At 54.4% G+C, this 121,896-nt stretch overlaps 1 protein-coding gene and 1 pseudogene across 1 annotated transcript; both read right to left on the bottom strand.

Moving 5' to 3' along the window:
* Positions 1-229: 229 nt before the first annotated feature.
* Positions 230-64,147, bottom strand: LOC107527873 (phospholipid-transporting ATPase VA). Its single transcript, XM_087829254.1, has 21 exons — positions 64,092-64,147; positions 50,392-50,608; positions 35,246-35,331; positions 33,464-33,570; positions 32,958-33,089; positions 31,624-31,754; positions 28,599-28,851; positions 26,529-26,746; positions 23,829-24,023; positions 22,022-22,598; positions 18,770-18,873; positions 18,498-18,624; positions 15,804-15,988; positions 13,502-13,829; positions 10,895-10,971; positions 7,254-7,379; positions 3,854-4,054; positions 1,961-2,041; positions 1,769-1,873; positions 990-1,177; positions 230-846 (listed from the first exon to the last, which is right to left on the bottom strand). The coding sequence occupies exons 1-21, from the start codon at positions 64,145-64,147 to the stop codon at positions 249-251; spliced, it is 4,092 nt and encodes a 1,363-aa protein (XP_087685380.1). The 3' UTR covers positions 230-248.
* Positions 64,148-83,381: 19,234 nt separating this feature from the next.
* Positions 83,382-86,784, bottom strand: LOC148090667 (phospholipid-transporting ATPase VA pseudogene; annotated as a pseudogene).
* Between the last annotated feature and the right edge of the window lie 35,112 nt (positions 86,785-121,896).

Below are 121,896 nucleotides of genomic sequence, written 5' to 3'. Positions count from 1 at the left end.
TTTATATACTTTAAAGCTCTGACTCTTCTCTTTCCATATATTCTAACTTAGAACTTTTAAAAAATAAACTTTTGGTTTTGGTACCTCTCGTTTCTGGGAAACCTATAAAATACATCTCACCAGGAAACCTCTTTCTGCGCAAATAATAAACATAAATAATATCAACATCTGTGTTATAAAAAAAAAAAAAAAGGCCATCTGAAGGTTTTCGCCGCCCCCGCGGCCAGCTGCAGCCCCGGACCGGGCTCCTAGAAGTAGTCGGTGGCCCGCCTGCCCACGCCACACAGGTCCCGGTCGGGCGGCGGGGGGCTGGGCAAGAACTCGGCCTCCCGCTTGTCCATCTGTAAACTATTCCGGGACAGCTGCAGGACGCTCCCCAGCCCGCTGACCAGCGACAGGGAGGAGATCCAGCTGAGTGAGCTGAGGTTGGGGAGACTGAGGATGGATGACAGCGGGGCTGTCCTGCTGGTGCCGGCGGGTTTCGCCCCGGGGTCCCCAGGACACGTTTCCAGAACAGCATCCCCGTGGGCAGAAGAGCCCGGGGCCTGGCTGCCCGATGGCTCCCTCAAGGGCACGCCCACGTCCACGGCGCCGGGCTCCTCGCTGGCCCCCGGGGAGCTGGGCGGCCGCGGGGTGCGCCAGGACACGTGCGAGGCACAGTCCCGGGAGGCGGATCCCAAGGCCCCGATGCAATTCCTTTCCAACGGTTCGGGCCTCAGTTCTCCCGCGGGGCGTCCCTGAATGTCTTTGGGGGCGCTGAGCTTCTCGGGGGATCTCTTGGCCGACTGGCGAGCCAGCTGAAGCTGGGTGGGAAACAGGCTCCCCTGCAGCGCTTTGAAAAACAATCTGCAAAGAGCAGACACAACGCAGTCAGCCGTCGCCCGGGGGTCTGCCTTGGAGCTTTCGGGTTTGCACGGGGCAAGGACGCAGGCGCGAAAGATGTTCCCCGGGCTCCCGGAGGGCTCGGGGGCAGCGTCCCTGACACCCACCTGGGCAGCAACGCCGTGACGGGCGCGATGAGACAGGTCAAGTAAAACACGGGGTCGCCCGTCAGCGTCTGCATGGTCCAGTAGGGGTTGGAAGGAGGATAGCACGTGGCGCAGGAGCCGTTGTAGATGAAAGCCACCGTGAAGAACAAGAGGGTGCTGAAGCCACACGCCGTCCAGTTGAGCCAGGTCTGAGGGGAGGGGGGGAGAGAGAAAGGGCCATGGTTTCAACGAAAATGCGCCAGTCGCCGCGAGTGGCTGTGATGTACGAAGGGCTCAGTGAAAACCGGGCTCTTCGCCCTGGCCGGTGTGGCCCAATGGTTAGAGCACTGAAGGGCCACGAGTTCGATTTCTGGTCAAGGGCACATACCTAGGTTGCAGCTTTAGTCCCGCAAACTGGAGGCAACCAATCTGTCTGTCTCTGTCTCATTGATGTTTCTCTCTCCCTCCCACTCTCTAAAAAACAAATCAATGGAAAAATATCCAAAACAGGGCTCTCTGGTGCGGGTGGTGGGCGGGGGCCTGGGAACCTGTGGACCAGCCCGGACACAGGTGGGGACACGGAAGTCACGGGGAGAAGAGCAGGTGGGGAAGGAAGGAGCCAGGTGCTGCCCGGGAGTGCGGGGCGTGGGCTGGGGCAGGGGCTCAGGTGCCCACGGCCGGCCCCGGATCTATTTTGCTTCTTGGCACGGCGAGGCCGGCTTCGGGGCCCCGGTTGCTCAGAACCTTCTAGATCTCACGGGCCTGCCTGGAAGCGAGGGGGCCGGGCCCGCAGCTCTTACCCAGGTCTTGGTTTCAATACCCAAGTGCAGGAGGAAGGTGAGCAGGGCGATGGCCGTGATGGGCGTCCCCCAGGTAAACACGTCGGCTTCGGAGTCGTAGTAGGCCTGAAACGCAGCGGCGTCCTGAGCCCGCGGGTCGCGCCGGACGGAGCCGAGGGGCAAGCCGGCCGGGCGCCCGCTTCGCCCGCTTACCAGGTACGGGATGAAAAAGCAGACCAGGCTCTGGAAGGCGGCATCGGCCATGTTCCACCAGAAGGCGCGGGGCCGGTATTCCTGAGACACAGAAGCAAGAGCGGGTCGGGGAGGGACTCGCCTCTTCCCACGGGGCCATCGACGCTGGCCCAGGTCAAGCTCCCCGGGGGAGACGTGCTCATTCGGGACTTTTGCAGAGAGGTCCAGGGGGCTGGCGAGAAAACACTGCGCAGACGCCAACGAGAGCAGCTGCGCTGGCCCTGGCCGGTGTGGCTCAGTGGGCGCAGCGGCGGCCTGTGCGCCGAGGGGTCGCCGATGCCATTCCCGGCCAAGGGCACGTGCCTGGGTTGCAGGTTCGATCCCTGGCCCGGCTGGGGCGCATGCGGGAGGCGGCCAATCAATGCGTCTCTCTCACATCGACGTTTCTCTCACTCTCTCCTCCCTCCCTGCCTTCCCCTCTCTAGAAAACTAGCAAGCGCTGTTTTCTGGGTCAACCTAAAAACAGACCCTTAGCGTAGGAAGAGCTAGGAATTCGGGGGGTCCTCCCCCGTGAGTTCTTCCAGTCCTCTTGCCTCAGGGTTTTGCCTCTCCGCGTTCCTTCCAAGTCACCTCTTAGCACTTGATCACTGATGTTTCCTAATGTCGACATCGAAAAGCTGTCCGCCAAGGGCAAAATGACCCCGATGGGGACCCAGTGAGTCTTTGTGACCTGGGTGGCCCTGTGGGCTTGACCCTGTGAGCTCCTGAGCCGGGAAGCAGAACAGACGGGAGGAGCGTTTACCGAGCACTTGCGTGGAGGGGGCAGGCTGGGCCCTGCCTGCCGGCGGCCTCACTCCACAGGACAAACCCCGGCGTCTTAGTCCCACGGGGGGGAGATGAGGCCGGGCTGAGAACAGGAATCCCCCAAGGTGACCGGTGCGAGCAAACAAATTCTGAATTAGAGGCCACTGCGCGCCCAGCCGGGGGGGTTCCGTTGGTTGGAGTGTCCTGTGCAACGAAATGCTGCCAGTTTGATTCGCGGTCAGGGCACACGCCTGGGCTGCAGGTTCGATCCCTGGTCGGTCCAGGCACATACGGAAGGACGCCAATGTTTCTCTCATACATCAAAGTTCCTCTCTCCCTCCCTCCCTCCCTCTCCCTAAGTCCTCAGGTGAGAATTAAAAAAAAATAATAATAAAAAACAGAGACTACTGAACACACACAGTAATTCGGCACCTCGAAGGCTCCCTCTGACGGCTGGATCTGGGCAGCTGGCCATCAGCGCGTCAATCCACACGCCGCATTTACATCTATTTACATCTGTTTGCATTCGCCTGTTCTGTCAACAGCTTCCCTACGCATTCATCTTCCCGTTAATTCCTGAGCAAAATAACTCACATTTCTGGGGGGTTGTTTTAGAAAAAAAACCCCCAGCTCGGGCGGCTGTCACCGCGACCCTGACCTAGATGCCCAGTGGGGCTTCTGGAGACTCTGGTGTGGAGACAGTTCTGCCATCGCCACGCCCGTCCCCGCACTTAATGCAACGCACGGTCAAGTAGACAGAATTTGTCTTCTCGCACCATCAGGCTCTAAGACTTTTTTGTTCAGTACGTTTTTATTGATCTTTTAGAGAGAGGGGACCAGAGAGGGAGACGGGAATAGAAACATCGATGAAAGAGAAACAGTGATCGGCTGCCTCCCGCACGCCCCCTACTGGGGGATCGAGCCTGCAACCCGGGCATGGGCCCCGACCGGGAATCGAACCGGCGACCTCTCGGTGCACAGACGATGCCCGACCCACTGAGCCGCACCGGCCAGGGCAGAGTCTAGAATTTGAAGAATTGGTCCCAGGGAGGCCCGGGGACGGGCCCTTTCCAGAGATGAGTGGACGTGGGGGGGGGGGGGGAGCCTCACCTCCATGTTCTGGCCGCTCCTGTAGAGCTGCGGCCTGGCCAGCAGCACGTGGGCCGGCACGTCCTTGTCGAGCACCCCAGTCACGAGCTGGGGGAGCGACGAGAAGAGCAGGTTAAAGAAGATCAGGTACCACTGGTCAATCATGGCGGACGCCGAGAAGCCGCAGTAGAACTGGAACCAGAACAGGAGGCCCACGAACATCTGGGATCAAGAAGGAAGAAACGGCGAGCGGTTCACGGGCGCCCCTGCGGGTTCCCGTCCAAGGGGTGCCGGGGTTTCGCCGCGTTTCACGGCAAAGGCTGGATTTATAGGCAGCAGCTTCCTCCCGGGGGCCCCGATCTCGTTGCCCTCGGTCTCTCCCTCCGCCTGGGCCTTTCTTGGGCTGACCCCTTGAGCCGAAAGGATGGGCTGCGGAGCCAGGAATTCCCAGGAGTGGCCCTAGAAGGAATGAGGTCTGAGACAGGAGAGCCACAGGTCATCAGTCGAAAACAAAACCAAGGTCTGGACGGGTCTAGGGTTGCTCACATTTTAAGAGGACCAGGTGTTTATTTTTTAAAAATATGTTTTGCCCGGCCGGGTGTGGCTCAGCAGTTGAGCGTCGACCTGGGATCCAGGTGATCCGGGTTCGATTCCTGGTCAGGGCACAGCCCCAGGTTGCAGGCTGCAGCCAATCAATGACTCTCTCTCTCTGCCTCTCCTTTCCTCTCTCTGAAATCAATAAAGATCTATTTAAAAAAACAAAAAAACCCCAAAAATATGTTTTGCCCGGCCGGGCGTGGCTCAGCAGTTGAGCGTCGACCTAGGATCCAGGTGATAGGGGTTCGATTCCCCGTCAGGGCACATGCCTGGGGTGCAGGCTCCTCGATCCCCAGCAGGGGGCCTGCAGGAGGCAGCCCATCGATGACTCTCATCATTGATGTTTCTCTCTCTCTCCCTCTCCCTTCCTCTCTCTGAAATCAATAAAGATATATTTTTAAAAAAATGTTTTTATTGATTTCAGAGAGAGGAAGGGAGAGGGAGAGAGAGAGAAACATCAATGATGGGAGAGAAACACCAATCGGCCGCCTCCTGCACGCCCCCTGCTGGGCATCCAGCCTGAAACCTGGGCATGTGCCCTGCCCGGGGAACGGAACCGTGACGTGACCGCCTGGTTCATGGATCGATGCTCAACTGCTGAGCCACACGGGCCGGGCGAGCCTTCCTTTTGATGAGGAACGGCGGGCAATTACTGACTCCCACGGGGGAAGGACACACGCAGGCATGGTAGCCAAGGCGATACTGGCACCAGCACCCTATCCCTGACCAATCCCAGGTATCCAATGGGCACCTGGACGGCGGGTGACCTATAGGTATTGCCACTGGTCCTTACAGCTCCCTGAGTTTTGCCAGCAGGGGGTGAGGCTCAGGGAGGTTCAACAGCCTCCTCAGGCCCATGCTCAGCAGAGCAGGAGTTGGGTGGGTCTCTTCCTACTACTGCTTGGCCACCGATCACCGGGGGCCTGAGTGCTCTTGCATGGGGGGGGCATGGCAGTCTTGCAATGGACAAGCACTCACAGCCTGGCACGGGCCCTGAGCCCCTCTCTGCTTCAGTGTCCTCACCTGTGACCTGGGCACAGAGCGGGGACCCTTCGCCATGGGGCCGTCCCGAGGACTATTGAGCTAACGCACTGACAGGGCCCACGAGCGCCCCAGCACACGGTAGGAGCCCACCCACTTTCCGTGCTGCTGTTTAACAGCACAGTCATCTCCTTGGATTGTACATCAATTTGCCCCATTGAGAGAAAAGGAAATTGCCGGCCAAGATCTTCAATGACTTGAGGACGGTCATCGTGTGAGTCACAAACTGAACTCGTTCAACTCCCAGTGGGTCTTAGGCAGTCCCAGGAGGGAACATGGGGAAGGACGGTTCCTCGCTGGGCACCGCGGACGCTGGCTTAGGCTTTGGAGACGTGTCACTATCTGTCACCATCTCCCACTCTGACCTTGACTCAGCCCCTTAACGTCTCTGAGCTTCAGGTTCTTGACCAGACAATGGCCTGTTCTGAAGACCAGATAAAATGGTCTGTACTGATGCAGCCTCTAAGGACACATCCTCCAAGCCCTGTTCCCACCCACATGTGAATGTGACTCCCCTCCGACAGGGAAAACCAACACGCTTGGCCTTTTCATTGACTCTCCCCTCCCTCCCACCCACCCTCCCCAGCCTGTCACCCACCAGCACAGGCTCGGCCTCACGACTCACCAGTGAGTAAGGAGCCCCAAGAGAGGGAGGGGAAGGAGCACTGAGAGAATGGAGGGGTGACTTTTCCCCCCCTGTGGTACCAAACGCTTTCTTCCCAAGCCACTGTTGCTATGGAAACGTAGGAAGGCCAACTACTCCTGAACCTGATGAATTCCTCCCTGTGCGAGGGAGCGCGGTTATCCCTGGACTTCTCAGGTAGATCAAGTGCTTGTTAACAGGGATGTCTTACGTGGAAAAAAGACAGGGGCCCACCCCTTCTCCTCCCCATGCCTGCCCCCCGAGGGGACAGGGTCCTGGTGCCAGGCCGGGGTCTGTGCCCACTCCAGGTGGCCTCTCTGGCCCTCCTTTGCAACTGAGCTGCTGAATACCTTCCCCTCAGTCTGGGAAATTTTTATTTTTTTAAATTTATTTTTTAAAAATATATCTCTATTGATCTCAGAGAGAGGAAGGGGGGGGGAGAGAGAGAGAGAGAAACATCCATGATGAGAGAGTCATTGATCGGCTGCCTAGCTCGCAACCTGGGCATGTGCCCTGACCGGGAGTCGAACCCCAATCGCCTGGATCCTAGGTCGATGCTCAACCGCTGAGCTGTGATGGGTTGGGCGGAAATTTTTATTTTTTGTTAATCTTTGCCCGAGGACATTTTCTCAATTGATTTTTAGAGAGAGTGGAAGGGCGGGGAGAGAGACACACGTCGATTGGTTGCCGCCTGCATGCTCCCCAACTGAGGCCAGGGGATCGAACCGGCAACCCAGGCACATGCCCTTGACCGGGAATCAAACCTGAGACCCTCAGGTGCAGCGGCTGAGGCCCCAACCACTGAGCCACACCGGCCAGGGCCAGTCTGAGAAATTTTCATTAGCAATTACAGACAGCAGAGCTCAACGCTCATGCCTTCAGATTAAAACCACCACCACACCGCACACGCCAAGTCCACAGAAAGCCAACGACTTGCTCCGGATGGCACGATGAATGAGTGACAGACACCGGGCTGGGGCGCCACCCCTCCCGCCCCCCTCACCTTTGCTCAAAGCTCTGTTCACCCTTCTGGGAGCCGGGTGCAAGGCGAGGCCAGGACAGGGCAGCCTGCCTTGGACAGAGTCCCGGGCAGAACCTAATCTGATGAATTTCCCCAGACCCGCGGCGCCCAGCACCCACCGTGTTTTTGTAGAAGAAATAGAGCACCATGTTGGCAAGTCGGGAGTAACACCAGTGTCCGTGAACGATCAGCAGTCTCTCGAGGTAGCGGAACCGGGGCACCGCGAAGTCGCTGGCCATCACTGCCTTGAGAGGGACAGGACGTCCGTTACTGGTGGCACCTCGCTCTGCCGAGTCTACCTCCCCCCCCAAATACAAGGCAGAGCCCCCATGGAGAAACCCAGTTTTGAGCACAGCGCCTGTGACTACCACCCCTCTTTTATCTCTTTCAATGAAAGAAAAACTCTCTCTCAACAAGTACTCTAATTTAGCGGTGTGAGTTGACGACTCATTTAAGATTTTAAATATATGTCATGGATGGATTTTTAAAAGATTTTTTAAATTGATTTTTAGAGAAAGGAAGGGAGAGGGAGAGAAACAGCGATAGCCCTCACCCTGGGCACGTGCCCTGACCGGGAATTGAACCTGCGACCCTTCGGTGCCCAGGAGGACGCTCAACCACTGAGCCACACGGGCCAGGGCTCATTGATGGATTAAAAAAAAAAAGTTTGCCTTTTCTTTCCTGCACTTTATTTATTTACTTATTTATTTTTAAATATATCTTTATTGATTTCAGAGAGAGGAAAGGAGAGGGGGAGGGAGACAGAAACATCAATGATGAGAGAGCCATTGATCGAGCCCGCACCCCGGGCCTGTGCCCTGACCGGGAATCGAACCCTGATCGCCTGGCTCCTAGGTCGACGCTCAACCGCTGAGCCACGCCCGGCCGGGCCCCACAATTTGTTTAACAAGCCAAAACAAACAAAAATACGGGGATACACGCGGTCTCGGAGCTGTTCTCTGCCCTCCCATCCTTTGTCCATCAAAATCACGTTGGGATCTCAAACCATCGATGGACCACAGCGGCCCCTTCTGTAGGAATGAGACAGCCGGCTGGCCTGGGAGGTGCGTTTTGGGTCCTCCTTGGAGCCGCTGGTGAAAAGCAAGGCCAGGCCCCCTGGATATCACCGGGGCGAGTGGGGGACACCGGGTGTCCTCCGTGGACAGAAAGATGACTGGGGCGGGGGAGCTTGGCTTTGCTGCATTAAGTATCATTCTGCACACAGTTAGCTAACGGGGCCGGACACGGGCCATCAAAATGACACCTTTGGTGCCCAGAATAGCTTGGAACCCACCATATAATAAATGGCTCTATTTGGGGGGGGGAAAGAATAAAAATTTAAAGAAAACGTCAGGACAAGATACACGTCTGCTCGTCTTCGGAGAGAAATTCCCCACAAATATGTACGTCTGTGTCGAAAACGAACTGATTTCCCTGCATTCAGCTGACACCCGGAAGAGCAGGGCAGCGTCCTGTTGCGCTTCGGTGAAGGAGACGAATGTCATTCATTACACGGGACCGGAAAGCCTGAAGCCTGAGGGCGTTCGCTTTCTGGGTCACAAGTTAAGGACCCTTCTTTTGTTTTATTAATCCTACCCGTGGTTATTTTTCTCCATTGCTTTTCAGAGGGAGTTGGGGGGGATGGAGAGAGAGAGAGACATCGATGGGTGGCCTCCGGCATGGACCCCAAGCGGGGCTGCGGATCAAGCTTGCACCCCAGGTCCGTGCCCTTGACCGGGAATCGAACCCGCCTGCTTGGGCCAACACGCTAAGTGCTGAGCCGCACCCGCCGGGGCACAAGCTAAGGGTCTGCAAGCAAATACTATTTCTATACCCCTTCCCGCCACATATAGGGGTTTGATGGGCATCGTATGTTCTTTAATCCCTCCTTTACTCCATTACTTATTCCCTCAAAAGTCACTTATTCAGCCCCCCTGTTGCCTGGAACAGACTCTAGGACACAGACACCAGCAGTCAGGGTCCCATTTCTCAACAGAGTCCTTCCAAACACTCCGCCGAAGGGACAACTGTCAGAAAAAGCCGAGAGGCCTACTAGGGAGACCCCAGGCTGTCTCTGAGGAACCAGCCCCAACCCTCGAGAACCACAGATAACCCTCTCCCGGGGGGTCCTGTCCGCCTCCCCAGCTTTCTGCCACCCCCCTGCTCCCGTCTCCAAATCCAGGCCCCAGACCCACTGCTGTCTCTGTGTCAGGGTGGTTTGTCCCAAATGCTCCCAGCTCGGGTGGATCCTCCTGCGAAATACTCAGCGTAGGAACTCGTGTTTCTCAGCCCGGACCGGGCATCTCAGTGGTCAGAGCTTCGTCCCAATATGCCAAGGTTGCGAGTTCGATCCCCAGTCAGGGCACATACAAGAGTCAACCAATGACGTATAAATAAATGGGACCAAAAAAATCAATGTTTCTCTCTCTCTCTCTCTCTAAAAAAGAAAAGAGCCAGGCCGGGCGTGGCTCAGCGGTTGAGCGTCGACCTAGGATCCAGGCGATCGGGGTTCGATTCCCGGTCAGGGCACAGGCCCGGGTTGTGGGCTCGGCCAATGACTCTCTCATGATTGATGTTTCTGTCTCTCTCTCCCTCTCCTTACCCCTCTCTGAGATCAATAAAGATATATTTAAAAAAAAAAATGTTTCTTGTGCTTCCCCAACGTGGAGAGGCAAGGAGGGGTCCCGCCTGCACCCCACTGCCAATTTCATGGAGCAAGAAAAATCCTACAAATAACACAGTGACCCAGCTGGGACCTTCCACCTGACTGTTCTTTTAATGCCAAGTGAGAAAAGGAATGGGCTGTGCATAGGCCTGGCCCACGCTGGTGCTAATAATACACAATTCCTGACTCGGTGCATCAGCGAATGAATGAGTCGGTGACAACTGGAGACCACGTCCTGCTCGTTAAAGCGAGAAACCTGCGCAGATGGTTCCCTGCTGTCTCCACCAAGTTAAAAAATGTTGTGACTCCAAGTTGATCAAATGTAGGCAATTGTCGTAATCACTAAATGCAGAAGCAGTACATTTAAAAAAAAAAATTACCCGAGGATATGTTTTTATTGATTTTTTTTAGAGAGAGAGGAAGGGAGAGGGAGAGAGAAACTGATCGGCTGCCTCTCGCATGTGCCCTGACCGGGAATTGAACTGGTGCTCAGTCAACTGAGCCACCCGGCCAGGGGGAGAAGAGCAGTCCTTTCTTTCTTTTTTTTTTTTTAAAATATATCTTTATTGATTTCAGAGAGAGGAAAGGAGAGGGAGAGAGAGAGAGAAACATCAATGATGAGAGAGTCATTGATCAAGCCCTGACCGGGAATCGAACCCCGATCGCCTGGATCCTAGGTCGACGCTCAGGCCTGGCCGGGCAAAAAGCAGTCCTTTCCTAATGAACTCATTTGTTCAGCGTCTGGATCACGTGTTGGGGTGACACAGTGACCAAGGACAAGGGCAGGGGCGACTTTTCATGAGTCAGGATGGCTACCTTCCCGTTTATAGAGCTACCAGGTTCAGCTACAGGGGGCCCGTTTCTCCAAAGGTCTCGCTCGTGTCAGGAACGGTCAATAGTGCCGCCCGAGGGTGAGGCAAAAACAGCCACAGAGGAGGCGGCGACTCACCTTCGCTCTCGGCTCCACTATAAATGTGGAGTCACGGTCACCTTACCTCTTCCCATTGGCTCAGCATCAGCTGCGCTGACGGCCGACCCTCCAGCTCTGAGCCCAGGGGCGGCGACGGTGAGCCTCGTGGCCCCCTGGGTCCTTACCTGCATGCCCTCCTGGCCCGAGATGCCCACGCCCACGTCGGCCACCTGGATCATGCTGACGTCATTGGCTCCGTCTCCTGAAACAGCACAGGCAGGAAGGGCCGTGTGAGTTGAGACGCACAGGATATCGAATCAGAGGGATGGGCCTCCGGGGGCCCCGCCGGACCGCGCCCTGGGGAAGGATCATGGGGAGAGCGAAGGGAGGCCCTGGGAGAACGGGGTCAGGGGGTCGGAACCACCGCGGGCTGAGGTCCGGAGCTGCCGGCTGTGCCGAGAGACGTTTCAGAAAACGGGCTGCTGAGTTTTTTGTTTGTTTTTTTTTAAATATATCTTTATTGATTTCAGAGAGAGGAAGGGAGAGGGAGAGAGAGAAACACCAATGATGAGAGTCACTGATCGGCTGCCTCCCGCACGCCCCCTGCTGGGGATCGAGGAGCCCGCAACCCGGGCCTGTGCCCTGACCGGGAATCGAACCGCGATCTCCTGGATCCTGGGTCGATGCTCAACCACTGGGCCACGCCGGCCGGGCGTCCCTTTTTCTTTAGTATTAACTCTGCGTGACTGCCTCCTACACGGACAGAGCCCCACAGAGCCCGCAACGCGGAGCCTGGGCCAGTGAAAGATGCTCTCCTCTTCAGCATCACTATTTCCCGACCCGGCGCGGCCTTTCTCGCACGGATGTCATCACATCAAGGCTATTCCAGGTCACACGCGCCCGGAATGAAGGGGGGTAAGTTCTGCCCAGAACACCGAGGTCCGTTTGCACGCACGACGCTCCGGGTCACCTCTGCGCCTCACGACGGTGCCGCAGAGGAGCCTTTTCATTCATTGAGTCAACTGCTGATGGAAAATGCTCAGCCACACGGGCCAGGCTGGGGCTCCTGAAACCCTCGGGGAAAGGCAAGCAGGGACTCGGCCGCTGTCACTCGCCGACAAGGACCATTTTCGGAACAGGTCGCCAGAAGGGCCTAGACCACGGAGCGGTGACAGGTTTCAAATACGCAGACAAGCGCCGATGCACCAGGTCCCGCGACTCATCCCGCGGCCGCCGGACGCCTCTCTCCTGCGAGTTTTCTTTTCTTTATTGCTCGGGGCCCAACGCGGGCCGTGAGTCAGTATTTGTGGAACTGAAATTCTCTGAAGCCGTAACAATCTCTGTGGCTTTTCCCAGAACGCCCCGATCGAAACGAGACGCGGCGGACAGCGACGCTCCGGGACTAACCTCGGGACACCGAGACCGGGTCACACGGACGCCTTCATCACGGTCCGAGAAATGAGCTCCGGTGGTCATCACGGGTCACGACTTTCTCTGTTGATTCTGTTTTTCTTTTTCTTTCCTGTTTAACCAGCCAAAGCTTTACCCCCGCAGCCCGCCGAGGACAGGAGCTCAGAGGGGCAAGGTCGGTGCAGAGGGTGCAGGGCTCAGGGAAATCCGAAGGCCACTCCAGGCGCACGGGGACAAGGGTGGTCCTGAGACTGTCTCCCTTGGGAGGGGCCCATCGCCGGAGGGGCTGCCTGTCGTCCCGGAGCCTGGACCAGGGAGCCACTCTGGACCAGGGAGCCACTCGGCAAGGTACCCACTGCTCAGGGCTGCGCCCAGCTCCCTCCCCTCCGCAGTTACCAAAGCCCTCAGGATATGCAGGGGGGTCTCCACGACAGCCACTCTCAGGCCACCCCACTTTCTATACCGGCCTCAACTCTGTCCCTGGGGCAGCGAAGCAACCCCCACGTCACCACCAAGCACGGCTGCAAAAAAAATACTGTCATCATGACCGACTGGCGAGGATGCTTCATCTCAGCCAACGCTCACCCACGCGCGGGTTCTAGGTGCAGGAAAACCAAACGGGTGCCTGGGGGCACGGGGTCGCCCCTTCCCCCCCGAGCGACCTGCGGTCCCGCCCAGTCCTCACCAGCAGGGAGCTGCCCAGTCCGAGCCTGGCTCAGGCGGGACCAGAGCCCGACGTGGGCGGGGATGGCCCTGGGAACAGGTGGGTGAGCACCAGGGAGCACCAGAGAGGAGCCTAGAAGGCTCTCCAGGCCGAACATGCAGGAAAAACTCTCATGGGTCCTTGGGAAATTACGTAAAAATTAAGCAAGTATTCGTGTCTTACGAGGAATTTGTTTAATTAGATGCTACAAAGTTCAGCTGACCAGAGGCAACGGGCATTCTGATCACGCCCTAGTCTCTGGGTCCTCCTGGCACGATGGTGCCCTGGCCCCCAGGCAGCTGGCAGAGCCCAGAGCCCCTGCAGAGACCTTCTTCCTGAGTTGCCTGGGCTAAGGCTGAGCAGGGCCTTAGCTGCAGCCAGGACTCCCTGGGACAGGCCGATGCTCATCGGTCTCCCGAAAAACAGCATAAGTCCATCTTCTTAAACCACCACCACTGTGTGACTGACCTACCACGTGGCTATAACCGTGGCCCCCATACTCGTGGCTTTCTAGCCTAAGCGTTCACTGGGGACACGTTACCGCTTCCTCTCACTGGGTGTGATTTTACAAAGAGAATAAAGGCCGGGGAAGCGCTTCCCCGTCTCACGGCGCGGCGTGGGCCGGCAGGGAGCTCGGGAAGCGGTGAGAGGGGAGCAGGTGCGCGAGACCCGCGCTTACCTATGGCCAAGGTCATGGCCTTGAGCTTGCTCCTGACCAGCTTCACCACCATGCTCTTCTGCAGGGGCGTCGAGCGGCAGCAAAGGACCGACCGGCACTGCTTGGCGAGGAAGAGGAACCTGTCCTCCAGGCTTTTGTCCAGGGCGTAGGCCAGGCTTCTCCCATCGATCACGAGGCTCAGGCAGGGGCCAGGGGCGATGGGCTCGGCGGGCGGGCAGAGAGGGGGGAACCCCACGCTCACGCTGCCCGCGGTCTTCTCTGGGGCGCTGCGGGGGGCCCAGGCCTGCACGTAGTGCAGACACTGGTCCAGCAGGGACGCACACGCCTCCTGAAGTGGACACAAGGGGGCAGTGCTGTCACTTGGCTCCAGTACAGACCAGGTCACCCCCCAAACACACGTGGGTCCCATGGTCTCCTGGGCGCCAGGCTGCAGGCTCTGCCCAGGTTCCCTCCGAAAACTGGGTTAGTTAAAGAGAGTGACTTCTCTGCCCTGGCCGGTGTGACTCCGTGGTTAGAGCATCGGAGGGTAGCGGGTTCGATTCCCGGTCAAGGTTCAATCCCCCTGGCCCCGGTCGGGGCAAGTTCAGGAGGCAACCCATAGACGTGTCTCTCTCACGTCGATGTTTCTCTCTCTCTCTCCCCTTCCCTCCCTGCAACTCTCTCTAAAAATCAATGGAGAAAAAAATCCTCGGGTTGAAGATGAACCAAAACCAAATAAAAAAAAAACAAAAGAGGACTTTTCACAAGAGAATGAGCGCGTCTCGTGTTTCCGTGAATGTCCACTTGGCTGCGCAGAGGCTGGAGCGGGGCTCTGCACGCTGGGAGGCCCGGCCGCTTGTGGCCACACTGCTGGCTGGGGCTGGATGGGAGGAGCCCTCCGCGGCTCTCCAAGGCCCTTAATCAGCCCGTTTCCTGTCTCCTAGTAAGGGACAGGCGACAGGGCAGAAGCCTCTTTCAAAGCCTTTGCTACGATTGGCCCCTAAAGAAATGTAATTATCAGGCCCCGGCCAGGTGGCTGTTGGATGCAGCATCGCCAAGGTAGCGGGTTCGATCCCCGGTCAGGGCACATATAAGCAGCAACCAATGATGAATAAAAAAGGGACCAACAAACTGGTCTATTTCTCTTAAAAAAAAAATTTAAAAAAAATCAATAAATAAAAAGAAAAATAAATGTAATTATCACTGCTCTTCCTAAGCTCTCCAGTTGACCAGGAAAATCAAGTTTCAAAAAAAGGCATAATCGCCGGGACTTCTCATTGGCAACGCATTGCAAAGCTGGTCTGACTTCCAGAGAGAGCGGGGGGCCTGCTGGGGAGCCTCAGGGTCAGGGGACGGAGCTGCGGGGGCCACGACTATCCAGGAGCAAACATGCTCTGTCCGTGGCACGCAAGCGGCTCCGGGGCCTCGGCGACCGCTGTCCTGCAACGCACCACGGAAATCGAGTTGTGCTCCACACACCCTCACTGGGGACCTTTCATATTTAGAAAAGTGGGCGAGACTGGAGGGAAAAAAGGCTGAGACGACGCAGCTGTTGGCCTTGGGTGGAAGGCAGGCAGCTGGACACAGACTCACAGCCTCGTGACCGCGGCCAGCCACAGCCCCGGATGAGCCAAAGTGTCACCAGATACAAAGAGGGAGCCGCAGAAACTCCCGACACACAGGGTTTCATCCATACACGTGACTGGATGGGGACCCTCGGTGCCCACTGGGACATCCCCAAGTAGCCCAGGCCACCCTGAGGATGTTGCTGCTGCGAGGACCTGCGGCCCTGGTCCATCCTCGTGGCCTCACGAAAAAAATTCCCATACTGTTGACGTGGACAGTTTGTCAGGAAAAAGCAGGTTGAACTTTGTGCCGATAAAGCCCATCCCTGGCTGGTGGCTCCCTTGGTTGGAGCATAGTCTCCAACACCAAAAACGCTGTGGGTTCCATCTCCAGTCGGGGTGCATGTGGGAGGCCACCGATCGACGTGTCTCTCTGACATCAATGTTTCTCTCTCTCTCTCTCTCAAATTAATAAAAACATTTCCTCGGGCGGGGATTGAAAAACGAAAAAAAGATCTCCCAGCTGTGCGTTCCTGCGAAACTCAGAAACCCCAGCAAATTCCACACGTTCCCGGGTGGTGACAGGCACGTACTAAGTGCTGGGAACAGAACGCAGGTGCCGAGAGAGGCCGACCGAGCACAGCGGCCGGTCTCGGCCGATGCCAGAAAACAGAAAGCTCCTGGCAGCACCTCGCTGAGCTCGGCGCGGGGCCCCCGGGCGGAGCAGGATGTCCCCGAGACGGGACGGACGCACGCACCTGGGACTCGGCGTTGAGGGTGATGACCTCCTCATCGTGGTCCAGCAGCTTGCAGGCGTACGCAATGTTGACGGCCGTCTCCTGTTTGTCGCCCGTGAGAACCCAGATCTGCAGGCCTGCCTGGCGCAGCTTGGCAATGGTTTCGGGGACTCCCTCCTGCAGGCGGTCTTCGATCCCGGTGGCACCTGGTCAGGGGCACAAGAGTGTGGGTGAGTCCCTCCGCGTTGTCCCTGGATCCTGATGGGGCAGGAGGTCAGGCGTCAACACGTCGCCAGGTTGCGGGCGGGACCTGCAGACCGGGACCTGCTGAGGGTCCAACAGGACAGTGGGGGACACGCTCAATGGCTCTGTCCGCTCGACACGGCCCAGGGTGAGCAGGGATAGCTGCGAAGCCCTGACCCGGACGCTCTGTGCCTACAGCAAAGCGCCCGACGCTTTCAAACACGCAGCCGACTTTTACCTGTACAGGTAACTTGGAAACTGTGCTGGCGGGAGAGGGTGGAAATGAGCTCCCCGCCGCTCTCAGCCACACTACCCGGCCGCTGTCGCAAAGGACCCCACGGGCCCCCCTGTTTCTTGAAAACATATCCTGGATATACTATTCCCACAAACGTAATGAATCAGAGGCGGTTTCCCCATGTAGGTCTCAGTATATTGGGAAAAACCTACCCCCTCAGGGCTGCCTGTTTTGTCCTGTTTCCAACCTGGTGAGATGGTCTCAACCTTCCCTTCTAGCGCAGGGTCGGCCGAGGGCTCCTTCTCAGCCCTGCCCCTCTCTTTTAGGCCACGCTGTTCCCTGTGCTGGGACACCAGGGCGGACTGGCGTTCGTGTCCCTCTCAACCAGACTCGCAGGTTGAGGCCCTACAGCCCCGGTGGATGGTGCTCGGGAGGTGATCGGGTCATGAGGGTGGGGCCCTCCTGATGGGATTAGTGCCCTTGTAACAGAGACACTAGAGAGACGACCTCTCTCCACCACGGGAGGGAGACACAGAAGGAAGGCAGCCCGAGTGACAGAGGAACGTGGCCTAATCGGAATTCTGAAAAACCGCAGGAATCGGGAACCCGACCCGACCCTGAGTATAAAACTCCGCTTTTACATTTTTGCCCAAGTGACAATGACAGGATCTAAGCTGGGAGGCAAAATTCCTGAGCAAAAAAATCCAGGAAGGCGAGTGGATCTCAAGTTCAGTGTGAGCCCAGGGCGGACCAGGACATGTCAACAGAGATAGAGCTTGTGGGCCGAGGGAGGTGATGGATGCCTGACCACCAGAGAGTCTTCGAAGAAGACGCCAGCCAGGCTGTAAGGGGCGGGATCAATAACACGAACCATCGCGGGGCTGCCGCTGGACCCTGTGCCAGTGCCTCTATCAGCCCTTCCCTGGAGCCCCCCCTTTCACCCTCATCATTACCCCCTACCTAGCACATGAGGAAACTGGGATGCCAAAGAGACTGAGCCACATGCCCGGGCTGGTAAGTGGCAGAGCCAGGATGGGACAACAGACTCAAAACTTCTAGGCTAAGAAAGAAGGAAAGGTGGGCGTGTCCGAAAGGCCAGGTGGAGAAGACACAGCTCAGGGACTCGGAGCCCTGTCCCCCAGCGGTTAAGGTCTCCTCCCGTGGAAAGGGGAGGAGAGTCTGTCTGCCTTGCTTTGAGGATGGGACCAGCACCCGCTGGAAGGCGGTACCAGGAGGCAGATTTCAGTGCATTTAAGAAGACTAGGGCCCTGGCCAGTGTTGGCCTGAGCACCAAAGGGTCACAGGTTCGATCCCTGGCCTTGGTGAGGTGTGTGCGGGAGGCAATCAATCAATGTGTCTCTCTCACATCAATGTTTCTCTCTCTCTCTCATCAATGTTTCTCTCTCTCTCACATCAATGTTTCTCTCTCTCACATCAATGTTTCTCTCTCTCACATCAATGTTTCTCTCTCTCTCACATCAATGTTTCTCTCTCTCATTAATGTTTCTCTCTCTCTCTCTCTCATCAATGTTTCTCTCTCTCTCATTAATGTTTCTCTCTCTCTCTCTCTCATCAATGTTTCTCTCTCTCTCACATCAATGTTTCTCTCTCTCATTAATGTTTCTCTCTCTCTCTCTCTCATCAATGTTTCTCTCTCTCTCATTAATGTTTCTCTCTCTCTCTCTCTCATCAATGTTTCTCTCTCTCTCACATCAATGTTTTTCTCTCTCTCATTAATGTTTCTCTCTCTCATTAATGTTTCTCTCTCTCTCTCTTTCTCTCATCAATGTTTCTCTCTCTCTCTCCCTCCCTCCCTTCCATTCTCTCCAAAAATCAATGGAAAAAATATTCTCAGGTGAAGATTAACAAAAACAACAAAAAAAGCATCCCTTTCTGGGGCTCAACATAGCTTCTTTTTGTTTCCTGGATGGCAGGGGGCAGATCCTTTAAGCATCCATCGTTGAGAAGCCCAGCTTCTGTTTCTGGTGGTGAAAGCAGGGGTAAGGGGAGGCACGCAGAGGGTCCTGGTGGGGCACAGAAGGAACCCAGAACTGGCCAATGGAGAGGACATTCCATTGGGGCTGGTCCCACCTGTGGGTCTCACGAGCCTGGGGCCAGGAGGTTCATTAACCAAGCCAAGCGTGTGCAGAGGTGCCACTACCTAGAGCCATGTCACCTTCCCATCCAGGGACATCTCTGCAAATTCAAAACTCTACAATATTCGGAACCTAATTTACCCAAAAGTTGCAGATTCGTCTCCAGGCGAATGGCCGACTGGAAGAGGAGCTCCTCGCGGTTGTCCACAGCAGATTCCGCTTCTAGGTGGCCCTGCAGCCAGCGGGTGTACTCCTCCTGACTCAGAACCTGGGAGAGACAGAGAGACAGACAGACAGAGAGACAGAGAGAGAGAGAGAGGGAGAGAGAGACACTGCCTGCTGAGTCCCAGCTCAGGCGAGTGCGTGTGCTCGGAGCACCTGGGGACACGTGCGCCCGGTGGGCCTCCGCTCACCCTCTTGGCGATGCACAAGGTACGCAGACCTTCCACGGCGTACAGGTTGAGATAATTCTGAGTCTTGCTGCGGATTTTTTTTTGATGTCTTCCCCTGGCGTTATCTGGGTTGGAGTAGAAGCAGAAACGCGGGTGAGCCAGAGCCCAGTGGGTGCCCCGGAGCCGGTCAAGGACCTTGGGGACTGCCACACGGTGTTCCTTTTATTTACTTGTTTATTATTTATTAAAATGAAAACATCATTTTTCTTTTTTTTTTTAAATCTTCACCTGAGGATATTTTTGCCATTGCTTTTCAGAGAGTGGAAGGGGGAAGAGAGAGAAACATCGATGTAAGAGACACATCGATTGGTTGCCTTCCACACCCGCCCCCTGCAACCGAGGCACATGCCCTTGGCTGGAATTGAACCCAGGACCCTTCAGTCCAAGGGCTGACCCTCTAACCACTGAGCCAAATCAGCTAAGGCCAAGATGGCAACTTTTTTTTTTTTTTAAAATATATCTTTATTGATTTCAGAGAGAGGAAAGGAGAGGGAGAGAGAGAAATAGAAACATCAATGATGAGAGAGTCATTAATCGAGCCCGCAACCCGGGCATGTGCCCTGACCGAGAATCGAACCCTGATTGCCTGGATCCTAGGTCGATGCTCAGCCGCTGAGCCACGCCCGGCCAGGCCAAGATGGCAACTTTTATGTTACATATTTTTAAAAAGATTTTTTAAAAACTGATTTTTAGAAAGAGAGGAAGGGAGAGGGAGAGAAACATCGATGGGAGAGTGAAACATCGATCGGTTGCCCACGGGGGATGGAGTCCGAAACCCAGGCATGTGTTTTGACCGGGAATCAAACCAGCAACTTCCTGATGCAAAGGATGATGCCCGACCCACTGAGCCACACTAGCCCGGGCTATGTTATGTATTTTTAACCACAAAAAAAAAAAAAAATCAGCTGTCAGCTAGTAAGAGTTCTCCAAACATCCACCCTTTTCTGTTTTCTGTGGATAAAGACAAGGAGTAGACTTGCTGGTTATTACAAAATGAAGGGCTGACGTGAGCCTGGCCCGACTGCGGGATCCCTGCAAAGGGACACACACCTCAGCTCCTCCTGCGCCAACAGTTACGAGCAGGAAGGCGGAAGGCGCTCGTTTGTGCCTGAGGACAGAATGTGGTGAGTGCGTGCGTTTCGGGCCACCGAGTCCTAAGTGGCCCTCACCTTTCCGCTCTGCTCTAGCCGGTGGCATTGGGATTCTGTCGCGATTCATCAAGCAGGGATGTCACCGAACATCCTTTTGCGGGGATGTGCCCCAGCCACCTCCAGTAAGTGCCCTCAGGAAACACCTGCATCCATCCCTAGGTTCTGTCTATCTCACCACTTGTAAAGAGTACAGAGTTTTCATATAAAATTCACAGCGAAAACTGTTCCGTAAGCCCTGGCCAGTGTGGTTCGGTGGATAGAGCACCGGCGGGTGCCCTGAATGGTCTCAGGTTCGATTCTCGGTCAAGGGCACGTATCTGGGTTGCAGGTTTGACCCCCCACGTCCCTGGTGGGGGCGCATGCGGGAGGCAACCAATGGATGTGTCTGTCTCACATCGATGTTTCTCTCTCTCTCTGCCCCCCTCCCTCTCACCCTTCTAAAAATCAATGGAAAAAATATCCTCACCTGAGGATTTACAACCACCAATAAAAGAATCTCATCAAAATGTGTATTATACATATTTTTGGCTGTATCCAATATCCCCGAATGAAATGAGAACTCGAATAGACAAAAACCCCACTAATCCCGGTTGGGGGCATGCAGGAGATCAGTGGCTCTCTCATCATTGATGTTTCTCTCTCTCTCTCTCCCTCTCCCGAAAGCATGGCATGTCCTGTCCATTGAATGGAGGTCTATTCCTCCTGTTTATGAAAAATCCCCTTAATACAAAGTCCAGTTTCTATCCCCAGACTATCCCTCACATCTGTTTGCACTGCGAGACAGAAATAAGGTGGCCAAATATTGCATAGGACACACTTTTACTAAAAATATTAGTTGTTTGTTTTTGAAATTTATATTTAACTGGACACTCAAGACATTGTCTTTGCTAAATCTGGAACCCGGCCACCAGTCTCGAGGAAGGCTGTCTACTCTCCAGTCAGCCCTGTGGCATCTGGGGCCTGGGGGACCTGGGAGAAACACTCCGTCTCCCAGGCCCTGTTTACTCCACGGGGAAGACAGCGCCCTCAAGGGACCAAAGATGGTCCTTTAAGGCAAGAAAATATTTTCATATAGACAGATATACATACAGTATATGAACAGATACACAGCATGTCTGTGGCATTAAAATGTCATGTGGGGGCTCTGGGCGTGTAGCTCAGTTGGTTAGAGCATGGTCCCCATATACCAAGGTTATGGGTTCAATCCCTGGTCAGGGCGCATAAAAGCAGCAACCAATGATCCATAGATAAGTGGGACAACAAATCGATCGCTCTCAAATCAATTTTTAAAATATCATGGGGTCCCGGCCGGGTGTGGCTCAGCGGATAAGCGTTGACCAAGGACCCAGGAGATCAGGGTTCGATTCCCGGTCAGGGCACATGCCTGGGTTGCGGGCTCGATCAATGACTCTGTCATCATTGATGTTTCTATCTCTCTCTCCCCCTCTCCTTTCCTCTCTCTGAAATCAATAAAGATATATTTAAAATATATATATATATCTCATGGGGGACAATTAGAAACAAAAAGTCTAAAAATACTCTGTAAGGGGTCACTAATGAAAAAATAAAGAGTTGGAGAACATTGCTCTAGGTTACATTACTTTAGGGAGAGGGAGAGAGAGAGAAACATCAATGAGGAGAGTCATTGATCGGCTGCCTCCTGCTCGCCCCCTACTGGGGATCGAGGATCCTGCAACCCAGGCCTGTGCCCTGACCGGGAATCGAACCGCAATCTCCTGGATCCTAGGTCGATGCTCAACCGCTGAGCCACGCCGGCCGGCCGGGGTCCTTGTCCAGATTTAAAACCCGATGCTAGGTCTCACCCCAGTGACCCCCAACTCCTCTGTTCCAAGGTGAGTCCTCACTGACGCCCCACCCCGCCCCCTCGCATTCTCGCCACAACCCCACCGAGGAGGACGCGGGGAGGCCCATCTACGGGCACTGCTTTAAGGAAGCACAAATGAAAACTGCTTCACCCACGGGAGGGGGCTGGGAGGGCTGATTTCTGGGGACTGGCGCCCGGAGCCGGGGATGCACCATTGCCCCGGGAGGGGGCGCGAACCTGAGGAGCAGGGCAGCAGCAGGTCCATGACCACCGAGTCGGCCCCCTTGGTGTAGACGCTGATCTCGTCGGTGAGCGGGTGCCGGATCACCACCGACATCCTCTTGCGGACGGAGTCGAAGCCCAGCGTGTGCAGCAGCTGGAAGGTGAGCCTGCCCAGGTGGGGCAGCTCCACCGCCACCTGGTCGGGCAGCCGCTCCACCAGGGCGCAGCTGTAGGCGCGGGCGGCGTAGACGAGCGCGGCCTCGTCGGGGCTCTCGGCCTCGTAGCGCAGCTCGGGCTCCGGCTCCGGGTCCGGCTGCCGCTCCCGGGGGGGCTCCGGGGCCCAGCCGTCCTCCCCGCTGCCATAGCTGGCGATGGCCGGGGCCGGCGGGCCCAGCTTGTCCTCCAGCCTGAGCAGCGCGCTCTCAGGGGACAGGACCGACAGGAAGCTGGACCCGGACTTGTGGCTGGACTTGGTGGCGGCCAGGCTCCCGGTGCTGCTGCTGCCCGAGGTCAGGCGGCTGGGCGAGAACTTGCGCAGAAACTCTTCTATGGTCTTTACCGGGGACTTCAGCTGCTCGAACCGCACCCTCACCTGCAGGGGACGGAGCCAGGGGACAGGTGAGGTGTGGCCCCCGGATCCCAAATTCGGGGCGTGCAATATAATTTGCAACCAGGGCCAGCACGTCCGTCTTTCTTTCTTTAAAAAGAATACCCCACCGTGATATCTGGAGGCTCTTCTGACCTTTTTAAAATATGTTTTTTACTGATCTGACAGAGAGGAAGGGGGAGGGTGAGAGAGAAACACTGATCTGCTGCCTCCTGCATGCACCCCAACTGGGATCGAGCCCACAACCTGGGTATGTGCCCTGACGGGGAATCGCACTGCTGACCCCTGGTGCACAGGAAGATAGGTGCTCAACTGAGCCACACTGGCCAGGGCAGCATCTTTCTTCTTTCTTATTTTTTAAATTAATATTTTAAGGATTTTAAAAAAAAAAATACATTTTTATTGATTTAAGAGAGAGGAAGGGAGAGAGAGAAACATCAATGATGAGAGTCGTTGATCGGCTGCCCCCTGCACACCCCCTGCTGGGGATCGAGCCCAAAACCCAGGCCTGTGCCCTGACCGGGAATCGAACTGTCATCTCCTGGATCCTAGGTCGATGCTCAACCACTGAGCCACACTAGCCAGGGAAGCATTTTTTTTCTTGAGACCACCCTTGGGCCTCTGCAGTTAAACAAAGGCCGTGCCACCTGCATTCTTTCTGGACGGGATCACCAGGGTCACAGCACCCGAGGCCCGGAGGCCCCAGTGACTCAGGGGAGGGTGTGGCTGGTGGTGTCTGCAGGCTCGGGGACTGTCCCCTCCCTGCGCTGTTCCACAGCTTTGCAAAAAAGGGTCTGAGGAGCTGGCTTCTCATCGCCTGCCACAAAATCCAGCTTTTCCGACCAATGATAAAACCACTTAACCAAAGGCCAGTTTATACGTTTCTCTGAATTTACGTCCGTAAAAATTTAAATATGTAAATAACATTCCCAAACCCCAAAGAATCTTTCTAAACAGATGACCAGCTGTTCAGCCGGGTGGTGAAGTCAGGATCCTAGCCCAGGTGGCTTGTCCCAGAGTCACGGTCCCCAGCCTGTCCTGTCCTCTCTGTCCAGTATGGAGCTGGGAGCCTGAGGCTTTGGGCCCCTGCCCCTCCTGTCCAGGCTCAGAGGGTGTCTGTCCTCTCCCGCTCGGCCCCGATCCTGGCACCCAACTGCTGCAGCCTGGGGACCGGGGGCGTCGTGAACTCTCCAGGGCAGAGCGGGGGGCACTTGCCTTTTGTCGTGGATGGTCTGGGGACGTGACCACGACCGTGTTGCAGATGGTGAGCGCGATGAAGAAGTCGAACACGTCGGACAGCTCTGGCGACAGGTGGGCCAGCGGGTGCTCCTGGTGCCTCGCGATGGCCAGGCGCCTGTCACACTCGCTCACCTTCTCAAGCAGCTTTGGGTCGGGCGTGATGTCTTTCTCCTGGAAGACGCCAGGGGCCGAGGGGTGAGTCCGACCCAGGGACCTACTAAGTGTCTTAGTGGTTGGCTGTTTAAGGCACTTTGATTTTATTATAAGCTGTAAACACACCTTCATCTCACACACACACGTCACACTGTAACAATGATAATGATGCATCATTTTAATTGTGTAAGAATACGAACCTTACAGATGAAATGAAATGCATATATTATTTTTTAAATGCATATATTATTTTTTAAATGCATATATTATTTTTTAAATGCATATATTACCTTTTAAATGCACATATTCTTTTTTAAAAAATATATATATATCTTTATTGATTTCAGGGACAGAAAGGGAGAGGGAGAGAGAGAGAGAAACATCAATGAGGAGAGTCACGGATCAGCTGCCTCCTGCTCGCCCCCTGCTGGGGATCGAGGAGCCTGCACCCCGGGCCTGTGCCCCGACCGGGAATCGAACCTCCATCTCCTGGATCCCAGGTCGATGCTCAACCGCTGAGCCACGCCGGCCGGGCAAATGTATATATTCTTATAAATCTGTATCGCAGCACCTCATGGTAATACAGGGTGGGGCAAAACCAGGTTTACTCTTGTGAGTACATGAAACACAGTGTTAATTATTGTATTTTTATCTTATTTATTAGTTATTGTATTATTTTCCATATGAACAACTGTAAGCCTACTTTTGCCCCCACCCTGTATATACTTTTTGAAACACGTGCTTCGTGTTTTCTTCCAGGCTTTCTCTATACATTTACATTTCTATCAGCAACATATTTTTATACGTTTCCTTTGGGTATAGACTCAGAAGTGAGATTGCCAGGTTTTATGGTAGTTTTATTTTTAATTTTTTTAAAATTTAAAATAATTTTAAATTTATCTGAGGATATAGTTATTGATTTTAGAGAGAGAAAGAGAGGGAGGGAAGGAGAGAAAGAAACATCGATTGGTTGCCTCACAGGGGATCAAACCCACCACCTTTTGGGGTACAGCAGGATGCTCCCACCAACTGAGCCACCCAGCCAGGGCTCTATTTTTAATTTTTTGAGGAACCTCCTTACTGTTTTCACAGTGGCCGGACCAAGCAGGATGGAGCGGGACGCTGTGAGATTCCATTACTCTACCAGGAAGGCTTAACATTTAAAACTTATGAATTGTTCATTTCTGGAATTTTCCACTGAACGCTTTCAGACCACAGTTGACTTAAAGTGAAACCATGGGTAAGGGGGGGATGACCGTATTTGAAAACACAGCTTTGAACAGCTTCATAAATGGACTTATCTTAATTCATTCGACCACTCCCCTTATCACTAGGCACATTTTTTCCCAAGGTTTTGCGGAGGAATGCACTGATAAACTTCTGTGCGTATAAATCTTCGAATCACTAAATCCCTGGGTCAGAAAGTCTCAACGTTTCAAATCCTCTTGACCCGTATTGCTAAATCAATGTCCGGAAAACTGGTCCAGTGCAACCTCCCTTCCTCCTGCCAAGGGTGACGGCCCCTCCCACGTGCCCCATATAAACCCACCACAGTTCCAGGTCACCTCTAGTTCAATGGGCCTCAGAGGGTATAAAAAATGAGGCCGCCGCAGAGTGAGCAAAATGGGTTCTTCCTCTCTGTTCTTTTTTTTTTAAATTATTGATTTTTAGAGAGAGAGGGAGAGATAGAAACGTGTGAGAGCGAAACATCAATCAGCTGCCTCCTGCACGCCCCCAACTGGGGGTCGAGCCTGCAGTCCAGGCATGTGCCCGGACCGGGAATCGAACCCGCGACCTCCCGGTGCCCGGGATGGCGCTCAATCCCGAGCCACACAGGTCAGGGCTCCTCTCTGTTCTGAAACCATTTTCAGCATGAAAGGACCTTTTAGCAGCTGTCACTCACTCAATTCCCTTCTGGACATGTGTGTGCAGCTGACAAGGCCGGGGAGAAACGTTTGACCGAATCTGAGCTCATCTAATGAAGACTATTTTTTTTTCCTTCCATTTGGCTTCTCTTTTTCACAGTCGTCATCTGGCTGTATGTTTTATATTTGTTTTATTTGGCAAGGCAGGCTTCCTCTCCTCACCCATCTGGGCCGCTCACCGGAGGTCCCCCGGCCTCGGAACCCCAGCGGCAGAGGGGCGGTGTCACCAGCCGTGGGGAGAAGGTGTTGGCCAGAAAACCTTGTGCTAACTGAGCAGAGCCAACCTGCCCAGCAACGGCGTGTTTGTGTTAAATACAGAGGCTTCTGGCCCTGGCAGGTGTTGCTCAGTGGTTAGAGCATCAGCCTTGGCACCGAAGGGTCGCAGGTTCGATTCCCAGTCAAGGGCACATACCCGGGTCGCAGGTTCGATCCCCAGCCCCGGTCAGGGCGTGTGCGGGAGGCAACCAATCGCCGTGTGTGTCTCTCACATCGATTTAACGACAATGAAAAAATACAGAGGCTTCTGACGGATGGCAGAAGGGACAGAGAAGGGAAGGTGGCCGCGCTCTGGCAGGGGGCACTGTCCTCGGGGACTTACCATGGGGCTGCTGAAGGCCGTGTGCTTGGACAACATGCTGGCCCACTTGGCCTCGGCCCGGCTGCTTGTGCGCCGGTGGGACTTGGTGCTCTGGGTCCTGTGGACCATTCGGACGCTCTGGTGGCTCCCGATGCTGCTGCGCCGGGACGGAGACCCCCCTCTGGGCAGCGCGTCCTCCGAGTCCGAGTCCGCCTCCTGGTACCTGGCCAGCCGCCGAGCTGTGGGGAGAGAGACGCGAGGGGGCACGTCACGGGCAGACGGGGGTGAGTCCGCAGAGCCCCTGCCACCTCCGCTCTGACGGCGACGCTCCAACCGGGCCACGCTGGCCACGGCGATACGATGGCTTTGGTTTAAAGGGTGGACGCTCGTGGACGTCATGATAATTTCTGGTTTTATAAAACTCACAAAGCTCTCATGCTTCCAACAGACCATTCCCACCAAGCCCCCCTGCAGGACAGCTTCCGATGCTGTCCCCTGTTCTGCGTTGGTTCCCGTGTCCGTGGCCAGGTCTCTCGGACGCTGTTACAGGAAGGAAGGGGAGTCCTGGTTGCAGGGCAGGCACCATCGGGGCCCAGAAACACAACAGCGGCCCGGGGACCCTTAGGGCGCCCCCTGCTGGCTCAGGCGGACACCTGGCTCCCGGCACGTCCTCCGCTAACGAGCAAAGTGCTCCCTGTGCCTTCAGGTGGAACCGAGGCAGCCAAGGAGGAGAGGCGAGTGGGCGAGCGACCGTCCAAAACACCCACAGTGAGGCGACTCATTTCTTCCCAGCTCCCAGGACGCTGGGCTCCACGGGGACAGATTCGGCACAAGTCGGTCAACGCCCTTCAAGAATTTTCAGCTCATAACAAGACCACGGGGGGGGGGGGGGACACCGGACACATCCCTTCGCCCGCTGGTGAGGCTAAGACCCCAGGCGTCTCCGCGGCGAGTTCCGCAAAGATGCGCTGCGCACGGGGACGCCGCAGCGAGCGGGGCCGTGTCAACAACGCAGAAGTCCCTTGTCCATCAACGGTGCTCGGCTTCCTTCCAGGGTCCCTCAAAAAGCAGCCACCCCTTGCCCAGCCGGCGTGGCTCAGTGGTTGAGCATCGATCCCGTGAGCCAAGAGGTCACGGGTTCGATTCCCAGTCGGGGCCCATGCCCGGGTTGCGGGCTCGATCCCCAGTAGGAGGCGTGCAGGAGGCAGCCAATTGATGCTGATCAATGTTTCTCTCTCTCTCTGAAAATCAGGAAAAACATATATATATACTTTTTAAATATATCTTCATTGATTTCAGAGAGTGGGAGAGGGAGAGAGAGAGATAGAAACATCAATGATGAGAGAGTCATTGATCGGCTGCAGCCCACAACCCACCTGGGCATGTGCCCTGACCGGAATCGAACCCCAATCGCTTGGATCCTAGGTCGACCCTCAACTGCTGAGCCACGCCCGGCTGGGAAAAACATATATATATATATATATATATATATATTTATATATGTTTTAATATATATTTTTATATATTAATATATATTTTTATATATTTAATATATGTCTTATATATTAATTAATATATATTTTTACATATTCAATATATATTTTTATATATTAATTTATATTTTTATATATTTAACATATGTTTTTATATATTAATTAATATGTATTTTTATATATTTAATATATTTTTATATATTAATTAATATATATTTTTATATATTTAAATATACATATATATATATTTTAACTATATCTATTGGTTTCAGAGAGAGGAAAGGAGAGGGAGAGAGAGACAGAAACATCAATGATGAGAGAGTCATTGATCGGCTGCAGCCCACAACCCCCCGGGCCTGTGCCGTGACCGAAATCGAACCCCGATCGCTTGGATCCTAGGTCGACCCTCAACGGCTGAGCCACGCCCGGCCGGGCAAAAAACATATTTTTAATAAAATCAGCAACCCCTGAAGGGCATGTGTGTGTGAACACAAGCGTGAGTGCGTGTGCGTGTGCGTGTGTGGGCACCCACGTGCGCGGCCTCGGCCAGAGCAGCTCCCCGGTCCAGCCCACCCCGGGCGCCCCCAGCCCGGCTCACCATTCGCGTCGTGAGAATACTCCATGCCCGACACGGTGCACCTCCGGAAGACCATTTTATTCTCGGTCAGAGTGCCCGTTTTATCGGAGAAGATGTACTGGATCTGGCCCAGGTCCTCCGTGATGTTCAGGGCACGGCACTGCAGCTGCGAGTCGGTCTCCGGGTCGTGCAGGTCCAGGTCCTGGTGGATGAAGTACACCTGGCACACTTTCACGATCTCGATGGAGACGTACAGCGAGATGGGGATCAGGACCTGCAAGACCGCACAGCGCCGAACGCGCGGCCGTGAGGCGCGGGGCGCGGGCCCGCGGGCGCCGGCTAAGCTACTCGCGCGGACGGCTACGCGGCCACGAGTAAGTAGGAGCTGTACTGTACCTTCAGGGGCTAACAGGGCTGGCTTAGATCGCTATTGGGAGGGGATTAGGACATTGGCAAAGGGTTTAACTAGGACAGCCCATTGGCACTGCAGAGCGGGCGGGCATCCGCTATGGTGGCCGGAGTATGGTAGCCACGGCTGGGGCAGAAGCAAGCATTTTCGAGGCACTAAGTGGTGCTCGAGAGAGGCTAGGAGAGGAAAGAGAGAGAGAGAAAAAAAACAAAAGACACGCTCAGTCAGAGTCCCCGTAAGCAGAGTCACCTCGGCCCCCAGGCGGCCCCGGGCCCCCGACCCGCGGACACACCCCACAGTCTCGGAGGACAGAAGGCTCCAGGAAAGCGCTCAGCTCCGCCTGCCGATCTAAGAGCAGCCTCCGCGAAATAACCGACGTTTAATTTTCTCCTTGTTTTAATTTCCTCTCTTTGTTTGTGGAGTAACAGCCCCGAACGGACGTGTGCGGGCTCAGAGCACTACTCGGATGCCCTGGGCCCCTAGTCGGGTAAGTACGTCCGCGCAGCGCACCCAGGACCAGCTCGAGGCCCGAACGGGACTCGCAGTTATAAAGTGAAATAAGTGAAACAGGCCAGGCAGAGAAAGACCAAGTTATAAAGTGAAATAAGTGAAACAGGCCAGGCAGAGAGAGACCAGCACTGTCACCTGCAGAACTGTGACCTCCCCTGTACGTGGAATCGAATAAAAAAACCGACGGAGAGAAACAAAGACCAGACTGGTGGCTGCCAGAGGCAGGGGGTCAGAAAGTACAAACCCCCCCGTTCTAAGATACACAAGTCCTGGGGGTGATGCAGGGCACGGTGACTCTAGTTACGAACACCGGGCTGTACGTTTGAAATTTGCTAAGAGTAAATCTTGAAAGGTCTCCACACACACAAAAATTACAGCCACGCGAAGCGACGGGCCTTAAACTTATTGCGGCGATCATTTCGCAATATAGGCAAATATCAGATCACGTCGCACGCCTGAAATTAATAGTCTCACGTGTCAGTTCCATCTCAGTGAGACTGGAAAGACATGTTACAGGGAGGAAAGAATAACATGAAAAATTCCTTGAGTAATTCGAAACCTCACAGAGTCATCAGGATAGTTTCAATCTCTTTTTTTCCATCCAAGTATTTATAAGAACAACTAGGAGGTACGTGTCCACACTGGGTACCAAGCCAACCCCTGTAACTTGGAGCGTTAAATAAGGCTGTTTCCCAGTGTATGGAGCACATGTGGTAGAAGACAAAGGCTGAGCCAAGGTCCTGTGGTCGGTGTGTGTTCCCAGGGAGGCTGGCAGTGACACCCCCTGTCCCTCCTCACTTGGGCACAGATTCTCCGTTAGGGACTGGGAGTCGCTGAGGAGGCACGTGAATTAGTAATAATAACAGTAGTAGTAGTAATATTAACAATAATAAATAATGTCACTAAATGCAATGTGATCTTCTGAATTGAGCCCTGGATAGAAAAAGTACATTATGGGGGGAAACTAGTGGAATCTGCATGAGGTCTGGAGCTCAGCCCAGGGCGAAGTAGCAGAGCTGGTCTCTTAGGTTTTTTTGTGTGTTTTTGTTGTTGTGTGTTTGTTTTTTAATATAGCTTTATTGATTTCAGAGAGAGGAAAGGAGAGGGAGAGAGAGAGAGACAGAAACATCAATGATGAGAGAGTCATTGATCGAGCCCACAACCGGGCCTGTGCCCTGACCGGGAATCGAACCCCGATCGCCTGGATCCCAGGTCGACGCTCCACCGCTGAGCCACGCCCGGCCGGGCTGGTCTCTCAGTTTTCACAACGAACTACGGTGACACGCTCACCTTAGGGAAAGGGGTGAGGGACGCATGGGAACTCTGTGTCCTAGTTTTTGCAACTTGTCTGTAAACCTTAAATTATTCCAGATGGGCAGCTACAGAACAGCCGTAGGGCTGTGGAGTATAGCACGGGGAATATAGCCAATAATAGCGTAGTCACTACACACAGTGCCAGGCGGGTGCTGGAAACACCTGGGGGGAGGGGGGCACTTTATAAAGTATATGGTCATCTAACCACGGTGCTGTACACCCGCAACTAATATAAAATAATTCCGACCGTAAACTGTAATTTTAAAAAATTATCGCGAAATAAAATTTAGGGTCTTTATTTTAGAAGTAACGGAATGGAAAAGCAAATTAATAAAAATGGTCAAAACCAACCCCTGCCAGCTGGCGTGGCTCAGCGGTTGACCGTCGACCCGGGAACTAGTTCGATTCCTGCTCAGGGCACAGGCCCGGGTTGCAGGCCCGATCCCCAGCTGGAGGCCTGCAGGAGGCAGCCGATCAAAGATGTTTCTCTCTCATAGAGGAATAGAGACCCTCTATCCCAATCCCTTCCTCTCCCTAAAAATCAATCAAAACATATTTAAAACAAAACAGAACAAAAAAGCCGGCCCCTGAAAGTCTACGCATCCTAAGAGCGAAGGAGCATTTGAACCCGAAAAACCACCCAAGAACACGCCCTCCGGATAAAGGAGGTCTCCGCACAAAGTGCAACCGTTCGGAAGGTACATTTGCGGCCTTTCCTCCGAGCGCAGAATCGACAGGCAGAACGCAAGGGGCGCTAGTTAAGTTCCGGCCGGAAGAGTCCAGCCAGGATCGCGCGGTCCTCGGTGCTGTTACCTGCAGGACTATTATCATTGTCAAAAACGAGTAAACCGCGGCTGTGACCGGGGACGGGGAGCTGCCGTCAGGCTCGGGGACTTCGAACAGGGCTCTCTTCTCCTGATACCTCTGCACCCACACTCCGTGCCCTGCAGCAACGGTCAGAGAGAGACATCACTCACCCGACGGAAACGTCAGAACGCTGCCAAGTGCACGTTCAAGCCTACTGCGCGCAGCAGGGACGTGTGGCCGCAGGAGCCTGCTGGTCACCTAAGAAAGCAAAGCATCGCCCGGCCGGGCGCGGCTCAGCGGTGGAGCGTCGACCTGGGATCCGGGCGATCGGGGTTCGATTCCCGGTCGGGGCACAGGCCCGGGTTGCGGGCTCGATCAATGACTCTCTCATCATGGATGTTTCTGTCTCTCTCTCTCTCCCTCTCCTTTCCTCTCTGAAATCAATAAAGATATATTTAAAAAAAAAAGAAAAAAAAGAAAAGAAAGCAAAGCATCGTTGGTGCCCGGGACGGGGCTGCAGGGAGGCTCAGGGGCGGGGATTCCTCCTCGTGCCTGGCGTTTCCCGTTGTTGACACCGGCAGCACCCCTGGTCATGATGCGGGAACTGGATGCGCACTAGCAGCCGTGGTGGGGAAGCCTCCAGAAAGGAATTTCCCAGCAGGCGCCTCACGCAATCCCAGTCCCATCCCCAGGCTCTGGAGACTGCCCAACGTTGTCCCTTCTTGGAGATTCAAAATTCACATGTGCTGGACTCCAAGACGCCAATGCAATGCAATGATTTCGCCAACCGCGCCCACAGCTATCTGATAACAAAAGCCCCGCATTCCTGTGTGTCACCGCTGAGCTCCAAGACTATGTAAACCCACCCGCCTGTCAAGGTGAAGGTCATTGACCCAGAGGTTCAATAGCCTTCCCTGGGAGGCCAGGAGGCCACAGGGCTGGAGAGCCCCAGGGCCCACATGCCAACTAACTGCCCACGCCTCTCAGGCTACATGCATTTTTTTCTTCCCTTTTCATGGAATCCCCATTTAGGAGCATTTACGCTTCTGCTTCTCCAGTTCTTATTCCTCCCAGGTCATCACCAGGTTCGGGACACTGTCCACTGGACTCATTACTGCTGCAGTGGTTAAGCTATTCTCCCATCCAGGGGGTTTCCAAGGGGAAAAGGGGACACCCGGGGCCACGTCCACTCGTCTAGGCATCTCCGTGGCCCCTGCTGATGCAAACATCCCACGGGGTCCCCGCCGGCGACGAGTGTGCCACTTAACTTCAGGGCCTAAGAGTGAGCTGTGGGCAGCCCACCAGGCTCGCCCGGAGGCCGTCCCGGCGAGGAGACTTACCAACCGCTGAAAACAGAGACATACAAATGAGGAGCAGGACACACCAGAGCACGTCACAGTTCATCTGCCTCTCCAGCTGGCTGCGCTTGTAGCGAGGCCCACTGTTGTTCAGCAGCGCCTTGGTTTCGTGTCCTGTGGGGGGGGGTGAGGGGTGCGGGCAGTCAGTGCCCAAGCCGGGAGGGGACACATGGTGCCGACTCGGGGATCAAAGTACGATGCTGCCGTCCAATGATACAGATAGGACAGGATGAGTCAAAAGAGCAGGGTATAAAAAGAACCTGAACTAGGCGACAACCATGGAGATACACGGAATCTAACAGGCTAACATGCTAAGAGGGGACACTTTTGGTCAAGATATGATTAGATGTTATGCTTCTTTCTCTTTTCTTCATTTTCCAAGTTTTCTACAATGGGTACGTGCTACTTTCATAGTGGAAAAAAAAAAGCACAGAAACAAGGAGCGATGCTCGAGAGCACCCAGGACCGGACGCAACACGTGTGCCTACCTGCGTAGATGACGATGCCGACGACGGCCTCCGTGTTCCTGATGGTGCAGCCTCGCAGCAGCAGGTTCTCCTTGTGCAGTCCAGCCTTCTTCCCGTTGTCATGTGTGCTGTGGAGGGACATGTGTCACGCGTCACTCGACGCCTACATGGGCCTCACATCCAAGGATCGCTGCCGTGGGGAGGGAGGCATGGACGCCGGGCCGGGAGGGGGAACGGGGACCCCAGGGGGCAGCTGGCCTCAGTGGACCTACAAGAGCTGGGATGGAGCTTGTGCTCACTGGTCACTGGGCTTCTAGAAGCCTCTCCAGAGCCTGACATCTACTCGGACAATGGGCTTAAGGAAATTTTAAGAAATATGTGTGGCCCGGCCAGGCGGGGCTCAGCAATTGAGCGTTGACCTAGGATCCAGGCGATCGGGGTTCGATTCCCGGTCAGGGCACATGCCCAGGCTGTGGGCTGCAGCCGATCAATGGCTCTCTCATCACTGACGTTTTTCTCTCTCTCTCCCTCCCTCTCCTTTCCTCTCTCTGAAATCAATAAAGATATATTTAAAAAAAGAAAAAAAAGAAATATGTGTGTTGGTCTCCGCCCCGGTTCCTGACACAGGGCTCATGAGAGGCTTGTAAACAGGGTGCTGGGAGGTCTTCTGTTCTCATATTTCGTCTTTGATCCAGCTCCCAGCACAGAGCTCCCGAAACCCTGTAATTTCCCGAGTGGTAAAAGCACTGGGACCACCTTTTTTTCTAACATTTGGCCTCTGACTCTGGTTCTTCCTGAGAGAGAATACAACATGCTTTGGGATTTCCTGGGTGATAAAAGTGTCTTTTGTCCTAATCATTAGGTGGCTCTGGGTGGGCTCCTGGATGAGGGCTCGTCACCAGAATGACCTCCACCAAACACATGGGGGAGCCGGAGAGTGGGGGGCTCGGAGGGCGTAAAGCTCCCCCTGCCCCTTCCCACACCCCTTGCCCTACACATCTCTCCACCCGGATGTTCATCTGAACCCTTTAGCATACTTATTTTTTGGGGGTAATCCTCACCTGAGGACATTTTTTCACTGATTTTTTTTTAGAGAAAGAAACAAAGATGTGAGAGAGACACATCCATTAGTTGCCTCCTGCATGCACCCCGACCGGGCTGGAGATCGAGCCTGCAACTGAGGTACATGGCCTTGATCTGGAATTGAACCCAGGACCCTTCGGGAACGGGCCGGCGCTCTACCCACTGAGCCACACTGGCCAGGGCTAGAATTTTCTCAATAATATTTCTCTCTTTTTTAAAAAAATATATCTTTATTGATTTCAGAGAAAGGAAGGGAGAGGGAGACAGGGAGATAGAAACATCAATGATGAGAGAGTCATTGATCGGCTGTAGCCCGCAACCCAGGCATGTGCCCTGACCGGGAATCGAACCCTGATCGCCTGGATCCTAGGTAGATGCTCTCAACCACTGAGCCAGGCCTGGCCGGGCTTAATAACATTTCTCTAGCTTACCTTTTGTAAGAATACAGTATGTAATGCATATAAGATATAAAATATGTGTTAACCAACTGTTCATGTTATTGGCATGGCTTCCAGTCAACAGTTGGCTTATTACCGGTTAAGTTTTGGGAGAGTCAAAAGGTACAGGAGAATTTTCGACTGCGTGACGCTCAGCGCCCTAACCCAGTGCTGCTCAAGGGTTGACTATACATATATACAGACTGTCAGACAGAGAGACAAATGCAGACAGAGGGACAAATGCAAACAGAGGGACAAATGCAGACAGAGGGACAATACTCACATGCACCCACGGAACCTGCTCAGGTCGTTGTTTGGCTTCTCACACTCGATTACGCTGGTGAACGTCAAAGGATTGAATTCGGAGACCTGGAATAGCAGCGTGGCTACGTTAGAGGGCCCCGGGCTCAGGCTGCTCCGTCCCAAAGGCCCTCACCTGCCTGCCTCGCACCCACGGCAGGGGGGGTCCCGCGTCAGAGTCGGCCTGGGGACCTCTGCAGGTGCCAGCACACGTGTCTCCATTTTTATTACCAATAATCACTAATCACTGTACAACGGCGCTGGGGAGTGAGTGGGCCAAAGCCTGTAGCTCTAATGCCAAGGAAGAGACTCTGAGATACAGCAAAGGAAGCCCCTCGCGGTGGAAAGGGGGGACCGCGAGAAAATTCCGTCTGGAAAAAAGAAACTCATCCGAAGATCTCTCTTCAACGTGCGTTAAAAATTCGTCATGGATATTAGATGAAAAACGTTTAAATCACCAACGTCCAAGCCAACAATTTCTGCATTATTCTGCTCAATTGAAAAAAAAAAAGCTCAACACAAAGTCTTTCATTTCGAATTTTGCCCTTGAGAGATATGACATGTGATGGGGTGGGGGTGGAGAGAGGGACGGGGGGGGGAGACAGGAGGGAAATACAGGGATAAACCTTCAGTATAAAGGACTGAGTACAAAGAGTGGATTTTTTAAAAAGACTTTCATTGATATTTTTCTTTTTTTTTTTTTAAGAGAGAGAAACTTTGATCGGCTGCTTCCTGCACGCACCCGACTGGGGATCAGCCCGCAATCCAGGCGTGTGCCCTGACCAGGAATCAAACTGGCGACCTTGCCCGGCCGGGCGAGGCTCAGCGGTTGAGCATCAACATAAGATCCAGGAGATCTGGGTTCGATTCCCGGTCAGGGCACAGGCCTGGGGTGCAGGCTCCTTGATCCCCAGCAGGGGGCGAGCAGGAGGCAGCCGATCAATGACTCTCATCATTGATGTTTCTCTCTCTCTCCCTCTCTCTGAAATTAATAAAGATATATTAAAAAAACAAAAAAACAAAAAAACAAAAAAAACCCCAGCAACCTTTCAGTGCTTGAGAAGATGCCCCACGGACTGAGCCACCCTGGCCAGGGAGTGAATGGATTTTTAAAATCAGCTCTTCTTGATCCTGCTTGTCAATTCTTTTCTCTATGCTAAAAAAATGGAACTGGCTTTGTTCACACGAGCACATCATCACAAAAGTAGTACAAGTGCCCGGCTGCCGTGGCTCAGCGGTTAAGCGTTGGCCCATGAACCTGGATGTCAGGGTTCGATTCCCGCTCAGGGCACAGGCCCGGGTTGTGGGCTGGATCCCCAGCAGGGGGCCTGCAGGAGGCCGCCGACCAATGACTCTCTCACCACTGATGTTTCTCTCTCTTTCTGAAATCAATAAAAAACATATATATTTTTAAAAAGTGCAAGTGATTAAAAGGCGCAGGAGTGGCACCGATTGCTGACGCCACCCCAGGCCACGCCTAGCCCCTGGCACAGACGCGGCCTAAAGGGAGTGGCCGCTTGCGCAGGGCAGACGCCTGCAGATACGGCGTCCGGATGGCCGGGAAGGCAGTGGGTTCCAGGACACGCCAGACTGCTCTGGGCAGACAAGGAGGGGAGCTGGGCGCATCTGTGTCTGTTTATTATTCTAAGAAAAATGTGGCGTATGCGGCTCCGAAATAGAAGGACATTCTGTCCCTGGGGCTTGGGAGCCGACTGGCAATGTTCTACCCATGACCACGTGCCTTGGGGACAGGGGGGGCAAGCCCGGGGCGCCCGGCTACGTCTGCTTCCGCCGGAACCGGGAGGCTTTTGAGGATTCTTAGAACTGGAGGCGTCTTTAGAGACTGTGTGGGTTGAGCTGTGTTCCCCCTACCTGCACCCCCAGAGTTCGTATGTTGAGACCCTAACCCCAATACCTCAGACTGTGACCATATTTAAATATATAGTCTTTTTAAATTTTTTTACATATTGATTTTAGATAAAGAAGGGAAAGAGAGAGAGAGAAATATCGATTTGCTGCTCCACTTGTTGATGTATCACTGGTTAACTCTTGTATGTGCCCTGACTGGGGATCGAACCTGCAACCTTGTGTATCGGGGCCATCTGAGCGCCCCGGCCAGGGCTGCACGAATAGTCTTGAAAGAGATGATTAAGTGACAATGAGGTCATTCGGGTGAGCCCGGGTACAGTCTCGCTGGTGTCCTTCTAAGGAAAGGAAATCTGGACACAGCCACAGAGCGGCGATCGCGAGGAGAGAAAGGAAGGAGACAGCCGTCCGCGCGCCAAGGGGCGAAGTCACCCTGCCGACACCGGGGCCTTGGCCGTGCAGCCTCCGGCACCCTGAGAAAATAAACCTCCGTTGTTTACGCCACCCGGTCTGGGGTGTTTGTTAGGGCAGCCCAAGCAGACTAATACGGAGACCGCCTTTTTTTCAGAAAAAGAGAGAGAGAGGGAGGGAGGGAAAGAGAGAAACGTTGATTTGTTGCTCCACTTACTAATGCATCACTGTGCCCTGCCCGGGGATCGAACCCGAAACCTTTGCATAGCGGGACCACGCTCTAACCACGGAGAGGCCCGGCCAGGGCTACAGAGTCCGCCTTTGAGTTTTTAAATTTATTTTTATTTTTTTTATTTTTATTTTTAAAAAATATATCTTTATTGATCTCAGAGAGGGGTAAGGAGAGGGAGAGAGAGACAGAAACATCAATGATGAGAGAGTCATTGGCTGAGCCCACAACCCGGGCATGTGCCCTGACCGGGAATCGAACCCCGATCGCCTGGATCCTAGGTGGACGCTCAGCCGCTGAGCCACGCCCAGCCAGGCGAGTTTTTTAATTTAATAAGGACTTCCCAGCTGGAGCACGCCTTTGGATGAGAAAACTCTTACAGACTGTTTCTAACTTACTGGCGATCTAATAATACCCCCGCTTATGAAATATATTTATTGAGCCTCCCACTCATCTACCCGCCAGCTTCATTCCAAACTGGCTTCAAGGTCATGCCCTAGTGACCCAAGAGCCAAACTCCTGTCCACCCTGCGCCCTGAAGCCTGGGCAGAGTCAGGGGGTTCCAGTGCACCCTTCTATCCTGAGCATGACAACTGCATTTATTATTATTATTATTTTTTTAAGAGCGAGTGGAAGAGAGACACACATCAATTGGTCGCCTCCTGTACGCACCCCGACCGAGGCCAAGGATCTAACCTGCAACTCAGGTACGTGCCCTTGACCAGAAATTGAACCTGTGACCCTCCGGTGAGGGGGGCCAATGCTCTAACCACTGGGCCACACCAGCCAGGGCTAACTCATTTTATTTTATATTTTATTTTATTTTAATTTAATTTTATTATTTTATTTTATTATTTTAATTTTTTAAAATTTTATTTTTGTTTAAATCCATTTATTTTAAAGCAGAGACACAGTTGGGGACGTGAAAAAGTTCTGGAGATGATGCCGCACAACAGCAAAATCAACACCACAGAGCTGTAAGCCTAACACTGCTTAAAACGTTATGCATATTTCACCACAGTAGAAAAGCCAAGTTAAAAAAAGCAGATATAAGCAAACACTGAGAACTGGCTGTGAGGACAGCAATTAATCACCAAGCAGGACACAGCCCAGAATTCCAGGACCTCCCAGGACAAACACAAAGAGCCCCATGTGTAAGCAATTCCTTTTCTCGTTTTTATTACCCCGCGTTACATAATCAGAAAAGCACAACCTCGGGTACCGACACCAGGGACTCGCCGCAACAAAGGTGAGTGAGACTTTATACTTGGAAACGTTTCGTTTCTCCCGTCCCCAGATTGAACTGGTCATCCCCCTTACCTCCATCTCTTCTAGAAATAACGATTCTGCTATAAAAAAAAAAAAAGATTTTTAAGATGAGAAGCGTGTTTCCTTTGCCCTGGCTGATGTGGCTCAGCTGGCTGGGTGGCATCCATGCGCTGAGGGGTCAGGGCACATGCCCAGGCTGTGGGCTCGGTGCCCAGTAGGGGGCGTGCAGGAGCCAGCGGATCGATGCTACATTCCCACATCGATGTTTCTCTCTCCCCCTCTCCCTTCTCTCTCTAAAAATCAGTAAACTATATATATATGTAAATATATATACATGCATATATAAAACTATATTATATATAATATATATAATTTTTAAAAAAATAATTAAAAAAAAAATCTTTATTGATTTCAGAGAGAGGAAAGAAGAGGGGGAGAGAGAGAGAGAGAGAAACATCAATGATGAGAGTCATTGATCGAGCCCGCAACCCGGGCATGTGCCCTGACCGGGAATCGAACCCCGATCGCCTGGATCCTAGGTCGACGCTCAACCGCTGAGCCACGCCCGGCCGGGCTTAAAAATACGTTTTTTTGGATTCTGGGCATCCCATAGCTCTCTGGGTATTTCCAGATTTTTCTGATTCAATGCTGACCTAGGTGCCGCCGGCGGGAGTCATTTCTAACGCCTCGCTTTAGAAGAAATGAGACGCCGTGCCGGGAATGTGTTTTCAACATCCCGACTCCAGTGAGTTCTTAGTTACCTCCGGTTACCTCCGGGTAAGCAGGTGCCTAGGGGCCACTGCTACCCGAATCACAAGGACGTTATTTCTGTGAAAAATAGAAGGGAATTCAAGGGACCCAGACGGCGTAGCGCTGCACGAGCGAACGAATGAATGGACGGGCGCATTTGCTTACTTGTTGCAAAGGCTCCTTGGCCAAATCTATACTGTTGATCAGTTCACCTTGGCCACCACAGGGTCCCCTGGCTCACGGTACTGACCAGATAAGTAAAAACCCGAATGAGACCGGGGGGGTGGGTGTTTTGGTTCAGACGGCGGCAGGCGTCCACCGTAGGAGCCTTAAATCCAACTATCTTTTCTCTGGTTTCGCGAATTCAGCGCCACCTGGGAGTTTAGGCCCCATACAAATAGACACAGAAGAGAAAGGGTCACAGAACCCGTCTAAGTAACTATTTACGGTTACGGCAGGTGCAGGTGTGTTAGTTAGCGTGTCCTGGATGTGCAAGTAGGTGTGCACAGCAGGCCGGGACGGAGCTGGGGTTGCACGTAACACAGCACATGACGGTGTCCGTGAGGGGACAGCCACCCCGACGGTGTCACCATCTCCAGGGAAACGAGGCGGATGGAGACCCCGGTCCAGGTGTCAGGGCCTCAGCGGGCCTGGCAGGAGGCGCCTGGGAGCCCCAGGCCCTTGACGGCTCATAGGAAAAACCGATCAGAGGGTGTCTGGGTGGCCGTCTTTTCCTAATTGCAGATTTGCCTGCCAAACGAACACGTTTTCTCCTTAAACTTGACCTGGAAAATGAAAAAAGCCAGCCTGCCCTTTCCTCCCTTCCAGCCAAAACGCCCGGAGGCTGTCGCTTAGCCGGTGGCACAATTCAAAGGCTCAGAGCGCAGGGCTGGAGCCTGAATTCGCTCTGCCCTCGGCCCCGACTGCCAGCCGAGCCCTGTTTCCCCTGGGCGCAGATGTGGAAGGGAACCCAAGGGCCGGCTCAGGCCCCAAAGTAAGAGCTGATTTCTACAAAACCGACTTCAAATCCTAAACGCGAGCTGTTCTTTAAAACGGCCCTTTCCAGAGGGTCTGCGCCTCACGCAGGCCGGAGCCAAGCGGGAAACGCGCCGAAGCAGCGCTGCTGAGCTGACCCGCGCCCACCCGCCTGGTTCAAGGCCACGGCCACCTGGCCCCTCGTCCACGCTCGACGGCACGAGCCAGGCAGGGCCGCGAGTGCGAATCTGTCACTCCCTGGAAACCACGGAGAGAAACAGCGACCTCTTCTCAGCAGGCGCGTGGAAGGGAGCTGGAGCCCCGGTACCTTTACGGCGAAGTGGCCCCTGAGGACGGGTCCCCGGGGGACCGACGCAGGGGAAGCCAGGTGCTGGTGCGAGAGGAAAATCAGGACAAAGGAAATAAAGAAGAGAGGCCGGCGGGGACACCTCGGCACCCGGAGAACGAATGAGGCTACGAGGGCAGCGGGACTGTGGCCTCTGCAGGCCAGACGGGCTCAGATGCAGAAGGAAAACCGCCCCGCGCTACGGAAGGACGGGGAACTCGGACCAAGCCTCCAGCCGAGGGCAAAGAGAAGCGGGCGACAAGGCAATGGAAACTGTCCCAGAGCTGTCGGAGACGCTTCAGAAGGTCAGAAATCATCCAACCGAGGTCTAGAAAGGACAGGGGGGGGGGGGGGGGACCAGGTCGAAGATGGAAGCGCCACGCTCCAACTTTCCAATAACGACACGTAGAGTAAACCCAGCAGAATCTATTAACGAAATTACAAAGACGGTCACAAGGAATAAACACGTGATGTTTATAAGAAATATGCCGAAAACGTACAGATACTAAAAAAACCCCTGCAATGTGAAAAGACAAAAGAGATGCATCTGGGGGAAAGGAACAGAAAGCTAGTGCACCCACACTAACGTCAGATCCGCCAACTTCACCCCGCCGGCGTGGCTCCGTGGTTAGAGCACCGGCCTGCACACCAAAGGGTCACGGGTTCGAGTCCCGCTCAAGGGCACGCGCCTGGGGTGCAGGTTCGATCCCCGGCCTGAGTTGAGGCACATGCGGGAGGCGGCCAATCGATGTGTTTCTCTCACATCAATGTTTCTCTCTCTCCCCCGCCAAAAAGAAAAAAAAAGAAATCAATGGAATATATTAACAAATACATTAACAAAAAAAATAAAAATTAAATAAAAAATAAAAAATAAAATGAATTCCCTGTGTGCCCTAGTTTTCCCAGCTCTTTATCTTTTGCATGATTCTTGCAGAGCCGCGAAGCACACCTGCTCAGCGAGTCCCCCGTCCTATAGTCAGGACGGCGCCGTCTGACTTCTCCGGGGCGCCTTGCACCTTTTCGGAAAGAGCAGCTTATTTCTGCAGGAAAACAATCCCTCCTCCATCTGTGCCGGGTTCATCCCTGAGCAAAATTAATCTGCCCAGAGCGAGGGCTTTGCTTTCACAAGCCCGAAGTTGCTTGCGCATGGAATTCTTGAAATAAATCACGTTCATGGGGACTCGGTGTCCTGTTCGTTCTAGACGGTTCATTTCTCACCGGCTTGTTTGTCTCGGGAATGTTAGCGACTGGAGAGCCCGGGTGACAGCAGACGGCCCGGCTCCCGCTGGTGGCCGCTCAGTCCCGTCTCAGGATCCACGCGGCCGCCGGGGGCTGGCTCCCAGCATCGCTCCGAGCCCTGCGTCCTCTGGGCCGCCGTCGCCAGCTCCGACGCTCCCTCGCTGCCCCTCACGCCCAAAGCGTCCCATCACCCGGAGCAGGTCCCCACGGGCAGTGCTGATGTCACTGGGCCGAGGTGGGGATGTCCACCTCCCAGGGTCTGTCCTCACACACTTCCTGCCTGGCGGTCAAGGCTCCAAAGCGCTTGCTAAAGGCCGGCTGAGCAAACCGATTATTTGAAGTTCCATCCAAAACAAACCCCAACCCGTAAGCCTTTGAAGTTGGCTGTCGTCAGCATCCAACTTTTTTTTTTTTTTTAAACATGATTTTTAAAAATATGTTTTTACTGATTTCAAAGAGAGATAGAAACATCAATGATCCATCAGCTGCCTCCTGCAAGGCCCCTGCTGGGGATCGAGCCTGCGACCCGGGCACCTAACTGACCTCCTGGTTCACGTGTCGAAGCTCAACCACTGAGCCACACCGGCCGGGCTTGGCTTTTTAAATTTTTTAATTTATTTTATTTATTTATTTTTTAAAAATATATTTTTATTGATTTCAGAGAGAGGAAAGGAGAGGGAGAGAGAGAGAGAGAAACATCAATGATGAGAGAGTCATTGATCGAGCCCACAACTTGGGCACGTGCCCTGACCGGGAATCGAACCCCGATCGCCTGGATCCTAGGTCGACGCTCAACCGCTGAGCCACGCCCGGCCGGCCTATTTTATTTTATTTTTTAAGCCAATGGCAGATGCAGCTGTTGAAAAGTCAGTCATCGCAGGTGAGGGAGAAGTATTTTTACTTTTTTCTCAAAGACACGAGTCACGCCTAGGCATTTCCGTTGGCGAAGTCTTGTGTGGGCGTGTGCGACAAAGAATGATTTTTAAGCTTTGGCCCGATTCTCTTTCAATAATTATTTTTTCGTTAATTCTCACCTGAGAATTAACAAATCTCTCTGTTGATCTTCAGAGAGTAGAAGGGAGGGAGGGAGGCGGAGAGAGAGGGAGACAGGAACGTCAATGTGCGAGAGTTACAGCGATTGGCTGCCTCGCACACGTGCCCTGATCCGGTTGGGGAGCAAACCTGCAACTCAGGTACGTGCCCTTGAGCAGGAATCGAACCCGCGGCCCTTCGGTGCGCAGGCCGGTGCTCTAACCACTGAGCTACGCCAGCCGGGGCTGGCCCAATGCTTATAAGTGACTACCGACAACCCACAAACTAAAGAAATCTGCTTCCAGGCTTGTCCCGGTTCGGTGCAAAAATTAAGCCACTTCCTCCGCCTCTTTTGCAACCCGAATTAGTCATTAGCAATGGTGAAAAAAATCCCGAGGCTATTTCAATCGTTTTTATCCTAATTTGGGGTTAAAATTTAGACTCACCAGGAAGCAGGGCTTCACCCACGTCCCAGAGTGTCGCAGCGTTTACTGACGTTTGCTTCCCTCGCGGGCCGATTCCCTCGCGAGGTCTGGTTTTGGTTAAACACCCCACCACGATCACGCAAACGCGGACACGGACCTCTGCCTCCGTGTCTCCCGCTCGTGGACAAGAGACTCTCCCAGCAACACCAACCCCGAGTGAGGGCCGATGTGCTGCCTCCTGGAAACGGGGACACTTGCTCGTGTTGGCGGCTCCGCTCACAAGCGGGATAAAAACACACAAGGCACAGGCACCCTGTTAAGGGGCAAAGTGTCCCACCGTCCCCTGAGCACAGGCTGGACCGTGTCACCTGATGCATGAGGCACACAGTAGGTGCTCAGTTATCACAGGGCACACAGTAGGCGCTCAATAGCCAGACTGAAAACTCCAGGTTAGCCTGGGGACACACAGTCATCCTTGCCTACCTGGAAAGGTTATAGGAAGTGATAACTTCCGCCCGGCCGGGCGCGGCTCAGCGGTTGAGCGTCGACCTAGGATCCAGGCGATCGGGGTTCGATTCCCGGTCAGGGCACAGGCCCGGGTTGTGGGCTGCAGCCGATCAATGACTCTCTCATCATTGATGTTTCTCTCTCTCTCTTTCCCTCTCCCTTCCTCTCTCTGAAATCAATATATATTTAAAAAAAAAAAAAAAAGTGATAACTTTATAAAGCAGAATCATTTCGCTTCCTTTCGCGTCTCGGTCATACTTACACACGCGTGTGCAGCCACACGCACACACAGCCTCAAACCCTTTGCAACTGCTGATGCAATTCGACTACATTTAGAAAAGTTGGAAGTTGATTAAACTTTTTTTTTTAAATTTTATTATTGTTTAAAATATTACAGATGTCCCTTTTTCTCCCCAAGGACCCGATTAAACTCTTAAAAAAAAAAAAAGAAAAACACAAAGACAAAAATAGCCTTTCACATTGTACACCACCATAAATAGAACAAAAAGCTGTTTTTTTCTTAGGGAAAAGAAAAAAAAAAAAAAAAAAATGACCCCTTTTGCCCTGGCTGGGTGGCTCAGTTGGTTGGAGCATCGCCCCGTCTGCCAAAGGGTTTGGGGTTTGATTCCCAGTCAGGGCACAGGCCGAGGTCGTGTGTTCGATTCCCGCTGGGGCCCACACAGGAGGCAACTGACTGAGGTTTCTCTCTCTCTCTCTCTCTCAATCAATAAACATGTCGTTGGGTGAAGATTAAAAAAAAAATCACTTTTGCCCGGCCGGGCGTGGCTCAGCGGTTGAGCGTCGACCTAGGATCCAGGCGATCGGGGTTCGATTCCCGGTCAGGGCACATGCCCGGGTTGCAGGCTGCAGCTGATCAATGACTCTCTCATCATTGATGTTTCCATCTCTCTATCCCTCTCCTTTCCTCTCTCTGAAATCAATAAAGATATATTTAAAAATAAAAAAAATCACTTTCAACCACACAAAATACACGAAATGAAACGCACACGAACAATTCCCAAGCTTCCACGTACTGCAAGAAAACGCTCGTGGATAAATGCTTCCGTTTAGCTTGACACCCTCGAGCTCGTGGCCCTCGGCGGCTTTCAGAAGCTTTACCCCTGAAAACACTTCTCTGCTGTTCCACAGGTTCAAGGAAAAGCATCTGAGGCCAAGTCGCCAGGATTAGAAACCAAAAAAAAAAAAAAAAATCTGATTACACCACCAAACCTACACTCCCCACGAAGCAAACACAGTTGATCTTGAAACGCACGGTGGCCCTCAGGTAACCGCACTACCCACCTACCCACCTGCCGGAACGAAAATCTGTGTCTAAATACAGATTTTCCAAGTCTTCCAAGTCATTTTCTTTCTCAGGCTTCCCTGTGACATAGCCAACAACCCCCAGTGAAAGTACGCGATTGTTAAACCGGACAGTGCAAATGCCCTCGGTATAAATTACGTCAACGGGTAAAGGAGTGACCTTGACATTTCTGGGAAGGCTCCGTCCTGGGCCATCCGACGGCCACAGCCCCGCCGGCTGCTTTTGTTTTCTCGTGAGAAGATAAATCGCTTCTTCCTTCAATCCCACAGCCCAGAGTGGAGCTAATTTAATTAAAGGCTAACACCCCGAGAAGCTTAAGGGGGAAAAAAGCAAACCCTTGGGTGCAGGAATCGCCTCGTGTTCGAAGCACAGGAGGTGTGCGCTTAATATGTGTTGAAAGTATAAAACATCACAAAAACCGGTCTCCGAAAAAATTGATTTTTATCTAAAATTCTCTGCCCAGGGAGCTCCTGACTCCGCAGAAATGACTGTGCGGATGTTAGATGAACTAGAAACTTCTACCCCGGCAGCGGCCGAGCACTGGCATCTCCGTGGGCAGGGCTGAGTGGACGTGCGTTGCCCCGGGGGAGACCCGGGTGCTGGGGGACCCCCTCCCCGCCGTCTCAGGAGGTGACAGAACCCAGAACTGGCTCCCGTCTCCACCCTGGTGCAGAGGGGGCCCGGGGGGGCCTCTCCTACTTCTCGGTTAACGCCAGTTTGAATCCAACTTTTAAATCAAGTTCATTCTGAAGTCCCGATGTCTATGTTTCCTTTGCAGAGGCCAGAGGGTGGGTGGTTTAGGTTCCTGGAGCCGTCGGCCTTGACCTTGACCTTGACCTTGGGGGGGGGATCTGGACGGGCCGCCTTCCCGCCTCTAGCCCCGTAATTCCGTGGGGTCTGTCCAATGCGCTTCGTGAAATACAATCCCATTTCCACCTTGGACGCACCTTCTGACCTCTGTCGCTGCCTAAAATACCTGGCACCCAGACCCTCCCCACCCCTTCCGGACTCAACCCCTCCTCTGGAGCCTCCCTGACCTGCAGGACCAGGGCCTCAGAAAGGCCTCTGGAAACAGACGGGGCGGGGAGAGAAGATCCGCTCGGCCTCGTCAGTAGAGGGCGCTACAGGGACGCGGCAGGAGGAAGGGGCCAGGCTTCCAGCGGAGGGCTGGGGTGGGGATGGGGTGGGGGGGATAGGGTGGGGGGGATAGGGTGGGGTGGGTAGGGTGGGGTGGGTGGGGTAGGATTGGGAGGGGTGGGTGGGGTGGGATAGGGTGGGATGGGTGGGGTAGGGTCAGGTGGGGTGGGGTGGGTAGGGTGGGGTGGGGAGGTTGACTCCTCACTGCATGGCCCAGCTGGGTTTGTGCAGAACAGGGACACCCGGGCACAGTTAATTTCCTCAAGGACTCCAGAAGCCACGACGTGACCCGGCCTTTGTCCCGGGCAGCAGCCAGTGCCACGTGCAGAGGGTGGGATCTAGACCTAGCGCCCAGCTCCAGTGGTGCCCAGGGACCAGCAGCTGCCCTGACATCCCGCAAGGCCCCCAGCCTGGCACCTCCCTGAGGGTGGCTTCCCTGCACCCCACAGGGCCCACCTCCGGCCGGCACAGCCCTGTGGCCTCCCTGCCACCCTGGGAGCACAGCCTGGACCCGGGGGGCTCTGCCCTTGAGGCCGGCGCAGCCCCAGGGCATGGCCGTGCCTGCCTTCTGCAGAGCCCGCTTCAGCCCTCGCTGCCCGCCGCCCCCAGAATGCTCTCCATTCGACCGGCCCTGAAGGCCTCACGGGCGGTTTCTCTCGTGTTCGTCACCTAGGTTTTACAGACCGCGTCTAAGTTCCCGTCGGTGCCCACGGACCCCTCATCGGGGCGGCCACGCGGGGCGCTGAGGGCGACAGGAACCAGCTCTGCCCCCGCCTGGGACATCCGCTGACCGTCCCGAGGAAGACACCTGAGTGTGAGGACTGACGCTCCTGACGCCGACACATCGCGGTCCGGACCTGGTCTTCCAGCGGCTGGGCTTTAGGAGCCGGGGATTTCCTCTCTCTATTTTCATATATTTAATAATAATGATCTATTTCAGAATAATAATGAATGAAGGGGTACCAGAGAAATGGCTTTGGACATTTAGGGAATGAGGGGAAAAAAAAAACAAAGTGAAAAAAATACACCGGCACCAGCGACTAGAACGTGCGTGCGTACCGAAGAGTTTGGGCGCCGATAATATATTTTTTTAAAACCGGAAGAGCTTTGGTTGTTCATGTTGACCGTTTTGACCCAGTGACAGCTCAACTGCACGGACTTCCTCGAGCACCCATGGGGCCCGAAGGAGGTGACGCAGGACGCGTCTGTCCGCAGCCCTCCTGGAGTTTTTAAGGTTCGACTTTCAAACAGCGTCTCCATAGAGCATCACTGAGCTTTGACGGGATCCAGCGGTTTGGGTGGAAACGTGGGCAGGGAAGGCTTTTAGATATTACTCTTCAGCTGGTGAATAAAATGATACGGCCCTGGCCGGTGTGGCCCAGTGGTTAGAGCGTCGGCCCGCACGTGGAAGGGTCGTGGGTTCGATTCCCGGTCAAGGGCACGCACCTGGGCTGCAGGTTCGCTCCCCAGCCCTGGTCGGGGTGCGTGTGGGAGGCAACCAATGAATGTGTCTCTCTCACATGATCCACTTGATCTAAAGGCAATGGAAAAATGGCCTCGGGTAATTTAAAAAAAAAAAGAGACGATATAAAACAAGGACTTATTGTTGAGAGGGGACCAGGGAGACACCTGGGTGGCCTCCCCGAGACCTCACTCTGAACAAGCACCCTCTGACCTCCAGTTCTGACACGTCCCCCGATCCTCCCAGGGTGTGCAGTGTCACCCGTGACGTATTTACACGTGTTCATGTATGTGACAATAGTCCCCTATGCACGCCTGTGCGTCCCACTGTTTCCTACCGACCCTGGGCCGAGACCACGAGAACTGAGCGGGTGATAGTCTCCTTGCCGATTCCAGGCTGGTCTGCACCCCGATCTGTGTCCCGGACAGGAGTTGGCACCTGTGGGTTCTGGGGACTCACGAGGAAACCCGGGAGTGAGGCCGACCTTCGGAGAACACGCAACATGCAGGCCCGGGGGTGGGGGGGGCGGCAAACAGGGAGCCCAAGTTCATCACCAAGCCCAAGTTCATCACCAAGCCCTGGAGCGCAGTCGACGCAGAAGCTGGAGGCCGCCTGCGCTTGGCCTGGGGGGGTCCCCTACACACACTTGCACCAGCTCCCCTACCCTGGGAGGGTTGGGACCCATTAAAAAAAAACCGTAACTTAAAATTTTTTGCATCTTCGGCTCATTCCGAGAAAGACCCGAGGCAGCTCACAAACCTACTTAGCACACGGAAGGTTAAAAATGAGGAAGCTGGTGGGAGCGAGTGGGGGCCCAAGGGGAAGCCAGGTGGAGGGCTGAGCCCGAGCACACGCAAGGAGGCCGGGGAGCGACAGCTCAGAAATTCCCACCAGCCTCGCGGGCGGGACGCTGGCCGCGCGAGTGAGTGCGTAGGGGCGCTCTGGCCGCCCGGGTGACCAAGCTGCATGGACACTCACGAGCGGGAGGCAGGGACGCCAGCCCCCAAGCGCGCCTGCCTGAGGGACACTTGCCCCAAAGGCCGGCAGTGTCCTGATGACACCCCCAAGCTACAGACCAGGCCCCTGCTGCAGAGATGCCACCTGGTCTCGATTCCAGGGCCTGGCTCTCCAGTGGGAGCTCATGGACAGGCTCATGGCAGACGGGAGAATTCCCGGGGGGGGGGGCGGGGACACCGACTGACACATAGGAGGTCCCCGGGGACATCCTTCCCGAACCACAAAAGCTCACTGCCTTGGGCATGTCTTTTTTTTATCATCACCCGAGGATATTTTTTTCCAGAAACTTTTAGAGAGTGGAAGGGGGTCGGAGACAGAGACATTGATGTGAGAGAGACGCATCGATTGGTTGCCTCCCGCAGCAGAGGAATGAACCTGCAACCCAGGTACATGCCCTTGACTAGGAATCGAACCCAGGACCCTTCGGTACGCAGGCTGACGCTCTAACCACTGCGCCCACAGGCCAGGGCTGCCTTGGGCATTTCTTACGCTTCCTTCAGTACATGGAGACAGGGCAGAGCAGGTGCTGGGAGCACAAGTGACGACCAGACCGTGTCCCTTCCGGACACTTCCTGATCCCCCAGGGCTCCTGCTCCTGGAGTTTGCTCCCCTGCATCCTGCACAGACCCGGGGGGGTGAAGGAGCAAGGACAGATGGCTAGAAACCCTGACAAGGTTTGAATTTTGCGGCCACAAGGCGGTTAGCGAGTGCAGGTGGTCAGAGCTCACTTCCCTTCCTCCTCTCTCTCCAGGGACTGTGCTTTTCTGAGCTGTGGCTGACGCTGGCTGTCACCGAACGCAGTGACAGATGGCTTGCTGCTGAACTCAGAAACACCCGAGGAGCCACATGCTGGGAACAGGCCACCGTGAGAGCAGCAGCTGGGCAAGTGTCGGCAGTCAGCTGTCCAAAGTGCTCCTTGTAACTTTAAAGCGACCCCAAATACCGGCCTGAGAAGCTCAAAAGTGAACAGCGGACATTGGAATCATGAACACTGGGTCAGGGGTCCACTCTGACCCTCAGTCCCGCCTCCATCTGCTAGGAAAAACGGCTTGGCCTGACGGAGGGGGGGACGCTCTGACACCCTGAGGACCAGCACGTGGATGCGGAGCCTGGGATGCCCTGGGAGCCCCGGTCACTTACGAGCTCCGAGAAGCCGCGGACCACCTGCCGCCGCTTCAGGTTGGTCTCTCCGTCCAGGTTGGCGGTCTCGATGTGGCACAGCCCGTCGGGGTCACTGGAGGACAGCAGCAGAATGTCCGCAGGGATGATCTCATTGCAGCGGAGACGCACGAAGTCTCCCACGCGAATCTCTTTCCAGAATCGGTCCACGTACTGCTTTTCTTCCCTGGGAAAGAGACTGTTGTTAGCAGATGGGCCCGAGGTCGACGGTGGTCGAGTCCGGGTGACGGGCACATGGAGCTGAGTGAACAATTCTGCCTGCTTTCCAGTATGCTGAACGTTTCCATAAGAGAAAATGCTTTAAAAAGAACATTCTCAGCCCCGGCTGGTGGCGCAGCTGGTTGGAGTGTCATCTGTACACCAGAAAGGTTGAGGGTTCAATTCCCCGTCAGGGCACATACCTAGGTTGTGGGTTCGATCCCAGGTCAGGGCATGTATGGGAGGCAACCAATCAATGTTTCCTCTCTCCCATCCACGTTTCTCTCTCTCTCTCTCTCAAATCAATAAAAACGTATCTCTGGGTCAGGATTAAGAATAAAAAAAGAGTAAAGTAATAGTCTTGAACTTGTATCCTTTCAAAAAAAATCATACTTGATTATATGTAATGAAACAATCATGCCAATATAATTATTATGTATAACGCATTATATATATTACATATACCACATATATAGGTAGCCCTCCTTTTCATGGGGAGGGTATTCTATTTATTTTTTCCCCAGCAAACTGCATTTGGAAGTAGGGTTTTTAAAGAAGTGGAAATGAGGCCTTAGGGTGGGGCCCTAAGCCAATGTGAATGGTGTCCTTTGACGAAGAGGAAGAGACACAGGGAGGCGGCATGCAGAGGGAAGACCACGGGAAGTCACAGTGAGGAGACGGCCAGGCCAAGGAGAGAGGCCTCCGGAGACACCAGCCCTGCTGGCACCTTGACGGTAGAACTTCATGGCACACGACTCCGGCTGGAAGGATGGGCTCCCAGGGAGAGGGTGATGGGCAGCAGAGGAATGGGGGGGCACAGGATCATTGCACCAGGCATGTTCCACACATCTACACACAGAAAAGCATGATGGGAGACAGAGCTGAATCCCAGACAACACTCACATGGGCCTCCTAAGGTACCAACACGCTCTCTGGATTTTTATACCCAGCAGTAAGTGACGTGAGTGCTTTCCACTTCCTTGGGTCATTGTGGATACAGTTTGGGGTGGACAGGACAAGTGACCCTTCCTCTTTCCAGAGAAGTCTCTGGAGTGTAACCACCCCGAGGCCTCCCTGCGAACTCCAAGTTCTAACCCCACCTGGACAGATGCCCGACTCCTCCATGAACCATAGGCTTCCCCTGAGATGCATGGGTTGTGATTTTTACAGTGTCAAGATTGAAAATCATCCCAGTTCTCAATGCCACGGGTTTGTTCACAGAAATGTGAGGAAGCAACACTGTTTAGTTGCCCATGTGATATTCCTCCTAAGGACAGGTGCCACCCCAAGTGAAAGTTGACTCTGAGGTGGCCTGAGATCCCCAGCCCTGGTTTCACGCCCCTGCCAACCCTGAGTGAGGTGGGGGCTGTGCATGGTGGGGGTCAGTCCTGCAGTGTGACAAAGGTGGCTAATTGGTGGACTAGCAGACAATGAACAGGGAGACCACCGGGTAGGCCTGACGGAGCCACAGCAGCCCCATCAACCTGGGCCTAAGGTCAGAGACAGGAAGTCAGACACTGCAGGTGCCAGAGGACAGTGCAGGCGCCACATGGCCAGGGCCCCTGGCCATCAACCAGCGAGAGCACGTGGCATGGTCCGACCACCACTGGACCTGAATCCCACCAAGAGCTTGAAGGAGCCTCAAACAAGATCTGAGCCTCAGGAGACCACAGTCCTGGCCGAACCCTTGACTGCAGCCGGGTGAGGGCCCAGGCAGACGCCAGCCAACTGCACCTGGACTCCTGAGCCCAGGAACATAGATAACACATCCTTCCTCTCTCTCTCTCTCTATTTTTAACTGCTGAGTTTGTGGAGATTTATTACACAGCAAGAGAACGACACAGCATTTCCGTTTTCTGCACAGAGCTCGGTCTTCCCCAGCGCGCAGCAAACAGTCTACTGGCTCTCTGCTTTGTAACACGCACGCCTGGGAAAAACCACATTACCGGGAAAGGACATTAAAACCCAGATGTGTTTCTCTCCCCACAGAGTGGAAGCTCATCACAGGGTCTGAATAATGCATTAAAATGTGAACCACCAGCCCTGGCTGGTGTCCCTTGTTGAGCGTAGCCCAGCGCACCAAAAGGCTGCCGGTTCGATTCCCGGGCAGGGCACATAGCTGGGTTTTGGGCTTGATCCCCAATAAGGGGTGTGCAGGAAGCAGCCAATCGATGTTTCTGTCTCATCGATGTTTCTCTCTCCCTTTTCCTTCCTCTCTCTCTAAAAAAATAAAATAAAATAAAAAAATAAAAGGGAGGAATCCTGAAAGTGTGCAGTCTGGAAATACGGGCTATGGCACAAACATTGCAAATAGGGCCCAGGGTCTCTCCGCAGAAATGACACCTGATTGGCAGGAATCCTGAAGAGTCTCGACGCTGAAAGTCGATTCAAGAGTTCAGAGGTCACTGGGAGAAATGTGTGATTTTGTGACACAGAGAAAAAAAATTTTTAAGGTCTGTTCTTAGGCCAAAGGGAAGCTCCTATGATCAGCTTTGTTCTTCTGGGAAAACGCGTGAACCACATTTTACAACTGGTCACGTTAAGCTTTGCGGTTCTCATCTGAGCCTTTTTCGTCCAAAACAACACAATGAGGGGGTGTAAGAGAAGGAAACGTCGGGAGGAAGGTGACACGTTTTACTGACAGACAAGCAATAAACAGAATTTTCAGATCCCTTAAATTCATCATGTCGCCCGGCTGGGCGGGGCTCAGCGGTTGAGCGTCGACCTAGGATCCAGGCGATCGGGGTTCGATTCCCGGTCAGGGCACAGGCCTGGGTTGTGGGCTGCAGCCGATCAATGACTCTCTCATCATGGATGTTTCTATCTCTCTCTCTCCCTCTCCTTTCCTCTCTCTGAAATCAATAAAGATATATTAAAAAATATGTAATAATAATAACAGCAGAGCAGAAAGTGCAGCTTCCCGGAGGCCACGCACTGTGGACCCGCCTGTGCAGAGCGTCGACCTCCTGCATCCCGGCGGGTCCCTCATACACACAGACGCCACGTTCCCACGTACTGAGGTGGACGCTGACACGGAGACCCCGATCTGTCCCAAGTCACACACCAGGAAGCGCACAGTGGGGACCGAGCCTGTCGGACTCGGGACCACGAGGCCGGTTTTGAAAGCACATCTGATCCGTGGCCCAGAGGAGGTCAGCTCTGCAAATTCAAGGTCAAAAACGCTTCCTTTTTTTTCCCTTTGAAGTCACGCATCCCAGAGGCCGCTGTGGTCTGAACATAACACGACTGCGCCTGAACAAGGGTGGGAGGCAGGGAGGCCCACACCCACGCCGTCCGCCACAGACACAGAACCACCAACCTCAGTCCAGCTGCCCAAACGCCGGCCCGTGTGCAAACTGCGGGAGCCATGCCCAAGGTCAGAAGTCATCCAAGTGTGGTTTCTGCTACAGACTGGGAAACGCGCCCTAAATCAGCCGCGAGCTCAACGAGAGCGCCTGCGGCTGGGACCCCGAGTTTGCAACAGTGACACCACCTGCCCCAGGCCTCAGGCCCTCGGGATTCCCTCTGGGGTGGTCCCTGGAGCAGGACAGCCGTTAATTCTGTGGCTTCGGGATGACCCGGTAGCTCAGAGAGGTGCTCCCAGCGTGGGCAGGGCACACGGACACTTCTGGAAGCGAGCCCATGGGCCAACTGGCCCGTTTTCAAACATTTCCACAGGCCACTTCTGCAGAAAGCCTCCCAGCCTTTCTCAAAAATCCCTCCTCCGGGAAATATGTATAAACAGTGCAGAGAGGGCGGCTCTGGAATGATCGATCGTGACGAAGCTTCACATCTGGCCGGTTTCTCCTTGAGGGTCACAGCCCCGGGACACGCATGGTCTCACCGAGTTAATAATTCAAGCTCAGTACGAGGCGACGCAGGAGAGGGCTCAGGGGCCTCAACTCCAGCACCCTGGGTCCCTGGTTGGCACGTGGGGGTCTGAGCACCTCTCTAGTCTCCACCAGCAGGCACTGTCCACAGTGAAGCCCCAGGGGCCCTTCCCACTCTCCGTGGGCACCAGACAATCCACAGGGACACTCGGGCCTCTGTTTTTGTCTTCCCTCTGTTTTTTGTGTGCATGACTTTCCCCGCTATATTTTTTGACGTGGGTGTTTGAATTTGACGAATAAACTCAGAAATACAGTCATAAGGCCCTGGCTGGTGTGGCTCAGTTGGTCGGAGCACCATCCCGCACATCAAAGGGATGCAGGTTCGATTCCCGGTCAGGGCACATGCCCAGGCTGCAGGTTTGATCCCCAGCTGGGGTGCTGCGGGAGGCTACCGATCGGTTTCTCTCTCTCTCCCTCAAATCAATAAAAAATTAATACACTCTTGCCTGGCCGGGCGTGGCTCAGCGGTTGAGCGTCGACCTAGGATCCAGGCGATCGGGGTTCGATTCCTGGTCAGGGCACATGCCCGGGTTGCGGGCTCGATCCACGACTCTCTCATCATGGATGTTTCTCTCTCTCTCTCTCCCTCTCCTTTCCTCTTTGAAATCAATAAAGATGTATTTAAAAAAAAAAAGAAACGTTTGCTCTGAACAGCGGCCACACGCATCGCCTGCCCACCACGTGTCCCGATCGCGCCATTTTCTCCTGCGCTGATTGAACCCCACGCTGCGTCCCGGGTGTGCAGTGACCGTCCCACCCCGCTGGGCATAGGTGCCGGCCTGCTGTTCGCACAGCGACGGGATCACCCAAGGACACGTGTCTCCCGACGCGTCCCAGTCACCCAGCGGCACGGGGCTGACTGAACAGCACCTTACATCTCACATCTGAGCTGCGGTTTGGGGTTAAAGCGACGGCTGCGACTCTTGTTTTCTTAGAAAGATGGTCTAACTGTCACCCATGGGTGGGGCTTCATGTGCAGCCCTACAGAAAATGAGATGAACCCTGGCCCGTTGGCTCAGTGGTTAGAGCTTCAGCCCTTGGACTGAAGGGTCCTGGGTTCAATTCCAGCCACGGGCACGTACTTCGGCTGCAGGCTCGATCGGGGCGCATGCAGGAGGCAACCAATCTGTGTGTCTCTCTCCCATCGACGTCTCTCTCTCTCCCTCTCCCCCTCCCTTCCGCTCTTTTTGAATAGCAATGAAAAAAATATCCTTGGGTAAAGGTAAAAAAATTAAAAAAAATAAAAATATGATATTACAGGGTTAGGGCCATTCTAAGCTATTTCACCGGCTCGGACAAGTAATCCCTGCAAAGAGACGCTCTCTTCCAAACCCCGCCTGCTGCTGGCCTACCGGTCGGTTTACCCCCTTTCCTGCCGGTGAAACTCGCCCCAGGAAAGCCAGGCACCTTCCCGCTAAAACCGTGTTCCACGCACTGACCCAGCAGAGACAGAGGTGGCCAGAAGCCTCTGGGGCCTCGTGTGTCACGCACAGGACAGCGGAACACAGGCCCTTTTCCCCCAGAGGCTCAAAGGCAAGGGACCGAGCAAGGCCCGCAGAACAGAGGGAAGGCGTGGGGGAGACACAGCCTCACCTGCAGACCACGCGGCCTGAGGCCTCCAGGCCCCGTCGGGCGGGAGCGCGCTTTGGGCCCACGACAGGGGCCTGCACAGCGCCCGTCTCAGCAAACAGACCGACGGGAAACCAGGGCCCGGCGAGGCCAACCCCAGATGGGAGGTGCAGGGCGAGGCGGCCAAGAATCTCGTGGAACAGTCATCGGTGCCAGGGGGTGAGAACACGCTTCATGGAATTTATTTTCCAGATTGTGCACAAATGGAGGAGGGTGTGGCCAGGGGCAGAGAGAGAGACACACACAGACAGGGAGGCAGAGACGGGGAACCTTCTCACAGCACTCGAAAGAGACCCTTGAAAACTCTAAAATGAGCCCCAATTTAATACACACTCATCACACACCAGGCAGAGACCAGCTCTAAGGCAGGCTTTCTCCACCTGGGCAGGACCGGCAGCTCGGCCAGGTCATTCTTCGTCCTGGAGGGCCTGTGTCCATCGGGGAGCATCGCCGGGCCCACACGGGAGACGCCTGCAGCCTGCCCCTCCCCACAAGCTGGAGCAGCCAAACAGGGGCCCCTGGGGAGCCCCACTGCCCCAGGTGGGGGAACCGCTGCTTGAAAGCATCCAGGAGCATCATTCTGGAAAAGGGACTTTTTTAAAGTGCACATTTATGTCCAGCGGGGCGTGGCTCAGCGGTTGAGCATCGACCTGGGATCCAGGCGATCCGGGTTCGATTCCCGGTCAGGGCAGAGGCCCGGGTTGTGGGCTCGGTCAATGACTCTCTCATCATTGACGTTTCTATCTCTCTCTCCTCTCCCTCTCCTTTCTTCTCTCTGAAATCAATAAAGACATATTTAAAAAAATAATAGAAATAAAAATAAAGTGCACATTTATGCCCTGGCCGGGGTGGTTCAGTGGTTGGAGTGTCAGCCCAAGCACCAAAGGGTCACGGTTTAGATTCGAACCCGGGTTGCAGGCTCGATCCCCAAGCCCGGTTGGGGTGGGAGCGGGAGGCAGATCAACACGTCTCTCACATCGATGTTTCTCTCTCTCCTCTTCCCTTCCGCTCGCTCTAAAAATCAATGGAAAAAAATATCCTCGAGTGGGGATTAACACACACACAAAGGGCACGTTTACGGGGCCAACATATTTTTAAAAGCCACGCGGGGGAGGGCTCAACGCCGAATGAGAAACGGCAGGATGTGCAGCACGAACTTGACCCAAATATGTTGAGAAACGCCCAGAGCGTCTCCTTTCCATCCCTAAACCGAAACATCTGTCTCCGCTGACACACGCTCACGGCCGCTGAAGCCAAGGCCGGGAGTCCAGGCGGCGGGAGGACAGCGAGCGACCGTTCTGGGTGGAGCTCAGCACAGCCAAGCGGCCCGAGATCCAGGGCTTGACACCACGATCGTAAAGTGCACTCTTTCCGAGACGCTTTCCATTTCAGGGGTCTCCTAAAAGCTCCCCGTGCTCCGGAAATGGCCCTGATGGGTGTGGAAAGCACATGGGGCAGGCAGGAGGCTGCCGAGAGGAGCCAGATGATGGAAAACGCCGATCCATCGAGAGGAGTCACGGGGGGCTGCACACGGTCCTGGCAGGACCCTCCCCAGGGGCCTGGCTTCTTCAGCACGTGGTCCAGGTTCACCAGCCCACGCTGCTTCCCTGGGGCCACACGGTTCTCAACACAGCACGCACCGCGCACCCCGAGAGTGAGTTTCCCCAGGACGGACTAGCCTGGGAGAGCAAAAGGATTCCCAACAGCAAGACAATTTAGAAATCTCTTTGTGAGCCCGGCCGGGCGGGGCTCAGCGGTTGAGCGTCGACCTAGGATCCAGGCGATCGGGGTTCGATTCCCGGTCAGGGCACAGGCCCGGGTTGCGGGCTCGGCCAATGACTCTCTCATCATTGATGTTTCTATCTCTCGCTCTCCCTCTCCTTTCCTCTCTCTGAAATCAATAAAGATATATTTTAAAAAAGAAAAAAATCTCTTTGTGATTAAAAAAAAAAATTTTTTTTAATGTTTTATTGCCCTAGCTCGTTTGCCCAGTGGTTAGAGCACCGGCCCTTGGACTGCAGGGTCTCTCAGGTTCGATTCTGGTCAAGGGCACACACCCTGGTTGCAGGCATGACCCCGACCCAGGCAGGGCATGTGCAGGAGACAACGAGTTGACGTGTGTCTCTCACATTGATGTTTCTCTCTCTCTCTTCCTCTTTCACTCTCTTTGAAAAGCAATGCAAAAAATATCCTTTGGTGAGAAAAAATACACATAGATATGTTTTATTGATTTCAGAGAGAGAAAGGGAGAGGGAGAGAAACATTAATGAGACACTGATCGGCTGCCTTCTGCATGCCCCCTACTGGGGGCTGAGCCCACAACCCGGGCATGTGCCAACCAGGAATCGAATCGGCAACCAACTGAGCCACGCCGGCTGGGCTTTTTGTGATTTTTAACATAATTTTGGGGGACAAATCATCTACCTCTAGTGCACGATCAGAGGGAACACTCTCCACAAACCCTGGCGGACCTCCAGACGAGGGGCCTGGGTCGTCACCTCGACAATAGCAGGGAAACGTCTTGGGGGCACCCTTAGGGTCTCCAAGGTAATTTCTCCACCATGAATTTGCTTGGTATGACCTCACCAAACATGCTTACACGTCTGATCCACACGCCTACGGGTGAGGCCCTAACCCTCGGACAGGTCCTGTGTTACTAATTTTTCCCAAGACGCTCTAATTTCTCCCTTGTTTTTGCAAGCGACAGCGGCTGCTTGTCGCAAACAGCAGTATTTCACCCTTTTTTAGGGCTGAGTAGTATTCCATCGTGTACATGTGCCGCTTCTTCTTTATCCAAACACCCACTGAAGGACACTTCGGCTGTTTCCATGTCTTGGCGACGCTGTGATGAACACAGGGGGACATGTATCTTTGCAAGGAAATGTTTTCAAATGTCGGGGGCCGATGCCCAGAAGAGGGGTGGCTGGGCCATAGGGCAGCTCCATTCTTAATTTTCTGAGGCCCCTCCAGGTGGTTCTCCACAGTGGCTGCACCCGTTTACATTCCTGCGACGTGGCCGTTTTCTTTGGGAAGGTTCCGGGCCCCTCTTACTGCGTCCCGACGTTTCATACAGTTTTTGTTCCTATTTTCAGTGGCCAACAGGTCCCCGCTTCCTCTCTGGTGCTCAGGGCTCCCTGCAGGGCTGTCAGTGCCTCTCCTCCCTGTGGTCAGTCTCCTTAGCAGCTGTTTTTTCTCTGCTCAAACCGCCTTCCTCCCCCAGAGGCCAGGTCCCTCGGAGGAAACGGTCACTTGTCCTGGTCAGCACGTGTGAGCTCTGCCCGGCTTTCTGAAATGAGGGCTGGTCCTCTCCTATGGAAAGTGAGGTCCCCTTCAGTCCCCCAAGAGAGTCGGGAGCTTGAAGTCTCCCCCAGCATCAGAGGTGATCAAAAAGCACCCCTGGGACCAGAATGGTCACCTTTCCATGCACCGGTGTCCACCTTCCCCAGGGAGGCCTGGGGACCCCGCAGGCCCAGGCTAATTTCCTAGATGCCATGCTTTGTGGGACCCCCCCCCCGCCACCCCATGGCTCTCGGATGCTGCTCTCGAAGCGCCTGTGGTCCATGGGTGGGGGCTCTGCACCAATGCTCTCTAGGGTCCCAGACGAAACCCAAGGCTTTCTCCAGATGCCCAGAGAGCCCAGGGGCAGCCACTCAGCTCTGGAGCGTGGGGCTGGAGGCGGAAGGGTTCACATCCAGCCCGCTGTCTCCCGGGGGACCCTGCTCCCTCTGATCAGAACCGGGGAGGTGACAGGCTTCGCTGATGACCAGGCCCCTCTGTGTCCTACGTTCTGAGGGGACGGGGAGCCAGGACGGCACCCGCGTTCCTACCCACAGGGGAGGCCGCCCCTGCACTGCCCGAGGGTGGCGCCCCTGGAGTAGAAGGAATGTTAAAACCCGGGTCAGCCCTGGCCGGCGTGGCTCAGCGATCGGCGCGCTGGCCCACGGGCTGAAGGGTCCCGGGTCTGACTCAGGTCAAGGACAAGTACCCTGGTTGTAGGTTTGGTCCCCCGTTAGGGCCTGCGGGGGAGGCAACCAATTGATGGGTCTCTCTCCCATTGATGTTTCTCTCTCTCTCCTTCCCTTCTACCACTCGCTCTAAAAACCAACGGAAAAAATATCCTCGGGCGACAAAATATCTGGATCAAACCAGGCTGTGGCTACTGTGGTGACGTAGCTCCTGTGGTGACGCCGGAGGCCGTGGGAACTCACGGCTCAGGACTCAAGGGCCACGGTCCTCCAGGAAAGCAGCGAGAGCAGGAAAAGGGCTTTCGCCCAACGGTTTTCTGAGAACCATCAGCAAGGCTGCAGTCGGGACACACAACGAGCTCTCTGCTTTCCTCCGTGGGCACAAATACGGGGAGACACAGCCGTCGCTGTTTCCATTACGTCTTCGCAGCGTCCCCAGGGGGTGGCGGGATTCCTAAGTGAAGGCCGAAGACGCTGAGGGTCAGGGTGGGTTGAGTCGATGCCCAAAGACTCCCGGGCAGAGGTCAGCAGAGCCGCTCCCGAACCAGGCGCGGGAGGAAGGCCCCGAACCGCTCGCGCTCCCGGCGGCGGATTCAGGGAAAATGCCGAGAAACGGGAATGGCGCCATCAGAGGTGTTCTTGCCTTTATTTAGGGGGGAAAAACCCAACGCACACATTTTTTTTCTTCTTCTTTGGGAAATCGAGCCAGTTACGTGTCTTCGTTGCCCCCCAAACATACAAAGATAGAAAGTGAACCACGTCAGAGGAACCAAATCAGCCGGGGGTTCAGCCGGGCCCCCCCACGAGGCTGGACGCCCCCAGGTGACTGTCACACAGGGGCACACATGGCCCACTGTGGGGAGGCCTGCGCAGCCCCGTCACCTCTGGTCCAATTTTATTTTTTATTATTATTTTTAAAAAATATGTCTTTATTGATTTCAGAGAGAGGAAGGGAGAGAGAGAGAGAGAAACATCAATGATGGGAGTCATTGATCGGCTGCCTCCTGCACGCCCCTGACTGGGGGTCGAGGGGCCCGCAACCCGGGCATGTGCCCTGATGGCGACTGAACCGCGACCTCCTGGATCCTAGGTCGACGCTCAACCGCTGAGCCACCCCAGCCGGACTGTCCCTGGGTTTCTGGGTATGTTTCCAACAATCTCAACACCGCCGACGTAGAGTCCTGACTTCACTTTAAGCGAAATGTTATTACCCTCGTCACTATTATTAGCAAAAGTAGGATTGATTGCCCCAGGGGGTACCCCCACTAAACTGCGTGAAAAGAGCTCCTTCGACATCTTATTCCTCAGCTCTGGACTCGTGCGCGGGAAACCCACTGGGAGAAATCCGACCTGTGCAAGCAGCTGGTTTCTGAGCCAATAAATAGCAGCTGAGTGTCCGGAGCCGTGGGTCTGTCGGGACCCTGTGGGCACACAGGCCGGAGGTCCCTGCAGCCGGTGCCACCAGGGAGCGTGGAAGACGCCTCTTTGTTCCTCTGCACACTGGGAGCTGACAGTTGTCACAAAGCAGTGGCCCCTCTTTCTACTGGGACATCCTTCCACCAGGGGACACCCCCCGGAGTAATGGATCCACCCACAGGCGGGCACCCTGGGCGCGGCCAGAGCCACGTATGGCCCGGACTGGTGTCCTCTGCCTGGAGCCGGCCTGGCGTCCCCTGGGATGGGCCAACGGGGCTGCAGGACAGTGTGTCCCTGGGCAGGAGGTGGCGGCAGTCGTAATTCGAACTCGCCTCGGAGAGGCCTTTGGCGCCTCGGGCGGCTGTGGAAACTTTAGCGAGTGGGGAACGTGACTTTCGGAACAGGACTCACCAGGCACAGGCCCTGGATACTTGGGCTCCTCAGGGGTGTGAGGAAAGGCTGCCCCCACCCCGGGGTGGGGAGACCGAGGCCAGCATGGTGGTGGCTGCTGCTTCCCCCCCCCCTCTCGCTGGACACCTTCCAGGGGCCCCGTGTCCTTCGAACTCCGGTCTCTCTCTAAAGTCTCTATTTTGTGCTGGGATTTGTCATTTAAATCACGGACTCTCCCATGATGGACAAATGCCCCTGGAGGGTGAGCCGGTCGTCAGGGTCCCCCACCCTGGGGACAGCTACTCAGCACCCATCTTCCCTCCTGGGGCCAGGGCTGGGCTCTGTGCCCTTCTGTCCACTGGGCAGGGGACAGATGTGCCGCCTGACCTGCCCCTGGCCAGGTTCCGCTCCAGGTCATGACCTCTGGGGACGCCACCGGACCTGAGTCACACAGAGATCGTTGTCACCCCCGCGGGTTTTCTGAGAACAGTGGTGAGCTGTGACGTCCGCGGCTATCACCTACCCGGGTGTACGCTTCAGGCCGTGAGACGGACCCCGGGGAGTGCGTCTGGGCCACGGCCTGGGGTGGGGCTTGGTCGACGGGCAGAGAGGTCCCCGGCTGCCCCCTTCTCTGCATCTAATGACTTACTAATGGGCTCCTCCATCTCCCCGACACCGGACCCTCCTCGGGTGGGGACAGCCCGACCCTGGGAGGGAGGACCGGACCCCACAGCCAAATAATCAGAGTATCCTGGACGCAAATACAGGCTCTCGTGGCGTCAGTCACAGGAGTGCCCTGTGCCTCAGGAACCTGGACTAGCTGTGGGGGCGCAGGGATCCCGGGGGAGAAGGGGCACAGGTGCCACCCAGTGGCCCACGGTCCCTCTGTGACCGGGATGGGCACCCCGAAGGCCCCAGACACCACCTCAGGTGCTGCAGAGAAGGGGGGTGACAAGGTGGGCACCTGAAATCACGGCGACCCTCAGAATGCACCGGGGGGGGGGGTCAGGCTGCCCACTGTGGCCCGTGTGTCCTACAGAAAGGCCGGGGACACGGGATGGAGGCCCAACAACGACAAGATTCAAATCAGAGGGAGAGAAGGGGTTTTTCTCCTCCTGATGACGTGCCTCGTGGTGGCCGTCGGGGGGACCAGGGGACACGCAAACACGGAACCAAAGGACGCTCTCCAGATCGGGGGTCGTGGCTGATCCCGTGGGAGCCTCTTGACCACTCTGACCACCGGCCCCTCCTTGGAATCGCAGGGCGTGTCCCCGAACAGGGACACCCCGATGAGGCGGCTCCGCGACGCAAGCCAAGCCCAGGTCAGCGCAGCGTGGACGGGTCACCCGCCGCCTGTCTGAGGCTTCCCGCGGTCCCATAAAACCCGCCCAACTTCTAAATCCATCCTCGCAGGAACCGTTTTAACCATCCACTCTCACTGAATTTTCATTTTCCGTCGTATTTTGCCACCCACGTGGTGACACTGGAGACGCGTGGAGTGAAACCTGCGCATGGACACCCCCCGGGTGTCGTGACGTAGGTGACGGCACTGTCCCAACGCGGCCCATTTAGAGCGTCAGCCACGAGGCGCAGGGTCTGGTGAGTGACTCTGGGTTTCCTTCGAGGTGACTAACTTGGAAAAAAGAAAGCCCTATGGGGGGAGGAGGGCGGTCCGTGCACTGTCCCCCCCGGGGGGAGCGCCTTTGGGGCCTCAGCCCGTGCGTCCAACCCACAGCGGGTGTGCACCCCGGGACTTTTAAAAAATATTTCACTTTAGGACATGGTTCGAGAGAGGATGGGAGAGGGGAAGGGAGAGAGAGACATCGACGTGAGAGAGAAACGATCGCCGGCTGCCCCGGACCGGGATTCGAACCCACAACCTTTTGGTGCTCGGAACGACCCTCAACCAACTGAGCCACTCCGGCCGGGCTGCCTACTGGGATTCGAGGGGGGCCGCTGACCCAGCAGCCCCGAGGCAGGACGCCACACACAGCCAGCAGGGGCATCTGGTGCCACTCGGGGCCACCTGGGCACATGCAGGAGACAGGTGAGCTGAACGAAGGCGCCTAGGCGGGGGACAGGCCCTCGGGTTAGACGCTACGCAGCCAGTCACGTCCTGGGGCCTTAGTGTCCCCACCTGCACAGGGGGGTAACGGGGCAGTGCCTGCCTCACGGGGCGGGGCGGGCGCAGCGCTGGTCGCTGATGGTCTCGGGCTGCTGTGGGCCCATCTCGGGTGCGATCCCTCAGCCCAGGGATGTTGACCCCTGTCCCCTCTGGGCAGCCGACGCCTGTCACCCTTCACCGCCCACTCCCCCGGCCTCAATTTTGCTTCTTTTGGTAAAATTTTTACTCCGGCAAAGAACTACGGGTCTGTCCCACCACTGGGCAGGAAAGCACCAGGGTTCCCCGGGGACACGCCCCTGTGCTAACCTGTGAACCCCAACACGTCCGACAGAACACAGCAGCCGTGTAGCAGCAGATCCCGTTATTCACTCGCCCCTCTGACAGCCACCCGAGCGGGGTGGGGCGCAGCTGGCCCCGGGCCCGGGCCGAAGGCTGCAGCCCCCCGGGCCGGCAAGGGAAGGGCCGAGTCTGTGACTCACACCAGCGCGGGGACCACGCGCGCCCCGTGACGGGCATGCGGTCCGCTGCCGTCCAGGACCACGCACAAAGCCATCCTTGTTCACCGGAGAGGCTTTCTCAGCGACCCGCCTGTTCTGAGGCAGGAAAATGTTGCTTTTGGACCAAGGCCTTATTAGGGAAGTCTCCGTCTGCATGCTTTTCTTCTTAGAACAGAAACCGGGCAGAGCGGGCCGTGGAAATGCTGGCTCTGCCGGTCCCCACAGCAGGCTGTCTCAGCACCGCGGGCACGGGCTGGGCTTTCCTCTCCGAACACGGAGACGCCACGATGACCAGTGTCCGGGAGGACGCTCTGGGCCGAGAGCCACGTGGACGGTCTGAGCCAGATGGCGAGAATCTTAAACCTATTTCTGTGGGTGCTGCCACAGGTCACCCTAAATGCTGAGGCTTCCCACCACACGGATCTTATAATTCTGGAGGCGGGAATCCCAGCATAGGTCTCGCTGAGCTAAAGCCAAGGTCTTGGGAGTCCTGGCCGGTGTGGCTCAGTGGTTAGAGCGTCGGCCTGCTCGCCGAAGGGTCTTGGGTTCGATTCCCAGTCAAGGGCACGTGCCTGGGTTGCAGATTCGAGCCCCGGCCCTGGTCGGGGCGTGTGAGGGAGGCAACCAATCGATGGGTCTCCCTCTCATCAATGTCTGTCTGTCTGTCTCTCTCCCCCTCCCTCCCTCCCTTCTACTCTCTCTAAAAATCAAGGGAAAAAATATCCTCCAGCGAGAATTATTATCACAACAACAACGCCCGGGCTACTTTCCTTCCCCGCCCCCGTCTCTACCAAACACGTCACCATCCGCTTCATGAAAACACGTTTCTCCCTTTACCTAAAATGAAATTTTAAAAAAAAGGCCTGTCATCCCCACACAGCAAGCGACGGAGAAAAGGTATTTTAGAACCAAAGGTGGGAGGCGCACGTGCTGTTTGTTTCGAATAGTTTTCCCAAGACGTTTGCCTCAATTATTACAAAAGGCCCTCCCTGCTCTGAGACGAGGCAACGGCGAGCCGCCGACCACGGCGAGTCTCTAATTCAGAAGATTAACCTTTAAAAGACGGCATTTAAAACAGCATCACACAAACTCCATATGTTTTCCAGGATCAACTGTACAAATAATGGTTTCTTTCCTTTTGCCTGTAAAAAAGAACGTATGTGCTTAGGTTTCTGAGCATTTAAACGTTCTCTCGGCCGGCCGGCGAACAAGTGGCTTCTCATTCGTGCCACGTCCCCCACGAAATAGCCGCCCTAACACATTTCTCTCCTCCCCACATACGTGTCCCTTGTTCCAACCGTAATTCATCCGTCCCCAGACGTAACAGAAGGGCAGACGCGTGTTTTTCTCTAACGACCATGACTTTCACCTCGACTCCCGTATTTCTGTCAAACGAAGGAGCCTCCCCCCCTCCTGCCGGCTGATCGAGCAGCTTTTTGGCCACTGAAGAGCAAACGGGGGGGAGATGAGAGTCAGTGTCCCTAACTTTCCAGTCCCTGGTCACCTGGTCCTCCAGATGACGGAGCCGGGAGGAAGGCTCAGGTGAGCCGTCAGCCTGACCCTTAGGGTCTCCCGTGGCCACATCGCTCAGCGTCCGCAGCTCCTCGCAGGCGGTTCTAGGCAGACCACCCCCCTGCCCCCTCATTTTACGGTTCCTTTAAATCCGAGGATATGCAGGGAGCGGACACTGAAGCGTTTAATTGTTCGATGTTTCCAGAGCGGAGTGCAGAGATGCCAGAGGGCTCTGGGCGCACGACTGTTTTGCAAAAGTTAAAAATACACGACGAAAGACGGCCAAAGATAACAGGAGCCATGCCAGACCCAGATAACACGTCCAGCAGCCTTTACCTGGTACCTGCCTGCAGCAGGCACGCTTGTGTCGCAGTCTGGACACCACGCACACAGCCCGGGGTGGGACGCTTGAGGCACAGACGGCCGGGGTCTGACGGAAAAGCCTCCCATAGAAAGTTCCAGAACCGGGACTCCGCGGGCGACCACTGCGCAGGTAGCAATGAATCAGCCAAGACGGGAAGGCGAGGGGCTGCAGGGACCCAGGCGCCATCAATGAGGCCTGGAAGCTAAGCGGAGGAAAGGAGACGACGCCCGGATCTGAGATCTTGTAGCTAAGTGGCCACATTTGTGTTTCCATGAGGTTCAGCATCCACATTGTCCAGCAGGGGTGACAGGTGACCTTGTCAGCACCTTAAGGGGCAGTGATACTTCACTGCACTAGTGACAACCCATTAGTACCCTAAAGCCACCAGAAATAGGGGCCGGGGAAACACGTCCTAGATGGTCCCAGTGGTGGGCCACCGTCAGCATCAGGGACACTGCCCAGCCCAGAGGGTAGCTGCATAGATGTCGTAGGTAGTCAGGGTCAGCCCCGGGGGCAGCAAGGCCCTCAAGACCTTGGAGCTGGGTGATGGAGAGACAGAAAATCCAGGCAAACTTTGCTGATGGCCAGCTGTTGGCCACCAAGAAATAGGACACAGCCCTGGCTGCTGTGGCTCAGTGCTCAGAGGGTCAACCGCCCAACACAGGGTCGCAGGTTTGATTCCCGGTCAAGGGGGCACATACCTGGGTCACAGGTTCGATCCCAGGCCCTGATGGAGGCCCGTGCAGGAGGCAATCACTCCATGTGTCTCTCTCACATCAGCGTTTCTCTCTCTCTCCCTCCCCCTTCCAGTCTCTCTAAAATTCAACGGGAAAAATATCCTCCGGGGAATGAACAAAAAAAGACTCATTCTTTTTTTGAAAAAGATCTGAACACCGGCACGCAAGGAAATGAAAAGCTCAGAGAAACAAGATGGAGGCGTAGGTAACAGCTGCGCCCGCCGCCTCCCGCAACCACGTCAAAATCACAACTAAAATACAGAACCACCAGCACTCGGAGCCTCCTGAGATCTGGCTGCACAGAAGCCCCACAGCCAGGGAACTAGAAGCACCGACACCAGGAGGAGGGGCGGAGACGCGGGCAGATTGGGGCTCAATCGCAGAGACGCGGCCGCGGGCCCACACCTGGTGCCGTGGTTGAAACCCGGGAGGGAATCTCGGCGGTGGAGGTTTCCCAGAGGAGCGACGGGTCCCAGCCCCACAGCAGGCCCCAGCCCAGGGCTCCAGGCCGGGAAGAGACGTCCCCACAACTCCGGGCTGTGAACCCAGCTGGACTGTCCCTGAGGGTCGCGGAGGCCGCGGGAGCCCCAGCAGCTCCTCTAAAGGGCCCGGCTCGGACTCACTCAGACGCTCCCTCTGAGCCCAGCGCCGGGAGCAGCCTGAAGGGACCCGGGACACTCGGGGAGGGACTGACCTGCCTGAGATCCGGGCGAGAGGCGGAGGGCGGCTTCCTCCCGGGCAGAAGGGCTGGCGGAGGCCGTGGCTCCTATGGCGAGTCCTCCCCGCACAGCCGGCGGGCAGGCGCCATGTTTGAGTCGCCAGCGCCTGACGCACACTGTTGGCCCCGCCCCTTGATTCCCAGAGGCCCCGCCCCTCCCACCTGCAGCTCATCCGGGCCATTTCCAGGGGTTTTTCTGTGCAAGTGGCCTCTGGAGCCTCATGCTTAGGACTTTCCTAAAATCTCTCAGACAAGCAGCAGCTGCCCCATGCGGCTTGATAAGCGGCCCCAGGCCTGGCACTAGCGGCAGCTGCACTGGCTCATCGCTGGGCCTCTCCTGGACACCTCTGAGCCCAGCACAAGTAGCAGCCAACTGCGGTCTGCTGAGTACCTCATGCTGGGTGGCCCTGGGCAAGGCACTGGCACAGGCTGACTTTGCACCTCCTGGGAGGCCTCAGAGACAGTGCACCTGGTGGTCAGACTCGACCACGCTGGATTACAACCCTACCACATCCACGAGGGACACTCAAGGGGCGCACTTGGTGAACACCAAAGCTCCACTGAAGTAAATCCTGCTCCACAGGGGTGTCTCCAGCACAGCAGCTCTTTGGCTGTAGTTGCAGCTGGACCTCACAGCTGATTGGCCTGGGGGTCAGTTCCTCCCAGGGACACCAACAGCAACCAAGGCTCAACTACAACAGGACAATGCACACGGCCCACACAGGGGAGCACCTAGAAGGCCCAGCTCAGGGGACTGGGGAGGCTGAGCCCCTGGGCCCTACAGGACACCTACTACACAAAGCCACTCTACCAATTCCAGGAGACACAGCAGCTCTACCTAATACATAGAAACAAACACCTGGAAGCAGCCAAAATGGGGAGGCAAAGAAACATGTCACAAAGGAAAGAACAGAAGAAATCTCTAGAAGAGGAACTAACTGAAATAATAGATCCAAGCAAGCTAACAGATACAGAGTTCAGAATTTTGGTTTTAAGGATGTTTAAGCAGACTGTTAGGGAAACAACTGAGAAAATTGATGACATAATAAAGGACCAATTTGAAATGAAGGCTACAAGAACTGAAATGAAGAATAATTTACAGGGAATCAACAGTAGAGCAGAGGACTCTGAGAATCAAATCAGCAATTTGGAACATGAGGAAACAGAAAACACCCAACCAGAAGAGCAAAAAGAAAAAAGGATCCAGAAATATGAAGATAGCATAAGGAGCCTCTGGGACAACTTCAAGAGGCCCAACATTTGTATTATTGGGGTGTCAGAAGGGGAAGACAGAGACCAAGGAATTGAAAACCTATTTGAAAAAATAATTACAGAAAAATTCCCTTACCTGGGGAAAGAAATCGACTTACAAGTCCAGGAAGCACAAGGGTCCCAAAGAAGAGGAACCCACAGAGGCCCACAGCAAGACGCATCATCATTAAAATGCCGAAGGTTAAAGACAAAGGGAGAATCTTAAAAGCAGCAAAAGAAAAGCAGTTAGTTACCTACAAGGGAGCCCCCATAGGACTGTCAGCTGATTTCTCAACAGAAACCTTGCAGGCCAGAAGGGAGTGGTAAGAAATATTCAAAGTGATGAAAAACATGGAACTACAACCAAGATTGCTCTACCCAGCAAAGCTATCATTTAGAACTGAAGGTCAGATAAAGAGCTTCACACATAAGAAAAAGCTGAAGGAGTTCATCACCACCAGACCAGCACTACAGGAAAAGTTGAAGGGTCTTCTTTAAGAAGCAGCTAATGGACAAAAGAATCTGACGAACTAAATAGATCCAGAGACATTGATGCATGCAACAGGTGACCATATTTCAGAGGGAAGAGGGAAGGGGGGTGGAGGGTGGGAAGAGATTAACCAAAGAAGTTATATGCATATATGCATAACCCATGGACACAGTTAATAACGGGGTGAAGGCCTAGGAAGGGGGTGGGAGTGAGGTGGAGGGGACCAATTGGGGGGAAAAATGGGACACCTGTAATACTCTCAACAATAAAGATAAATTAAAAAATAAATTAATTAATTAAAGAAAGAAAGAAAAAGAAATGAAAAGCTCTGTGACACTGTGGGAGGTAAGGGACCCCACAGGCCAGTGACCGGACACTCGGGGACCCAGCTCCTCAACTGCAGCTGGTCCCCGCCAGTCTCTGTGTGTCTGTCCATGTCTGTGCCTGGCTGTACCTCCCTGCTCTCCACCCCACAAGACCTGGCCTCTGGGGGGCCAGGGGAAACTGAGGCGTGTACCTGGCAGTTGCCAGCAGGCAGTGCCGCAGCCCTCGGTGATCCACAGCATCACACAGGATCTGGTCTGTCCGCTGTGGCCCCACGTGGCATCTAAGAAACTGAACCCTGGGAGTTAAAACCAAAATGAGTTTGAATTCTAGCTGTTTTATTATTATTACTATTATTATTGTTACCCAAGGAGTAAGGATATTTTTTCCACTGATTTTTAGAGAGTGGAAGAGAAGGGGGAGGGAGAAAGAGCGACAGAGAAACACTGATGTGACCGAGACACGTACATGGGTTGCTTCCCACACTCGTTCTGACCCGACCAGGGCCAGAGATCAAACCTGCACCCGAGGTACGTGCCCCTGACCAGGAATCGAACCCCTGTCTTGTGCCCAGGCTGACTCTCCAATCACTGAGCCACACCGGCCAGGGCTTAGCTGTTTTTTTGGTGTGTTTTTTGCTAACAGTTTCCTTTGTATCTATTTGGCTGTTGTCCAGTGGAGAGCGTGGTATCAACCACTTAAAAACAACAAGTCAGGTAACAGGACCTCGCCCGATTCAGGGCAGGGACTCTGCAGGGTGGACCACGCCCGGGAGCACAAAGCCGCCTTCTCTGGGCTTTGTAATGCAGACCGTTCTGTTCCGAGGCTGCCACACAATCGCTAGGAGGAAACCTTACTACACAAATAAATAAGTTTCTTTTTTCATTCAAAGGCAGGGGACATAACAAGGGCGCCTCAGCACACCCACCGGCCTTTTCCAAGAACACTCCCGTCTGTTCCCCGCTGGCGGATGCTCTGCCGATGGTATCAGAGCCCTTCACTTTATCTGCCATCAACCTGCCCTGAACACAGGGGAAAAAAAAATACTCATTTTGTTCCAGTTTCAATTCAAACAAGCTATTTTTTTGGTCGCCGGGCTTGTCTTTATTTTCCTTTGACCCTCAGGGGAATAGGCTATTCTGAAACCTCGCTCGAGTGTCCCCTCCTGGCTGAGGAGGGGCAGGGGCCTGTCAGCAATCCAGAGCTGGATGTTTTGAAACAAGGCAGAATTCTATTTTCCAAAAGGCCACCAACGTCCACTTCGGACCAAAATGAAATAAAGGTACAGGATGGACCCTCTTCTATGAAATAAGACACAGAACCAAATGCATTTTTAAAATTTACTAATTTGAGAGAGAGAGAGATGGATTTGCTGTTCCACTTATTTATGCATCACCGGTCGCCGCTTGCACGGGCCCTGACCGGGGATCGAACCTGCAACCTTGGCGTATCCGGGCAACCCACTGAGCTACCCGGCCGGGGCCTGGACCCTTTAAAAATCACATTTTTGCAGAATATTTCATGACACAGGGAACATAATAACAAAGTAAAAACCACAGACAGGAAACTATAGATACGCAATGGCAAGAAGATCTCTGAGTGGCAGAAAAGGTGACAGCACAGCTCATTTCTTCTTTAGTCCCAAACTCTAGGATTATCACTGATTTTCCCCCATCCGAGCTGTCCCGTGAAGGCACGACACTTTCAGATTCTCTCTCTCCGCTTTAGCGATTAGACCCTTAAAAAAAAAAAAAAAGATAGATTTAGGCCCTGGTCTGCATGGCTCAGTGGTTAGAACATTGGCCTGTGCGCCAAAGGGTCTCGGGTTCAATTCCTGGGCCAAGGGCTCGTACCTCGGTGACAGGCTCCATCCCTGGCCCCAGCAGGGATGCATGCGGGAGCTCTCACATCGATGTTTCTCTCCCTCTCTCTCTCCCTCCCTCTTTCCCTTCCACTCTCTGTAAAAATCTATGGGAAAAATATCCTAGGGTGAAGATTAATAACAGGAAAAAATAGCTTTAGAGAACTTGTCACCTTCGGTACCTAACAGCTACGGCAATCAGGACTTCAGATCTGAGGAATCCATGTCCTGGGACTCACAAAAAGGCACCACAGACAATGAGCTGGGCTGAGGGTGCTCACGGGGACCCCACAATGCTCCTCCCAGCTTCGGCGCCTCCGGCCGCGCCAGACTCCTGCTCATCAGATGGCCCATCCGCGCTGCTCAAAGCCAAAGTTATATTTGGGCTGAATGACGAGGCCGCCGTGAAATGCAAACAGGACTCCCAGCCACCCACCCAGCTTCCCCACCACGCCCACCCTTCCCTGCACTCCGTCTGGATGTCTGGAGTCCGTGCCACGTGTGCCCACACCCTGTCCCTCCCAGGGAGCCCAGTCACCCCAAAGGCTCGTGCAGCTGGGGCCTCCGCGGGCTCCTCCCATACAAGGCACTGGGCCTGCGGAGGGGCCGTCACTGTGACTGTGGGGAATGCTGTGTATGCTGCTCGGAGGGATGCTGGGTTTATCCAAGGACACGGTCGACCTCCCCGAGAGCACCTTCCAGGGAATGCGGAGGGCGGGGGCGCCTAGCAGGAGCTGGACGCACATCTGGGATTCTCTAACCGGGCCCGCTCCGCGTGCGGAAGAGTGACTCAGGCTCTCCCAGGGTTGAAATGACCACTGTTCATCTAACAATAACCTCACATACTTGGCAACGCATTAGAGCGCCTTCAAGTATTTTTTCCCCCAAATGCCATAGGGATTAATGGACCATCTTTTCTGAGTTCTTCTTTATCCGCAAACTCTGAGTTCCTAGGATGTGCCAGGCACGGTGACAGCGGGCAGGGGGAGTCGTCACACCGGCTCCTGGGTGCGCTGCCTCCCTGCCCGGCCTGGGTGGAAACATCTAGAAAACATGCAGGATTTCCAAAGAGCCACACAACCTGCTGCTGTTAATAGTCATTATTTAGCACCAAAATGCAATCCTTACCAAAAAAAAAAAAAGCTCTGGCCGGTGTTGCTCAGTGGTTAGAGCACCAAAGGGTCATGGGTTCGATTTCCGGTCAAGGGCATGTACCTGGGTTGCAGGTTTGATCCCTGGCCCTGGGCGGGGCGCATGCAGGAGGCAACTGATCGATGTGTCTCTCTCACATCGATGTTTCTCTCTCTCTCCCCCCCTCCATCCCCCCCCTTCCACTCTCTCTAAAAATCAATAGAAAAAATATCCTCAGGTGAGAATTAACAAGAAAAAAGACTGATCCTATGATCAAATAGTTTTATTTTACTTAAGTATGAAAATTACCTTCCTCCTTACCCAGAATCTCAAAACCTACTGTTCTAAATGGCTGCAGGAGGGGCCAACAGCTTAATGTCGGAGGGAAGGCAAGAAAGTAAACTGTGCACCCCCATGTTCATCGCAGAGTTATTTACAATAACCAAGCGACGGAAGCAGCCCAAGGGCCCAGCAGTAGACGAATGGATAAAGAAGGGACATTCGCACCATGGAATACTACTCGGCCATAAAAAAGAACAAACTCTTACCATTGGGGACCACATGGAGGGACCTACAGGGTATTATGCTGAGTGAAATAAGTCAGAGAGAGAGAGACAAATACCATGTGATTTCACTTATATGTGGAATCTAAAAATCAAAACAAACAAAACAGAAACAGACTCACAAAGACAAAGAACAGAATGACGGTTGTCAGAGGGGAGGGGGTTGGGGGAATGGGTGAAAAAGGTGAAGGGGAGCCCGGCCGGGTGTGGCTCAGCGGTTGAGCATTGACCTGGGATCCAGGCGATCGGGGTTCGATTCCCGGGCAGGGCACATGCCTGGGTTGTGGGCTCGATCAATGACTCTCTCGTCATTGATGTTTCTCTCTCTCTCCCTCTCCTTTCCTCTCTCTGAAATCAATAAAGATATGCTAAAAAAAAAAAAAAAAAAAAATTAATAAAGGGAAACACCTCTAAGCATGGAAAAAAAAAAAAAAAAGGTGAAGGGGTTAGAAGTACAGACTGGAGGTGACAGAACAGTCACCGGGATGTAAGTAGAGCACAGGGGATACAGTCAACGATACGGTAACAGCTATGTATGGTGCCAGGTGGGTACTAGATTTATTGGGGGCATCACTTTGTAAATTATATAAATGTCTAACCGCTATGCTGTACACTCGAAACGAATATAATATTTAATGTCAACCGCAATTGAAAAATTAAAAAAAATTAAATTGTGCAAAATCATGTCCAATGTGGGCACCCCACAGGCTCCTCCCTCCTGGTGCCAGAGCAGAAAGGGACCACAGGGGCGGTGGACCCTCCGCACCCACCGACCAGGCGTGGCTGCCCCCCCCCCCCCATCGTCTCATCCCCTCCCTCCCCCACAGCAGTGCGGGGAGGCTTTCAGGGAGTGCGGCTCTGAGATGCTGAATTTCCAAACGGAAAACTAGAAACGGGAGGAAACTCCCTCCAGGGGGAGTGCAGAGATGGGATTTTAAATGGCAGAGAGTATAACAGATTCTCTAAGAAACAACCTCAGCTCCCTATCGACCAAAGGAGAGACCTTCCCGAATCAATGCCCAGGTTTGGGGCGGAAAGACGCCCCTGAGAAAGACAAGTATCGCACGATCTCACTTACAGGTGGAATCGAGTGAACAAAATAAACTAGTGAACAAAAAAGATCCAGAGACATGGAAGCGTGGAACAGACGGAGGGATCTCAGAGGGAAGGGGGGGGGGCGGGAAGAGATTAACCAAAGAATTTATACGCATATGTGCAAAACCCATGGACACAGACAGTGTGGGTGGTGAAGGCCTGGGAGGGGATGGGTCCAGGGTGGAGGGGGCCAATGGGGGAAAACGGGGGACATCTGTAATACTTCCAACAATAAATATAAATTAAAAAAAAAAACACATTGGTCATCAGCACCCTGCATTATAGCAAACGCTGGCACATGCACACACACGCCTATCAGCTCTTCTCTGCGTGAATGTGCTTTTCTCCTCCCTACGCCTCCCAGATCCCTGTCTCTCCAGCATTCATCTCGAAATGCTGAATAGAAAAGTCCCTTTGAGGATATTCAAGGGGACTCACCCCCAATAGAAGGATGCACCCATAGCCACCAATGTGCCCCCCAGCATTTGAGCTGTCTGGGCGAACCAGACCATGCCCACAGGTGTCGCTGCAGATCCCACAAATTCTAGCTGTTCCTCGAGGCTCTTTCTGGATGCTAGAGGGAAGTCTAAATTGAAGAACACCCAGCAGGCACCGTCAGAAAGGGCTGGAGTCCCCTTGGCACTATTTCCTCCTCGCGTGATCTCCAGGCACAGTTCTGTGGTATTTGTCTAAAATGACAATATCGCCCGGCTGGCGCGGCTCAGGGGTTGAGCATCGGCCTAGGATCCAGGAGATCGAGGCTCGATGCCAGGTCAGGGCACATCCCGGGTTGTGGGCTCCATCCCCAGTTGGGGCATGCAGGGGGCAGCCGATCAATGACTCTCATCAGTGATGTTTCTCTCTCTCCCTCTCCTTTCCTCTCTCTGAAATCAATAAAGGCATATTTTTTTTAAAAAATGACAGTACTACCCTCCACCAACCTAGCAACTCCTGTTCACGGCAAGCCAGGTGGAGAAGACGCCTGCTTCTACTCTCCCACCAAATAAGAGGAAAGAGCCAAACCATCAGAAACAAATGGAACAAAGTCACAAAGCACACAGGCGTGAAAATGCCTTTGTCACCTACTTGGATGACATTTATTATTCCCAGCTGGCCTTATGTCATTCCACGGCACTCCGAACGTCTTCCAAAAGAGGGGAGGGCCCTGGCCGGTGTTGCTCAGTGGTTAGAGCGCCAGCCTGGGGTCTCGGGTTCAATTCCTAGCTCAGGGCAGGTACCTGGGTTGCAGGTTCGAGCCCCAGCCCCAGTTGGGTGCATGCGGGAGGCAACCGATCAATGTGTCTCTCTCACATCGATGTCTTTCTCTCTCTTCCCCCCCTTCCACTCTCTCTAAAAATATCAATGGAAAAAATATCTTCGGGTGAGGTTAACAAAAAACAAAAAAAGAGGGGAGGGAGTTGGCTACGCAGTGGAAACGACCTTGAGATAAGACGACAGGCTTCTCTCCATGTCCCAGGTCTGAGCCAGCTGGCCCCTCTACAAAAGAGAGGCTCATAAACAGCAACCTCAAGTTCAGCCCCAACACCATCAAAGGGACTTTCATGGGCCTTCCTAACCAAGCATCCGGCCCAGGGTCACAAAGCTCAAGAGAGATTTTTCTACCGATCACCATGTCCCCAAAATAGTCACTTTTTTTAAAGAAACTTGGTGAGGTCTTGGGTGATCAGAGGGAACTAATAACAATTTCTGTTTCTGAAAGGCTCTAACATGTCGGGAGAGCAAACACGCCTTAGTAAAGAGCAAAAACCAGCCTCTTTCAGGGGCACCTTGAGATCTACAGTGAGAGTGACGGTGAGGTCCCACCTGTCCCTTGGCCGTGTCCCCCCATGTATCCTGGGTGACCAAGAGAAGGTGAGGCCTCCTGGCCCATCCAGGCCCCGACTGTCCCATGGGCCGTGGGTGTCCGGCGGGGTGGGCAGACCTGGCTCGGGCCCCAGCCACCAAGCAGCCAGCGTGGTGGGCCCGAGGACTCACCCTCTGGGGACATGCTCAGCCGCACCTGCAAACTGAGACGACGAGTGGGGCTGGGGCTGTGGGGCTGGGAGCTGGCGACAACCTGAGCGACACAAGACTTAACTCCTGTCTTCCGTGATGTCCCTGCCCCTAGCATAGCCCTGCACAAGGGCCCTGTCAAAGGGTTGAACCGACCCAGGAGAAACGCCCAAATGCAGGGAGAAAGTGGCACCTTCGGGTGACGCCAGGCGAGACCTCAGTCCCACCCCCCCGGCAGGCGGCTCTCGGGAGCTGTGGGATACGCCAGCAGGTGGCTTTCCACGGAGGACACAGGCTAAGAGCGGGCGAAGGAAGACAGAAGCGAAACAGCTGGCAGAAGGCGACAAAGACCAAGGCGCGGCCTCAGCATCGAGAAGCCCGCATGGCCCGTCTTCCCGTGTGGGCGACAGGCCACCTGGGCAATGAGGCTGACGGTGACAGGCCCCGCTTCCTCCTCTGGCGTGTGCTTAGCCCCCCACGCTGCTCCTCACTCTGTGGTGAGCCCACAGCTGTCCCCGTGCAGCCAGCTGGCAGGGCTGCCTGGCATCGCAAAGTCAAAGATAAGGGGGGGCATATCTAGGCAACAAGACCCAAAGGAGCACTCGACCCCGTCTAAGTTGATAGCAGCTCCCTCAAGCTCCGAGGGGGGACAGGTGTGCTGGGTACACACCTGGCCGGGGCCCCTGGAGACCGGTCGCTGGCAGTGCCACCGGATGGGAAAGGGTAAGAGCAATCTTCCCGGAGTTCCCAGAGCAACGTCAGAGCGGCCCGGGCACCACCCCCGGCCGTGCCATCTGGATGCAGCCCCTGGAGAGGCATCCAAATGAAATCCGTGCACCGCGTCCCCATCAAACGAAACATGAGACACCCAAGCCGAGAGGTGCACACCCGGGAGCCAGCGCCATCGAGGGGGACGACCCGCGGGCCCGCCACCAGGTGAACGAGTCAGCGAAATGAGGTCTATCCGTGGCCCCGAGCATCATTCAGCCTCAAAAAGTTAGGAAATTGGCCCTGGCCGGGTAGCTCAGTGGGTCAGAGCGTCATCCTGAGATGCCAAGGTTGCGGGTTCGATCCCCGGTCAGGGCACATACAAGAGTCAACCAGTGATGCACAGATAAGTGGGACAATGAATCCATGTTTCTCTCTCCCTCTCCCTCCCTCTCTCTCTGTCTCTCAAATCAATGAATAAAAATTTAAAAAGAAAAAAAAAGACACTTTGTGACTCACAGTTCCCCAGAGGAAGGGCCATGGCAGGACACAGGCCACGCTGGGACGCTGGAGGGTCCCAGGGTCCCTCTTGAGGCGCAGGAAGGGAGCTGGGGGGACCTTTACTGTGGTTTCCCCGGCAAGGAGCGGGTTTAGGAAAAATTTCAGTGGACTCTGGGGCCTAGAGGCTGTCACTGTCCCCAGTTGTCTGGGACCTGGCCCTGGGGTGATCAGGGCTGGGGTAACGTCCCTGAGCGTGAAAACCTGACCAAGGGGCGTCTGGGGTTTGCACCTGAGAGGTGCGCTCACAGGTGAGTCTCTTAGTACCTCTAGGAAGTGCCAGTCCTGGCAGGGGCCACCCCCCCAGGGTCAGCAAGGCCCCCCATGTCCAAGCAACACCGACAAGGAAAGGACATGGCGTTAACAGGACCGGAGGCTGAGGGATGGACTGAGGATGTCACTGGGTGCGCTAGTGGGGAACAGAGCCAAGAACTCCAGACGCAGCTCCCCGGCCCGTCCACACCCCTCTCCCAGCCCCCCCGGGGCAGGTGGGCAGTGGCACAGGAACGGGGTCCCCGTCAGTCCCGCCAGGAACGGCACAGAGGGATTAGCAGGATGGGAAAACCCCAGGAGGAGAAAGAAAGTGAGACCTAAGCAGGGAGGTTTCGGGGATGGGCGGTGTGTGTGTCTGTGCGACCCATGGGCTCAGCTCCGGGTCCCAGGCCCCGAGAGCCCCGGGGCCCTGCAGGCCGGGGTGCGGGCCAGAGCTCGCGCACTCCGTGATCCCCCACTTCAGAGCAACGACTTTCTTTCCCCCCCAAAAAAAAACCTGTAAATGAAAAAAGTGACAACGCAAGTCACCGGGCCGGTCAAGTATCAAGAAAAGGCACACGTCTGGTTCGGTTAAAGCCTGTCACGCAAACGGAATGGAGAGAAAACGGTGACAGTGACGACAGCTGCAGGGTGGACGTCCCCGCCGAGGTTTCTACCAGTTAGTCCCGAGGAGCGAGCGGCCCTGATGAGATCCCACGCAGGTTAATGAAAGCTGGTGGCCCTGGCGCGTCTGCAGGAGACCTCGAGCGAATCACTTGGATTTAGGGGGAAACGTGGCCTGTCTGCTCCGAGGGGGGCGGGCCTGAGGGCGTCCCAGGACAGCTGCCCTCACCCTGCCAGCTCCCTCCTTCGGTGTGGACCCGAGTTTTATGAGTCCACAGATTTCCTGAGTCACTGTGCGTGAAGATGACCAGGACAGAGGATGGACGGATTTGTAACAGATGAAAGTGATTTCCAACTTGGCCGAGAGCAACAGGAGAGGCCCCACCCGTGTCTGTGTCTGTGCCCGGGCTCCGGACGGAGCGGCTCAGCCCTGGACGTGGCCACCCCCTGAGTCATCACCAGCACACACCCCACCCATCAACCTACTTGGAGAAATGGAGCTGAGGGGTGAGACCCGGGGTCTGGGAGCCACCTGGGTGGGGAGCCAGGATGGCACAGATGGGACACCACCCAGCACCGAGTGCTGGCGACGTCCGCCTCCCGCCCACCCTGACACACTATGCCTGTCCTATCAAGAGTCCCAAGGTCTGCCCTGGCCGGTGTGGCTCAGTGGTTAGAGCATCGGCCCGACCACCAAAGGGTCGAGGGTTCGAATGCCGGTCAAAGGCACATACCTGGGTTGTAGGTTCCATCCCCAGCCCAGTAGGGCATGTGCGGGAGGCAACCAATCGATGTGTCTCTCTCACATCGATGCTTCTCTCTCTCCCTCCACTCTCTCTAAAAAAATCAATGGGAAATATCCTCAGGTGCGGGTTAACAAAAATAAATGAGGGGACAGGGCTGAAGAGACCCACCTGCCCACAAGGGTTCAGCCTCACCGAGAGGTTTCAATGGACTCTGATTGACAGAATGAGCTACAGAATCCGTTATTACCTAACGAAAATAGACTGGTTAGCAAAGTATTTCAAAATACAGTGTCCCCAAGGGAAAACTAACCAGAGGGTAGGCGGAGGGCAATGTATACAAACTGGACTCTGGGAAAAGGCGAAACAAGGCAATGTGGAAAGCCAAGAGGAGAGTCTTCTGGAAAAGCAGGAATCAGAATAGCCTCTCCGCTTTTCCTGTGAGGTCTCCCAATGCACTATATATAGCAAGGCGAGCCTCCTACAAATCAGGACACAGAGCTCCGTTATCGGAATTCAGCAAGGAGCTGGGCCGCCCCACAGTGAAGGGCAGGACCCTGGTGGTCACAGGGACCCCGATGGTCACAGAGCCCCTTCTCAAAATCCCCAAGTCAAGAAATCCAGAAACGTGGGTTAGCTTTGACTTACATGGTCTTTCCAAAGTGTGTTTTAATGAGGGCCTGACTGGCCTTGGGAGCAGGGGGGCTCCTTATGGGGACAGTCCAGGGCAAGTCGAGGACATCACGTAACATTTAGAAGCCTGGCCCAGGAGCACCGGATACTGGGAAGACCAGCAGCCACGGAGATGACTCAGTTTCCCGCCTGGAGGCAGATCTACCCCGCAGGTCCGGGAAAGGTGTGACCTGCGGGATTGATGGTCACCACAGTGAATGACCATCAGATAAGGATCCAGCTAGACCACAGTGTGGCAACCAGGAAGGTCACTGAAAGCTATGAAGGAATTGTATGAAAAACAACAAGGTTTCTAACCCATTTTTAAAACGGGCGAAGGACCTGAATGTTTCTCAAAGAACATCTGAATGGCCAAACAGGTACATGAAAAGATGCTCAGCGTCACTAATCATCAGGGAAACGCAAGTCAAAACCACAATGAGATACCACCACACACCTGTCAGGATGGCTATGACCCGAAAGACAAGAAATAGGAAGTGCTGAGAGGAAATGGGGAAAGGAAACCGTGTGCACTGTTGGTGGGAACGTAAATTGGTGCAGATACTGGGAAAACAGTGTGGCGGTTTCTCCAAAAGTTAAAATTATCTGAGTATATATCCAAAGGAAACAAAAACACTATGCCTGCCTGATCGGAGTGGCTCAGTGGTTGAGTGTCGACCTAGGATCCAGTAGATCGAGGTTCTATTCCCGGTCAGGGCACATGCCCAGGTTTCAGGCTCGATCCCCAGTAGGGGGCGTGCAGGAGGCAGCCGATCAATGGCTCTCTCATCATTGATGTTTCTCTCCCTCTCCCTCTCTCTCTCTGAAATCAATAAAGATATATTTAAAAACAAAACAAAACACTATGCCAAAGAGATATCAGCACTCCCTTGTCTATAAAGCATTATTTACAATAGTGACATGGAAACAACCCAAGTCTCCATGGACAGATATAGCTGTAACATATATATTCCACATCATATATTACATATTAACATTCCAATTAAATATAATGGAATTTTATTCAGCCATTCCAAAGAAAAAAATCCCACTGTCTGTGACAAGATCCATGGACCCTGAAGGCATTATGCTGAGTGAAATAAGTCTGTGATCTCACCTATGTGGCCTTGTCCTGGCCTGTTCCTGTCCCCTGGGTCTTGTCCTGATGTCTGCGTTTGCAAGTCTTTTAGTCCAAGTCAGATGGAGGTGCCGAGCCTCCCAGGGGCAGGGCTCTGCCACCGGCCAGGACAAGCCAGGCTCCCTGGGAAACGGAGGGGAGGAGAGGAGACCCGAGCACGAACAGAAATCAAAGGAGAACCCTGCCAGGTCTCATTTCAGGCTCTTCTGAAAAACCAACCAACCCTAAAGCTTAGGGCAATGACGCAGGTAGAGCACTGATAACCCGGTGAGCCTGGGAAAGGGAGTGAGAGTCACAGGAAAGGGCAGGGACAAAAGTGACAGTCGGTCCGAGAGAGCAGGAGAGCACCCTGATGGTGTTTTCCCAGAGTCGACAGAAGGACACAGGATGCCACGCTCGAATCCAAGTACGGAGCCCAGGTTGCGAGAAAAGTCACCACGGGTTATTTCACGCATAAACGCTATGGTCTCCATCATTCTAGAGAGACAACGAGAGGTGTCACCACAAAGCTATGGAAGCCAAAGGCGAAATATTACACAGTAACCCAGACAGGGTTTGCGGCAGAGAGAGGGGACTCTCAAGACAAGAGCGCTGGCCCCTCTGGGGCCACGGGATTAAGTCCAGGAGGGGCGCGTGGACCTGGGCCCAGCACCCACTTTACAAGTTGGGAAACTGAGGCAGTAGGCATGTGCAGGTCTCCCCCAGGCAAGCCCAAGCCCAGCCACCTCGGGCTGTGCTTTCCAAGATCCTCCCTGTTTCTGGGAGCATACGTAGCAGGATTGGGGTTTGCTGGTGTTACCTGTCACCCGGTCACCCCTGAGGTTCAAGAGGGGGACGGCGGGGCTTTCAAGGCACAACTCCCTGCCTCCTCCCTCCGACTCCCTTGGGCAACATCTCCTTATAGGAATGATGATTCTTCAACATCCCTCCGATGTCCCCGATAATTACTCTGCTTTCCTGCCACCAGAACCCCTGCCCCCTAGGCCGATCCTGTGTTCTGGTCCCTCTCTTCCTCCAGCCCATCAGCCTTGCGCCCTTCGGTCACTTGCTGCCCCTTCCGCCCTGGGCCCAGGTGGCAGCAGCCTGGTCCCCCTGGACACTGTGCTGGAGGCCGAAGCCTATCAGTAAAGAGACATCCAAGCTTCCTACCAACAGAAACCTGTGCCGAGTCGCCCTCGACACCCTCCCTTGGGAGCTCCAGGCGGGTGTGTGTGTCAGACTCAGACACCCCTTTCTTTCCACCTGTGGCCTCAAGGGAGGTGGCTCCTCCCACCAGCCTCGGCCAGCACCAAGGAGGCCCATGTGACCAAGAAGGGCTTCCCAAGCCAGAACCGCCCACTAGACCACAGCCCAGGGACACAAGGGCTGATCTCCCTACTGGGTGGGGGACACAGGCAGGACCTGACGCCCCCCAGGATCACCCAGGCGCCCTCTCATTCCACTGGGCGCGACTCAGGAGGATGCTTCTGGAACCCCCTGTGCAAACGAAGCCGTGATGTAGACCCCAGCCGCCACCTCCAGAGGCTCGCAGGCCGGGGCAGGAGGGGTGTCCGGGAGGCTGCCTTCTGGGTTCCCACGGAGCGGGGACCCACAGTGGTCTAAAGAGCTGACGCTGAGAGAAGCCACCATCCAGAGAGTGTCAGCGGGCGAGGCTTCCCCGACTAAAGGGCGCTCTCACTATGCATTCCCACGAGCTCTGATGGAGCAGCCCTGTCCAGGGCAACGACGCAGCACAGAATAGACGCCAACTGTCTGCACCGGGCTTCCACGGTCTCTGTGCAAAGGCACTGAACACATTTTGGTCTGGCAGACAATAAGTCAGTTCCCAGGCTTCTCTGGCCGGTCCCCACGCCAGCTCCCCCGATCCAGGGCTTCGAGCCTACACCTTGCTCCTGCACAGGTTATGGCCCAGGTACAGTCCCAGGGTGCCCTGAGCCTGTCACACGCTCCGCCCTTCCGGCCCCTTGTCTGGCCACATCCTTTCGGGTTTTCAGAGTTAAGCCCACCTTCGGAGAGCCTCACTGGGCTGCGAGCCCCACTCGGGGCCCCTCCATGGACACGTCCTGCAGTGTGATCAGTCCCTAAGGTCAGGTCCATAAGAGGCGCAGCCTCCTCCTCATTTCCATCTCCAGGGCTGGGCTGGGGCCTGGCTCAGTGAGGAGCAGCTTGGGGCACTGGTTTGATCCAATGGGCAGGATCTGGGAGGCAGCTGTACACAGCCCGGGCTGCAACGGGCACACAAGTCACTCACGTCCAGAGGACCGGGAGGGCTCAAAAACCCACATGCCTCCAGCCCAGTCCTGAAAGTGCCAACGCCAGGCTTTCTGGGCCTGGAGGAGATAACTTACACCCAGGCCAATGCACCCACGGACCCACCCCAGGGAGAATGCCGGTCTCTCCCCATGAAAGCATTCAAGGAATTTTACTTGGGAGCTGGGAGGTGTCGGGGAACCTCTGAAGGCACCCAAATCCCTGAAGACCCGCCCAGAAGACTGTGCTGGTCCTTTGAGACAAGAGGTCGGGCCAGGGTGGAAGGGGAAATCACGGGTGGGTGTGATCGGACAGGAAAATGTGGGGTTCCAAGTCCCAGGAAGCCTTTCAAGGTGACGGATGCAAGACAGCTGCTCTGGGCTCCCATCCTCAGGCCCCTGTGTGCACATTGGGGGGTGATGGTTGCTACAAGGGGCAAACGACATTCTGGGTTGGAAGCATTTTGCCTACTGGAAAAGAAACTGTATTTGCTGAGGTATAAGTCTTTCTAAAAAGGAGGCCACAGGAGCCTCTGGCTGGTGACAACAGGAAGTGGTACCGGGTAAAGTTAAGCCCGTGGTGTAGGAGGCAGACACGTGGCTGCCTGGAGCCCTCATTCTGGGGACACAGGGCGTTTGTGTGAGCGGTCACCCCTCCCTTCTCGGCTTCAGGCTCCTGGGGAACAGGAGCCAGGAAATCCCACAGCCCTGTCCAGCAACGTTGTGTTTGCTGACCAGCCAGCCAGTGGGTGCCTCCAAGAGCAAGCAGGACAGTGTTGCTCAGCCTAGGAGCCATCACATAAGCATCACCTGTGTGGGAATCAAATATGCAGATTCCTGGGCCCAATCTCAGCCAAGCTGAGTCAGAAACACTGGGGAAGGAGCCTGACAACTGTAAGTTTTAACAAGCTTCTCATGATTCTCAAGAGAAATTTGAGAAACACCATCAGAGGAAAAGCTGTGGAGTCAGGAAGACCTGGGTCAAATTCCAGTACCACGACCTAGCAGCTGTGTGGCCTTGGGCAAATGACTTAACCTCTCTGAACCTCTGTTGACTCATTTGTAAAATAAGTAGGAAGCACAACCAGCCTGGCAAGGAGGGTCAGAGATCCGCAAAGGCAGGAAAGGGTATGCATGGTGAAGACCTATCCTCAGAGCCATGAACAATCTTGACCCCCATCTTTGGGAGGGGGGCAATCTGACACTGAGAACTCAAGGGGCTTCCTAGAGGCCCTCACAGGTGATGAAGGCCCGTATGAGCCCCTACACCAGGACTCAAGCAAAGGGAATAGGAGGGAGACATGGGCTAAGCTTTGAATGGAGGCCAAGGCCATCTGCCTTCCTAAGGGGTGTGACCTGGAGGTGGGCTCGGCTTACTAGATGGACCTGCAGTGACTCCCTTTGGGTAAAGGAAGAAGGAACAGCAGGCGTCCTGGGTGGGCCCAGCCTGAGTGTCCACAACTCCCGGGAGGTGCAGGGAGAGAAGGGACAGGGAGAGAGAAGGGACAGGGAGAGGGAAGGGACAGGGGAAGAGAAGGGACAGGGAGAGAGGAAGGACAGAGAGAGGGAAGGGACGGGGGAGAGGGACAGAAGGAGCCCAGTGTAACAATGCTCCCTGTTACTAACCATGGGCAGGACTCACCAACCCCCAGAGCCTCAGTCTTTCCATCTGGAAACTGGGTTAACTTTCGGAAACTTAAACAGTCAACTATGAGAAGGTGCCTGCAGAGTGGTCTGCTCACAGCTCGCATCAAGAGGCAGGCGCCGCTGGGATCACCCCGCCCGTTATCTGGGGTGCGCGGGGCACACAGGAACTTGGTGGCAGTTGCACCGTTGTCCCAAGACGAGATGTTATCTAAGACTGAGATTTACAGCCCTGTACTGGTTGGTAAAGTTATCAAACATCCTGGAGCACGGGGTCTAGCCAAAGCCAGAGGCAGGAACTTTCAGGCCAGGGCGCCTGGGAATTGGTTTCCCTCCTTTTTACTTAAAAGGCAGGAGCGGCCGGAGCGGAGGACGCCTGGGGGCCGCTGGAGTCCAGCCCTCGGATCATTCTAGCTCAGTGGCCAGGTCTGGGTGACACTCAGAGACAGGGCACCCCCTGCGCCCCGGCATCTAAAGTTCCCCGCTCTCTCGTCCCCGGGCGCAGAGGGGCCTCCTGCGGTGCACTGTTCCCCTCGGGCCATCGGCCCCTCGTGTCCAGCCGCTCTCCCGGCCACGCCCGCCCAGCGCCACCCACCGGGCGCCCCACACCAGGTGCCAGGCGCGCCCCAGACCAGGCGCCAGGAGCGCCCCACGCCAGACCCCGGGAGCGCCCCACGCCAGGCGCCAGGAGAGCCCCACACTAGGTCCCGGGAGCTCCCCACACAGGTCCTGGGGGCGCCCCAGACAGGTCCCGGGAGCGCCCCAAACCAGGTGCCTGGAGCGCCCCACACCGGGTCCCAGGAGCGCCCCACGCCAGGCGCCAGGAGCGCCCCACACAGGTCCCGGGGGCGCCCCCCACCCGGTGCCAGGAGCGCCCCAGACCAGGTCCCGGGAGCGCCCCACACCGGGTCCCAGGAGCGCCCCACACCGGGTCCCGGGAGCGCCCCAGACCAGGTGCCTGGAGCGCCCCACACAGGTCCCGGGAGCGCCCCAAACCAGGTGCCAGGAGCGCCCCAGACCAGGTCCCGGGAGCGCCCCACGCCAGGCGCGCCCCACACAGGCCCCGGGAGCGCCCCAAACCAGGTGCCAGGAGCGCCCCACACAGGCCCCGGGAGCGCCCCCCAGGTCCGCGCCCCGCCCGGCCCGCGCACCTGCTGAAGACCAGGCAGCCCAGGTGGTTGATGTCGTGGTCCGAGCGGCGGCGGCTGCAGTCCTCCCACAGGTCCTTGAAGGCCGTGACCGCCAGGATGAACAGCACGGGCGCCAGCGCCAGCCCCGGCTGGAAGGCGTTCAGCGCCGGCACGAAGTTGAGCAGCGCGATGAAGACGAAGTAGACGTTGGCCAGGCGGTGGAACTGCTCGAACAGGTTCTTGGGCAGGAAGGACAGCAGCGTGTACTTGGTGGTCTTGAGCCGGTTGTCCGCCAGGGGCCGCGCGCCCCCGCGGCGCCGCCGCGCGCCCTTGGCCGCGCCCTCCGCGGGGTCCCCGGCGCCGGGGGCCCGCAGCAGGTTGGAGCGCACGGTGCGCGTCCGGCCCTCGCGGCGCCCCCGCCGCCTCCGCCGCCTCCTGCGCGCCCGGGGCGCGGGCTCCCGCTCCATGGCCGCGCGTCGCCGCTCGCGCCCGGCCTCGCCAGCCTCCTAGGTGATCATCGCCGGCGGCCCGGGCTCCCCGCCTGCGGACGCACGGACACGGCGGTCAGCGCGCCCCGCCCGGCCCGGCCCGGCCCGGCCCGGCCCGGCCCGCGGGCCCCTCGCTCGCGCCGCCCGCGCCGCTTCCGCCGCCGCCCCGGCCCCGCCCCGGGCCCGCCCCGCGCCTCCCGCGCCCGCGCGCATAGCGGGAAACGCCAAAGAGCCGGCTGCAAACTCGGGGGCCGCTCGGGCTCGTTCCCCAGCCGAGCGCGCCGTCTCCCGGGCACCCTGGCTCCCCGCGCGCGCGCAGGGCTGGGGGCCTCTAGCGGGGGGACCCCCCCCCCCCGGAACCGCCCGGAATCCGAGTCCCAGCGAGCCACGCACCCCAGCGCTCGGGTGCCTCGGTCTGCCCGGGACAGCTGCTCCGGGGACCCCCGCAGAGGCGATGCCCCCGCGTCCCCGCCGCTGCCCAGCCTCCACCTGCCTCCAGGTTCACCTCTGGGGTGAGCCAGACTTTCTGTAACCTCCCTTCTGCAAATAGGATTTTTTAAATGTTTATTTGAAATCGAAGGGAGGAGTCCGGCACTGTGGCCAATACAGGCTCTTTTTCGTCTCTGGTGAACTCGGAGGGACAAAGGGTCCCTTGTGTGCGGGGCTCTGGGGTGGACTCTGCGACCCAGACCCGGGGCAGGGAATTGAGGGTGGCTGTTGGGGGGTGGGAAGGACCAGGAGGGTGTCTCAGGTGGCAGAAGTGGCTGTTGAGGCGAAGGACTCCCCGGAGTATCCACAGGGAGTGCGGGGACAATATCCCTGCCTGGGAGAGGGGTGGGGGCTCCGGCTTCCACAGTAAGACCCCCCCCAGATGTGCCTCCCACTGCAGAAGTACAGAGGGGACAAGGTGTCCAGGGTGTCTAGCCCTGGAGACCGTGGCTGGGGATGTGGGTGAAAGGCACAGTTTGGGGTGCCACCTGTCTGGATGTGGGGAGCTGCTGGCCCCCTCCTTTCTCTTCCTGCATCGGGACCCTCCGTCATCTCAGCACCCCAGCAGCTTCTGCTGGCCCGGATTCCTCCCCGGGGTGCGTGCTGGACTCACTTTTCTAACTTTGTTCAAACCACTTGTCGCTTCCCCGTGACCCGCTCTCAGGATGGTCCCCGCCTGCGCCCCAGCTTACACCCCATCCGGCCCTGTCAGGGAGCCTTACCACAGACCACAAGAGTTACCAGAATCCATCCCAAGGAGGGTGGAGGGACAGGTGCTGAGAAAATGCCCCCCCTTTCCCCCCATTGACGTGTGAAGGCCCAGGTCAGAGGAGGGTTTGGCTGAAGCTTCTGGCTTCCCAGGGAAAGGGTCAGATCTCCCAGGGGACCCACAGCTTCCCCGGTTTCCGTGACAAAGGCCTCCTGGATCACGTTTTCCTCCATCAACCCACCCCGGGAGGCTGGGGCCTGCCGGCTCCTCCATGTCCACAGCAGCCTGTGTCCCCAGGGTGTCCCCAGGGCCTCAGGTCGGTGGGTCTCCCTGCCTCCCAGTCTCCTTGCTCCAGCCAGTCTGGGTGTTGCCAGAGTGGTCACCAGACCCTTGCGGTTCTTACCCTGGAGCACACAGGTGTCCCCTGGTGCTTACAAGGTCAAATGCTGACTCCTCAGGCGGAGGTCCCTTGAGGCCCTCAGGGGACTGGCACCAACTTGCCGTTTTAACTCCGCCCCCCACTCCCGGCCTAGCCCCAGGGCGGGAGGTCTCCTTACCCTTCTCAGAACAGGCCTTGTTTCCGCCCATCCACATTCCGCCCTAAGGTTCCGAGGTTCCAGGGGTCACACTGCTCCTTACGCTGGAGCCTTTCCCCACCTGCCCTTCGCCAGTCCCGTTTCCCGCTGCGTTTCCCGCTGCGGCCTGGCTCCTCTGGCCTCCGGGAGGAGTGCGAGCCACCCAACCTCGTGGAATTACTTCTGTTCTGACCCACGTGCCGTGGTACGTAAACCTCCTTAGGTTGCTCCACAGCGGGTTGAGCTTGGATGCTCTGACTCTGCCCACTTGGGTAGACTCTGGGTTCCCCATCTGGACCCCTGGGCTCCAATGAGGCCTGGGTGCGAGTCACTTCTCCTGCCCTCTTTAAGCCCCGAGTCCCTTCTCTCAGGAACATATGTTGTCCTCGGGGACTTCCAACCGGGGGGCACAGGGAACTGGGCGGGGAGGCCTCTGCTCCAGGTATTGTAGCTGGGGCGGTCGGAAGGGCGTGGGCAGCCCTGAGCAGAGGCCTAAGGAAACAAGCCACCCGACGTCTGGGGAAGGCGGTGAGAGCAGCAGGCCGCGAGTTCGGGGCTCAGCCAGCGGGCGGCAGAGACCTGGCCCTCCAGGGCTCAAGTAGGGCCTGGCAGGTCATGATGAGGATTTGGCTTTTAGCTTCAGGAGAAGGGGAGCCTTGGAGGGGTTTCTTGTTATTGTTAATCCTCACAGGAGGATATATTTTTCCCATTGATTCTAGAGATAGTGGAAGGGGGGGGAGAGAGGAGAGAAACATCCATGTGGGAGAGAGACATTGACTGGTTGCCTCCCACACGCGCCTCGACCAGGGCAGTGAGCCTGCAACCCGGGTACCTGCCCTTCACTGGGCATCTAACCCAAGACCCTTCGGTGCACCAGCTGACGCCCTAACCGCTGAACACGCTGGCCTCGGAGGGTTTTGAGCCGAGGAGCCATGTGAGCGACCTTCTGGCCGCTGCGTGACTAGGATGCTGCAGGATCGTGGGGAGAGGGCACGGAGGCTCAGGATGCAGTGGCCACGGTGCGGGTGGGACATGGCCTCCTTCGAGCCTGCGGGATCTGTGGTTGGACCGGGAGGGGGGGTGACAGAAGACACGGAGTCAAGGACAGCCAGCAGCTGGAAACCCGAGTTTCTGGGGCAGAGAGACAGAGGGAGGGGCAGGCCTGGAGGTGCCATGGGAGGCAGGGGTGCCCACATCGGAGCTCAGAGGGGAGACCCAGCGGGTGGCGGCCTGGGGTCAGAGCGGATCTGGTGGAGCAGAGTGAGCGGGACCAGGGGTGGGGCTGGGCAACGTGAGCAGCGCAAGGGCTTGTCTGGCCTTTGGAAGGGACAGGCCTCTGGGTTTGCTCCGGATGCAGCAGGAAGCTGTGGTCTGCCCCAGGCAGAGGCATAAGACCGAGAATCTGATTTCCCTTTGAGAGAATGAAAGATGGGTTTTCTTCTAGGAGTTTTATGGTTTCTCAACTTACATTTAAGTCTTTAAGCCACTTTGAGCTTATTCTTGTGTGTGGTGTAAGTTGGCCGTCCAGTTGCCGTCTTTGGCGTGTACCTCTCCGCTTTTCCCAGCACCATTTATTGAAGAGACTGTCCAGTGTATGCTCTTGCCTCGTGTGTGAAATATTAATTGACCATATAGGTGTGGGTTGATATCTGGGCTCTCCTGTTCCACTGATCTGTATCTCTGTTTTTATGCCAGTACCAGGCTGTTTTGATTACTGTGGCCTTGTAGTGTAGTTTTATATCAGGTTGTGTGATCCCTCCAACTCTGTTCTTCTTTCTCAAGGTTGCTGAGGCTTTTGGGGGTCATTTTTGGTTCCATATACATGTTTGGAATATTTGTTCTAGATCTGTGAACTGTGCCATTGGCATTTGTGAACCAATGTCACCCCCAATGAATTCAATTTTAAAAACAAGAATGGAAGATGGGTTTGGAGCCCAATGGGAGTGGGTGAGGCAAGGAATTGGGGGGTGGCTCAGTCCTGGGCAGTGGATGGGAAAACTGGAAGTACGTTTCCCACAGGTAGACTTAGCGTGATTGGCCACCAGGTGGAATGCTTGGGTGAGAGAAAGAGCCGACTCGAGGGTAACAGTCAAGAGTTAATGACTTGGGGACATACAAGGGAGCTGGACATGCCACCCAAAATATGCCACTTTGGCCAATTATTGATTATTTTGAATTAAACATACTTGAGAAACAGCCAGAGCAGAAAGGACCCTCTGAGCCTCCTTTGTCCCCCCTGAGAGCAGGAGACACATCCTCACTGTGAAGGGGACCCTCCCTAGACCAGGAGGATGGAAGGTTTCCTTTATCATCAGAAACAGGAATGTAGGGCACAAGGGCCGTATATACAAACCTTGAATGTCTTCACTGACTTACTACCATAGCCCAAACCCCTTTGTCTTGTCAATTCTTCACACATTGATTGTTTCCGTATCTAAAAGGTATTGCCCTCGCTGATGTGGCTCAGTGGTTAGAGCATCAACCTGAGCACCAAAGGGTTGTGGGTTCCATTCCCAGTCAAGGGCGCCTACCTGGGTTGCAGGTCTGATCCCCAGCCTGGTGGGGGCACATTTGGGATGCAACCAATCGATGTTTCTCTCCCCCTCCCTCCCACTCTCTCTAAAAAATCAATGGTAAAAATATTCTCCGTGAAACAAGATGGTGAGTAGGTAACAGCTGCACCCGCCGCCTCCTGCAACCACATCAGAATTACAACTAAAATACAGAACCACCAGCACTCAGAACCTCCTCAGATCTGGCTGCACAGAAGCCCCACAACCAGGGAGCTGAAGCAGCACGGAGAGCGGGAGGAGGGGCGTAGAAGCGGGCGGATCGAGGCTGAATCGCACAGACGCAGCCACAGGCCCACCCCCGGTGCCCCGGTTGAAACCTGGGAGGGAACCTCGGCAGCTGAGGTTTCCGGGAGGAGCGAGGGGTCCCAGCCCCACACAGGCCCCAGCCCAGGGCTCCAGGCCGGGAAGAGACGTCCCCACAACTCCGGGCTGTGAAACCAGCGGGACTGTCCCTGAGGGTCGCGGAGGCCGCGGGAGCCCCAGCAGCTCCTCTAAAGGGCCCGGCGCGGACTCACCCGGACGCTCCCTCTGAGCCCAGCACCAGGCAGCGGCCTGAAAGGACCCGGGACACTCGGGGGAACTGACCTGCCTGAGATCCGGGCGAGAGGCGGAGGGCGGCTTCCTCCCGGGCAGAAGGGCTGGCGGAGGCCGTGGCTCCTGTGGCGAGTCCTCCCCGCACAGCCGCAGGCAGGCGCCATGTTTGAGTCGCCAGCGCCTGATGCACACTGTTGGCCCCGCCCCGTGATTCCCGGAGGCCCCGCCCCCCCCACCTGCAGGCTCATCCGGGCCATTTCCAGGGGCTTTTCTGTGCAACTGGTCTCTTGAGCCCCATGCTTAGGACTTCCCTAGAATCTCTGAAACAAGCAGCAATGGGCCCCATACGGCTTGATAAGCGGCCCCAGGCCTGGCACTAGCGGCAGCTGCACTGGCTCACAGCTTGGCCTCTCCTGGGCACCTCCAAGCCCAGCACAAGCAGCAGCCACCTACGGTTTGCTGTGTAGCTCAGGCTGGGGGGCCCTGGGCAAGGCACTGGCACAGGCTGACTTTGCACCTCCCGGGAGGCCCCAGAGACAGTGCATCTGGTGGTCAGACTCGACCACGCTGGATTACAACCCTACCACATCCACGAGTGACACTCAAGGGGCGCACTTGGTGAACACCAAAGCCCCACTGAAGTAAATCCTGCTCCATAGGGGTGTCTCCAGCACAGCAGCTCTCTGGCTGTAGCTGCAGCTGGTCCTCACAGCTGATTGGCCTGGGGGTCAGTTCCTCCCAGTGAGGCCAACAGCAACCAAGGATCAGCTACAACAGGACAGTGCACACAGCCCACACAGGGGAGCACCTAGAAGGCCCAGCTCAGGTGACTGGGGAGGCTGAGCCACTGGGCCCTACAGGACACCTACTACACAAAACCACTACAAATTGCAGGAGACATAGCAGCTCTACCTAATACTTAGAAACAAACGCCTGGAAGCAGCCAAACTGTGGAGGCAAAGAAACATGTCACAGAGGAAAGAACAGAAGAAATCTCTAGAAGAGGAACTAACTGAAATAGAACCAAGCAAGCTAACAGATACAGAGTTCAGAATTTTGGTTTTAAGGATGTTTAAACAGACTATTAGGGAAATAACTGAGAAAATCGATAACATAATTAAGTACCAATTTGAAATGAAGGCTACAAGAACTGAAATGAAGAATAATTCACAGGGGATCAACAGTAGAGTAGAGGATGCTGAGAATCAAATGAGCAATTTGGAACATGAGGAAACAGAAAACACCCAACCAGAAGAGCAAAAAGAATCCAGAAAAATGAAAATAGTATAAGAAGCCTCTGGGACAACTTCAACAGGCCCAACATTCATATTATTGGGGTGCCAGAAGGAGAGGAAAGAGACCAAGAAATTGAAAACCTCTTTGAAAAAATAATGACAGAAAACTTCCCCTACCTGGGGAAAGAAATTGACTTACAAGTCCAGGAAGCACAGAGGGTCCCCAACAAGAGGAACCCAAAGAGGCCCACAGCAAGACGCATCATAATTAAAATGCCAAAGGTTAAAGACAGAGAGAGAATCTTAAAAGCAGCAAGAGAAAAGCAGTTAGTTACCTACAAGGGAGCCCCCATAGGACTGTCAGCTGATTTCTCAACAGAAACCTTGCAGGCCAGAAGGCAGTTGCAAGAAATATTCAAAGTGATGAAAAACATGGAACTACAATCAAGATTGCTCTACCCAGCAAAGCTATCATTTAGAACTGAAGGTCAGATAAAGAGCTTCTCAGACAAGGAAAAGCTAAAGGGGTTCATCACCACCAGACCAGCACTACAGGAAAAGTTGAAGGGTCTTCTTTAAGAAGAAGCTAATGAACAAAAGAATCTGACAAACTAAATAGATCTAGACACATTGACGCAGGCAACAGACGATCATATTTCAGAGGAAAGAGGGAAGGGGGGTGGAGGGTGGGAAGAGATTAACCAAAGAAGTTATATGCATATATGCATAACCCATGGACACAGTCAATGATGGGGTGAAGGCCTGGGGAGGGGGTAGGAGCGAGGTGGAGGGATCAATTGGGGGGGAAAATAGGACACTTGTAATACTCTCAACAATAAAGATAAAAAGAAAAAAAAAAGAAAAAAGAAAGAAAAAATATTCTCCAGTGAGGATTAACAAAACAATAAAATATAAAATAAAATAAAATATATAATAAAATAAAGAGGTCGATGAGAAGTTCCTATAAGATGCTAACATTGCTGCTCTCAATTTACTTCTGAGCTGGGGGAGGGAATAAAGGATTAGGAAGCAGGAGGGCAAAGTATTTAGGCTGGAATGGAAATGTTTATTCGCACTGGTTACGAGCTGGGTGGATCAAGCTCTGAGCCAAGGCAGCCTTCATGGGAATTAAAAACGCTGGGATGGTGAAACTATGAAGCTGGCATTTTTATATATCACACCTCCCATTCGATGAGCCGTTAATTCCTCCAGGACTTTCTGTTTCTAAACACGTTTCGTTAAGTCTGATCCATGGATTTGCAAGGCTGGTCTCCAGGGCTGCCTGCGTGGGGGGTGGGTCTGGGCTGCGAACAGTCCCCCCGACCCTCGTAAAGGCCCTCACCCCTGGGTGCTGCTGCCTAGGGACAGACAGACAGACTCGGGGGCTGTGACGTGCTGAAAAGCAGAGGTACCTCGAGCTAAGCAACCACATTTCTTCCCACGGTGGCGGGCGGGCCGCTGACGATGCCAACAGGAATTCACGCGGCGGGCGGGAAGCCGAAGGGCCGCCGGGCGCATAAACCGAGGCGTGGAAAGCAATCGTGATGGTAACAAACTATTTCCCTGTGGAGGGGCCGGGCAGACGTCCCCTCCGGCCATCGCCTTCAGACCGGGGGCACCCTCAGCACGCCCCGCGCACAAGGCTGTTGTAAGCTCCCGACGAGGCACAGGCCACGCGCAGGTCTTTGCTTTAATGAAAGAGATCTTTGGGGTGAATAATTGAAAAATCATCTACTGACCTTCCCCCAGGGCAAGTTTTGGGGGGAAAGGAGAGGCACAGTGCGAAACATTTTTTCCCCTTTTCTTAAGATTTTGTGTGTTTTTTTATTATTAGAGAAGAGGGAGAGAGAGAAAAACATCGATGTGAGAGCAAAACATCAGTCGGCTGCCTCCTGCATTCCCCCTACTGGGGTCGGAGCCTGCAACTCGGGCATGTGCCCTGACCGGGAATCGAACCTGCGACCTTCCAGCGCCCAGGACAATGCCCCACCACCTGAGCCACACCGGCCAGGCCAGGGCAGTGCTTAACGTCTTACGACTAAACACATTTTAAGCAAGAGATATCACGAGCGTAACGACCCTGCCCAATCCTTCCTTCCTTTTTACCATTTCATGGTACATGACGTAGAGTCCCGTCTCCTGCTGTTTGGACGTGTGGGCTGTTTCTGCTTTTTTCCGCAATGAATACCCTTTGGCCTTCTCCTTCGCACATTTTCGCAAGTGTGTCTTTAAGCCGGACTCCTAGACGAGTGACTGTGGGTCAAAGAGTAAATGCATCTGTGGTCTGGCTCGATTGCCAAATTTCCCTGTGCTGCAGGATCACCTCCAAGCCTCTCCAGCACCGAGTCTTACCACTCCTCTGTATTCTCGGACACCTGGAAGGTGAAAAACAGTGTCTCGGTTTAGTTTCACTTCTATTTTGAATGAGATTGCTCATCGTTTTATGATTATTATTTTTATTTCTCACCTGAGAGTATGTTTCATTGATTATAGAGAGAGATGAAGAGGGGAGACAGAGAGAGAGAAACATCAATCGGTTACCTGCCCCGACTGGGGATTGAACATTCAGCCTGGGTATGTTTAAGGTGCTCACAGATGCTCCTGGAGTTAGGAGGTGGTTATGTCCCAATAAACCCATCGCGAGTTGAAAATATACGATGAAAAATGCATTTAATACATCAAACCTACCAACAGCACAGCTCCGCCTGGCTGACCTGAAACGGGCTCAGACGCTTCCATTAGCCCACAGGTGGGCCGTGATCTTGAGTTTCATCTCAAGAGGAAATGTCTTCTTCTTCTCACCAGAAACAGGAGACGCAGGTGGGTATTTTGTAGACAAAAACACACGGAAAAAAAATCCAAAAACGCTGGCAACACAGCTCACTGTGGAGTGTCCGTTGCTTGCCCTCGTGATCGCCTGGCTGATGGGACTGCACCTCACTGCCCTGCCCGGCATCACAACACTGTATCTTACCCAATATCACCAGCCCGGGGAAAGATCCAAGCTCAAAAGTTTTTTTTTAAAAACATATTTTTTTAATTGATTTCAGAGAGAGGAAAGGAGGGGAGAGAGAGAAATAGAAACATCAATAATGAGAGAGTCATTGATCGGCTGCCTAGCCCGCAACCTGGGCCTGGGCCCTGACCGGGAATCGAACCCCAATCTCCTGCATCCTAGGTTGATGCCCAACCGCTGAGCCACGCCCGGCCGGACTCCAAACTCAAAATTTAAAGTAAAGTTTCTTCTCACTTCCTTGCATCTCACTTTCGCATAGTTGTGAAGCCCAACTATTGTAACTCGAACCATCGTGAGTCGAATCATCATAAGTTAACACATAAACTACACATTATTTACTTACTTATACATAATTATACGTTATTACACATATTATAATACATCATCATAATGCAATCTGTTACATACATCACATATGCACGCATGTAGTGTGTGTACATACACACCGTGGGGCGATACAACTTTAAAATGACAGTGAGGGCTGTGGGAAAGGAGCCTCGGAGAACTTGAATGGGATTTGGGGATTTAGAAACATAAATGAAACAGAAGTAAAAGGGAAACGGGGCAATAAGCTGGGAATGGCTGAATGCGGATCTGGAAGCTGCAACTGTGGAAATATCCCAGGACTTAGAGCGAAATGACATAAAGGCAGATCCCTCCAAGCCAGACTCTGTTGCCAGTGGTGCCCCAGGAGAGCGTGGCCAGGGCGGGGGGGGGGGGGGGGCGGAGAAGACACAGATGCCACTTAATAAAAATGATGGGCTAGCTCAGCTGGTGTGGCTCAGTGGTTGAGCATTGACCTTTGATCCAGGAGGTCATAGTTCGATTCCTGGTCAGCTCCATCAGGGCACATGCTCCATCCCCAGTAGGCGGCGTGCGGGAGACAGCCGATCAATGTTTCTCATCGATGTTTCTCACTCTCTACCCCTCTTCTTTCCTCTCTCTCTCAAATCAATAAAAACATATTTAAAAAAGAAATGATGGGTTGGACTTGCCATCCGTGGGCCGGGGGGGGCTCTGAATAGGAAAATTTAATCAAACTTGGCCAGTGCTTCTGGATTCGTGTTAACAACAGACAACAGGAGTCCAGTCTCACCGAACGTTCCCTCTGTCCCCTGGGGTCTGCATGTCTGTACCTGTCACAGGATCTGCGACATGGCAGCTGAGGGACGTGGCATCTGTGGTCACAGCCCCTAATCGGCGCCGTGTGAGTTAATCCAGAGGGAGCTGACTCTGGTGGGCCTGACCTGAGCAGGTACGTCCACAGAAGAGCTAGGAAGCAGCAGCAGGCGGCCTCCTGCCCGTCGAGAAGAGGTGAGATGTCGTGTTCACATGGGCGGGTCCGCGCTCAGTGACCCCCCAGCTGACAGCCCGCGAAATCCACGGACCACAGTCCTCCAACCATGAGGATCTGGGTTCCACCAAGAAGCAGTGAGCTGGGAAGATAACCCAAGCCCTGGATGAGACCACATCCCGTGCTGACACCCACATCTCAGGGGACACAACAAACCCACGTCCAGGGCCCCAACCTACCCAGACTGTGGGTCATAAGTAGCTGTTGTGCATGTTTGTTTCGCCACCATGGAGAGCTCGCCCCGGTGAGGTGCTCGGCAGGTCCTTGGGGTACAGGGGTGGGTCCTCCGGCTGGGAGGGGCTGCACCGGGTGGGTTTGTTATGTGTCCCCCTGAGCAGAAGGGTCGATGTCTGAGGGACACCCCTCAGTGAGGGGTCCTTAGGGATCTGCCCTGAAGGGTGGTGCTTGGTTCTGGACAGCCGTGGTTCTGTGAGCTTCAGGAAATAGCTTCATCTCCAGGAGACTCTCTCACCATCCGTCAGTGTGGACCGTGTGTCCCCCCACCTGGGGGACAGAGTGAGCGCTCATGCCCTGACCGGTGTGGCTCAGCGTCGGCCCGCGCACCAGTGTCGCAGGTCCGATTCCCAGCCGAGGGCACGTACCTGGGTTGCAGGTTCGATCCCTGCCCTGGTCAGGGGCATGGGTAGGAGGCAACCAATCGATGTCTCTCTCTCTCTCCCCTCCCTTCCACTCTCTGTAAAAATTAATGGAAAAAACATCCTCAGGTGCGGATTATCAACAACCACAAAAGCAAGCTCTTGTTACCATACGGGTAAGCGTTGGCGTGTCACCGTGCCATCTCAGAGGCCTCGTCGGGCTGGCTCGGAGTTAGGCTGAGCCTGTGGCGTCTGCCACCAGACCAGGGTGAACACGGGGGCCGGTGGTAAACGTGACCAGCAAAAGGACCACTGATTGTAATGATAACCCCCGTTTCTAAGTAAAGGGTAAGAGAAGCGTGTGGCCCACTTGCGGACGTTCCTACACGTATGGACAGAATGGACACAAATAGCTGGTTTATGGTGAGAACTCGGTGAGTAGGCTGAAGGTGGGACCCCCATCCGGAGACTGAATTAGGGGTGAGAAGCCCGTGGCCAACGCCTAGGGGTAGGGACTCAGGCACGCCTGGAGGTGGGGCTCCACCGTGTGACAGCCAGACAGGGTCAGATGCCGGCCTGGGCTGAGCAGGGTGACCACAGGTCTGTTCGGAGGGACTAAAATCTATAAAAACACACAAAGAACAAACTTGTCGCTCCCCAGCCTCAGAGAGGGACAGGCCCTGGCCAGCCAGGGTCGATGGGTCGGGTTATGGTGGGCGAGACCCAACCCAACCGAATCCGGAGTGTCAGAGATCAACAAAGCCGGACACTAGTGAAAGGGGGCAGGATAGATGTTCTGGGTAGCTTAGCTGGTCAGAGCATTGTCCTGATACGCCGAAGTTGTGGCAGATACAAGAAACAACCAATGATGCATAAATAAGTGGAAACAGCCCGCCCTGGCGTGGCTCAGCGGTTGAGCGTCGACCTAGGAGCCAGGCGATCAGGGTTCGATTCCCGGTCAGGGCACAGGCCCGGGGTGCGGGCTCGATCAATGACTCTCTCATCATTGATGTTTCTATTTCTCTCTCTCCCTCTCTTTTCCTCTCTCTGAAATCAATAAAGATATATTAAAAAAAAAAAGTGGAAACACATTGATGTTTCTCTCTCTCTCTCTCTCTCTCCCCCTAAAAAATCAGTACATAAAAAATTAAAAGAAAAATCCTACAGGTAAGTGGCTTTGAATTAGGCGGTAAAAAGAATGCAATCACCCTAATCTATAAAAGAAACGCACCCTCTTTTGTATTTTGTGAGTAGGCAGCTGGCGGGGACATACAGAGCAGTGAAGACCCTGTTTCCACACCAACGCTAGGCCTGCTCAGGGAGCCTGGGACCTTGGAGCCGAGGAAGTTGGACATAAAGAGATTCTCCTCGGGCCCTGGCCAGTTCGGCTCAGTGGTTGGAGCGTCAGACCGAAGGGTCACGGGTTTGATTCTCGGTCAAGGGCATGTACCTCCATTGCAAGTCCCCCGAGCGGGAGGCACCCGATGGATGTGTCTCTCTCACATTGATGTTTCTCTCTCTCCCCCCTCCGCCCTCACTTCCACTCTCTCTAGAAATCAAAGGAGTAAATGTCCGCGTTCGAAGGTTAAAATAAAAAGAGGTTCTATTCTGCACCTGCACCTCCGCAGGGCTCCCTGGGATCCCCAGTTGTTTCTCAGCCCCCCCAGCCCTGGGCCTGGCCAGCCCATGTCCCTGCAAATCAAAAATGTTTGCCTCCGATGCCAGAAATCAGACCATTCAGGGAGAAAGTTAAATATTGGCCAAACCCTCAAAGGACCCTCAAAAGGAGCTTTCTCTGAAAGTTCCCAGCATGTTCGGGGCTCTGGGAAATTTTAGTTCTTAAAATAATACTCTCCAGGGTGTCACGTGTTGAGATCCGGAGGGCGGAGTGGCTGTCCCTTCGGCAAACCCCACTGAGGGCCGCGGCTGGGCTTCTCTGCGCACAGGCCGCCTGACTCCCCTCATAGAACCCTCTTGTCTCCAGGACTGAAAGGGGGGATTGTCCCCGCGCAGGGGGGGCTGTCACAGACGTGATGTCCCCAGACTTCAGCAAAGCACAGGGCTGTGGGAGTGAGTGTGGGCCACTGCACAGCGCGCCCGGCAGGCTCCCTGGCACGGCCGGGGGGCCGACCCAGGCCTGGGCCTCTCTGGGGCACCGTCACCTCCCCGTGTCCTTTATTTTTATTTTTATTTCTATTTTTTTAATATATCTTTATTGATCTCAGAGAGAGGAAAGGAGAGGGAGAGAGAGAGATAGAAACATCAATGATGAGTCATTGATCCGCTGCAGCCCACAACCCAGGCATGTGCCCTGACCGGGAATCGAACCCTGATCGCCTGGATCCTAGGTCGACGCTTACCCACTGAGCCCCGCCTGGCCAGACCTCCCCGTGTCCTTTAATTCTCACCCCAACGTTGGCACACGCCTCAGGCACGAGCCCAGTAGCCGGGGCAGTGGCTCGTATGTTTGAGCAGCTACTGATGCTAATATTTGCCGGGAGAGGGATGACTAGCTCATAGCAATAGATCCATTTGAGAAAGCGGTCGAGGGACGTGCCCACGCGTTTGGCCGCAGTGGGGTGGGTGGCATCTGTCCCCTCACTCTCTCCGCCCTGACAGCTCCTCCTGGGGACACTCCCCTGGGCCTAGGCTCTTCGGGGCCCATAATCCCATTGACTCTGGGTCTCACCCCCACTTTGCAGCGAACAAGCTCACAGGGGATGGGGCCCAGGGTTTATAATTCGCTAGAGGATCAGGCCTCCACATTTGCTTTAGACGCTGCGTTTTAAAGCGGGCCACGCGGAGAGGGTGCTGGGCCACCGAACCCGAGGCTGCCCTTCCCTGGGCTTTCTCTCTCTCGGCAAACGCCTCTCGGGGCGTCCACCCGGCCCAGCCCGGCATGCCCTCGCCCTGCTTCTCCCTGGGACAACTTCCAACGTCCTGTTTGCAATGATCCTGTCTGGATCCAGCCCGCGGGTGGGATGGTGCCCCATGTGGATCAGCCTGAACTGGGGTCCAGCCGCCACCCCTCTCCCAGGCCCCCCGGGCGGGGCTGCAGAGGGCACTGAGCTGCCAAGGCCTCCGACGGGTGGGGCAGGACCCGAAGGCAAAGCTGCACCGTGGTGATTTCAACGCGGAGCGCAGGGCACCGCGTGGGGGGCCAGCTGGGGTTCTGACTCGCCCCCATCGGGAGGCCAAACCGCAGAGGCAGCGAGCGTGCCCTGGGCAACACTGCCACCTGGTGGCACGCGCCGCGCCTGCACGCCCAGCGCGGGACAAAGGTCAGCCAGAAACGTGGAATCAGAGCATCGCAGTGGCCCCCGACTTCAGCTGCTGGGGGACACACGGCCGAACCCCAAAACACTGCTTTCCTTTTCATTTAGAGCCTTTCCCTGGACTTTCCACGAAGATGTAGCTTTTACCATCTATCTAGTCCGATTCTACCTATTCCCCGAAAATGTCCTGTTTACTCAAAGCAGCAGCGGCTCATGTTTCTAAAATGAACTCGCCCTTCAATCGCGTTCCCCAAACCCACGCTTCCGTTTCAACGGGATGTTTCATGAAGAAAAACCTCTCCTTCCCCATTTGTATTGGATCCCAAAGTGGTCTAAGACACGGGCGAGCTCTGTGTGTACGTCTAATAGTCAATCAACAAACGTCGGAGGCGGCTAAGCAAGGCTGAGGCTGGGGCTGACTGGCAGGCACGGGGGGGGGGTGCCCGGGATTGTGGGGTGCCCTGGGCATGGACAGGAGAGGAAAGGCCTGAGGATAACAAGGCCCAGATGGTCCAGGTATCACGCGGGGAGGGGAGGGGAGGGGAGGGGAGGGGAGGGGAGAGCCTGGCAGCAAGCGAGACAGAGAACAGAGCCTGACCTTTTAAAACAGGGGGCCCGCTTCTTTGAATTTTATTTTCAGGAGGCAAACTGCACCCCCAGCCCATTATGAGCTGCATTTTTCAGCTGCGTTATGCGTAAAGACAGCTCTAAGGCCGATGCCGAGCTCTAAGGCCGATGCCCAAAACAAATCGAATTTCATGGAGCGCACTGGGTGGGTTGGACACTGAGGTGTCCTGATGACATTTCTTTCTAATAACATCGCGCCCTCAGCCTGGGTTTGCAGGGGGAGGGGGAGATCCGAGCTGGCTGGGGAATTCGGGAGGCGTCCCGGCGGGCAGCGGGAGGGCGCCCTGTCCCGATGACACGGCCACGTGGCAAAGACCCCCGGGGGATGTTCCTGGCGTTCTAAACGCATGACTCCTGTGCGTCATGATTCCATTCCACGGAAACCTGTGACTTTCTGATGAGCAATTTCTCTTCCTAAAAATAGATCAAACTGGACGCCCTCCACCGCAAAGCAGCAGACTGCTCCGTGCGCGGCCTGGGGGGGGTCCTGGTCTGCGGGAGCCGTGGACGCGCAAGAGCTGGCATTTGGACACTCACGAGTGAAATGTCACGCCGTCCAAGGTGGAATTTTGTGTGTGTTTGTTTATTAATTGTCACCTGCGCATATTTTTTCCATTGATTTTTAGAGAGAGGAAGGGAGGGAGGGGAAAGAGAGAGAAACATCGATGTGAGAGAGGCACTTCCATTGGTTGCCTCCCACATGCACCCTGGCCAGGCTGGGGATCGAACCTGCAACCCAGGTAGGAGCCCTTGACTGGGAATCGAACTGAGCCTCCGGTGTGGGGGCCGACGCCCTAACCCCTGAGCCACACCGGCCAGGGTGCTCCTGGTTCGTTTTCGTTGGAGGCCACAAAATCGCATTTGTTTGAAGTGGCTCGGAGCCAGCGAGGTCAAGAAAGCTCGGTCCGGATGCTTCTCCCTGCCCCCTGCCCCCTGCCCGACATATCTGCAGCCTGGTGGATTCCATAGTCGGGAGCATGTTCCTCTTTCAAGATATGTGACATTGCCCGGCCGGGCGTGGCTCAGCCGTTGAGCGTCGACCTAGGATCCAGGTGATCGGGTTCGATTCCTGGTCAGGGCACATGCCCAGGTTGCGGGCTCGATCAATGACTCTCATCATTGATGTTTCTCTCTCTCTCTCCCTCTCCTTTCCTCTCTCCAAAATCAATAAAGACATATTAAAAAAAAAAAAAAAGATATGTGACATGTGGGGGGAACCAGGAGACGTTGCCCCTGAACTGGGAACGGGCCCCTTTCCAAAGGGAGGCGTGTCCGTGGCTCTGCGAAGCGCCGGCTCCGTTCAGGGCCCGACCTCTCCGAGTTACAACCGAGCAGCGAGCACTGCTCCAGGGACAGCGTGTTTCCCACGTGCAGTGGAGTCGTCAGAGGAGATTATAGAATGTGTGTTACATACATGGTGTATATATCACACGTATCACACACACATTACACACCCGCAGTGCGCACGGGCCCGTGGCACGTGGACTGCCCGTGGCTGCACCGGCGGAGCCGACTCGGGCTCATTTCCCTGAGCTACGAGTTCCCTAGGCCCACGATCCGGCTTCTAGTTCGTCGCAGGAAACGGTTTCCTCTCACATTTGGCGGCCGCGTTCCATCGACTGTGATCCTTTTGGCCCCAGTAACGGTTTCCCCCCAGGCGCGCTGCCTGGCGCCGGGTCAGCGCCACGCGTTGTTAGAATGTCATCACCATGCCCCCATCCCGGTCCTGATGTTTCGCATGGTGACCACAGCTTAGGATTTAAGTGCAGAGACGCCTCCCGACCCCGTGGCTTTGACCAGCACGACTGTGCCTCCTCCTCAGGCCACGTGTCTACGGGTCCGGGTCTATTTCACGTCACTGTCGCCTGGCCCCCGGCTCCCAGGGGGGCGGCACCTGGCCTGTGGATGGTTTCCGCGGCAGAGGACCATTGGAAAGCTCACCTTGGTCTTTAAGGCTGTGTCCAGCCGTGACACAGGCCACTCCCGCTCACGCTTTGGGGCATGCCCGTGGCCACACCTCCCTCACAGAGGATGGACACAAAGCTCTCCGTGTGGCCCTGAGGCTTTTAGTGGTGACTGTCCACCGAGAAGAAAACAAGCGAGGGAGAGTTTGAGGACTTGGACGTGGCTCCTGCTGCGAGGCGACCGCGGGCCCTGCCCTGGAATATCCTTCCCACGCAAAGCCGGGGCGTCTGGCTTAGGGCTGTCGGGTCTGGGCCTGAGGGGGAGCAGGGGACAGCGAGAGAGCGAGCGGCCAGGCCCGTGGGCCGCGACGGCATCAGCGCCCCTCTGCGGAGACAGACGCAGCCCGGTGGCCGGGCCTGTGGTCCTTGCTCACAGCCCGGCCCTCTCTCCACCGCCCCCTTGTGGCGAAAGCTGTGGCTGGGCCGCTGCAGCCAGTTCAGGCGAAGCCTCAGGATGACCAGGGCCCAGTCGGCTGGGGATGAGCTTGGGCTCGTGTGAGGAGCTTCCTTGTCGTTCAGCACGTTGACTGTGTAGCAACGGAAATATCCGGTGCCTCGCCCTGGCTGGGGTGGCTCAGTGGTTAGAGCGCTGGCCTGCGCACCAATTCCCAGTCAAGGGCAAGTCGTATACCTGGTCCCCATCGGGGCGCGTGCAGGAGGCAACCAATCCATGCGCCTCTCTCTCTCCCCCTCTCTCTCCCTCTTTAAAAATCACTGGAAAAAATATCCTATGGTGAGAATTAACAAAAAAAAATAAGTAAAATAAAATAACAGTGTAGGGTGCCCCATGACATTCGATCTTCAGAAGCAGGACAAATAACATTGTAGTCTAAGCGTGACCCAAATATTTCCAGTGTCACTGGGCATCCTGCGTTAACGGGCTAATATTTCACCGTCAGACACGGAGAGAATCAGAGAGCTCGGGGGGGACCTTTAGCTGCTTTACTCTCTCTGCGCCTTTAGTCCAAACATACGTGCCCCTGCCCTGAGCAGGATTAGACTCCACCCGCCTTCAAGGGCCCCTGTACTTCAGAGAAATGCTGGTATTCATCCTAAATCCGCTCTTGTGGTATTTTAATCCATGCGTGTGTGTGAGTGTGTGTGAATTTGTGTGTGCGTGTGCATGCATATGTGTGCATGTGTGCGTTCAGGCAGGTGTACACGTTTGTGCAGGTGTATGTATCCACGTGGCCGGTAGGAAGAAAGAGCGTCTGAGGTCCACCCTCTGCAGGAGAAGGAAGCGTGTGCGGCAGACCTGGGTTGGCCTCGGTCCTACGCGTCCCCTGTCATCTGTGAGCACTGGGGACACGGATGAGCCAGAGGCCCTGGCAGAACAGAGCACCCCGTAACGGGCTCAGAGAACAGACGATCTTAACAAAGATCTATTCATTCCAAACCCAAGCAAGGTTTTTTTCTTAAAAAAAAAAGAAGAAGAAAAAAAAAAAGGCAGGGTGGTAAAAATACGCCAAGTGAACTTAGACAAGGAGAACCACGTTTCTGGCACCTTAGCCTATAATTAATTCACCAACTCGGTCCTTAAAGTGTTTGGTGTACTCTCAATTCACAACCCTGACATTTGCATCTCTATTTTATTATATTATGTTGCTTATTTATTTTACATCTCTTTATTTATTTTATTGTTTATTTTTATTTTATTTTATTTTATTTTATTTAAAAAATATATCTTTGTTGATATTTGAGAGAGGAAGGGAGAGGGAGAGAGAGAAACATCAATAATGAGAGTCATTGATCAGCTGCCTCCTGCTCGCCCCCTGCTGGGGATCGAGGAGCTTGCACCCCGGGCCTGTGCCCTGACCGGGAATCGAACCGCAATCTCCTGGTTCATAGGCCGACTCTCAACCACTGAGCCACGCCGGCCGGGCTCATTAATTTTTTTTTTTCTTTAGAGAGAGTGGAAAGCAGGGAGAGAAGGGAGGGAGGCAGGGAGGGAGACACATCGATGTGAGAGAGACACATCAATCCGTTGCCTCCCAAACACACCCTGATCGGGGCCGGGGATCGAGCCTGCAACCCGAGGCGCATACCCTCGGCTGGAATCGAACCTGTGACCCCCTTCAGCGCGCGAGCCAAGGCTCTAACCACTGAGCCACACCGGCCAGGGCAGAATCAGGAACCTCTAAGGGTAGCCTGGGGTGCGTGTAAAGAACACTGACCACACGTCGGGCTTGACGGAAACCTTCGCACAGTGAGCGATCCCGGCCAAGAGGCTGTGCTCTCTTCCCATTTCCAACCCACTCGGCCGACTGAAATGTCTATTTGTTAAAACTGCGGCCGGCCGTAGCCTCCATCCCTGTTTCCGGGAAAGAAGCGCAATTGAAAACTTTCAGTTGCTGTGGAAACGAACCCTATGTCAGGCGGTGCATCAGGTTTAAAAGCACCCCGAAAACACCTGCAGTCATCTCTCGCTCCCCTTCTGTCCTTGCACACAGGTAGAATATCGGGGTGATCGCGCCGGTGAGTTAGAGACGCCGTAAGGGGGTCAGGGCGAGCAGCAGACGGCGCTGGAAGGGGCCCTTGGAGATAAGCTACAGTCACCCTCTCTGTGCGCTGGGGTCTCACCAGGAGCGGCTCCCCCGGGGCCCCCAGCAGCGGGACCCTCCCTCTCACATGGCCTGGGGTTCCCATAGGCGTCTTTTCCGATGGTCAGGGATAGATTTATAGATCTGAGAATATTCGCTCGCTCTTTCTTTCCTCTTTGATTTATCCAACCTCTCCACCTAATTTAAATTTAATAAAAAAAAAAAAAGGGGGACTTGGCACGTTGCTGCTATTGAGGCCAGATCCGTCATCTCCCCAAACACCGTGTTCTTCAGGATCAGTGCAAAAAGTGGCCATAACTGCTACCGATTTAATTAAAAACAACAAATCATCGGGGCGGCGGGAAGGGAGGCTCCGAGCAGCCCGTCGGATCCGGGGCTATTTAAGGAGCCGATATTTTAATCTTAAAACATCTGTTTAGACAAGAGATCGGGGCGCTGGCGGCTGTGGGCTGGAGGGGGGGCTGCCTGGCCCGGAGCGTGGACTTGGCTGGAGCCTCCCTGCGATTTTCAGTGTTAGGAAAACACGCAGCAGGACGCGTTTTATGGAAGAAGGTCAGGAACACAGAGGCATCTTCTGGGGAATTCATTTCCTGCCGGTTATAACACACGCGGGGCAGTCTCCGTGGGGCCGTGAGGCTTCCCTGGCTCTTCCACGCGGCGCAGAATCGGCTCAAGTGCGGTGAGATTTCCCTGCAGCCGCCCACGGTGAGGCCAGCGCTCATCTCTCGCAGTTTTCAGAAGACACAGGCTCTCTCAGGCACCCTTCGGTCCCCTTTCCCTTTTTAAATTTGTATTGATTGACTTTAGACTGATTATTTTACTTAAATCGGGCCTTGCCGGGGAAGTTTTGCTAATAAGCTCACACAGACACAAGGCCGTTTTGCGACGCGCTTGATCCAGAACGCGCACTTGCGCTGCTCTCAGAACAGCCAGCTTCCAGGCACACGGGGGACGCTTGTCCCTAGGATTCCAGCCACCCTTTCTCACTCTCACCCTCCATGTCACCTCCCGGCCTTCAGGTGTCCCTGGCACTGCTGCTTCCTAATTTCCCATCTCAGCTGTGAATGTTTTAGTTCACGTGGAACCTCTCCTCGGGAAATTCACTATTACGCTGATATGTAATTGCTAAATAAGTGATGCCCTGATTTTATTTTAATTTTTAAATATATCTTTATTGATTTCAGAGAGAGGAAGGGAGAGAGAGAGAGAGAAACATCAATGATGAGAGTCACTGATTGGCTGCCTCCTGCTCGCCCCCTGCTGGGGATGGAGGAGCCTGCACCCCGGGCCTGTGCCCTGACCGGGAATCGAACAGAGATCCCCTGGATCCCAGGTTGATGCTCAACCTCTGAGCCACTCCCAGCTGGGCTTTATTTTATTTTATTATTTTTATTTTTTTAAATATATCTTTATTGATTTCAGAGAGAGGAAAGGAGAGGGAGAGGGAGAGGGAGATAGAAACATCAATGATGAGAGAGTCATTGATCGAGCCCACAACCGGGGCATGTGCCCTGACTGGGAATCGAACCCCGATTGCCTGCATCCTAGGTCGACGCTCAACCGCTGAGCCACGCTCGGCCGGGCATATTTTATTCTTTTAAATATTTTTTTATTGATGATTCTTAGAGAGCAACACTGGTCGATGTGACAGTGAAACATCGATGAGCTGCCTCCTGCACGCCCCCTACTGGCGATGGAGCCCGTAACCCAGGCCAGTGCCCTGATTGGGAATTGAACCTGCGACCTCTTGGTGCCCAGGATGGCGTCCAACCAACCGAGCCACACGGGCCAGGGCCGATGTCCTGTTTTAAAGATATTTCAGGCATGTTCCTTGAGCTGGAGACACGGCCGGAGGACAGGAAGGGCAGAAGGCAAGTTCTCACGACCCAGGAGGGGCTTTCTTCTGTCCACGGCGGGTTTGCTTTCAAAGGTCAGCGTTCCTTTCTAACGCGTAAGCTGGAGCGGTCTGTGCCCCAAGTGTTTCCCCGACAAAGACAGATATTTCTGTGTGAACGCCACTGACTCCTAAAAGCCACCAGCTGAAGTGAAAAGAAAGTGTGACTTCTTCCAGCCAAGCTGTTCACTCCATGAAGGCGGAGACGGGCCACTTAACATCAGACAGGGCTGTTGATGTGAATCTGAAAGAAAAATGGGACGTCGGTGTTGCCAGGGGGGCCCTGGTTCGTGCTGAGCCTGTGACACAGGCGCAGGAGTAACTACAGGAGGTGAGTCACAGCGACTCCCGGCACAGCGCTGACATTTCCGGCGAGGGTCCCGGGGGCAGCCCTGGATGGCCCCGGGGTCCCCAGGGCACAGGCCACACTCGGCATCCGAGGTTGCTCCCACGGTGTTTCCATCTTTCTCCTGTAGCTTGTGGTCTGTGATTTTGCTTCTACCTCCTGCCAAGTGACATATTACAGGAGTGGACCATGATGTGCTCAGCGACGGGCGAGGTCAAGGCTGGGACGCGCCCCGGGATGCGATGGCGCCGGGATGGGAAGAACACAAGGCAGCGGAAAAGGGCCTTCGACCCTGGCCGGTGGTTAGAGCATCAACTGGAGCACTGAGGGGTCTTGGGTTCGATCCCCAGTCAAGGGCACGTCCCTGGGCTGCAGGTTCGATCCCTGGGCCCAATCAGGGCAAGCGCGGGAGGCAATCAATTGATGTGTCTCTCTCACATTGATGTCTCTCTGTCTCTCTCTCTTTCCCCACAACCCTCCCACTCTCTCTAAAAATTAATGGAAAAATATCCTTGGGTGGGGATTGACGTCACTCACACGCACACAGGGCCTTTGCTGGGAAGGACGGGTTTCGACAGCGACCTGAGCTTTGCTGATCCCCCTTTGCTGCAGGTGAAGGAGTCGCTTCTGTGTCACCTGTGATGGCTGTGCATGGACAGAAGAGGGGCATGAGGCTGGCCTGGGAGGGGGAAAGGGGGGCTGGGGGGAAGGGGGGGCCGGGGGAGCCCCCTCCTCGCTTCCTCCCAGTGCCTTCAGGCTCCGAGAAGTTGTTGGGTTTTAACAACCATCGGGATGCTCCTGCATAGAAGCCGAGGTGCTCAGAGAATAGGCTCCCCTACCTGCCCCCCTATTTTTTTCTTACCTCCAAGATGGGGGGGGTGACCACCTTGAAGAGAAGGCATCCCACGTGTGCAGGTCACACTCAAAGGGTGACATGTGCCGTCGGCATGGGGGTGCGGGGAGGGTCGTCTGAGGTCTGAAAGGTCACCCTGGAGCCCAGCGCGGACATGAGCTTGATGCCCCCGCGGAAGCTGGGGCGTCCCTGCGCTCAGCCAGTCATGCTATTCTGCGTGTCTACAATGTCCAAGTGCCACGTGGAGATTAATACAAATCAGAAAACATACACAGTAATTTTTTTCCTGTCAATTCTCATCCAACGATATTTTCTCCATTGATTTCTTAGAGAGAGTTGGAGGGAGAGAGAGAGAGAAACATTGATGTGAGAGAGACACATCCGTTGGTTGCCTTCCTGCCTGCCTGCCTGCCTGCCTTCCACAAGCAGCTGTATTATTATTTTATTGTGTTTTTGTTTTGTTTTTTTTGCCCCTGTTAATGCACCAGCTGCCACATTGAGCTCAATGGAGGAGATGCCCACAGAGGCCAAAAGGTCATGGCAGGAACTGTGACCGGAGGCCACCCTGCTTCGGATGGTGCCACGAGGGAACCGCCAGGGCCTTGGGGCCCAACTGACTTCTGTTATTAGTTGTGCTTGGTTGGGTTGGGTTGGGTTGGGTTGGGTTGGGTTGGGTTGGGTTGGGTTGGAGAGGGCGAACCGGGGGGTGTAACTCACAGAAGCACTGAGTGCAGTGTAGACGGCAGACACGTCTTCCGACGGGAGGGGCGGAGAAGGCAGGAGGAGGTGACACCACCTCCACCGCCCACCAGGGCTGCCCAAGGCCGGCCCTCTCTGGCCGTGCCCACTGCCTCATGGCGGAACCACGCCCTCTCCTTTCCTCCTAATTATTTTACATGGAAAACTAGCCCTTCTCATAAGTAAGAGTTTGAGCAATCACAGAAAGGACATTAAATAAAGAACAAAGAACCAGATTACTTGCAGCCACTTGCCGACGTGGAAAACGCATTGCTTTTCAACAGGGCCACAATTAATTGTATTCCAAATTAGTTTCTGTCTTAGGTTGTCAATTCACTTCCCCTCCTACGACTCTTTGGTGCTTGAAGACATTTGTAATGCTGTTAGGAATTGGCAGGATCACCGTTTCGAGATTCTTACATTAATAATCATATTTTTTAATTACTTACCTTCTCTCCCCGAGGAAGAAACCGATCGCTCTCAGATTATAAATACCTACAACAGTCATCTCCCCCATGCACAAGTCAGTTACAGAGAAGTGTTTTTCATGAAATTCTCGAACACAAATTTTCCCCAGGGGCAAGAGCAGAGAGGAACCTCAACGCGAGCCAAAGAGTGTTGAGCTCAGTGGGCTCCGAGGCTGAGCAGGACGCGCTGGTTTCTGTTTGTGAAACTTCGCAAGGCCAGTGGGGGGGCTTCCCCACCGCTTTCCCTGCCACGGGCACATTTGGGTGAGGGCAGAAACATGCCAACAGCCTCAACCATGCTTCTAGCTTCCATAAACTCGAAGCTTTAACATCTGCGCCACATGCATATGCCAGACACTCCTTGTTTTGGGCGACCTCGTGACATGCCTGAGTGCCCTGGCCCTGGCCTCCTGCCAACCTCGCCACCCCTCACCCTCTCCTGGGGGGAGTCTTCCTCCTAGGGGTTCACTTTCCAAATGCAAACCGGCTAATCCGCAGTCCACACCACAACCACCTCAAGCTCCAGGCTGCTATCCACCGGCCCTAATCGCCACAGGACCGGCCATCAGGCACCTAGGGCCATGCTTATGGCCCAGCACTCGCTGCAGCTATTCAGACTGGCCAGGCCCAAGAACGCTCGCCTGCCTCATCCACGTGACTGGGCTGCACGGATCAGGTAAAATACAGAAACTGTCAGAGCAGATGGAAAAAAAGACTCAATTACCCTGGATGGTTTGCTCAGTGGTTAGAGTCTCAGCCCTTGGACTGAAGGGTCCTGGGTTTGACTGTGGCCAAGGGCGCACACCTCAGGTGCAGGCTCGATGCCCAGCCCCTGTCGGGGAGCATGCGGGAGGCAACCGATCAATGTGTTTCTCACATCGATGTTTCTCTCTCTCTCTTCCACTCTCTCAATAAAGCAATAGAAAAGCAGTAGAAAAAAATATCCTCAAGTGAGGATTAAAAAAAACCCCCAACCCAATTTGTCTACAAGAAATCAACTTTAAATATGAAAACACAAGTAGATGAAAAGTAGACTTTGGGACAAGATAAAACGTCAGAGATAAACGGTGGTATCCAGTAATGGTAAAGGGATCAGGTCTCCATGAAGACATATCGGTCCTTAACGTGTGTCCACATAGAAACAGACCACCTGCCCGGCTGGCATGGCTCAGTGGGTGAGCATCTACCCAGGAACCTGGAGGTCAAGGTCTGATTCCCGGTCAGGGCACAGGCCCGGGTGGCGGGCTCGATGCCCAGCAGGGGGCACACAGGAGGCAGCCGATCAGTGACTCTCATCATCGATGTTTCTCTCTCTCTCCCTCTCTCTGAAATCAATAAAAACATATTTACAAAACAACAACAAACAAACAAACAAAAACCAGACCATCAAAATACTTGAAACAAAACCGATAAAACTGCAGGGAGACGCAGTCAGATCCATTCGTATAGCTGGAGACATCAACACCCTCTGTGAATAACCGACAGAACCAGGAGGCAGAAAAGCAAATCAGCACCGTCACCACTCAACTGGAATTAATGGATATTTATATAATATTTTATCCAACGACAGAAGAACGTACTCTTCTCAGATTTGCTCAGAAGAGAGACCACATTCTGGGTCACAAAACAGACCTTACAAGTTTCAAAGAATAGAAACCATGCGCTGTAGGCTCTCGGACAGCCCTGGAAATAAACTGCACATCAATGACAAAAGGACAGCTGGGAAATTCCAAAACATTTGGAGACGAAACAACACGTTCCCAAATAACTCACGGGTCAAAGAAGAAGTCGGGAGAGAAAATTTAAAAATATGTTGAATGAATGAAAATAAAAACAGGGCATTGAAACTTGTGGGAGGCGCCAAAAGCAGCGTAGAGGGAAACTTAGGGCATTGAGTGTAGATATTGGAAGAGAAGAAAAATCTAAAATCAATAATCTAAGAATCCATCTTCGGAAACTAGAGAAAGGAGAGAAATATGAACCCAAGCCAAGTAGAAAAATACAAGTTAAAGAAACTAGAGCAGGAATCAGTGAAACTGAAAACAGGGAAGCAAAAGGAAGTGAACGAATTAAAAAGGGTTCTTCACAAAGATCAACAACATCGCTAAACCTCTAGTTATGGAAACGAAGAAAAAACAGAGAAGATATGAATTTCTCATATCAGAAATAAAGGAGCCCGGCCCGGCGTGGCTCAGCGGTTGAGCGTCGGCCTAGAACCTGGGAGGTTGACGTTCGATTCCCGGTCAGGGCACAGGCCCGGGGTGCAGGCTCCTCGATCCCCAACAGGGAGCGAGTGGGAGGCAGCCGATCAATGACTCTCATCATTGATGTTTCTCTCTCTCTCCCTCTCCCTTCCTCTGTCTGAAATCAATAAAGATATATTAAAAAAAAAGAAAAGAAATAAAGGAGCGATTACCAGCACTCAACCCATGGACATAGACCCACAGTTCATTAACCCTTGACAAGGAGTGGGGTAAGTCAATAGAGGGTGGATGGTCTTGTCAGCTGAGGGCACTGGAACCACTGGACATCCAGATGCCAAAAATGTAATCTAGACAAAGGCCTTATATCTTTCCCAGAAATTTACTTAAATGGATCATAGACCTAACTATAAAAATGCATAATTATAAAAGTCCTAGATGATAACTGAAAATGTAGATAACCTTGGGTTTGGTGACAGGTTTTTAAATACAACGCCCAAAGCACAATCTATGAAAGAAAAAATAGAAAAAAATAGAGAAAGATGAACCATTAAATAACATTATGAGGAAAAGCCACTCCCTCATCCAGAATGGGGTGGGGAAGGGCAGTTCCAGAGACCAGGTTCACCCACAGATCCAAGGCCTGGGAGAAAGGGGGTGGAGGGCTCATGGGTAAAATAAACTTAAGTTATAAAAATCAAAAGCAATATCTGGACTTATTTGGGTCTGACTCATAATAAATCAACTGTAAAACAATGTCTTTGAGACAACTGGGAAATTTTATACAGACTGAGTGTTAGAGGAAGTTAAGAATTTACCGTTCACCACCCCAGGTCAAGTCCCCTTCCATCACCATTGAGGTGGTGAACACTCTATCTCTATGTCTATCTATCTATCTATCTACCTACCTACCTATCTATCATCTATCTATCTAATCTATCTCTTATCTATCATCTATCTACCTACCTACCTACGTATATGTGTATATATATATATATGTGTTCATATATATATATGTGTGTTCATATATATATGTGTGTGTTCATATATATATACATACATACATATATATGAACAACAAAAAAAAGAACCACAAAAAAAAGAATTTATTGTTAATTCTGATATGTATAATTAGGTGGGTAATAGCAGAATATGTCATTCCCAGTTAGAGATACCTACTGAATGAAGTATTTATGGAGTGATATGACATAGCATCTTTAAAACATTCTAGCAAGCAATCTGGCGCAAAATCAGACAAACAAAAGTGGGGGCCAGTGTGGTACACAAAATAAGGTTAGCAAATTATTGGTCATCGTTGACGCTGGAACACAGGTAATAGGAGCTCTATCATCTGTTCCACCCTTTTGCTCATTTGAAATGTCTGTAGTACAGTTTTAAAAATCCACCTCAAAGGAGAGGGATTGTTATGGTGATCTGTCCTCTTCAAGGACCTTTATGTTTTCAAATATTATTTTTATTATTTTTGTTACTCCTCACCAAGGATATTTTTTCCATCGATTTCTAGAGAGAGTGGAAGGGGGTGGAGAGAGAGAGAGAAACATCGATGTGAGAGAGACACACCAATTGGGTGCCTCCTGCATGTGCCCCGCCCAGGGCCAGGGATCAAACCTGCAACCCAGGTATGTGCCCTTGGCCGGGGAATCGAATCTGTGGCCCTTTGGTGCTCGGGCCGATGCTCTAACCACTGAGCAACACCGGCCAGGGCTCAAATATTATTCTCTTTTTTAAAAAGTATGTCTATTGATTGCCGAGAGAGAAAAGGGGGGAGGGGGGGAGAGAGAGAGAGAGAGACATTGATCGGCTGCCTCTAACATGCCCCCGACTGGGGACTGAGCCCACAACCCCGGCCTATGCCCTGACCGGGAATTGAACTGCGATCTCCTGGATCCTAGGTCAATGCTCAACTGCTGAGCCACACCAGCCTGGCTCAAATATTCTTTAAATGCTGCTTGTAACTGTTTCTATGGCGGGAGCTCCTACACAATCTCATATTAGGGTCAGGCCCGAGAGAATACATACGGGAACCAATACGGACTGAGGTTTGGAAAAGTCTGTGCAGGCAGAGCCCAGAACTAGTTCCTCCCCCGAGAATGGAAATGTTCACTTTCCTTGTAAAGGCACACAGTCGGGTGAGACAATTAAGCACAGGACTGGGTTAAATTCCATTCACAGGGAAATAGGACATTCTAGAATACCCTGAAATAAATCCTGAAGGGCTTAATTGCACCAGCCCCAAACAGCAAATCATAAGAAGCATATTAGCCGAGAGGAAATCACACCCAGTTAAATGGCTAGGAAAACACATTTGCTTAAATGGCGATGCAATTTGGAGTTGTGTCTTAAGTATTGTACTGTGAAATTTCAATTAGCAGCTAAGTGCTGGGAAATGGGCTGTGAGCAGGACTCCGGCCAGCCACGGGACGCGCGCAGTTCCCCAAGTGTGAGCGAGGCGGAGAGCGAGCTCGGGGTGGAGGCTGGGATGTGGTTTGGATTAGAGTCCAAATGTTTCGATGCCTTTCAGAGGTGGGTTTGCTGTCACAGAGGACGAGTCTGGGGCACCTGTTTGTATTTATTTTCTTTTTTATTTTCTTATTCTTACCCGAGGACTGAGGGTTTTTTCCCCATTGATTTTTAGAGAGAGTAGAAGGGAGAGAGAGGGAGAGAGAGAGAAACATTGGTGTGTGAAAGAGACACATCGATTAGCTGCCTCTCCCATGCGCCCTGACCGGGGGCAGGGCCTGAATCTACAACCCAGGTATGTGGCCTTGACTGGAATCGAACCCAAGACCCTTCAGGGCAGGGGCTGGTGCTCTGACCACTGAGCCATACCATTCAGGGCTGGGGCACCTCTTTATAAACGCGACCCACCCATGTACGAGTGTCAGGTTGGGAGTAAAGCAAAAACCCAGAGAGGACCCAGCGACTTGGCACACTCGAGTTCCCTTAATGGGAGGAAAATAAAACGACTTCATTAGGGTCCCTTCGGGGGGGTTGTCATTTGAAACACACTCTGAAGTGCGAGGTTGAGGCATGTTCTGGTGGAGACGGCGAGTCCCGAAAGGAGCCACTCCAGGGCGATGGCCATGAGACGAAACATCTTTCATTGTTCCTCTCCTGGAGGCCGGGAGCGGGGACGGCGGCTTTGTTTCAAGACTCTTCTTAGAGTTGGTGAATTTAGCCAAGATTTCAGCTCTGTCTCTGCTTCAGGGCCCGAGATGAGATTCCCGAAGGGAGTCAGCATTGTCGAGATGTCACAGTCACCTTGGGGACATCACGGGAGGCTGTCAAAAACCACCAAGACAGTTCCCATCAGTAGGCAGGAGCCCAGCTTAAGTCGGTCCTCAGGGTCCATGGGGATGACCAGAGCAGCGGCATCTTCTGCCAGGCACCAGGGGATGTTGGGAAGACACAGAGGATGACCATGTTTTGAGTCTTAGAAGGAAAGAAAATGGTATAAAGGGAAAGTTCAAGTCCAATCCTGTGGCTCCAGAGCCGTGTGACCTTGTACGGACTTAATTACGTCCTGGTCTCCTCGGGCTGCTCTAAGGGAAGGCCAGAGGCCGGGCGGCTGAGACCGTGCGCGTTTGTTCCCCACGGTTCCGGGGACTGGAAGGCCAGGATCCTGGGGAGGGCTCGGCCGCCTTCTCCCGCGTCCCCACGTGGTGGAGGAAGGAGGGCTCTGGTCTCTGACTCTTCTCATTAGGGCACGAATCCCGTCAAGGGGACCCCACACTCATGACCTCATGACTTCATCAACCCCAAAGGCGCCACCTCCAAATACTATCATATCGGGGGGGGGGGGGGTTAGAGCTTCCACATATGAACTGGGGAGGGACACAAACATTCAGTCCATAGACACCACTCGTAGTAATGGGAAAAGAGCTATCATTCAATTTGGTGGCAATGAAATGAAATAATAAACACTACGCCGCTCGGCCGGGGGTGTTCACACCCGAGCCAGGTCCCTGAGACCTTGGGGCTGTGGATGGAGGAAATCGCCGGACTTATCTGCCTCCTGAATTCGAGTTATAGGTTCGGGGAAGACAGGGACCACCCTGACCTTCTCTCTAGGCTCTGTCTAGGTGGCTGGCTGAATGCAGGCCCTTCATTCATTCACTCATTCATTCATTCACTCACTCATTCATTCACTCACTCGTTTGTTCACTCACTCATTCATTCACTCATTCACTCACTCATTCATTCACTCACTCACTCATTCACTCACTCATTCATTCACTCATTCATTCATTCACTCACTCATTCATTCACTCATTCACTCATTCACTCATTCACTCATTAACTCATTCAAAAAGCACTTGTTGAGCACCCAAGATGTGTGAGGCCTGGAGAGACCCCGAAGTGGACACGGGCATTGACTCAACATCCTGTCTCTTGTCACGATGCTCTTGCACACAGGTGGTCCCAGTCCAGGGACAGGGTTGGCTGGATGACACATTTCATTTTTCTTCTACCGCTCGGTTTTATGAAACAAATAGCATCCCCTTTTGAAGACGGTGTGTGGTGCGTTTCTAACGTTCTGGGAGATTAATTTTGTTTTCAGAAACTGGAACTCAGACAAAAGAACAGAAAATTTAAGTGGAGGAGGGTGCCAAGGATCACACACGACACACTTGAATCCGCGATACAAACAAGGAGCCACACGGACCATCCACCAGGCCCGGCCTTGAAACGCATCAGGGAAACATCGCCCATGGCAACCGGAGACCCGCTTGTTCATCGCTGGACCTTTGGCGATGCGTTTCCTTGGTAACGGGAGCCCTACCCTCTCAACACACCGCGGTTCCCAGGAGAGGCCGAGGAACAGAAGCTGCTGGGGGTTATTGGAGAAAAGCGAAAGTTTCTTTTTTCGTTTCCTTCAAGATGCTCCTTGGCCCCCGGGGCGGGGGGAGTGGGTCTGAGTCGAGGTGGAAGCGCCCCTTGAACTTCAAATCATATCCTAGTGCGATTTCTCTGCATCTGCTGTAAATTTGAGGTCTGTCTCTAAATGACGCCTCCTGTCGTTGTGGTTTCGTGACGGGCTTCCCAGTCTTCACCTGAGGATATTTTTTCCATCGATTTTTAGGGAGAGTGGGAGCGAGGGAGGGAGGGAGAGAGAGACATCAATTGATTGCCTCCCGCACTCGCCCCCATGGGTGCGTGACCTTGGCCAGGAATCGAACCGGCGACCCTTTGGTGGGCTGCCCGGTGCTCTGACCACTGAGCCACACTGGCCAGGGCCAGCCCTGTGTTTTTGTTTTGTTTTGTTTTGTTTAAAATATATCTTTATTGATTTCAGAGAGAGGAAGAGAGAGAGAGAGAAACATCCATGATGAGAGAGTCATTGATCGAGCCCGCAACCCGGGCCTGTGCCCTGACCGGGAATCAAACCCCGATCGCCTGGATCCTAGGTCGACGCTCAACTGCTGAGCCGCGCCCGGCCGGGCCGGCCCTGTTTTAACGCCACACGGAAGTGCTGAAACTGGAACTGAATGTTTAACCCATACACGCGTGTGATCGCCAATCAATGTTTAACGTGTAAGTAATACAACGGCCCTGAGGGGTGTTACAAAAGCCCTGAGATAAATAAACGCACGGTTACCCCTGATGACTAGATGAGGCGACGGAGGTGGGGTCCCTCAGAAAGACCCTGGTCCCTGGCCCTGAGCTGCTGCTCTCTCGGGGGACATACTTTGTCCCCCAGCACCTTGGAAACACCCTCTTGCAGATGTCAGGAGCAGAGTCACAGCAGGAAAGCGTGTTCCAGCACCCGGACCCCAAGGAGCCCTTGTCACCCACCGCCAGGAGCTTGTGTGACCTGCAGGGAAGAGGGACGCTCCCTATCAGTGTGTCACTAAGGTGACGGTGTGATCACGGCCTGTCTGGGCCCTTGATGGCCACATTATCAGAAGGACTGGTCGCTCCCGGTGAGGGAGGCAGGGATCGACGGGTGTTGGCTAAAATTCGGAGATTCCACGGTGGCTGCCCGGATTTCGCAAATAAAATGTCCATACACAAGAAAAGGAAAGTTGTGTCTTTTTACCCCACAAAGACTTTACTGGGTGGTGGCTGACGGCCCGGTACAGTGGGCCCTTCCGATGCTTTGAGCAAGTTTGGACACGCACAGGCCACAGGTGGGCCCCCCCAACACCCAGCCATCGCCCCCCCTTTCCCCCCCTGCCCGCCAGCTTCGCGTCCGCCCCATAAATCGCTGCGTGATGCAAATTGGGAAACCTGCCTGTAGCTCCTGCCGGAGGAAGCACCCACAATCGCGGATTTCCATGGAAACCACACGCGACACGCGACAGGAAGGAAGGGGAGGGGAAAGCAGACCGGCCGCCGGCTTTCACGGGGTCGCTGTTTCTGGCTCTCGCCCCTCCCCCAGTCCTTTCAGTCTGTGCACTTTTAGGCCAGAGGGGTTTTCTTTTATTTTTCCCGCTGGGGTTTCTTATTTAGTCTGAAAACGCCGATTTATTCAGACCGCTCGTCTTTGTGAAAAGCTATTATAAGGGGAATGGTGGCCGTGCTCGCGTTATTTCTATAGAAAGATCAGGACAGGAAGCTTCGCCCCAGCAGGAGAAACGGAACAAACTTAAGGAAGCCCCTCCTGCTGGACGCGGTTATAAAATAACTGCTCCGGGGGTCGGTGGGGGGACTGAGAGTGTTGATTCCGGGAACGTCTTTGACTAGATAGAGGGTAGTAATTTGCTGAAGCTGCTGTAACAAAATACCAAAGAGCAGGGCCTGGCGCAGACATGCGCTCACTGTCCCGGAGGCCGGAAGCCTGAGACCACGATGCCCGCAGGGCCCCGGCTGGTGTGGCTCAGTGGTTACAGCGTCGGCCTGCTCTCTAAGGGTCGACCGTTTGACTCCGGGTCAAGGGCACCTACCTGGTTGCAGGTTCACCCCTGGCCCAGGACGGGTTCGGGACACAACCAATCGATGTGAGATGTGTCTCTCTCATATCAATATTTCTCTCTCTCTCTAAAAATCAACGGAAAAAATATCCTTGGGTGACGATGAACAATAACAAAAAGATGTCCGCAGGTTTGGCTTCCCCGAGGCCTCTCTCCTTGGCTTCCCCCAGCGAGCAGTGCAGACCGTGAGCTTGATCCCAGCCAAGGAACCCCGAGCTTAGGAAAACCCGACCGGTGCCGCAGAAGAAAACATTACATTATTCCGGTCGGGAGAGAAAGCTACCTGCTGTCCCAGAGGGGGACACGGCGTCTCTTTTCAAAGCTGTTTGCTATAGAAATATCCTTGACGTGACAGTTTTCTGAAACAAAAGCAGGTGCAGCTAAGCCCCGGGGAATTCTCTCGCAAGGTTTACGCTCTTGAAAGTCTCCTCGGTCATCTGTGACATCGGCCTCAATATCCCCGCATGCAGAGAAAACCAAATAGAGCGAGTCTTGTAGGCAACACAGAGAATTAACGGACAGGACTTCATTCAGGCCCCTTAGGAGCTCGGAGGAACCTCTCACGTGGACTTTGCCTATGTCCAAAGGCGGTTCATTTCCATCTTCTGCGTTTCACGGCGGAGACCCGTCGGATCTGTTTTTATAGAAATGCAATGGGCGGGTCAACCGGACGTTCAGATCCATCGTCCGCTTGATCCTGGGATGAATTAGTCGAGCGAGTGCAAACGACAACAGCGATGCTGGGCGATCGTATTCTATTTTTAATACTTCACGCTTACGAATGCACTTCCACAGGCCTTCCCCAACTCGACTCGGAAGACGTAATTGCTTCTCTTGTCCACGGGAAGGCCCACGGGGAAAAGACGGGACCCGTTAGAAGCCACGGCTGATTCAGCGGAGCGAGGGCTCGCGTCCAGGGGCTGGGACTTCCTGGCAGAGAAATTTGAGCTGACATATAGTCAGGCAAGGAAAAAACATGAAAGCAGCGTTATGCTTACAAGTGAAAATCAGTTCTGCTGCTCTGGCCCGTGTGGCTCCCATGGGCATCGTCTTGTGCACCGAAAGGTTGCCGGTTCGGTTCCCAGTCAGGGCTCGATCCCGGTGGGGGGGGTGCAGGAGGCAGCCAGCCGATCGAGGTTTCTCTCTCTCTCCCCCTCTCTCTAAAAATCAATCAAAGCATATTTAAAAAAATCAATACCCCTCATTCTACCAGAAAGAGACGAGCCAAAAGGCACCGATGACTTAATCTTGTCTCTTCTACAGCCATCGTAGCTGCCACTTAGCACGTTCTAGGGAACTTGAGGCTTTTGTACCTGCAGGAGCGTGAGTAAGATCCGGCCTCTGCTCCCTTGGCGTCAGGAGGGTTGACGGAAAGGGCACCTGGAAGGGGACGGTGTTGGGGGTGTCAGGAGTCTGACTCTGGCCTTACCCAGGCAATGCTTCTAAAATAATAGGAGCCCCCGGCTCCTGCAGGAAGGCGTGATCTGGTCCACCCGCGGTGTGGGCACAGGCTTGTTAAATGCTGCTTCAGGGCAGACTTAGAGGGAGATTTTAGCATCCCACGCAGGATGCTTAGGAGGGTTTGAGTGTCGACTTTCCTTTTATTTTTTTATTTTTTATTTTTATTTTTTTTTTTATTTTTAAAAATATATCTTTATTGATTTCAGAGAGAGGAAAGGAGAGGGAGAGAGAGAGACAGAAACGTCAATGATGAGAGTCATTGATTGAGCCTGCAACCCGGGCATGTGACCTGACCGGGATTCGAACCCCGATCGCCTGGATCTTAGGTCGACGCTCAACCTCTGAGCCATGCCCGGCCGGGCTCTTTTTTTATTTTTTAATTTTTTAAAATATATATATATTTTTAATGTATCTTGATTGATTTCAGAGAGGAAAGGAGAGGGAGAGGGAGAGAGAGAAACATCCATGATGAGAGAGTCATTGATCGAGCCCACAACCCGGGCATGTGCCCTGACCAGGAATCGAACCCTGATCACCTGGATCCCAGGTCGACGCTCAACCGCTGAGCCACGCCCGGCCGGGCCATTTTATTTTTTAAATGTTTTTCTGTTTTTAGTCTGTGTGGTATTGTCTGAACGTCCGTATTGCTGCACTCCCATCCTCTTTAATCACAGCCCAGGGACAGGCC

Source organism: Miniopterus natalensis, chromosome 22 (genome assembly GCF_054644295.1).
Source record: "Miniopterus natalensis isolate mMinNat1 chromosome 22, mMinNat1.hap1, whole genome shotgun sequence".
NCBI classification, from domain to species: Eukaryota; Metazoa; Chordata; class Mammalia; order Chiroptera; family Miniopteridae; genus Miniopterus; species Miniopterus natalensis.
Note: the sequence above shows the minus strand (reverse complement) of the source record. Positions and strands in the feature narration are given on the sequence as shown.

Excerpts from the sequence above, each read along its gene's own strand:
- LOC107527873 (XM_087829254.1), bottom strand. The coding sequence starts at position 64,147 with ATGGGCCCACAGCAGCCCGAGACCATCAGCGACCAGCGCTGCGCCCGC. Across the intron at positions 31,755-32,957 it reads GTCTCTGTTTTCAGCGGTTG|GGCACGGAGTGTGGGTGCAG; the intron begins GTAAGTCTCCTC and ends CCGTTGCTGCAG. Across the intron at positions 847-989 it reads GTCACGGCGTTGCTGCCCAG|ATTGTTTTTCAAAGCGCTGC; the intron begins GTGGGTGTCAGG and ends TGCTCTTTGCAG.